Genomic DNA, 144179 nt, shown 5'->3' on the forward strand with positions numbered 1-144179 from the left:
CTATGTTATTCGCGTCCAGAAATTTATATGAAAACACATTTTTTGTACAGTTAACACGCTCGGAAATTTTTTTTAATATTTCTGCGTTAAATTTACTTGAGAAAAATTTACGTAAAAAATCTAGCAGAAAAAACACATTCAAATAATAACAAAATAATTAGATATATTAAAACTTATTCGCACATAAAAAATCCACAATTAAGATATTTTAAACATGAGAACACACATTAATTTGCTTGTAACTGAGATAAGAGTAAGAGCGAGTTTTATTTGTATTTTATTTGTAAAATTGTTTTAATTGTTGAAAGAGGAAAAATTAATTTATAATATATATCATGTATTCATGAATTTTAACTTGTTAAAATTATTTCTACTTGAACACACAACCGGACAAAATTTATAAATGTAAAATTTTTGTATACAATCAATTTTTTGTTAAATTTAATCTTTCTTTACTTCAAGTTATTTATAATTATGCATTTACTTTTTATGAAAAAAACCCATGCTTTTAGAAGTTAGTACGTAGCTACAGTAGCAGTTGCTTACGTTTGTGAGCGTGAAGCACGCCACGAGTTGACTTGGCAGTTCATTGCGTGAAGCCCGAAGGCCCTAGATACACTTATGGTTGCGTTACGGAATAAAGTCTGAGCGGATAGGTTCCGAGATTCTAAAACGAGCACCGCATTTATTTTTAATCTAAAAATATAAAGTTGGCCGCATTGATACCTTAATATATAAAAGGTGTAGTTTATGTGGATGAAGTTCTCAAACCATTTAATATTTTAATTCCAAAGCTCATTAATATGAAGTAAAAAATAAAAAAACTTAATTTGTTAATCAATTTCTATATATCATTAAATAAAAACATAAAATATACCTTGACGTAGGCAAAGTGTCGGTAATCGCTAACCCCAGTATTTACAACTGTATGAAAGATTCCTTAATCAGTGCTTTCAAATGATTTTTCTATGAAATATTCTTATTCCATTCACACACTGATTAACATAACTATTTAAATAAATGGAATTGAAAATGTGGTCACTGTCCCCTGCGATGATATAAGGCACGGCTTGCTAGGAGCAGTCTGATTCACACGGGGCAGCCAAAACATTGCAAGCTTAATTCGCTAGAAATAACCACTGTCAAAACACAGCGATTATCATGCCAGCTGCTCATATTTTCCAAGTCCGTGAGCGTAAAACAAAAACAATGTACTGATAAAATTTAAGGAGGACCAAGTAATGAATGCTAGCAAAAAAATTATATGTTGTAGCCTTAAAAATGTTCGCAAATCCACCTCCATACAAAAATTAATAACTTATCATGACTGTATACCTTGTTGAATGTGACAGCTTCCATTTGGTTACAAAGCTGAAGATTTAAGCATAATTTTAAAGGATGTAAATATTTAAAAAACAAAAGTATTAAATAATAATACTATTAACATTTACCTGAAAATATCCTCTACATTGATTCTTATTTCATATAAAAACATAAAAAAATATAATTATTTAAAACTTATAACATTGCCAAATGAACAAAAAATATCCATTTAAGAAAACTTGACTTACCTATAGTCTCGCAATTTAATGCAGCCGAAAACCACAAACTAAGTTCGCCGCGGCAAAATTTCACTACACGTATTACGTGAAATACGTGTCCGTTAAAAATAACTGTTACTATAACACGTAAATGCACTGCTTGGTCACGTTGTGCTAAATGTTTAACCGGTACTGGCCGATCACTCATTTGAAAATGCGCTGGGAAGGACGCCAGCGATTCATGTAGTCGATAGTAAAATTGCGTCCCCTAATTTCACTTGTTGCCGTGCCCGACACAGACTTGCCGGGCACATAAAGGACGTATCTTCTCGTACCTCAATTCCACAGCTGAAGGTTGACGACGAACAGAAGCAGAAAATGAAGGCTAATAACGAACCACCAAATTGCCAATTATTCTCATGTCACGTCCGATCACCACACGCCTCGTGCTTCCGTAAAATTATCCTTACGTATTAAAACTGTTAAACTTTCATAAACTTGAAAGTCGGACTGGCAAAAAAAAAGTCATGTTTCGCGCGCAATCCGCGTGTCTCCGCAATGCTGCCCGCACGGCGATTTACTGTTTGCCTCACGGCTCACTGTGTTCGTGCGCCCAACAAAGTAGTCCCTTTATTGCATTATTTAACCACACACCAATTTCTTATAAGGCATTCCCAGAAAGTGCGATTTACGCTGCCCATCGAAACATAAAAGTAAAAAATAAACAATTCCGAAAACTAAAACAATAAAAATACTTAATTAACATAAAATAAAATAAATAAATTATATTCTGGACTACTTTAAAATGTTCTGGTAATTTCGCGATCGTGTAGCTAACCTAAGCAACAATTTTTAACTTAATTTACCAGAATAATAACTACAACAAAATATAACTAAAATAATTACATGCAAAAATATTCACACAAAAAGGGGAAAAAAGTGGCACAGGCCTCAATGTACGTCCCAAAAAAATCACTAGGACACCATTGGACGTCCTCTTTCTTGTACAGGTGGCCAAAAAGTGAACAAATCGGTGTTTTATTAATTATATTTGGCATAAAAATTTTTTTCAAATGTCACACATATCTAAATTTTTTCTTTCATTATGGATTGGAAGTAGTATAGGATAGCCGGAACTGGCACAGGGTCCAGGGTGTGGATTGAAGATTGTTTACATTGTGACGTCACGGCGGCCATCTAGGAGGAGTGTAACGGGACATAGCGTAACGGGACATAAAGTAACGGGACAAGTAGATCACGGCGACCATTTTGGATCCGCCATCTTGGATACGCCATCTTGGATGACGTCATTTTGTTTTCTCGAACATTCCGGCATTGTGTTATCCGCCATATTGGATGATGACGTCACCGTTGCAATTTCCGTTACGCCCATCATCTTTAACTTTTTTATTTATTATCCGATTTAAATTAAATTTTTTTTTTAAATTATAAAAAAATTCAAATAATAAAATTTTAACAAAATAATTATTAAAAATATACTTTTACGACACGGAGCTCGGAGTCCTCGGTTCGAACCCGACGAGGGCAAAAAAAATTTAAAATGGCGACCGATCCTTCCCTCACAGTGACTGCTGGCATACTGACTCCCACCACTTTTTTCATAGCATATATATCATCCGGCAGTATGACGTCATATACGCCATCTTAAAATTTGGAAGCCCTCTTGAAAATCTTTATTTATTATCCGATTTTAATGCAAAAAATTCCAAAATTCATCAAAAAATTAACGTATTTGAATTCTGTTTGATTATATCGATGTACGTCCTTGGTTCGATTCCCGGCGAGAGTAAACGGTCGATCCTTCCTCCATGAAAGCTACCTAGACTGATCTACCACCACCAGTACCAAGGTATATATCATCAACTGGTATGACATCATGTCCGCCATCTTGTCTTCATCCGCTGGAGACCACCATCTTGTTTTCGTCAGCTAGAGTGTGCCGATACCATGTAGTATAATTATCTGGTCACTAAACTTGTGTCCTCAACTGTTGACATTGAACATTGACCTTGAACTTTGACCTTGACCTTGAAATTTGACCTTGACCTTGAACTTTGACCTTGACCTTGGAATTTGACCTTGACCTTGAAATTTGACCTTGGCCTTGATATTTGACCTTGACCTTGAAATTTTACATTGACCTTGAAATTTGACTTTGTCCCTGAAATTTGACTTTGTCCTTGTCGACCATCATGGATCCGACATTTTATGTTCAGTACATGCTACCAGAGGATACCACCTGCTGGAGTACGCCATCTTGTGTGTGTACTTGTATTATAGAGTACATTTCCATCTGGATAATTTTATTCTAACCCGCTACAGTGCAGTAATCATTTATTACCGAGGTGCCCCCGCCATCATGAAATTCGACCGCCATCTTGAAATCATGTAATAATGTAGCTAGAAAAGCGGGAAAAAATCCAAAATTCATTAAATAAATCACTCATTAACTTACATATCGATTCGATCCGCTCCAGTCCTTGGTTCGATCATCGATCGATGCAAAACATTTAATTTTATGAAAAAAAATAATTCCAATAAACCATGTTCAACATTCTTAAAGAGACTTTAAATCATCTACTACCATCATCCTATCAGACATCAAGACCACCATATTGGAAATTCGTAATTGTAATACTAGAGATTCGGGAAAAAGTTCAAAACTCATTAAATAAATTTGTAATCTATATACTGATTGATTAGATCGACTAAGGTCCTTGACACGATCCTGGACGAAGCTAAAATAAATTTAATTACAATACCAGAAAAGTGTAAGGTTCGAGGAATAAAACACCTTAAAGTCTTTTACAAACATAATATTTATTACACAATTTATATCCTACTACAGAATCACTTGCGAAAGACAGCAATCTTATAAAAATTTAGCCCTGCATAGACGTACAACGACTACTTCTTAGCTCCAAATGGCTCCAAATGCTCCAAACGGCCTCCAAATGGCTCCAAAAGCTCCAACAGCCTCCAAATGCGTAACACAGTTCGAAATGGCTCCAAATGCTCCAAACGGTCTCCAAATGCTTGACAGCTCCAAATGCTTCAAAAGGCTCCAAATGCTCCAAATGCTCCAAACGGCCTCCAAATGGCTCCAACAGCTCCAACAGCCTCAAAATGCTTGACAGCTCCAAATGTTTCGAGCAGCTCCAAATGCTCCAATTGGCTCCAACAGCCTCCAAATGCTTAACACAGATCTAAATGGCTCCAAATGCTCCAAACGGCCTCCAAATGCTTGACAGCTCCAAATGTCTCCAGCAGCTCCAAATGCTCCAACAGCTCCAAAAAAAGGTTCCAAATGTTCCAACAGCCTCCAAATGCTTAACACAGCTCCAAATGGCTCCAAAAGCTCCAACAGCCTCCAAATGCTTAACACAGTTCCAAATGGCTCCAAATGCTCCAAACGGCCTCCAAATGCTTGACAGCTCCAAATGCTTCAAAAGGCTCCAAATGCTCCAAATGCTCCAAACGGCCTCCAAATGGCTCCAACAGCCTCCAAATGCTTAACACAGCTCTAAATGGCTCCAACAGCTCCAAAAGACTCCAAATGCTTCAAAAGGCTCCAATTGCTCCAAGAGCTCCATCTTCAATTGGTTCCAACTGATTCCTATTACTTTTATCGAACTTGGCATGATTACTAACATGTCTTTATCAGTATACATTTTGACTGGCAGTGGTAACGTTTTTTACACCTTTAAGTTATAAGTTTTATTTAGAAATCAGATTTCGATAAATGATAGCTTCCATCTGGAAAGAAAATATATTAATTTATCTTCAAGTTTATACACATACATTTAATTTAATCCATTATTGTATGTAGCCAGCTTCCCTCAGTTCTTTGAGTATGAAGGATATTTCTTTAATGTTCGAATAGTTTCCTGCACAAAGCGATCCATGTAGTAGTCGTAGCCTGTTAACCAATATGTTAGGATCTTCCCATGAGGTATAATCAATCTCTTCTGCTGCCTTCATCATCCTTGCATGTTTATAATAAATATTATCTCTGGTGTCTATCGTTTTAACACCAACCACAAGGTCACTTTCGTCATCTTGCCAGTGATTATCACAAGCTTGATCAGGATAATTTATTTTAATTACGTCGTTTTCATCGTTTTGGTCTCAAACCACCATCACAGTCTTCGCTCTTGCATGCTTTTGGTGCTTCAGTACAACAGTACTCAATCATGTCAGCCTCAGATGTGTCACCACAATCTTCAATCATGCCAGCCTCAGATGATTCATCAAAGTCTTCGACCTTGTAAGCTTCAGGTGGTTCTCCATCTTTCACATTTTCATGGAGACGACTAGATATTGGAGTAAATATATTTTCATTTCTAATGTGGTTACAACTTCCTTCTCCTTGGAGTCTAGCGAAGCCATCCTTCTTTTGCGATCGTTAGTGAGCATCCCGCATCCCGCATAAAAGAACTAAATATTATTTACCTGCAAGTAACATGTGGCGACATCTGTTGTTGAAAAGCAGAACTACTTGCAACAAGTACCTTTGAATGAGATAAATTAATTCTCGCTGATGAAATAATTAAAAAATTCTATTTAAGTAATATATCTAATTTAAAACTCTTAGTTTGCATCTGGCATTAGTCTCAATAACTAATATGAATCCTGAAACGGGATTTGTTGCTGTATCAAAACGTCATCACTGTAGATACTGTAGCAAGGTGTTTACCTTGAGAAAGAATGCTAAACGACATGAGAGAAGCGAGTGTAATTTGGGTCCTTGTCAAAAACCATTTCATTGCAGTCAGTGTCAGAAATCCTTTGGTAGAAGATATTACTTGGATAGACATTACAAGACCTGTACAATTAAGATGAATAAAGATAACGAAGACTGGGCTACAACATCGCGGAAGAGGAACGAAGGCGAAAAAGCTAATGCTAAAATTACTGATCTAGATCAAGATAATAATTTAAAATTTAAAACAAACGAAGGAAGTTGTAACCACATTAGAAATGAAAATATATTTACTCCAATATCTAGTCGTCTCCATGAAAATGTGAAAGATGGAGAACCACCTGAAGCTTACAAGGTCGAAGACTTTGATGAATCATCTGAGGCTGGCATGATTGAAGATTGTGGTGACACATCTGAGGCTGACATGATTGAGTACTGTACTGAAACACCTAAAGCAGGCAAGATCGAAGACTGTGATGGCAGTCTGAGACCAAAACGATGGAAACGACGTAATAAAATAAATTATCCTGATCAAGTTTGTGGTGCTGACAGGATTGAAGACTGTGGTGACACATCAGAAGCTGGCATGATTGAAGATTGTGGTGACACATCTGAGGCTGACATGATTGAGTACTGTTGTACTGAAGCACCAAAAGCATGCAAGAGCGAAGACTGTGATGGTGGTTTGAGACCAAAACGATGAAAACGACGTAATAAAATAAATTATCCTGATCAAGCTTGTGATAATCACTGGCAAGATGACGAAAGTGACATTGTGGTTGGTGTTAAAACGATAGACACCAGAGATAATATTTATTATAAACATGCAAGGATGATGAAGGCAGCAGAAGAGATTGATTATACCTCATGGGAAGATCCTAACATATTGGTTAACAGGCTACGACTACTACATGGATCGCTTTGTGCAGGAAACTATTCGAACATTACAGAAATATCCTTCATACTCAAAGAACTGAGGGAAGCTGGCTACATACAATAATGGATTAAATTAAATGTATGTGTATAAACTTGAAGATAAATTAATATATTTTCTTTCCAGATGGAAGCTATCATTTATCGAAATCTGATTTCTAGATAAAACTTATAACTTAAAGGTGTAAAAAACGCTACCACTGCCAGTCAAAATGTATACTGATAAAGACATGTTAGTAATCATGCCAAGTTCGATAAAAGTAATAGGAATCAGTTGGAACCAATTGAAGATGGAGCTCTTGGAGCAATTGGAGCCTTTTGAAGCATTTGGAGTCTTTTGGAGCTGTTGGAGCCATTTAGAGCTGTGTTAAGCATTTGGAGGCTGTTGGAGCCATTTGGAGCATTTGGAGCTGCTGGAAACATTTGGAGCTGTCAAGCATTTGGAGGCTGTTGGAGCTGTTGGAGCCATTTGGAGGCCGTTTGGAGCATTTGGAGCATTTGGAGCCTTTTGAAGCATTTGGAGCTGTCAAGCATTTGGAGGCCGTTTGGAGCATTTGGAGCCATTTGGAACTGTGTTAAGCATTTGGAGGCTGTTGGAGCTTTTGGAGCCATTTGGAGCTGTGTTAAGCATTTGGAGGCTGTTGGAGCATTTGGAGCCTTTTTTTGGAGCTGTTGGAGCATTTGGAGCTGCTGGAGACATTTGGAGCTGTCAAGCATTTGGAGGCCGTTTGGAGCATTTGGAGCCATTTAGAGCTGTGTTAAGCATTTGGAGGCTGTTGGAGCCATTTGGAGCATTTGGAGCTGCTCGAAACATTTGGAGCTGTCAAGCATTTGGAGGCTGTTGGAGCTGTTGGAGCCATTTGGAGGCCGTTTGGAGCATTTGGAGCATTTGGAGCCTTTTGAAGCATTTGGAGCTGTCAATCATTTGGAGCATTTGGAGCTGCTGGAAACATTTGGAGCTGTCAAGCATTTGGAGACCGTTTGGAGCATTTGGAGCCATTTCGAACTGTGTTCAGCATTTGGAGGCTGTTGGAGCTTTTGGAGCCATTTGGAGGCCGTTTGGAGCATTTGGAGCCATTTGGAGCTAAGAAGTAGTCGTTTTACGTCTATGCAGGGCTAAATTTTTATAAGATTTCTGTCTTTCGCAAGTGATTCTGTAGTAGGATAGAAATTGTGTAATAAATATTATGTTTGTAAAAGACTTTAAGGTGTTTTATTCCTCGAACCTTACACTTTTCTGGTATTGTAATTAAATTTATTTTAGCTTCGTCCAGGATCGTTTCAAGGACCTTAGTCGATCTAATCAATCAATATATAGATTACAAATTTATTTAATGAGTTTTGAACTTTTTCCCGAATCTCTAGTATTACAATTACGAATTTCCAATATGGTGGTCTTGATGTCTGATAGGATGATGGTAGTAGATGATTTAAAGTCTCTTTAAGAATGTTGAACATGGTTTATTGGAATTATTTTTTTTCATAAAATTAAATGTTTTGCATCGATCGAGGATCGAACCAAGGACTGGAGCGGATCGAATCGATATGTAAGTTAATGAGTGATTTATTTAATGAATTTTGGATTTTTTCCCGCTTTTCTAGCTACATTATTACATGATTTCAAGATGGCGGTCGAATTTCATGATGGCGGGGGCACCTCGGTAATAAATGATTACTGCACTGTAGCGGGTAAGAATAAAATTATCCAGATGGAAATGTACTCTATAATACAAGTACACACACAAGATGGCGTACTCCAGCAGGTGGTATCCTCTGGTAGCATCTACTGAACCTAAATTGTCGGATCCATGATGGTCGACAAGGACAAAGTCAAATTTCAGGGACAAGGTCAAATTTCAAGGTCAAGGTCAAATTTCAAGGTCAAGGTCAAATTTCAAGGTCAAGGTCAAATTTCAAGGTCAACGTTCATGGTCAAGGTCAAATTTCAAGGTCAAGGTCAATGTTTATGTTCAATGTCAAAGTTCAAGGTCAAGGTAAAATTTCAAGGTCAAGGTCAAAGTTCATGTTCAATGTCAACAGTTGAGGACACAAGTTTAGTGACCAGATAATTATACTACATGGTATCGGCACACTCTAGCTGACGAAAACAAGATGGTGGCCTCCAGCGGATGAAGACAAGATGGCGGACATGATGTCATACCAGTTGATGATATATACCTTGGTACTGGTGGTGGTAGATCAGTCTAGGTAGCTTTCATGGAGGAAGGATCGACCGTTTACTCTCGCCGGGAATCGAACCAAGGACGTACATCGATATAATCAAACAGAATTCAAATACGTTAATTTTTTGATGAATTTTGGGATTTTTTTCATTAAAATCGGATAATAAATAAAGATTTTCAAGATGGCTTCCAAATTTCAAGATGGCGTATATGACGTCATACTGCCGGATGATATATATGCTATGAAAAAAGTGGTGGGAGTCAGTATGCCAGCAGTCACTGTGAGGGAAGGATCGGTCGCCATTTTAAATTTTTTTTGCCCTCGTCGGGTTCGAACCGAGGACTCCGAGCTCCGTGTCGTAAAAGTATATTTTTTATAATTATTTTGTTAAAATTTTATTATTTGAATTTTTTTATAATTTTTAAAAAAAATTTCATTAAAATCGGATAATAAATAAAAAAGTTAAAGATGATGGGCGTAACGGAAATTGCAACGGTGACGTCATCATCCAATATGGCGGATAACACAATGCCGGAATGTTCGAGAAAACAAAATGACGTCATCCAAGATGGCGGATCCAAGATGGCGGATCCAAAATGGTCGCCGTGATCTACTTGTCCCGTTACGTTATGTCCCGTTACGCTATGTCCCGTTACACTCCTCCGAGATGGCCGCCGTGACGTCACAATGTAAACAATCTTCAATCCACACCCTGGACCCTGTGCCAGTTCCGGCTATCCTATACTACTATTGCAATTAACTAGTTTTAGATTTTTAATTTATTTTTAATAAAAGGTGAATAATGGTGATTGATAATATTTTTATCATAAACTAATTAATAAAAAATATATTGTAAAATTAATATTTTATCATAAAAATAATAAATAGGCTATAATAAAAAAACAATAATTCAGTAAGTTTAAAGCATGAAAAAAAATCTAACGGAAAATTACTCATTGAAATAATTTTTAAATATTGTATGAGTTCATTTTTCGCACATAAATAAATCAAAAAATTGTCGGAATAATAACATTAAATTTATTTGGTAAATATTTTCCCGTTTAGAATAATATATTTATATTACTTATAACTACACAAAAAAAAATATGTATTAAATATGTACCGTGGCTATATTTTTTATACGTTTCTCTATTAATAATATTACTCATATCATTTAAAGATTATTTACTGGAGAACTTTTAACAAAGTAGGGACAATATCACATTGACAAATTGAATTGTGTGATTTATGGTAGGCCAATGTACTGTAATGCATATAAGGGAAAACAACATATATATATTCAAAATTAAACTTAGCATCAAAATCATGAAACTATTTAAAATTGGTGATTTTAAATAGAGCATAGAATAAATTTAGATTTAGTTTAGTACTGAAAATCTAAATAATTTATTGTACTAAGGTATAGTTTAGTGTCTCTCTTAAATTGTTTTGCAATTTACTTCAAATATAATAAATTTGCAATATAACATTGATACACAAAACAAAACAAAAATAATAACTTTATGGCTAAACGACTGTATCATAGTTATAATTCCGGATGTAGGTCGGACACATGAAAGTAACAATCGTTCATTCATTTTAATCAATTTCACAAGCCTTCGTAATAACACAACACTGGTAATGTTTTTCTGATGTTTTCAATAATGGGGTTCGCTCGGCTAGCTTAGGCTCAGTGGTAATCACAAGAAATGTTAAAAAATGACCGATGAGTGAATGGGAACCAAAAATTACAAATATTGTTCATCTCTATCATTCGTTATTTTACTGGTGAAAGCATGTGAGTGTTACATCAGATTAATTAAATCACGTTGTCAGTGATTTATGCTCTCGTGATACACATCTAATAAACAATTTATTTTATCTAAATAGTGCTACTTGTGTGTATAAGTGAGCAAATAATTTTCAGAACAATGTAATCACTTAATTTGCCACTCAGTTTTGATATAGATATGCTAATAACACTATCTTATACGTAAAACACTTCATACAAAACTTAATTCAATGCAGTATTGTTGCAAACGGTCAAATTATTAATTTGCACTCTAAATGTAGTGTATTAAACACCATCTCGCACAGTCATATTGCACCATTTTTAGACGATACTCCATACTATTAATTTTAATGTTCTTAAATTAATAAATGCTCGTTCCTGAAGGGAATGCTACAAAGTTAAATTTTCCAGTATAAATCTCACAAAAAAACTGTAAACAAAGATGAGTTTAGTGTGTTTGAACACAGATTTAAAAAAAAAAAAACACAATAAAAATGTCCTATTTCATAAAATAAAACCACTTTAGTTTTCAAATGTCTTGACTAAAGGTCCTAAAATGGGTCTGTGAATTGCGTTGACATTCGAAAAAACAATAGTAATAGAGTTCTGGGTTTCGTGAATTCGGCTCACATCTCAATGTACAATACTGTTCATAATGCCAAAAGTAATAAATGCGGGATATAAAAATAAAATTTTTAATTAACATTTGTGATAACACATTTTTTAACACAAAACTCATTCAAACAGTTCCTTATACTACAGATCCTATTCAAGACAAAAACAAATTAATTTTTGCGAAGTTAGCCTATATACATCACTCATATAAATGCTTCTTATAAGGCTGAATTTTTAATTATATATTTAACTAACTGCAGTACCCAGCGTTGCCCGGGCTGAACACAGGGTGAAGGGGAACTGTTTAGAGATCAGATGTAGTTAGTAATTGTCTTCTTAATTTGAATGTCAAGGGTGCAAAATAATTTATATCACTTTCAGATCCCGACAGACGTCTGCCACTTTATAATTATTTACCTGGTCTGTATGTAATCTAGACACTATAGAGCAATATAGAAAAAACTGAAAAATATGGGATTACTAATATTGAAAAGATTCCATTATCTAACTAATGCTCGGCATGCATTGCAATGCCTCATTCAGTATTGTTTTGCAATATGTTTGAACTAGTAACACATATACAAATAATCTATCCATGTCTCTAAATATATATTTATCTCTATCTACATCTATAGTCCTATATATCTATGTATCTCTCTATCTGTATTTATCTCTTTATATCTGAATATATACCTCACATTATCTCTTTGTATTCTATATGAGGGTACTGATTGCCTCGTTGTTAATATCAGACGAATGTTTTTTACTTGTATTGGAAAATTAAGAATGATAAGGCAACTAGTGCGTGGCAACAATGTTAATAGGCAATATGAATAAACTTCTAGCGCCTGCGGCATTGTAAACGCATTTGATTCTAAATAGGACTTTTAGTAAGGATCCCTAATGTTATTGTTAATGTTATATAGCCTATAGCCTTCCTCGATAAATGTACTATCCAACACTGAAAGAATTTTTCAAATCGGAGTAGTGGTTCCTGAGATTAGCGCGTTCAAACAAACAACCAAACAAAAAACGCTTTATAATATTAGTATAGATTAGTATAGATTATTCTTTTACCACTCATTTGCTTGATAATAATGCAGTTTCTAAGTGCTGATTTATAAAAAATATTAAGTAAACCGTTTATTACTTTTTCACTTAAACCATAAAACAAAATCAAACCATGCTTCTGATATATTATGATTTTTGTTTATAGAAAACAAAAAATTTTATTCCAAATCGATTACATAACTTAAAACTTAAAAATAAACTTATGTAAACGAAAACATTAAAAAAATAGATTTTATAATAAATATTTTTTGAACCTTTAGGTTTTATCAAGTGTTGCGTGCTTAAATGGCTTAGAAGATCAGCAGACTTCCATGACTTAAACTATCATAAAAATTAATTTTTTCTATAAGTAAATTCATCTACATTAGAAAAAATAATCACTAAAAGTTTATGTTTATGCTATTATATCTTAAAATAATGAGTACTTTATAAGTTAAAATAATTATGCGGAAACCTACTACATGTTTAGTAGTCAAAATAAAATAGAGATATTCTTGTCAAGCAAGACCTTCTTGAAATAAAATAAGATTTATGTGGATAATCCGGAATAATATCCATATTCCAACGCCCAGAAATTATACAAAGGATGAGAGGGCTTTATACGATTGCAGAGCAGAGTGAATGGAAGTTATTAACTTATCGGCATGAAAAACAAGACGAAACCAAGGCGGGAAACACTGCTGCCTTGAGTTAATTAAAACTTTTTGAGAGTTAAATTTTCCTTCCTTTCTGCGCTTGGTCTTTTTCCACGGAGAAGTTGGGTGCAATGCAGACAAGAAGCACTGGTACAATGTTGGCTCTCCTAGCTGAACACAGGCATCTAATTACGGCTTTCGCTTTCCCCCGCCGAGGATATTACAGCGGTTCCGTGGCGGGACCAGCCTGCAGCCTTATTACAAGCCTCGCTCGTTCGCCGGCAGAAGCCCTCTAATGTCAGCTGCACCAATCTGGAGCTCTTGATCACTTGAGTCTTATTCAAATGTCGATTCATTTACCACTCGACCACAAATGGTGTAAAAACACTTTTAATTTGCCTAATAAATTAAAATATAAATTTTACTTATTTAACTTTTTAAATCAGTGCAATTAAAATTATTTTCATATTTAATAAATTATTACTTTTGGCATAAAATGTTTATACGTAAACGACTATTTCAACATCCATTACCAAAAATTTTCCATTTAGGTAATAATTATGAAAAATAAATAAAAATTGTATAAGTTTTAATAATCATATACTGTTGGGGGAAGTAAGGCAGGAAAACCAGGATTGAAATTTGAAAAAAGTTGATTTTACAATTCAGGGTCTAATGATTTGACAATTAGCTTTTGAGTGCTAGTGAATAACATGAACCATTCTTATGTATAAAGAGTTAATTTTTGAGGTAGGTATAAGATCATAGCGAAAGTAATTTTCCGATATTTAAAATATTAAAAAATTATAATAAGTTGTATTATTTTATAATTTCTGGTGATATATAAAAATTAATATTTATAAATATTTTTTTCCAAATATTTAATGTTCTGTAAAAAATAGACTTTTCAGTCTTGCATTTAATTTGTATACATGTCCACAATAGTTATAAATAGCATTGACAACTGTAAAAAAGTGTATAATAGTAAATTAGTATATACATTGAGAAAAAGAGTGAATGAAATAACTCTAAAATATATACAATTGAACACAATGAGCGGTGACTAGATGAAAACGAAGTATTAATACAATAAATGGTAGATGAATAACGGGAATAAACGAGAAAACATACTAGTATACGACAACATACACAAAGTTTTTCTCTTGGAAAACCGGTTTTTATCCTGGCGGGAACCAAACCCCATCAACGTGGGTGGGAGACAAGAGATGCAACACCATCTGGGCGTGAAGAGAGATGGAATCACTGTCTCTTGACACCAACCCTCTGATACGAAAAATATTTTTTTGGCACAGGCAAATATATATATATATATATATATATATATATATATATATATGTGTTTTGTAAAAAAATTAATTTACTTTTTTTTTTAACAAATATGTTGCTGGTCACACCAACTCAAATAAATAATAAACTGTGTTTTGCGAAACAAACAAAAAAAGATTACTTGACTTAAACTTTTTAAAAAATAGTAAAACCAAACATTTTTCAGTATACTGGTTTAAAACTACAATATATATTTTAACATATGTCAACGATTATTTTATAGATATTAACTTACCTCTCTATCTTCGTATGTACATTCTTGCATACAAATTATTTTATTAAAATCCTTAACATTTAATAACATGTTTGTCTATGTGGTGTTCCTATATTTGTTACATTTATTCCTCACAATTATAAAGTGGCATATGCGTTTATTTAAGCATCGCTGGAAGTAAAGGATTATTTTCACAACACTTTCTTTATTAAAGTTTAGAAAAAATGTAAATTTTGGTCCCGTGGCTGGATCGAGGTCGAGGACTGGGATTGTCAGTTTCGCCATCATTGATCGTTAAGTTACAGCAGCTATCCTGGATGAACTTGTCTTTCAAAAGTGCCATTATTTGCCAAATTTTTTGACTTGACATTAGCCAAAATGTAATTTTGAAGTATTTAAGGAATAATTTTCAACAAAAATTTTCAGAAAAGTCTAATAAATAAAATTTTCTCTCTTCAAAGGAAAAAACTTCCATTTTGAGGGTAATATTACTCTTTTTAATTCTCGAAAAATTGTCACAGGCTTCAAATGTCATCAAATCGACCTAACTTACACATTAACCAGCCATCAGTAAGCTACTTAAACTTTTACCTGACCTTCATGTTATTTTATAACTGCGCAACAGCAAATTAAGTTCGAGATCCTTCCAAAATCTTTGATTCCACCATCTTCGATTCAATAACTCCATGCCATTTTTAATTCCACTATTTTTAATCAAGACGTAAAAATTAACATCTTGAAATTTTGTAATAATTATCCAATTTTTTTAAAATTTAAAACTTTAGAAATTATTTATATAAAATTTCAATAAAATTTTAAGAAAAAGTTATCAAAAACTGTGAAATCATAAGTTCGAACCCGGTGAGGGTAAAAATGTCGACGGGTTCTACCTCCACAAATGCTAGCCGCAGACTGACTCTCTACTACTAGTTCCAATGAATATAAACTACGCCTACCAGTATTACGTCACAACAGCCACCTTGGTTCTGCCATCGTGTTTTCGTCTGCTAGATTCTACAACAACAATCTATTTATAACCCCCTAGATTTCGGTAGTGTCTGTCACCAGATAGTAAGCTGTCGTAGCATTCTCTATTTTGTCAGCCATTTTAGCTGCCATTTGGAAAATTTGTGATTATTAAACAAAACATTTGGAAAAAATTCCAAAAATCATAAAAAAATGTCCCTTATTATGTTTTTATTCATTTGATTGATTCATGTTCTCAATTCTAACCTTCATAAAACACCAAAAAAATTTTAATTCGTATTTAACCAAACATGAATAAATGTCTCCAAAGCGGCTTAAATTTCTCATCAACCAAATACCAGTGAGCCGCTAAAGTCAAACAACTTTCAACCATTAATATATATTACAATTTACTTTAAATTATCGGAAAAAAAATATTTACTGAGTAATATATTTGTCAGTTTGCGTTATAAACAATCTTGGTTCTATCATTATTTTATATAAGAATAATTAAAGCATAAATCATAATTTTAATATTTTTTTTCCGTTACCTTTCAACCATTTTTTAAAGCTGTATTATTATCACTAAGGTCTCCAAACAGGTTAACTGCCGGACTGAATAAATATGTTACACAATAACAGTATCTATACTTAACTGGATGACATATTTGGCACAAATTATAATTACTAGAGATATAACTTGAATCATACAGTCCAAGTGTCTCCGAAAAATAAGGTCTTCAATGTCAGCCCTAAGTATACAATACGTCCAATTAATAATCAATTACAACTATATAAAACGATTAAATGGTTAAGAAACTCTCGATCTTGTAGTAAGCGTAACCAGTTTTTCAGGAACTCTAAATCATATAGTTAGCGTAAAACATGCTTATTCATTTGGTCTGTATGTTTATATTAAGTTTTATCCATATTTTAGGTCTGGCAGTTCGGAGACACTTGTCTGGGCTGCTTGAAATAGGTTATATTTGTTTGAAAGGTATGACAAGTAGGTAATAATAAAATTGCTTTGTGGGTTTGGATACGCTTTGCCTGTACGACTGATATTTTAAATGGCTTATTTCAAAGGTATGATAAGTATCGTAAAAGAATGCTTTGTGGTATGAGACGTTCGTTCTGTATGCTTGTGATTAGTTTTTAAATGGACGTATTGCATACTTATTAATGGCAATGAAGACCTCATCGTCCGGAGACACTTGGAATAAATGTTTGTAGTTGGCCCGCTAATAATCATTAATTGTGTCGAATATGGCCTCCAGGTAGGTATAGTTATTTAGTGGAACATATTTATTCAGTTGGGAAGTTAACATTTATGGAGTTGATAAATCGTTAAAAAAAATATATATATATGTAATGTTTTTGACTCTTAATTACTCTTAGCACAAACAAAAAGTCGAACCAAGTTCTGAAATCACACGAATTAACAAATATGTTCCTAGGTATTTATTTTTTTATGATTTGAATATACTTTTTCTTAATTTTAAGGTTAATAATAATAGCTGTTTAGAGAGAGAACAAAATAACCCTCGCGGCATTTTGGAAGCTGGTGGATGATAAATTTAAGCCGCTTTAGGGATATGTCAACATGTTTGATTAAAAAAAATAAGAATAAATAATTTTTTTGGCATCGATCAATGATTAAACTGGAAATGAATAAATCATATCAATGAATATATTAAAATGTATTTTTTGTCGTGATTTTTGAAAATATTTCAAAAATATTTAGTTAATTATTTATAGTTTTCAATATTGCGGCAAAATGGCCGACAAGATGTTGGATGGTAATCGACACTACTGAACTCTAGCAGGTAATTCAGCAGACGAAAACAATATGGCTCTTATGATGTCATTATAATTGGCGTAATATGTATTCAAATTGTTGTGACCGAGCGGTTGGTTCCTAATAGGTGATGCTTTGTGGGGCAGCGGAGCGATTAAAAGCAATAACTTACTACTACGATCAGGACATCTCGTATTATCATTCCTATTTCTTGGGTCTTTACAAGTTTCATACTTTACAGATATTTTGCATACACCGCTAGATACATAGAAATTCACAGTACATCTTAGACTCTCCAAGTCTCCTCCATCCGACCAAGCTCTCAGTCCCAATCCATGACCTTCTCCTTGGGAGTCTCCCAACACACTCTCTTGTCCGCTTCCGCTCCCCACCCCTTCTCGGGATTCATCGCTCTCCTGTTCTGTCCACGAATTCTTTCATTGCTTACCCTTGTGATGCGTAGTTTCCCTTGCAGTAAACAGTCTGTTTGGGGAATACCACACATAACTGACATTTGGTTAGTTAACTGACGTAGAAGGTTTGGAAACCTTCGACGGGCATACTCATCGTTCGATACACAAGACATGAAACACTCTATTGAAACATTGCCAATTGGTCACCTTATGATTATAATACAATTTTATATCAGGATTATAGTTATAGTATTTTTATGTTTCTAATACTACCTTAATCTAACTACTTACGACAAAATAATTATTTGTAAGGCGTCAATAGCCTTATAACAAACACTTTAATTAAATATACACTATAGATTGATTAAACGTATAATTTTTTTTAATGGTGTGCAAATTAAAATTATTTCTGATATATACGATGAAACAATTAAACCGTTTTTTGAGGAAGAACTTGAAAAAAACAATTGCCTGTCAATTGATTCTTGTCATTCAATAAACTTCCTTGATGTGGATTCGAGTCTTATGGACACCAGGATGACAACCATATCGCCTAATCGCATGAAGTTCCTCAAATGAATAGAGTTCTCAAAAAAGTTTGCATGTTACAATTCAAATATACCTTAGCTAACATCTATATGCGATCTATTTAATGGCATCATTAGCGCTGGAAAATTTACACATCAGTGGTTCGTAAATTCATATTTGGAAATGGAGGGCAACAACTTGAGTACAAACAGTAGTACAAAGCTTAAACGTGGCAAACCAAGCCACGGCTCGCTACTTTATCACTTAAAAATTCTGAAAATATCAGCCTCGTAAAAATTAATTAGAAGGGAAGGGGTCAGTATGCTATTAGGTCTCTCTGCTGTGGAGGAAGGACCCGTCACCATGTTGTGCCCTCACCGCGTTCGAACCGTGAACTACAAGGGTTTGATGTAATTTTGATTGTTTATAAAACATTAAAAAATTGTACCAAAATAATTTCTTAACTTTAAAATTTGTTTCAAATTGTATTGGTAATTACAATATGTAAAGATGGCAGATGAAACTACGTGATTAAAATGGCGGAACACACAATGGCGGAATGTTCTAGAATCCAAGGTTATTGAATTAAAATAAAGAAAAATTCTGGAATTCAAATGGTAGTTGTGACGTCATAATCCAAACTGGCGGTCAGGTTAAAGTTCAAGGTCAAATTTTTTGATAAAATATGCTCAGTGATTTACTGGCTATCGGTAAGTAGGAATTTAAAGCAGATTTAGTGACATTCCAAGCCTTCGACAATTTTTGTGGAATGAATTAGGAAATGTTTTTGAAAACATGAAGTTTAACTCGAAAATGGAAATTTTGTGAAAAATTAATTTTGTTTGGGGAAGAAGATTCCCCCTCCCCCCAAAAAAAACATTGAAATATTAATATAGTTTGGAAAATTTTTGATAATTTTTTGAATTTTGGGTCGATTTTGTGCAGAATTTCACCAATTTGTAGGTCCAGGTCATCCGAGATAGCCACTGTGACGTCACAATCCAAGATGGCGGAAAAACAATCCCAATCCAATGACCCTACGTAGCCGCAGCACTGCCATTAACTTACTACCAAACTACACCATTATATTTTATTATTCATAATTATAAAAGTTCTGTTATTTAACTCCATTAGGACAGGTATTGCTACATATAAATTCATTTTATAAATTATACTGTGTTGATAATAATTTATTTAAAATTTTCTCACTTTGATGAATATGAAATCTATGCTTTAAAAAAATTATTATTTCATTATCGTACTTCAAAATAATCGTCGGTTCGTTATTATTTGGAAGAAAACTGAGAGACATTTTTTTTTTAATTTTTCTAATCAAAAATACCTATGCAAATTTCGTTTTTTTAAGAATTTTTTTAAAAAAAAAGCACACATACTTCCTATGACATAAATAACTTGCATGTTGCTCATAACTTTCTGGTATGGATATCAATTACATTTATATTCATACAGCCTTTTTGAAACATGATATTAACCTTCAAAACAAACCTTACTAGTTGGTTAGGCTTCATATTGAACACAAAAATAAAAATAAAATTCAGTATGAATACAGACTAAAACTATTCAAAAATTAAGTCTTTCCCTTAGACAACGCGTTTGACAGCCTTATTTGTGTGTTAAAACTACAAAGAATTGCTATTTAATTTTTTTATATATATTTTTTTAAACAAATAAATTATTTAACCTTTTAACACACTTTCATATATCCCCAGTACTTCATCAAAATAAACTGGATGACACCATTAACAGGCAACCAGAATCTATGGCATTTTTTTAAAAATCAAATTTTATCATATTTCCAAATGAATTGTGTCGCTGTGAATAACTCCTACATTTTTCAGCGACAGTGATATATTGCCTAGAACGTATAAAATACTTTCTTCGCGTAGGTGTATTACGCAGTTATTATGGCTGTGTGTCGCATAAAATTATATTAACCTTTTGTTTATTTATTTGAATAAGAATTAAACGTTTGCGGTGCCTGTGTTAGAACACACATGTGATGAGCTCTTAGGCAAATATGCCTACTGCAAATAAGTGGCTTACTCTCAAGTTTACCTCTACACGCGTGTGACAAATCTCTTCGATTAGGAATTTTTGCCTACGTCTAAGGCATATTAGCATTGCACTGAAACTGTAACATGCGTTTATCTAACGTTCAAGCGGCATTGGGAGCTTCAACGAAATAATCCTTCTTGTTGTCTTCATAAGAGATTAAGTTATATGTAATAATATTATGTCACAAAATAGCGTTTAAATAAAGAAAGGGAGCAATACTTATAATTTAAAATACTCTTTAGTACAAAACACAAACAATCAATTTTTTTATGTGCAATTTTTTTTACTTCAAGGTACAGATCAGATCACTTTACGAATTATTTAGAGTTTAATTAATTATACCTTGAAGAATAACATAATATTTTTTTTTCAAAAATTTATTTTTCAATAAACCTTATTATATCGCAAACCTTGCACAAAAAATATAGTATTCATTTTCTTAAATGGTCAGGATTGACAAGCTATATTTAAAATTCGTTTTTGATTTATAAAATATATTATAATTTAGAGGTTTTGGATATATGGTTTAAAAACAACAAAAACCGTTAACCAAATGCAAATTTACTAATCCATCTCTTCTTTTAAATTTTAACAGTAAGTATAGTATAATATTTTTATGTATGTCTTTCAATCATATTCAGCCATAAAACACTATCTTGAGTTTCAAAACATAAGGTTGTTATTAAAAGTGATTCTCTAATGATTAATTATTATTTTTTACATTGTAGTGAACTATCACTTTTAACAAAGAATCATTCTAAACTCTCGTCAATGACACAAAGTAAAACGAATGTAATCTGCTAAGTATTCTCAATCTATGAGCATTCTAAAAAAATGTCTAGTATAGGGTGTCCGTGAAATACAACACTTTTTTTTTTTTTGGATCTGATAGAGAATAAATTTCTGAGACAGGAAGTCTTTGCCGATTTTTGATCTGACCCATATGTAATAAGTAATTAATTAAAATATTTAACCAAAAATGAGCGCGCACATGCTCGCTTACTGCTGCTTGCCCCCTTATACTATTGGCGCCCGTGAGAGACAGTAAGCAGTAGTACCTCGCGCTTCACTCTCACTCTCTCTCTCTCTCTCCCTCTCTCCCTCTCTCTCTCTCTCTCCCTCTCTCTATCTCTCTCCCGGTAAGCACAGTACCCCCACTCTTCTTCTTTCTCTTAGAGCGTGCTCATCATTGGTTAACTATTTTAATTAATTACTGATTACCTCTGGGTCAAATCAAAAATCAGCAAAGACTTCCTGTCTCAGAAATTTATTCCCCATCTGATCCAAAAAAAAAGTGTGGTCTTTCACGGACACCCAGTATAGTGACTTGATGTAAGTTTTTGGACATACGCCATTGCTAAGAACGTATGGCGTAAGGCGTATGTCCAAAAACTTACATCAAGTCATGCACTCCCATTGCACAAATCTTTTAAAGATAACACCCAGTATAGTCCTAAATAAACGTGAAATGAAATTTTTTTGGCAGCATCACTGAAAAACCCTTTATAAGTTAATTAATCAATTATGATGTTAAAAGAATGGAAATGGGGTTCATATTTTATTTATTCAGGTGGCTACTTACTGACGCTAGAATATAAATTTTCATCCTCCGAATGCGAGTAACCCAACACCGATATCAAGTTCAGCAGCTTGAGGTCTGGAAGTATTTTTTCCTGTTAAAAGTAACAAATCATCCTATCATAAGTCCACAGCTTCACTGAAGCACTACCAACGATGGACTATTTAGGCTCTCAGAGTTTTGCATGACTGCGCTACTAGTATTCAACAGTGGATACAAATAAATATTTTATCAAACTATGATCAATAAAAATTTTAAAAAACCTATCCTTGCATGAATGTTTATAGAAATATAATGAAAAAACCATACACCAGTTAATATTTTGATGACGTTAATTTATCACATTTAAGTTCAGTTATTTTTTTAAAATATTCATGTTTTAGTTGTACAAAAATAGAAATTTAAAAATGATTTGTAGTTTCAGATATTATTTCAAAGGAAAGAATAGATTATTTAATAATTCTAAATATATATATATATATATAATGGGGTTAAATATGTTCAATAAAGACAGTAATTTGTGTACAATGATTAATGGTGCCATCGGTTTCAGTTTATTCTTGGTGGTTGACCTGTGTCGACATTTTCGCGAAGACAATTTTTTGATTTTTTAAGTATTCACGTATACATATAACAAATGTATATATGTAGGTTAAATGGGATTTCAAAAAAGACGGGGTGACTTGTACTGATAAGAAAAATTGAAGGTTTAAGTAACCTCAGTATCGTTAAGTTACTGCTGTAGGGTTAATTACGATTAATAACAAAATATTAAGTATTAAAATTACTACCTAATAACTAGAGAGTCATTTCATTTTCCCTCCAGTTTTTTCAGCACCTTAGCTTCAGTTTTTCTTTACAAAAACCTTAAACCAAGAAGTTTAGAAGGACAAGTAAAAATTGGAAGATATCGTATATACTAATAATAAAACTATTGAGACTAAAAGTCTACTTATTGGATGAAATGATGGAAAAATAATTCGCAAAATGCTAATTACATTATTTGAACTCAAAAATATATTGTTTACAATTATATGTTTGTCTGTTTGTCTAATAGTCTGTTTGACTTTTTGTTCGAGCATTAATCGAAAACTACCCAACGTATATTGATGAAATTTTTTTTTTACATATGAAATGTCATTAACTGAAAAATTAGGATATAAATTTTTACAAAAACCAACCCCTAAGAAATGAATAAGGGTAAATTTAATTTAAGATTATTTATATCTCTAAAACATTTAAAGCATAGAAAAATATTTTAGGTACCAATACTTAACATTAGAAAACTATCACACACATTTGTGATATTTTGTAAAAATCAACACTTAAGGGGTGAAAATATGCAAGTATATTTTTAAGCATAATAATTATATCTCGAAATTTAATTAAACGTAATAAAAAATTTGGTACCATTTCTAAACAAACAAAAACTACATACCAAAATTTTTTTATGTTATGCGAAATTCAACTTTTAAGGAGCCCGCCTCGTCAGGGGTGTATGTGTGTTAGTAAGGCGGGGTGATATGAGCGACGCTCGCTGGTGCTTCCAGCGCGGTATAGCCTCTAAGCGCAAGGCTCTGAACTGGCGCGCATTCGTCTCGTCGTTACAGGATAACTGTGAAATTTCAGCGGTGACCGTAATATTATATGGCGGAGAAATGAGATAAAGGTGTTATGCAAGCCCCTTAAGTGCTTTCAAGAATCTGTACTGATTGTTTTATGCCTAAAAATGACTCTGAAAACACGCGTTTTAGGCATTTTAACGCTTCTAAAAATACAGTTTAAAAACTTAATCCGAAATTAAATTACTTTTCGGCCCTCAGCGAACTCTTAAATGCTATTCGTAAATAGACCCCACTCGGATATGTTGAGTAGTTTTGAAATCGCGTTGTTTTTCCTGAAGCTCTGCACACCGTATGTGTGCCCAGGTAGGCGGGCCCCTTAAGGGGTGAAAATGTAGTAATAATGTTTTAAAGATTAATAATAACGCATATCTACGAATTTAATTAAGTGCAATTAATTATTTTAGGTACCAATAATGAACATTCGCAAACTATTTACAACAATTATTTTGTTTTGCGAAATTCACCCCCTATGGAATCAGAAATGGGTAAATTGAATGTTAAATATAACAAATATACCTCCAAATTTTACTAATGTTAGTAGATGATTTTGGGCACCAATAATAAATATACGAAAACTATCAAGCACGTGTTTCTTAGAAGTGAGAAAGGAGAAAGTATTTATTAAAAATTTTATACTATATTTTCAAATTTAGTTAATCGTGAAAAATTATTTTGTGTACCAATAATAAACATATACAAATTATCAAACACAATTTTTATATTTGGCTAAATTCCACTGCTAAGGTTTGAAAAAGGTTTAGGTATGTTTTAAAGATAATTATTACATCTCAGAATTTAATTAAGCGAAATAAATATTTCTGGGTAACATAAATAAACATAGAAAATTAATCAAACCTACAAATTGGTGAAATTTTGCACAAAATCGACCCAAAATTAAAAAAAATTATCCAGAATTTCTCAAACTATATTAATATTTCAATGTTTTTTTTTTGGGGGGGGGGGGAAATCTTCTTCCCCAAACAAAATTAATTATTCACAAAATTTCCATTTTCGAGATAAAACTTCATGTTTTCAAAAAAAATTCTTAATTCATTCCACAAAAATTGTCGAAGGCTTGGAATGTCACTAAATCTGCTTTAAATACCCACTTACCGATCGCCAGTAAATCACTGAGTATATTTTATCTAAAAATTTGACCTTGAACTTTAACCTGACCGCCAGTTTGGATTATGACGCCACAACTATCATTTGAATTCCAGAAATTTTCTTTATTTTAATTCAATAACCTTGGATTATAGAACATTAGGCCATTGTGTGTTCCGCCATTTTAATCACGTAGTTTCATCTGCCATCTTTACATATTGTAATTACCAATAAAATTTGAAACAAATTTTAAAGTTAAGAAAATATTTTGGTACAATTTTCTTTAATTTTGGTAAAATTACACCTTTAAGTGGTGAAAGGGATTATTAATATTTTTAATATTAAATATTATGTCTCCGAATGAAATTAAAGTGTAATAATTCATTAAGGGTAATAATAAACATACGTTAACTACCCAACAAAATATTTATATTCTGCGAAATTCAACCTCCAATTGTTGTAAAACCGATAAGTATACTTTACAGATTAAATATTACATTTCTGAATTTAAATAAACTGGATAAATGATTCTGAGCAACAATAATAAACATTCGAATTATACACACCACAAATTTTATATATTTCAAAAATTAACTTGTAAGGGGTAAACAAGTGGTAATCATGATTTAAGATTGATAATTATATCTTCAAAATTAATTAAGCGTTATAAATAGTTTTGTATATCAATACTAATATTATAAATGCAAAAGTAACTCTGTTTGTTACCTTTTCCCGGCTGAACGGTTGAACGGATCGTTATTAAATTTGGCAAGGAGATTTATATTATCCCGGGGATGGACATAGGCTATCGTTTTGTGTAAAAATATAATCTTTAAAACGGTTTAAAAAAATATATCATAATTTTATTTAATGTGTGTCATAGATATACAAATTGTTAGTGACATTCCTCTATGTCTGCCGAGCAAAAGCTTTCAAGCCATTACGTTACGTTTTGCTATTGTAAGGAATTGATTAGAGAGAAAGAAAAATTAATGCTCTGCATCGTAGAACCTCAATACACCAGTAGATGTCACTGTTAGTTTTTTTATTAATCGTTTTATAGTTTGCACATTCTAACTAATATTATAAAAGCGAGTGTTTCTTTGCTACGCCATGAAATTTTGCATAGAGATAATTTATGGGCTGGAGAGTGACATAGGCTCATTTTTATGTACGGTTCCAGTGGAATTATGTAAATACCTCTAAAATTACGTAATTTTAATTGTTACATTTTGTTTGGTTGATCGCAAGGTAAACTTAGTTATATATGTTTTTTTTACTTAATTTGTTCTATATATATTTTTTCCCTACCTAGGGCAAGCATAATTCTTTTAAATTTCATGTGTAAGTTTTCAATGTCATTCGAGAAGTAATTTTTTTTTTTCAAATTGGTCATTATTTATACTTTCTGTTTCATTGTGGAAACATACGTGTTTTTTTAATAGGTATTATGACAAATAAAAGAAATTAGTTTCACTAACATTCTTACGTTTTTATTGTGTGGATAGTTTCAAGTTTAATATTATGTAGGTACATACATTCTTAAACTTATAAATTTCTTCGAAATTTATTCATAGGTTGGAAGGGCCCACTATTTATTTCTATTTATCAATATTGTTATTTTTTTACAGTACCTTCTTATTTGCAAGGAGTTTGGTTTAGTGTTTATAATTTATCTGCTGAGCGTCAAGTGACTATTAGGGCTGCCGAGACCGAAGACCAGAAATATTTGTCAATTTTGTAATATATTGTTGAAAAATTTGAATTTTACTATTTCAGGTAGGTTGATTTTATTTATTAATTAGAGTAGTTACTTGTAATTGCCTTCTTCCTTTAGTTCATATTAAACATCATGTTTGGTTGAGTGTGAGATAATTTTATTAATGTATGTTTTAATTTCATTTAATTTCTTATATATATTCTTAACTACCAAATTCTATTAAATTTCAGGCGGATGTTAACAGTGTCATACGAGTAGTAAAATTTTTTTTTTGTCAAATTGGTCGTTATTTATACTTTTTGTTTCATTTTGGACAGTTTTTTTTTTAATTCAAAGATTTGTGATGTGTACAGGGAGTGAAATCTCTATTCATTTCTACACTCCTTTGGATAAGCGGAATATGGCCACCACAGTTTTACATATAAACAAATCCTACAAATGTTTTAAACATTATGACTTTAATATAAAATAACTTTACAAACACTCTTAGTTCTTTTTGGTGTGTATAGTTTGAAGTTTAATATTATGTATGTGCGTAATTTCTTAAACATAGAGTGATTTAATTATTTATTTAGAAAATTATTCATAGGTAGGTAATAAGTTTTTTTTATTTGTCAATATTGTTATTATGGTTGATAGGAGTACAGTAAATGCCTACATTATTATATTCCTTTATATCTCTTTCGATTTGGAGTGTATCCGAGCCATTCGGGTCCTCAAAACAACCCCCCCCCCCCCCTCAAGGTCAAGCCCCAAAATTTCAAAGTTTAAAAAATTTTAAAAATCTTTCTCTTTCGATTTTAAGTGTTTTCGATCCATTCGGGGTCCTCGAAACTTTGCCCTTCTCTGGGGACAAAGCCCCAAAATTTCGAAAATTTCAGGAATTTCAAATATCTATTCTTTCGAGATGGTGTGTTCCGAACCATTTCCCCCTTCCACAAAAGTGAAAGCCCCAAAATTTCGAAAAATTGGAGGAAATTGAATTAAAATTAAGTCATTATGAACTAAAGTGTCCGGGGTATGGTGGAAAATTTACCCAAAGACGTCTTCTCCATCGAAATTGTGTTAATGGGGGGGGGGGGGGGAGAGAAAGAAAAATGCAAAGACTAAAATTTCAAATGTTTTTAAAATATAAAATTTTTTCGATTTGGAGTGTTTCCAAGCCATTCGGGGTCTTCAAACTAACCTCCCCCCACAAGGAGTCAAATCTCCAAAATTTCGAAGTTTAAAAAATTTCAAAAATCTATTCTCTTTAGATTTTGAGTGTTTCTAAGGCATTCTGGGTCCTCAACATAACCCCTCTTCTAGGGACAAAGCCCCAAAATTTCAAAAAATTCAGAAATTTCGAATATTTATTCTCTTTCGCGAGATAAATAGAGATAGAGAGATACATATATATATAGATGTACGTAAATAGAGATAAACATATTTACATAGAGAGATGGATAGATGATTTGTATATGCGTAACTACTTCAAACTTATTACAAAAAAAATGTGAATGAGGCATTGCAATGCATGCCGAGCATTAGCTAGGTAATGGAATCTTTTCAATATTAGTATTTATTATTTTTCAGCTTTTTTCTATAGGGCTTTACATAGTCTAGATTACATACAGACCACCAATTTTTATATATATGCTGGTAAATAACTATACACTGGCAGAATAACGTCTGTCGGGATCTGAAAGTGATATAGGCCTAAATTATTTTGCACACTTGACATTCAAATTAAGTAAACAATTACTAGCTACATCTTATTTAGAAAAAGGTCCCCTTCACCCTGTGTTCAATCCGGGCAACGCCGGGTACTGCAGCAAGTCTATAATAAACATACAAACTGTACAATCAAAATTTTATCATTTAGCAAAATTCAACCCCTAAAGGATGAAAAAGAGTTCAGTGTGGTTTGAAGATGATTAATTATATTTCCGAAGCTAACTAACCGTTTAAAAAATTACAAGGGAACAATAATAAAAGAACAAAAACCACCAACTACAGTTTTTCAGTTGGCAAATTTCCAGACTTAAGGGGTAAAATAAATGTATTGTTTAAAATAATAAAAACCACCGCATTTACTGTCGAATGAACTAAAAATTAAATAAAAATAAATTTTAAAATTAAGTTTTTTGTCCAATAGCCAAATAATGCTACACATCTCTGTATAACTAAAAACATGGGGTCCCTCATATAAGTTGTCTCAAAATTTCTTTCAGTAACAATAATATGATTTGTATTAAATTTTATATCACTAATTTTAGGAAATAGTAAGTCCTTTAATTTTAGGATGAAGTCATTACGAATATTAATGTATGAGATTAATAAAAATAAATTTAAAATTAGTAATGGGGTCCTTCAAGGGCGCAAATTTGCAGGATTCGCTAATGGGGTCAGCAGAAATTTATGGTGTAAGGGGGGGGGGGCAATAATTTTTCACGTGAGGTTAACCAACACGTTATATCTGGATGCGGTGCTCGTATGCTGTTAGCTGCCCATATTTTGGCCTAAATGCATGCATTAAAAAGAAAACTTTAAAAAATACAGAAAGGTTTTCATAATACATAGTTTTGAAATCACGCACATTTCACAGTCACGCTTTTGCAAGTGCAGACAGGCCGCCCTTAGTGAAGGGCTTCTTAGTTCCAGGGGGGCCTAAGCTCCCCTCTTTCAGATAATAAAAATTAAAAATTAGGAAATTTTCCGGGAATTTATCATTTTCAAAGTAAGAAGCATTTTTTTTTTTTTTTTGATTTTGGTGTTCGTTTAGAAATTAACATATGAGGGTCTGTATATTTATGGAAAGGAAAAAAAATTGTAAATAGAATTTTTAAAAATGTGTTATTTACATTCTGCTAATATATATATATATATATATATATATATATATATATATGAACCGATTTATCTCTGGAAAGTATAGCGAGGCAGGAGATTAGACTCTTCACGAAATGAATATATTCTCTTTGGAATGCACTTGCGATAAAAAAAATGGAAAAATGACTTTTACGACCGTGTTTTGTTTTCGCTTGCCATAGTACGCGTTTTACGAGATGGCTCACAAAAAGTCAATGGACGATACTTACATTTAAAGATTAGAGAAAAAATCTGGTTCAATTTGGTGAATCATTTGTGTTCCTATCCTGCGACTTCAGGCAAACGCTTCCTGTTATACCTCGCTCAACACCAGTTAGTAAATTAAATGCCTGTTTGAAATATTTCAACTTTTTGAAGCACAGAAAAACTAAATGCATTTAATAACAAAAATGAGATTTTAGCTTCAAACCGATCCAACAGCTGAAATATTTTCAAGACAATTACTTAAAGGTGTGTACCTACTAATCCATAAACAGAAAAAAATACATATCTATTTTTTTTTCAATTTCATGAATTAAATATAATAATTAGTAGACAACGTTTTCCAAAGCAATGAAACAAATTATCTCAATCACTCATGGTTAAGTGGAAGGGCCATTCTAGCGGCTAAAAATTTCGACATAAAAGAAATGAACAATAATATTCTAAAAAGAATTGCAGGTGAAATAGTGACATACAAATCCATTGACTCCGAGATAAACCAAAGTAAAGTAATGAGTTTTCCAACGGAATTTCTAATTTCACTGGAAGTTACCGAATTACCGCAACACATTCTGGATTTGAAAATTTGCGTGCCAATTATATTACACCGAGACATCAATCATCCATGCCATACGATTGGTAATTAAAAAATTATTAACAATATAATTCAAGCAACAATTCTGATTGGACCTCATAAAGGTGAAGACGTACTACTTCCACGAATATCACTCTTTTCGACCGACATAGCATTCGAGTAAACGGCTTCAATTTCCTGTACGCCTTGCGTTCACTATGACTATCAATAAAGCGCAAGGACAATCATTGCAAGTGTGCCGTTAGAACTTAGACAACTAATGATTTTCTCAAGAGTCGGTAAACCATCTGATTTTGTTTTATGCAGAAAACGAACAAACCAAATATATAGTCCATCCAATAGCATTAAAAAATAAAAATTAAATAGTTTATGTGGAAAAAATTATATCTTCTTTTTTCTTTCATTCCACGGCATAGCCACAGGAACGCAAAACAGTGTATTAGGTGTTTCCTCGGGGAATGGATGTTGCTAGAATACTTTGATTTACTTTCCTATTCATTTCATTTCAGACTGAGCGTGGACGGGTTTAGTTAGTTTTAGGAGATAGTCATTACGAAAATGAAAGAGAGCACCCCATGCGCTTAGCTATACAGAGTTGTGGTGCATTATTTGCTTTTTGGACAAAACAATTAAAATGAAATGTTTTTTTTTTTTTAATTTTTAGTTCATTGAACGATAAAAGCTGTTTTCTTTTTTTAAACTTTAGTATAATTTTATTGCTTTTAATCTCAAAATAAAATAAATAATTGAATATGAGTAATAAAAATACAAATGAAATAATTAATATGAGTGATTAAAGAATTTATTTGTTACAATAAACGTAATCAATTATCTACTTGCAGACCATCCAATGATTTTACGCTACATAAGTTTGTCCAGCAGAAAAGTGAAACTGAATGATTATTGTTTTAATTAAATGTACACTATGAAGTACTATTATACACTTTATCACGCCAGAAGAGTGGCCAGATAATTTCAGATATGGTACCCAAATTGCCATTAACGAACCCCAGGCACATTTTCCACTATAGGGACCTTTTGGATCGGAAACAATCCAAATCGAAAAAAAAAACCTTGAGTTTTAAAATTTTCCAAATTTTGTGTCTTTAACCCTCCATCCCAGGGTAATTGTAGACCCTGGGGAAAATTCCCACCATGCCTTGACCTCATGGATACACAAAAAACCTGGTTTTTACCAATACCTTGAAATTAGTGGTTTATGACCCCCTGACTGCCCCACTCACTGCCCATGAACACTAAAGTCTTAAGGTATCAAAACATTGTATTGTCATAGGTTATTTATGTGTACGGAAATTTAAAACACATTTGGACGTCGAAAATTGGGTAAAAATTGAATGTAAATATTTTATTACATAGTCCATTTATACATACAGTTGAAGCTAATGAAAGCGTGGTTAAAAGAGGTAAAAATTGTTTTAAATTAATTGATTTTTACTTTGCATCAATTAAAGCATAATAAAAATATAGATACCAATAATAAACAAACGAAAAATATCAATCAAAATGTTACTATTTTGCGAAATTCAAACCTAAGTTTCGTAAATGGGTTAGGTGTGTTTTTAAAACAAACAAAAACAAATAAATTGGCGATTAAATTCCAACTAGAAGAAAGAAACTAAAAAATACTTGCATCTGGAATTATAGATTATTTATTTTTTGTGTTTATTAAAATTTGTCCATAAATGGGATTGAAAGGGGACAATCTGTATTTTAATTTTTAAAATTGTATATCAACAATTTATTTAGTAGGATGTTAATAAAAATGTAAAATTTATAAAATATTATTATTTGAATAACTTTCAATATTCCGCCCCTAAGGGGTGTTATAGTTTTAAGTTTGGTTAAAAGAAAAGAAAAACATACTTCTAACATACTATATTTAAGGATTAGAATTCAAGTACGGACAACAAGCATATAGAGTTACGAACTGTATTTCTTTAAGTTTTCCCGATTTCGTTTTTAAATGTGTGAAAAAGTAATAAGGTTTGATTTATCGTTAGTAATTCATGTCTCCATAGGAAAGAAAGTTGGTTGTAAGAAAATTAGCATGAATAAAGTAAATAATTAATTACGTAGAGTTATTTTACCATTTTTCGAAATTCAATTCCAAAAGCAGTGAAACTTAATAACCAAATTTTTTTAGTAATAATTTGTATATTTAAATATATATATATATATATATATATATATATATATATATATATATATAGCAATTTAATTTTAAGGCAAGTATTTAAGAAAAAATAAAGTAGGAAATTAATATTTAATATCATGTTTTAACCTTTACAATTATTCTGTATTCGACCGCAATAGTGGTTAAAAGTCAGTCAATTTGTTTTAAATGTCGTATCTCTGAAGCTAATCAAACTGGATGTAATTTATGTTGTATAATTTTTAACATGAAGAGCTACCAACGTTTATTTACAACTTAGTGAAGTTCTTCTCTTTGAAGGTCAAATATTGTTATTACTTTTTAACATTCAAAGATAATAACTTCTGATCAAATCAAATTTAATTTTTCATATTAGAAATAATAAACATACTTTATGCCACTTTCTCTTATTAAACGTTCTCCAAAATATCACCTATTTAGATATAACAAGTATTAATACTATTTGAAAAATAAAAAAAAATTGTGTTACCAATTAAATAAAAATGGACAGATAAATTTTAACCCAAGATAAATATACGTTTATTATTATTATATTCAAGTTTATATAAGCTGATAAAAATAAATCAAGAATAGTTTGGTTTATGTTCGGTAAAAGTATATTCTATTATTTTCTTAGTTCAAAATTTTTACTGTGGGTTTCGTGTGAGAAAAGAGTAAAGGGGTAATAAATTTATAGATTTTGTTTAACTTATACTAAGAAATATAAGATTCAACTAGTGCTTTAAAGAAAAAGTTTGATATCTGTACACTAAATTTTAAAGAAATATGTAATTTTATTAATAGCCTTAAATAATAGGAAGAATTTGTAATGAAGTGAAATAATTTAATTATTTAAGCCATAGCTTTAACCATTGTAAATGAAAATGTAAGTGATGATAATGTTATAATCTATGTTAAAATGAAATGCGTGCGTGTCCAACAATTTCTGAAGTTGTCTACCTTATAAAATGAAAAGGAAGTAATGTCATGTCATAAAGGTAAAATATATCATCCAACACTCTAAAACATAAGTTTTAAAATCAAATACTTTATAAAAACTAAAATTTTTAGAATGTATTTACATAACCACTTAAAGAAACTACCATTCTTAAAAGATTTAGTTATAAAATAAATAGTTTATGCGCCTGACATTTAATTGTGTCTATTTATTGAGTTCAAATATTTGTAATTAATTACATACTTTCTTTCATTGGTAATTATTCTGAAACTGCGCGAGCAAAGCCGCGGATTATTAGACAGAATACATCCATATTTTAACAAGGAAATAACTTAACCTTTTTCTTCAAACGTTTACTGCAAAAACTTAGTGAATTGTTTTAATGTTGCTACTAAAAATTATTTCAATTAAAGTGAAAATCAAACATTTTCAATTTATGTAAATAAGCAGTGAAAGATATAATAAACCAATCAAAAATATTTTTAGTAATGGTATTAAATAGTTGGTAACTATGTAAAGTGTGTTCAGAAAGCAAAATAAATATGTAAGATAGAAATAAAGATATTTTTAATATATTTTTTTTCGGTAATAGGATGACTAGATAAAATATTAAGCGTACAGATATTGATGTAAATTAAAAATGATTTTAAATTTTAATTTAAAATTATGCATTGTCATAAAACCAGCATTTTCTTGAATTCTCATTTATTAAACTTTTAAATTCAACCCAACAAATTTTTTATGTTCATAAATAGGCATATAAATACTATAGGTATTGTTTCACAAGTACAGTACTGGTTATCTATTAAGCTTAGCTTAAGCCTTATCACATGCCACTACGTCCCTTATCTCCTTGATTAATGACCACATTGTATACCGACAATAGCCGTTCTCCTGACAACAATGGTATGATAATATTGAGGGAACCACACGGAGCTGGCAAGCCCATGTCACGTTGCTTGTTTACATTAAATCGGGATAAAATGTATTCATACCCTAAGATTGTACGCTAACTGTAAATATAGTTTTAAAATGTAAATGTTGACACAAGTAGTTAAATATTAGACAGATGGTGTTCAAATCTAGGTAATTGATCGCAATATTTTTAAATCAACTTAAATTTCAAAAAAATTGCTCACATTTTCATACCGATCAATAATATTGTTATTTATTCCTAACAGATGTAACGATTTCTCATACTCTCGACTCATAATGTAAATGTTTAAATTAGGAATAATGTTTTACAATTTAGTTTACAGAAAAAAAAACATTTTTTGATCTGGAAAATAATTGAAAATATTACTAGCTTAAATATTATCGTATGATGTAGCCTACAAATTAGGTTACAAATAAAAATATTTTACTTAAAGACATCACGAGTGAAAGATTGGGTGCTACTTCGTGCCATCAAAACACTATACATTCATCAAAACACCATAGACGAGTGGACTGTGAAGCGAAATTTTTTCAGCTTACAAAATAATTCGCTCACGGTTACTAAACGATGCAATTATAAACTTTTCAGTGTTCATGTGTTTCCTTTTTTTGGTTATATTTTTATGTTTTTTAATTTAAACAAAACCAATAAAGAATAATTCTGAATTAATAAATATAAATAATTTTTAAATTAATTTACATTATTTAAAATTAAGAATTATATTTATGTCACATGCTGTTCAGTTTATTTTATAGTTTTAAAGATAATCGTCTGGCACTTAGTTGTTCCTTTAAGCCTAATACCTATACCTCATTTCCATTAAATATTTTAATATCTACCTACTAAAAATAAATATATAACAGCAGATTCCCGAGCTTAAAAGCAAACAAATGTTTTGTAAAAAAATTTAGAACATTACAGGAAATGTGCGTTAAAAATTTTATGAGTTTGCAGTAATTTATTGCCAAACATTCTTGGATAAAAACATTACGTGATCTTTTATTGGTTCTTCGCTGATATTTTTCTTAGGAGGCAATTAAATAAACAAATTTAAATATGAAATCAGAGGTTTTTGTATGGTCATAGTCACCTTATTACCCTTCCTTAGGCTTCTGGTTTGCCGTGAATTTTGGCTACTTTTTTATTGAGTTTTGCATCACGTTCACAAAAAGTCGATAGAAAAAAGGAAAGATTTTAAGGAACGAATTTGCTATGATTTTACTGTCGAAGGTACTGTTAAGATTACTTTTGAAACTGATCTAAAAACACTCTACGGTCCGGGTCCTATATGAATGTAGACGGAAATCGTATTTAATTAAAAATTTAAATTATGTAAATATTTACAATGTTACAAATCTAATATTTTAATGCGTCATGAATGGTCATTTGTTATCTTAAAACTTATTAATATACAAATCCTAATCTAAATAGAATTTTTGTTTATAAATTGACATTGATTTGGGTCTGTCTGTGTGCATGGACACCAATGTAAAATCATCTTTATTATTTCAGACCATTGCCACGAAAGAAGAAGTGGATGAGATATATATTTTAGAACGCTGTTATCAGGGTGCTTTTATTTGGCGGCGAGTGGCACTTCGTGGGCTATCCTCTCTCTTGAAGCCGGGCTAACTTACACTGGGTGGCGGTGATGGGGGCTGAATACAACATCTCACACACCAGCAGCACCGCTCGCGAGATCTAAGCAGCAATCTTATGCCACCGTTTCTCAAGAGACACTGGTTTTTCGGCGGGAGCGTAATGAAAAGAGACACCCCACTCCCCCATGAAATATCGTCGTGCGTTGCTACGAGTCTCTCCCCACCTGGGAAAAAAAAAAGGGAAAGTCGCCGTGGAAGGCGTCATATGAACACGCCGAAAATAAGGTGTTTGAGAAGGCGATGGAAGCTGGAAAGAGAGAAGGAGAAAAAAATTTTGGTAAATGACACTGAAAAAATAAATTCATTTTTTTACATAAAAAAGTTTCCCTGATTTAGGGAAAGAAAATGTATTTTTTTTTCTCATCTTGTGTGAATTATTTTAATGGTGATATTAGTACCTGGGAACTTTCTGAATTTAAAAAACACACAAAAATATTTTTACCTTTAAAATAAATAGTTTAAATTAACCTTAATTACCATTTTATTACAAAATTTTGCACTAAAATTTTGTTTTTCAACTAAAAATATTGTTTACTTTCAAAGCTGTTTATCACACTTGTGTAGCAAAGGTCATGTTTTACAATACAACATTTAAAATAACTAAAAACAATAATTTATATTGAGAGATACTTTAAGATTTTCAAATACTTTATTAGTCTAAAACATTATATAAGCAGTCATCTAACATATAAGTCACATCATTATTTAATTTACAAAACTAGATAAAGGAAACTGTAGCTATTATTATTTAATCATTGTATTTGTTTGCAACAATCAGCTTAAATTGAGATTGTTGTGTACAACCATTGACATAAATAAACAGCTTTAAAAAACCATTTTAAAAATATACAAAATTAACATAAGTTCACTTAAAAGCCATAAATAATTGTGTTATACGCCAAATTAATATATTTTTTTCAATTTTTATTTATTACGTAATTATTAATTGTTTTATAATTTCGAATACGTTGATAAGAAAAACTAAACTGAGTTCTTGTTACTCTGTACATGTGATAAGAGTGAAACTTCCCTGTCATTTAAAATCTCAACTTATTATTTATACTATTCGTACCTTCATATAGTTGTGTGCAATTACATATTCTCTGCTCTGTTCATGTTAGAAATGTTTGACAAAAATGTTTCATGAAGATGTAGGATATAAAATTGGCATTACAATTTTAACATAATAGTGCCCAAAAATGTGCACTTTAATTGTTATTGATAGTCACTTGTTGTTGATGGTCATTGCACGATTACGAAATAGCATTACTACTTTCCCGAAAAATTGGATAATAGTGTCACTTGGAGGCTAACAGTTACGTATTGAATTGTGGGCGAAAATTCGCTTTTTTACTTTTCTCGTCTACTTAGGGTAGCGTCGGTTGCATAATTATTTAGGTCTATTTTGTGATGTTAAATTGCCATTAAGTTAAAACTTAGTAGGGGAGGCCGGGGCTAGTTGCAACACTTTTCACATTTTGCATTGTAGTATTTATGTTTCCATAAAAATCAAACTATAATAAAGGGAAAGTTTTCTTAGAAACTCTTAGGTGTCACATAACATTACCAGAACATAGAAAGCAGTTAAGTATTAAAATCTAGAGCTATGTATTCATGGTGATGTAAGTGTTGCAACTTGCCCCAGATCTGGGGCAAGTTGCAACACCAGCTGGGGTAACTTGCAACACTTACTCCCATGTATTAGAATCATCAGTTTCACAGTCGTTACACACATACATAGGGTCTTTTCTTGCACAAGACCAATGCGCCCATTTTTGGCAAGATGTGCATTGAACCATTCTTCATTCCTGTTGTATTTTATCATGCACACTAAACACATCTCGTCCTGTTCTTCACTACAACTAACTTCTTTAAAGTTTAATTTTCAATTTGCTGTCCTTTTTTCTTTCTTGTCATTTTGTGAATGTTTCTGAATTTTCTTTTTATTGATTACATGTAGTTTCCTTTATTTATCTTTAGCCTTTTTCCTTTTCCTTTCTTCACTGTTACGTTTTTCTTCTTCAATCGCTCTCTTTTCAGGAGTGTCAGTGAGAACTGCAGACTTCCTTTTCTTCCTCCCTCTGCAATAGGTTTCCCCTCTAGGTGGAGCTTCTGGGAAAGGACGCACAATCTCTTGAATGGAAACACTTGGACCAGGTATTGCAAGAATGTTTGTTTCAGCACTTGTTTTAATAATGCTGGGTCCAGAATGCACATCAGGTTCAGAAGAAACGCTTCCCTGCATGCCTGTCTGACAACTGTGTGGATCTGGTCGGTCAGTAACGAAAGCAGGGGCAAAGTCTTCTTCTGAAAATATGTTATAGTTGAAAGGTGAAATACCAGTTTTCTGAAAACCTGATGTAATGTTTGCTGGTGTCATAGAGTGCAAGAAGGCATCTTTCACTATTGCTGGCAAATAAAATATGGTTAGAGTCTTGCCGGGATTTGTTTTGTGCCAGGAATTAATTCCAGTTTCACACCGCCTTTTAAAAGGTCCAAAAACCGAAACGTCCAAAGGCTGCAAGCGATGGGAACGGCGTGTAGGAAACGAAAGAAGAACTACGCCTCTTTTTTTGCACAAATCTATGACTTAGCAGCTGATGTGTGAACAGTGGTTGTCCAGAAGCAAAAGCACTGGATTTTCAGGAGATGGTAACGTAATAGAGACAGAATAATCCATAAATGTGATGAATGTTTCCTCTGTTTGCCAACCAGATTTTGTGCCAGTACCTATGCAACCTATCGGTCCATCACGTATAAAATGATCTTTGAAGTTCTTCCGAGGGAAAATAAACATGGGTGGCATGATGTTCCTATTGCGCACACAGCTGTCGCTACAGTAATCATTTATCCGCGTTCTGCTGCAGTTACTGATCCTACTTGTTTGACTCCCCTTTTAGCAATTATTTTGCCAGGTTTCAAAACATTTGCCACTCCAGTCTCGTCCATATTGTAATTTCGGGAGGCTGAAATATTATGACCTGTGAGAACGGATGATAGTTTATTGAAAAATTCGGAAGTGTTATGCATGTTTAACGAAGTACATCACCCAAGGTTCGTGGCTTCAGGCTGCCTGACAGATAGTTCATTATTGCGCTTCATAAAACCGGTAAATCAATCTGGACCGGCGCACTCATTAATTTTCCAAGGGTCCGGAATCTGTAATCCCAACTTTAGTGCACACTCATATGCAAGCTTGCGCACTTCTGCTGGTGTTAGCCCAAACATGATTTCCGAACTACGTTTGAGATACTCGACAAATTGACACTCTTGTTCGGCACTGAAAACACACCGCGGCTGTAGATAACCCGCTGAGACAAAACTGAATTCAGGTTGTTCTGTTGTTATATCCATGTTTTTCTTCTTAAGTTTTTGTATGTATCTTGACAGTGTAGAGTAGTAGTAGTATATAATAGCCGGTCCTGAAACTGGCTTCTGGCTGTGGAGCCCGTGGAGCCGACCGCCATCTTGGATTGTGACGTCACGGCGGCCATCTTGGACTCATAATTCCTCAAAATTCCTCAAAATTGACTCAAAATTCCTCAAAATTAACTCAAAATGACTCAAAATTTCCCGTTTTAAAAAAAAATTTCCCTTTTTCGAGGGAAAAATTCCCGTTTCGATGGAAAATTTCCCGTTTTATTCCTCAAAAATCCCAACGGCTAGAAATGTCCTGATAGAGGCTTAAGCATCTTTAACTCAAGCCTCAGTTAAGCCTCTATCAGGATGTGACCTTGACCTTTGACCTTGTCCTTGACCTCGGCGGCCATTTTGGATCCGACATTTTGGATGACGTCATTGTGTTCTAGAAAATTCCGGTGATGTGTTTTCCGCCATATTGGATGATGACGTCATCGTTGCATTTTCCGTTACACGGCCGCCATCTTTAACTTTTTTATTTATTATCCGATTTTAAAGAATTTTTTTTAAAAAATATAAAAAAATTCAAATAATAAAATTTTAATAAAATACTTATAAAAAATATACTTTTACGACACGGAGGTCAGAGTCCTCGGTTCGAACCTGGTGAGGGCAAAAAATTAAAAATGGCGACCGATCCTTCCCTCGTGGAGGGCGCTGGCATACTGACTCCCACCACTTTTTTTCAAAGCATATATATCGTCAGGTAGTATGACGTCATGTCCGCCATCTTGTCTTCGATGCTGGAAGCCATCATCATTGTATCGTCGGCTAGAGTGCGCTGACGCCATGTTAGTTTAACTCTTACCCGATAGAGTGCAGTAATCATTTATTACTAAGGTGCCCGCCATCTTGAAATTTGGCCGCCATCTTGAAAATCCGTAATTATTTAGCTAGAAATTCGGGAAAAATTCCAAAATTCATTAAATCAATCAATCATTAATTTACCTATCGAATAGTTACTTGGTTCGATCTAGGATGATGCAAAAAATTAAATATATCATCAATTTAACATAATAGTAACAGGTTCGAGGAATTAAACACAGCAAGTTCTTTTACAAACATAATATTTATTACATAATTTCTATTCTACTACAGGATCACTTGCGAAAGCCATCAATCTTTTAAATATTTAGCCCTGCAGCGGTGTGAAATGACTAATTCTTAGCTCCAATCGGTTTATACTAGACAGAGTCCAGCCAGAACCTTTACAGACATAGTCCTCCTCTTCTTGACAGAGTTTCTGGATACCGTTTTTAACAGTTTGCTTCACATCGTTAGAACTGTAAATTACTGCAGCCGATGTCTTGAATGCACACTTCTTCACTTTGTCATCTAACGGACATGGCTTTCCATATAGACAGTCCAACCACAAGTTATATTTTAATGGACCTTTTGTTGCTACGTCATCAGTAAGCTGATTGATTATGTCCTGTCTGATATCATGAAGAAAAGTACAAATGTCCTTTGACTCACCGAACGTATTTAGATAATAGTAGTCCTTCAATGTTCCACGAAATGCAGACTGCGCCAAGTAGAAGCCATTATCATTCACTTGTAATGCTCCGAACACAGTCTTAGGTTTATTTTCCTGTTCACACGCCATACCAATCGGTTGCTGCACATCGGTTTTCTTGCTTGTACGCTCACGAGCCTTCAACCTAAACCGAGGAGTCGAAATTTCTGCAGGTAGTTCAGCAGTAGGCACACGGACTTCACCTTTACAGTTTTTCACATGTCGTCGCAAATTATCAATTCGAGTAAACCATTCATGACACTCATCACAGCGAAACTTCATGCGAGAAGGATTCTTCGTGCATTTGCTCCGCTCATGTCTTCGTGCATCATGGGAAAATGCGAACGTCGTATCACAGTAGCTGCAAGGATACCGTGGTGATGAAGACGAGCCTGTCAGACCTGATCCAGATACAGGCGTTGCAACAGTAGTACCATTTCCAGGCATACTCTTATGCGCATCGATGCAGCGTTGTTGCGACGAAACCTTTACTTTCTGCCGCACAGCAGGACCTTTGCATGCCTTCATGTGCGTTTTCATATTATCTTTTCTTGTAAATTGCTTGCGACACTTAATACAGCCAAACATTTTACGATATAGGTTCTTGGCACATTCGCTCCTCTCGTGTCGTCGAGCATTGCTGACGTTTGAGAAAATCTTGTCACAGTAACGACATCGATGTTCGTTAGTTGTTGACGATTCGCCATCCATTGAAGTCTCCATCGAGGGTGAAACAGCGTTCGTCGAGGTTTCCTGTACAGTCAGCACTACCGGCATTAAAGTCTCTTCTTTTGGTGGTATCACATCTGTTGAAATCTCCTCCAGTGTTGACGTCGTCGTTGCCAACGGGATCTGCTCCTTCTCCATCGTAGCTGTAGTCAAGGTTCCCGTAGTCGACGGTACAACCTCCATCGAGTTCGACGTTAAAGACGGTAAAGATGCCATCGAGGTCTCAAGAACAGCTAATTGACACGACTTATGCACCAGAAGAAACAAACTAGGTGATCCTTACACCGCCGTCGTCAGAAACAAACTGAGCGTCCTGCTGTCTAGGACTCGCTTATATACATGCACCGGATGGAATAATACGCTAGTCAAATCAAGAACAATTTATTATAATACTAGAGTCAAAACAACATTAAAAAAATATAAGCACCATCAAAAAAAAAGGAAGCACACTTGGAAGCACCGACAACGAAAAGGCAGCACATTTGGAAGCACCGACAACGAAAAAGGCAGCACCATCATCGAAAAGGCCGCACATTTGTCATTGGCTCCAATATTCATTGGCTCCAATATTCATTGGTTCCATCAGTCTATTGATTCTATCAGTCTAGTGACTCCAACAGTCATTGACACCAACGGCCTTTTTCTTCATCAGCTCCAATGATATTTGGCTAGAATGCTACGAGTCTAAGAGACCATGAGGCTACAATTATACGAGTGTACAAGAATCCTCCAACTACCTTCAAGTGTATAAAGCTCCAAATGCTCCAACAGCTCCAACACGCAATGTACGCGCAATACATGCAATTTACACGCAATAAATATAATGATTACACAGTACACACACAGGAAACGGAACGTACACACAGTACACACAGGAAACGGAACGTACACACAGTACACACAGGAAACGGAACGTACACACAGTACACACAGGGAACGGAACGTACACACAGTACACACAGGGAACGGAACGTACACACAGTACACACAGGAAACGGAACGTACACACAGTACACACAGGAAACGGAACGAACACGTAATATTCACGCAATTGACACACAGTACACGCAGAGTACACGCAATTTACACAAAGTACACCCAATGTACGCAATGTACGCAATATATATGTAATGTACACACAATGACTACGCCTCGTTCGCGCAGGACAAGCATTTAATGAAAACGAAGCACGTTTGGACGGAAATTCTATAAAACGAAAGCTCATTTAACGAAAAGGAGGCGCATTCTCTCGTTCATTCAACTTGGTAGGATACGATCTTCAATGATAAGTTAGGATATAATCTCTCCAACAGTCTATGAATCCAACAGTTTATATTTCCATTAGCCATCGACTCCAACAGTCATTGACTCCAACAGTCATTGGCTCCAACAGTCATTGCCTCCAACAGTCATCGTCTCCAACGGCCTTTTGGTTCATCAGCTCCAATGATATTTGGTTAGAATGCTACGACTCTAAGAGACTATGAGACTACAATTCTACGAGTGTACAAGACTCCTCCAACTACCTTCAAGCGTACAAAGCTCCAACTACTTCGGCAGCATTATGTTATAATAGTACAAGGCTACTTGACTACGAAGCTACAAGTCTACATGGCTCCAATTGCGGCATCTGTCTTCGTCTGAATTTTCTCTTTGACTCAAACTCCGCCCGTCAGCATCTCTTCGATCTGCACCTCGATTATGTTATAATAGTACAAGGCTACTTGACTATGAAGCTACAAGTCTACATGGCTCTAATTACGGCGTCTGTCTTCGGCTGAATTTTCTCTTTGGCTCCAACTGCTACAGCAGCATTATGTTATAATAGTACAAGGCTACTTGACTACGAAGCTACACATCTACAAGGCTCCAATTATCACATCTGTCTTCGTCAGCATTTTCTCTTTTGCTCCCACTGCTCCAACAGCATTATGGTATATGATTCCATGGATACTTTGTTACGTAGCTACAGGTCTACGAGGTTCTAATGCATCATGTTTACGAAGCTTCCAGAACACAGGGTTACGAGACTGCGAGGCTACAGGACTACGAAGCTTCCAGGACACGAGGCTACATGGCTACGAGACTACATGACTCTAACTGATTACAATAGCACCACTCAGTGGTGAGAGTTAGGTTATCTCATGCAAAAGTACTTTATGCATGTAGTTCTTCTTTTCAACAACAGATGTCGCTACATGTTGCTTGCAGGTAAATAATATTTAGTTCTTTTATGCGGGATGCGGGATGCTCACTAACGATCGCAAAAGAAGGATGGCTTCGCTAGACTCCAAGGAAAAGGAAGTTCGTCTTGCATGTTGGTGCTCCACAGATGTCTCATGGCGTAATATTAATTTGACTGAGTAATGATATTTGTCAATTCCACCTGATAAAAATATTGCAAGTTTTGATTTAGTAGCAGAAATTATCGAATTAAATGTAACTCCAATTAAAATGACATGTCTCAATAGACAAAAAAAAAAATCCATGCAGAGAGTGGTTCCTCAGAATAGTCAGAAACACTTGAAGAAACCACAGGAATGATTGCAAGAACACTTGAAAAACCATCAAATTATTGACATTAATAATCAGGAGCACACGGAGAAAAAACCATCATAATATTGGCAAGAATAATCAGGAGCACACGGAGAAAACCATCATAATATTGACCAGATTAATCAGAAGTACTCGGAGAAAACCACCACATGTTTTCCTTGATATCATAAAATTACAGGAAAAAAATATTTAAAAATAAAAATAAATTAATAAAAAAATAAAAAAAATAAAAAATTGCATAAACAGTTTCTGCTAGCTTGTAAACTTATCATTGTTGAGCAAAGATAGAGTTCTTGTACAAGCCAGAAATTTATGCAATTTTTTATTTTTTTATTTTTTTATTAATTTATTTTTATTTTTAAATATTTTTTTCCTGTAATTTTATGATATCAAGGAAAACATGTGGTGGTTTTCTCCGAGTACTTCTGATTAATCTGGTCAATATTATGATGGTTTTCTCCGTGTGCTCCTGATTATTCTTGCCAATATTATGATGGTTTTTTCTCCGTGTGCTCCTGATTATTAATGTCAATAATTTGATGGTTTTTCAAGTGTTCTTGCAATCATTCCTGTGGTTTCTTCAAGTGTTTCTGACTATTCTGAGGAACCACTCTCTGCATGGATTTTTTTTTTGTCTATTGAGACATGTCATTTTAATTGGAGTTACATTTAATTCGATAATTTCTGCTACTAAATCAAAACTTGCAATATTTTTATCAGGTGGAATTGACAAATATCATTACTCAGTCAAATTAATATTACGCCATGAGACATCTGTGGAGCACCAACATGCAAGACGAACTTCCTTTTCCTTGGAGTCTAGCGAAGCCATCCTTCTTTTGCGATCGTTAGTGAGCATCCCGCATCCCGCATAAAAGAACTAAATATTATTTACCTGCAAGCAACATGTAGCGACATCTGTTGTTGAAAAGCAGAACTATATGCATAAAGTACTTTTGCATGAGATAACCTAACTCTCACCACTGAGTGGTGCTATTGTAATCAGTTAGAGTCATGTAGTCTCGTAGCCATGTAGCCTCGTGTCCTGGAAGCTTCGTAGTCCTGTAGCCTCGCAGTCTCGTAACCCTGTGTTCTGGAATCTTCGTAAACATGATGCATTGGAACCTCGTAGACCTGTAGCTACGTAACAAAGTATCCATGGAATCATATAACATAATGCTGTTGGAGCAGTGGGAGCAAAAGAGAAAATGCTGACGAAGACAGATGTGATAATTGGAGCCTTGTAGATGTGTAGCTTCGTAGTCAAGTAGCCTTGTACTATTATAATATAATGCTGCTGTAGAAGTTGGAGCCAAAGAGAAAATTCAGCCGAAGACAGACGCCGTAATTGGAGCCATGTAGACTTGTAGCTTCATAGTCAAGTAGCCTTGTACTATTATAACATAATCGAGGTGCAGATCGAAGAGATGCTGACGGGCGGAGTTTGAGTCAAAGAGAAAATTCAGACGAAGACAGATGCCGCAATTGGAGCCATGTAGACTTGTAGCTTCGTAGTCAAGTAGCCTTGTACTATTATAACATAATGCTGCCGAAGTAGTTGGAGCTTTGTACGCTTGAAGGTAGTTGGAGGAGTCTTGTACACTCGTAGAATTGTAGTCTCATAGTCTCTTAGAGTCGTAGCATTCTAACCAAATATCATTGGAGCTGATGAACCAAAAGGCCGTTGGAGACGATGACTGTTGGAGGCAATGACTGTTGGAGCCAATGACTGTTGGAGTCAATGACTGTTGGAGTCGATGGCTAATGGAAATATAAACTGTTGGATTCATAGACTGTTGGAGAGATTATATCCTAACTTATCATTGAAGATCGTATCCTACCAAGTTGAATGAACGAGAGAATGCGCCTCCTTTTCGTTAAATGAGCTTTCGTTTTATAGAATTTCCGTCCAAACGTGCTTCGTTTTCATTAAATGCTTGTCCTGCGCGAACGAGGCGTAGTCATTGTGTGTACATTACATATATATTGCGTACATTGCGTACATTGGGTGTACTTTGTGTAAATTGCGTGTACTCTGCGTGTACTGTGTGTCAATTGCGTGAATATTACGTGTTCGTTCCGTTTCCTGTGTGTACTGTGTGTACGTTCCGTTTCCTGTGTGTACTGTGTGTACGTTCCGTTTCCTGTGTGTACTGTGTGTACGTTCCGTTCCCTGTGTGTACTGTGTGTACGTTCCGTTTCCTGTGTATACTGTGTGTACGTTCCGTTTCCTGTGTGTACTGTGTGTACGTTCCGTTTCCTGTGTGTACTGTGTGTACGTTCCGTTTCCTGTGTGTGTACTGTGTAATCATTGTATTTATTGCGTGTAAATTGCATGTATTGCGCGTACATTGCGTGTTGGAGCTGTTGGAGCATTTGGAGCTTTATACACTTGAAGGTAGTTGGAGGAGTCTTGTACACTCGTATAATTGTAGCCTCATGGTCTCTTAGACTCGTAGCATTCTAGCCAAATATCATTGGAGCTGATGAAGAAAAAGGCCGTTGGTGTCAATGACTGTTGGAGTCACTAGACTGATAGAATCAATAGACTGATGGAACCAATGAATATTGGAGCCAATGAATATTGGAGCCAATGACAAATGTGCGGCCTTTTCGATGATGGTGCTGCCTTTTTCGTTGTCGGTGCTTCCAAATGTGCTGCCTTTTCGTTGTCGGTGCTTCCAAGTGTGCTTCCTTTTTTTTTGATGGTGCTTATATTTTTTTAATGTTGTTTTGACTCTAGTATTATAATAAATTGTTCTTGATTTGACTAGCGTATTATTCCATCCGGTGCATGTATATAAGCGAGTCCTAGACAGCAGGACTCTCAGTTTGTTTCTGACGACGGCGGTGTAAGGATCACCTAGTTTGTTTCTTCTGGTGCATAAGTCGTGTCAATTAGCTGTTCTTGAGACCTCGATGGCATCTTTACCGTCTTTAACGTCGAACTCGATGGAGGTTGTACCGTCGACTACGGGAACCTTGACTACAGCTACGATGGAGAAGGAGCAGATCCCGTTGGCAACGACGACGTCAACACTGGAGGAGATTTCAACAGATGTGATACCACCAAAAGAAGAGACTTTAATGCCGGTAGTGCTGACTGTACAGGAAACCTCGACGAACGCTGTTTCACCCTCGATGGAGACTTCAATGGATGGCGAATCGTCAACAACTAACGAACATCGATGTCGTTACTGTGACAAGATTTTCTCAAACGTCAGCAATGCTCGACGACACGAGAGGAGCGAATGTGCCAAGAACCTATATCGTAAAATGTTTGGCTGTATTAAGTGTCGCAAGCAATTTACAAGAAAAGATAATATGAAAACGCACATGAAGGCATGCAAAGGTCCTGCTGTGCGGCAGAAAGTAAAGGTTTCGTCGCAACAACGCTGCATCGATGCGCATAAGAGTATGCCTGGAAATGGTACTACTGTTGCAACGCCTGTATCTGGATCAGGTCTGACAGGCTCGTCTTCATCACCACGGTATCCTTGCAGCTACTGTGATACGACGTTCGCATTTTCCCATGATGCACGAAGACATGAGCGGAGCAAATGCACGAAGAATCCTTCTCGCATGAAGTTTCGCTGTGATGAGTGTCATGAATGGTTTACTCGAATTGATAATTTGCGAGGACATGTGAAAAACTGTAAAGGTGAAGTCCGTGTGCCTACTGCTGAACTACCTGCAGAAATTTCGACTCCTCGGTTTAGGTTGAAGGCTCGTGAGCGTACAAGCAAGAAAACCGATGTGCAGCAACCGATTGGTATGGCGTGTGAACAGGAAAATAAACCTAAGACTGTGTTCGGAGCATTACAAGTGAATGATAATGGCTTCTACTTGGCGCAGTCTGCATTTCGTGGAACATTGAAGGACTACTATTATCTAAATACGTTCGGTGAGTCGAAGGACATTTGTACTTTTCTTCATGATATCAGACAGGACATAATCAATCAGCTTACTGATGACGTAGCAACAAAAGGTCCATTAAAATATAACTTGTGGTTGGACTGTCTATATGGAAAGCCATGTCCGTTAGATGACAAAGTGAAGAAGTGTGCATTCAAGACATCGGCTGCAGTAATTTACAGTTCTAACGATGTGAAGCAAACTGTTAAAAACGGTATCCAGAAACTCTGTCAAGAAGAGGAGGACTATGTCTGTAAAGGTTCTGGCTGGACTCTGTCTAGTATAAACCGATTGGAGCTAAGAATTAGTCATTTCACACCGCTGCAGGGCTAAATATTTAAAAGATTGATGGCTTTCGCAAGTGATCCTGTAGTAGAATAGAAATTATGTAATAAATATTATGTTTGTAAAAGAACTTGCTGTGTTTAATTCCTCGAACCTGTTACTATTATGTTAAATTGATGATATATTTAATTTTTTGCATCATCCTAGATCGAACCAAGTAACTATTCGATAGGTAAATTAATGATTGATTGATTTAATGAATTTTGGAATTTTTCCCGAATTTCTAGCTAAATAATTACGGATTTTCAAGATGGCGGCCAAATTTCAAGATGGCGGGCACCTTAGTAATAAATGATTACTGCACTCTATCGGGTAAGAGTTAAACTAACATGGCGTCAGCGCACTCTAGCCGACGATACAATGATGATGGCTTCCAGCATCGAAGACAAGATGGCGGACATGACGTCATACTACCTGACGATATATATGCTTTGAAAAAAAGTGGTGGGAGTCAGTATGCCAGCGCCCTCCACGAGGGAAGGATCGGTCGCCATTTTTAATTTTTTGCCCTCACCAGGTTCGAACCGAGGACTCTGACCTCCGTGTCGTAAAAGTATATTTTTTATAAGTATTTTATTAAAATTTTATTATTTGAATTTTTTTATATTTTTTAAAAAAATTTTCTTTAAAATCGGATAATAAATAAAAAAGTTAAAGATGGTGGCCGTGTAACGGAAAATGCAACGATGACGTCATCATCCAATATGGCGGAAAACACATCACCGGAAATTTCTAGAACACAATGACGTCATCCAAAATGTCGGATCCAAAATGGCCGCCGAGGTCAAGGTCAAGGTCAAAGGTCAAGTTTACATCCTGATAGAGGCTTAACTGAGGCTTGAGTTAAGGATGCTTAAGCCTCTATCAGGACATTTCTAGCCGTTGGGATTTTTGAGGAATAAAACGGGAAATTTTCCATCGAAACGGGAATTTTTCCCTCGAAAAAGGGAATTTTTTTTTTTAAACGGGAAATTTTGAGTCATTTTGAGTCAATTTTGAGGAATTTTGAGTCAATTTTGAGGAATTTTGAGGAATTATGAGTCCAAGATGGCCGCCGTGACGTCACAATCCAAGATGGCGGTCGGCTCCACGGGCTCCACAGCCAGAAGCCAGTTTCAGGACCGGCTATTATATACTACTAGTAGTGAATGTTGTACATCTTTGCTATCTGTAGTACGGAACAGTCTTTGGAGTTTGGATTGGCTAAAACAAGTTTACCTGCCCTCTCCATGACATCCTGTGATGTTTCCCCTCGATTCGTCTTCTTCTTATACGTTCTCATCGTAACTGCAATGGTAAAATAATATCTATAATAACTAAAAATAGTTATTACATTTTTTCACAAAATGCATTTTTAAAAATTAATATTATAAACAGTAATTGCGGTATTCTAGTTCTTGATTATTAGCTTTGGTTTCAAATATTCGTAACTTCTAAGATGATTTAAAACATTGTTTATGTATAAAATAGTTGAGTGAAGCCCTAAAAGTTTACAAAAACAAATTATGTTAGTTAACAAACGTGGGCTAATGTAACGCGAACATATCGGTATAAGCGTTGAAATCGAGTGAAATACAAATGAATTGATGTTTAACATTTTAAAATGTATCCTTGATATTTGGGGTAAATTGCAACATGTGTTGCAACTAGCCCCGATATACAACTTGAATTTACTTACCATCATTCACTTAGAGGCGTTGTTATAAAACATTTGTCATTATATACAGATAAGTACAACACTATAAGCTGCCCTCAGAAGTACAAATATATTAAATTTCGACAAACACATTCAACACAACAGCAGCTAAGTAATCCGTGCGTGAGTTTACTCGCGACTACAGTAGGAATGTTGTGCACGACTGAAGCCAAGCGCGATCTTTTTACGACTTGTCGAACTAATACCGTTAAGATTACGTGTGGTTCCTTTCCTTCCCGTAATGGTGCGACACTATTACCATCGGTTAATGATTTAGAGCCACTGTTGCAACTTGCCCCTGTTGCAACTAGCCCCGGTCTCCCCTATGTATTATTTACCTGGTACCATGTAAATGAATATGACATTCCAGGGAATATGAATGATTTGATCATGGTAGTATTTAAAGTTTTGTATGGAATGTTAAAATCGTAAAGTTAAAAACTGAGATACCAAGTTATTGGCTTACTTGTTTATTTTTGCGGCAGATTACTTATCTGATTTTTGTTTATTTGGGGCTGGTAATTTACTGAACAAGATACTTTGAATTTTTCGGCCGTTTCTTGCAGATAATATTGACAAATCTTTAAGTAACTATATATTAAAATTAAAATTTTAAATTTCAAAATACGGCAAACAAGATTCACTGGAGTTTTTAACGAATGCGGTGTAATTTTTAAAATTAAAAAATAAATAAAATCAGCAAATATTTTATTTTAATACTAATCTTAAACAATTTGAAAGAAAATTTTAAAGTCAGGGGCTTTTTTTGTTAACTTACTGACTATTTATTAAAGAATAAATGATTGAAGTTAGCACAATCTCAAACAATTTAAAAATTCACTATGCATGAGTAGACCAACATTACTATATGGTGATTTTGCTATAGGGCAATTGCGAAGCATCGTTAAGTACAATGCCGCAGCGATGAACGATCACTTATCAGATAAGGCTTTCTGCACGCCAATAGACAGCAAATATACATTGAGGTTTTGCTTTCATTTGGGAGTTTTATATAAAACACATAGCCTTAATTTTGGACATTTAAATATGTATTAATTCGATGCTATAACTAGCTAATGCGTGAGTGGGAGAACGCAAACACGCCATGAATAATTCGGTTGATCAAGCCGGACCATGCCAAGTATCACACATTTGATCGTGAAGCATCTGTAATCCGATGAAATCGAATTAGGTTACTCCGGTGAAGTTATTAAATTATTTACAAAGGCCTGTATCATGCCAAATCATGACTCGATGAAACACGGATTCACAATTCCATGCTTAGTTTGCTGCTATGCCCGTGTACGTAAGCACACTTAAATGTACAGAGCTTAAAAAAACGCGATTTAGAAACTTTTTAAGATTTCTGAATAGTCAGTTTCTAAAGGCATTTGAGAATACGATGAAGGCAGATGAGTAGTTCGGTTTCCCAATTTTGTTTTAAAACTTTATTTTTAAGAAAATGTGAATGGCTAAATACCTTTATTCATAACAAATTTTGGTATGGAACATCCAGTAAAGATTCGAAATATCCAGTAAATATTCTTGGAAGCACTCAAAGGACTGGCATTAAACACTTATCTTTGTTTATTTTCTATAAAAGTTTATGGTTTGCCTTCAAACCTCACAGTTGTCTAGAAGTCTGTGCACCAGTTTAAAACCTCGCACTTTGAGGCGATACCGCGGTAGAAGTACCAGCGAGCGTCGCACTTATCATCCCTGCTCAGAAACAAAAATACACCCCTGACTCGGCGCGACCTTAATGCTAGGCCTATGCTCTAGATTATTCTCTCTTTAAGAAAATTTATGCGTGCGTCCGTACTTAAAATTTTATGATGGTCTTATTCTGTCAATTTCACTCAGGAGAGATTTTTTAAATAGTTTTCAAAGGCATTGTAACGCATTTGATAACAATATTTTTATATAAATATAAAACTTTCAAAAACTATAAATTAAGCATTGAAAGATCAAAATACTACAACATTTTGGTGCAATAACGAGGAAGTATTTACTGATAGTGAATGGCTGAGCATAATACGTAGCGAATAAACTTTGTTCTTCATTTCTTTAGTATCGTTGCAGAAGGCAGAAGATAAGTGTTACCAATTATTGCGAGATACTTTGACCAACCATTCCGGTTTGCCTGCTGCCTTCCAGCGTAGAGGAGGTAAGTAAGTGAAATTTGACGTCACTTTAAATTTTTAAAAAATTTATTCTTTTTTTATTCGGAAATATATGGTTTTATTTTGTTAAAATATATTTTATTGGCTTTTAAAGGGATATTTTGAGCTAAGAAAAGGAATTGGTTGATACTATATTACTAAAAGTTGTAATCGTAGGTTTCCTTCTATTTATCAACTTGTCCAAGTTTGGTGTCAAAAAAACTTGTATTGCAATATTACAAAATAAGAGATAATGCAAGATACAAAAATGTTTAAAAGATTGTCAATTCTTTGCAGACGTAATAACATAAATGTTACAGTTTTAAATTGTTAAATTGCTGGCGATAAAGAAATGACAATTTCCTAAGAAACATGTTTCATGTTTTTTTTTTTATATTAATTGTTAATTCTCGATGAGAAGGCCAAGCCTGCTATTGATTTATGTTTTTGGAATTTATTTTGGCCAGCACTTTCCTCCTGAAACTCTCTGTTAAAGTTGCTCACAAATAAAAATAACATATTCAAAAAAATTTATTATTAATAGTTTAGGCTATCCTTTTTATCGTTTTGATCTCTTGAATGTGAAAAGGTTAATGCTATTAGTACGATAATTTATTTATTTATTTTTTGCTTAAAACGAAACTAACTTAGTTAAGGTGTCATAATGAAGATTTAAATGTGTGTAAGGCAATATCAAAGAGCACAATTTTATCGGTAGAATCTTATTTTTTATTGCAAATATGTGAGTTAGAAATCAAGCCACCTATAAAAGAGTTTTATTGTAGAGTTTAATAACTATTGAATGACTTTAAAAACCACGAATATACTGTCACATACAAAGATGTACCTTGGAGGAAACACCTGAGTTGTATCAAAATTTCATCTGTAAGTGTGGCATACTTCGTAAGGGTTCTTCTGCTGTGCATGGTCTGCGGGCGGGAACCGATGACGTATTGCGGGCGAACTCGGCGCGCAGTAGTCCGTCCTCCTGTGGGAGTGGGGCCCCCGACTGCGTGGGCCGAGTCCCCGCCCAACTTTGCGCGGTCACCCGGGACCACTGCCCCCTTCTGCCCCTCCACACGGGGGACTGGACGTCAGTCGCCGCGGGACCGCGCGTAAAGTGTGGCCTCGCCCGGCGCGTCCGCCCTCGCCCCAGGGCGAACCGCAGTGCTATCACTACGTGCGATAAACATTTGTATTTGACTTATTTTATTTCTACAAACTTTACCATTTAACCACAAAAATTGTTAAAAAAAAAGGGGGGGGGGTTGCCGGTAAAGTCGGTTTACGGACGATAATATTACGTGTTTACGTCGTAAGATAACATTTATGAAAAATTGCATACTTTTTTAATTTTGAAATATTTTTTAAAGTTTTTCCAAATTTAATTTTAAAATTTGTTTAAATATAATCGCGACCAATTAGTTAAAGAAATAAACTTAAATCAAATCAATGTCAATAAATTTTTAATTTGAAATGACAAAATTGGACAAATTTTAAAATTTTTTTAAATTGCTGCTTTTGAAAAGCCCGTCTTAACCTGTTTGATATTATATAAGATTTTCTCACACGGAGGTTGGCCAGTTCTTGCACGCTCGGCTCAGGTGGATCGTGACAATAAGTCATGCTTTTTCGTACGTGCAGCCGGCGTTCATCGATTTATAAGACGTTATCACGTCAGAAATGTTAAGTATATTCGCCTACTAAGATTACAATTTATGTAACCCATTAATAAGATAATTAAAACAGTTTTTATAGAATAGAGTTCCATACATACTTAATAAATAAACTGCTAGTTATAAATACTGTAGCGAATAAAATAACAGATATAAAGAAAAAAAAGACAATTAACATCAAAAGCAACACAAATGATTAAGTATAATTTTTTTTACACAGTAAACTCTGAAAACTATAATGGCAAATTTCACTTGCGGTTATCAAAATATAATATGAAATTTTAACTTCTGGGCGTGATGTGTGAATGCGATCTAAATGTGAAACCATTGCTGATAACTAGATATTAAAAGTTTCTGCGTTCAAAACACACTGTTAAATCACTGTGAAGTGTGTATGTATTTTAAAGTTCATTGTAATTTCTATACAGGCAAAAAGCTTAGACAATAACTGCCAAGCTATTGAAGAACTTCAAATCATTTAAAAAAATCACATTTCCTGGTCTGTTTATTGTACCATCTGACGTTACGAACATTCAATCTTAATTATGGTACATGAAAATGGACTCATTACGAAACGTTAGTTGTACAAAATGTAATTTTTAATCTATGTTATATAATTTTAGTATTAATTGTACAAACTAATCCCGTACATAATTTTCATTTAAATAAACGTTCTCTAGCAATGTTGTTTACAAAATGAAGACTTCATTGACACTGAATTTATTGAAAGCATATTTATACTTGGGTGTAGTGGATGTTGTTATTATTGTTGAGCTACTGACATATTTTTCAAGTCTCACGTATAGAACTGCTGTTGAAAAGAAGACATGAGTTTTACTACTCACAAGGCACTGTTTAACCATCGTGAGATGTGTAGACGTAAACTGGAAGAAGTATTGGCGTTCTTACCACTTCTAGCAGACAACTAGACAGGTGGGAAAGTAACAGCATGAAAAAATCAATAAAAACAGCTCTACAGTCCGCGCGCCAACGCCGAAGAATAGCACGTACATCGATGGTGAGATAGGCTGGCTAGAAATGGTCACTGTATCTTACTGAACAAGTGCGCTCAACTAGTATTTGCACTCATTTTGATGAGAGTTTAAGTAACACTAGTCCACGTTAACCTGCTCTAGCACCGTCGCCACACGCCGACCAGGTCTTCAGAGGTGACGAAATGACTACTAGCATTTCAATCAGCACTCTGTTAAGCATGAAACGTAGACTATAAAAGTAAGATAATAAAAGTTTTAAATTTATTAATTTAACCCTAGCTCATTTTAAAATAAATCTTTTTCTTTTAAATATACCTGAAAAACAAGAAATATTAATCATTCACTGCAGAAGTTTACTGCCTAAAAGAGGCGCAAACAACATGGCAAATACGTTGCTGGAAACTGTAATATTATTATCAATATAATTCCTAAGGATTATTAGACACTTTATACTATAAAAATATATATTGAAATTTTTTTTTAGTATTTGTGTATGCATTTACTTTATTTTAAATATGATTCTTGGAGCAAAATGAATCTTAAAATACTATTCAAATTCTTAATGTAATTACTTTATTGTGCTCGTAATTTTATTCTTTCAAGGTTTTATGTTTTCATTTAATTGAATTGTGTATTTTTTAAACACTTTCACGCTGTAATAATACATACCTAATTGTCATTTATTGATTAAGTTTTTCACAAAATTTGTAACAATGAAAGTTTGCTGAAGGTTTAAAATATTTACTGAAAAAATTGCGCATTTATTATTGTTTTTTAATATAATAAAATAAATTTTTATTAAAAAAGTAATAGGATATTCATGAATGGATTTAACTTAATCAACCAGGAAAAAGATGCGTTTATTGTCAAACATATCCGAAAAGGATAACCGAGTAATTAACATTTATTAATAATAATCTTTAAGTGTTAATATAATTTATTTTTAATTAAGTACTATTCCTATATTGAATGAAAACGTACACCTAAAATACGATTTTTGGTTTGTAAAAATGTATGTAATAAAATTATGAATGTTTATTTAAAAAAAATATATTCTTATGTTACATTTTTCAAACTGCAAATCCAAATGATTATTTACAAATAGCCGTTTATATTCAATTGAATCCACGAATAAATTTTTAGTCAAGGATATGAGAAATGTTTGGTGAAAGCAATATTTGAATGTCATGTTTGGGAAGTGGGTGGAAAAAAGTCAGCTACGTGGCGTCATGTTTGGTTTAAATTTCCGTCGGAATGTTTGGGCGCGATCCGATGCTTCAGGGCAGAAGATGAAGAAGGAGAGCGGCGATATGAATTACGGGATGCATCTGTGAACTCCGCTAGCCTGTGAGAGAGAAGAGAGAAATGAAGAAAAGGGATCTTGTAGTAGGCGGAGCGCGACGAAGCCCCGGCACAACAGAAAACTGCTCCAGACGTCGTGATGTCGACTTCTACGAGAAATCTTCGCTCCAACTTCACTTGGATATGAGAATAAAAAAAAATAGCAAAGCAAACTTTGTGAGGAGACGTGACTTGAGAAAGGAATAAAAAAAATACACAATTTCCTTCGTGTTGGTTACTCTGCTTGCATTCTTCGTTCTATACATAGAAAAGCTTAAGTTTTTTTTTTTTTTTCATGTTTCAATATACTTCTTAAATATTGGAGTTTCTGTAGCGTAAATTAAGTGGCCATAAACAGTAATATGGTTCTGCGAAAACATGTTTTCAGTATATTTACTTACGTTCCTATTACAACACGGTTTTGGTGCAGTGAAATATGTAATATGTTTTGTTTAAAATTTAGATTAATATTTTAGGTCTTAATATGAAGTACCTTAAAATAATTTTATACCCGAATATTTTAGAAATTTTTTCGATATATTTAGTTTTTTTATTTTATGATAAACATAGTTTACGCAAATTTATAGCAAACGGTTTTAACTTGTGTATAAAGAAAATGATTTTAACAAGTCGGTTTTGGTAAAGCATATGTATTTATTACACAGGAAAATTTAAGCGAAACATTTACAACGCAAATGTTTTGTATTGGGAATCATACTATATTCGTCTGTGAGGTCGTCTGCGAGTTAAAAGAATATATGTTTAATTTCATCCTGGGTTCACGTGTGTATCGATGTACGTATTGTGTCTTGTTCAGATCATCTGTCTAGTATCATCGTTGGTTTCCTCTCTCTGTCGCCTGTTATACAATTTTTTATTTATTTGTATTTACTGTATTGTTTCAACTGTTACGTCGTTGTCAGTGTACTGTGTCTGTTTGTGATTTGATGATGTTCCGACTATATATATCCAGCGAATTCTTCGTACAGTTTTTAAATTAACAATTTAAATCGGCTGAATTTGGATTATTTTCTATGTAGAATTATATATGTTCGAGCGCAGGGTTTCTCGATAATATCAGGGTTGATCCAATAGCCGTCTGATATAATGTGACGTAACGACAAACATCTTGGATGAATTTAATATTAACCTTTGACCTTAACATTACAAAAATTGACAAAAATACTAAAATTTTGCGAAAATTGTACAAATAATCGCCAATATTCACCAAAAAGTTTAGCTTTGAGGGAAAAATTTTCGCCAAAAAATATAAATAAAAATTCTATGAAAAGTAATCAATTCTCTTTGCAAGGAAATCTCCAAAAAATTTCAGAAGATTTAAATGTCCCCAACAGTTTAAAATCCCTATAGACAAGCAGCCCTAAGCAGCTGATGTCATGACCTTGACATTTAGGATGTCATGGCCGCCATTTGTAAATTATTACGTCACATAAGCTATCTTGAAAATACGTAAATATTATCAAAAATATCCGGAAAATTTTAAATATAAACAATTATTTCATTACCAAATTGAAAAGAAGCTCTTACGTCATGGAGTCCTAGGTTATAACCAGGTAAGCAGAAAGAAGGTTGTGATAGAGTCCTATTTCCATGGAGGTAACCAGAATACTGTAGCCCCGCCACTTTTGTCAAAAAATATATTACGTAAGACAGTAGGACATCATGGCGACCATATTACACCTGCCATTTCCATTACATCTGCTAGAGTTGGCTGGCCTCACATAACTATTTTTAGCCACAATAATGCAATTGGAGTTTTTACTTCCGTAAATCCGTTTTCTTTTCGCCCATTTTGGCCACTATCTTCAAAGTCTGTAATTAATAAGCTATAAATTCGGAAAACGATTTAAAAATATATAAAAAAAAATAACCCATTACTTTACTGATTGTTTCCTCGATTCCTAACCTTGGTTCGATCATTGGCTGATGCAAACAATTAGTTTTTGTTAAACTTATTTCATTGTAATATTTTAAATAATATATATAACATTGAATGTTCAAATATCAAGTGCAAGATATATAACAAGTTGTATAACTCTGAATAAAATTCTTTCTTTCAGTATAAAAGAATACATAAAGCTATTTTTTTTCAAGAAAAACCATAAACACTCGAGAATATCAGCAATAGTCTCAACAAAAATAAAAGGTATCACATGGAATAAATAAAAAAAATATATTTTCAGTTGTATATAAATGGGGCTACTTGATCAGGCTTCAGGCTGTGGTGTGTGGCCGGTGGTGTCGACCGCCATCTTTGATAGTGACGTCACGGCGGCCATTTTGATGAGTGCGACCTTGACCTTGACCCTGGCGGCCATTTTGGATCCGCCAATTTGGATGACGTCATTTTGTTTTCTCGAACATTCCGTCACTTTGTTTTCCACCAATTTGAATTATGATGTCACCGTTGCAATTTTCGTGACGGTCGCCATATTTAAATTTTTTATTTATTATTCGAATAAATGGAAAAAAATAAAAATTTATAAAAAAATTAAATTAATAAAATTTCAATTAAATTTTTTAAAAAACATACATTTACGACATGGAGCTCGGAGTCCCCGGTTCGAACCCGACGAAAGCAAAAAAAAAAATGGCGACAGGTCCTTTCATCACAGTGGCTGCTGGCAGACTGGCCCCCACCACTTTGTTAATAGCACATATAACGTCAGGTAACATAACGTCACGTCCGCCATCTTGTCTTCGTTGCTGGAAGCGATTATCAATGTATCGTCGGCTAGAGTGCGCTGACGACATGTTAGTTAAATTCTTACCCGCTAGAGTGCAGTAATCATTTATTATAACTGTGACACCCGCCATCTTGTAATTTAGACGCCATATTGAAAAGCCGTAATTTTAATGCTAGAGATGAGGGAAAAAGTTCAAAATTAATCAAATAAATTGGCAATAAATATACTGATTGATTCGAACGATTCCTGTTCTTGGTTCGATCCTTGGATGATGCAAAAAAAATAATTTTATGTAAATAATTATAATTTCAATAAATCATGATCAAAATCCTAAAAGAGGCTTAAAGTCAACTACTACCATCATTCTATAGGCCATTACGACTGCCATCTTGGACTTTTGTATTTATTGACTCATACATTTATAGTAAAATCAATCATTAATCTACCTATAGAATCGATACTTGGTTCGATCCCTGGCTGATACCAAACAACTTTAATTTAAAATAATACCACTAAAGTGGCAGGTTTGAGAAAATTAAAACACCGCAAGTTCAATTAAAAATTTTAATTACATAAATTCTACACTACTATGTGTACAAAAAAAAATACACTGACAAATTACTGAAGTCTTGCGAATTTCTGGATAGCTGCATCTGCCACCCATGAATTAAAGTGAGGTGGAAAGCCCCACCACTTGACGTAGGATCGTCCATTTCTTCGTTTTATAATCTTCTCCAACAAGTAAGTAACGGGATACAATGTAAGCTGAATCTCTTCGGCATAAAAGCCGCCATGGATAGGTTTGTGGTCCAAATCTTCGAGGTTGTAGTTCCGAGGCTCTGATTCACGAACATGTGTCACACAGAAAAGTTCAGGACTCCAGTTCGCAGTGAAACCTTTCTCGAAGATACCTTTCTGCTTGGAGATTCGCACAATGTCACCGACGTTAGCTTTAAGCTTTCTTGGATCTTCTTCTTAGTGTTGGAAAACACTGTTCGAAGAAGGCGATTGTTCTTTTCGTCCTTTGGCTTCGTTTCGTGGTAGAATGCACTGTGGAATTATACTCATTATTAGTTTCGGCAAGATGTCAAGCCACTTGTAATTTCCGTTAGCCGTGAACTGTCGCCACATCTTGGAACGCAAAGTCCTGTTAAACCTTTCGGCAACGGAGGCTTTAACATTACTAAATGTAGAATAGTGTTTGATGTCATACTTCTTCATCAAAGCCTTGAAGGTTGCATTGTAGAATTCTTTACCAAGGTCCGTTTGCAGGTGCGATGGTACATGTCCATCCCGCAAAATATTGTTCATGGCCTTGGCTACTTCAGTTGAAGTCTTTGATTTTACAGGTCTAGCTCAATCGAACTTGCTATAAACATCGATGACTGTCAAAATGTACTTAAAACCTTTATTCAATCGAGAATACGGTATCATCTCATCGAGGTCCGCCTGGAATAAATCATCAATTCCACGAACTATGACTTTGCGAGGAAGGTATTTTCGTCTAGCAGGTATTTTCGCGAGCGATTCCGGTTCGACTCATGGTATGTAGCCGGCTTCCCTCAGTTCTTCAAGTATGGAGACTATTTTGTTGATGTGCGAATAGTTTCCTACACTAAGCGAAGCATGTAGAATTCTAAGGCGATCAACTAATTCATTGGGATCGTCACAATATACATGGTCAAATATCTAATCACTTTCTAGCTTTTTTAAACCTTCACTATATAGGTATTGTTAGTTCACTGAAGAGATAAGCGAGAATGTCGAATTTTTCATGATCTTCGTCTTTATATACACCACTATCTGGATCGTTATCGCGAAAATGTGCATTGGTTAGCTCAAGCAGATTTTGTACTCTTAAGTCTTTGTCAGAATATCCTTTAGGCTCCCTGCGAAACAGCGATTCCTACAGACCCGGAGTCCAGCGCGTTTTGAACTCTTCTACGCGCACGATATTTCTTGTAGAAAGGCTATTTCTTTAGCACCGAGGAACCACTTATTAAGTATTCTGTTCACTCCGTAGGTCGTGTCATTATTCTGGCTCATAAACGATATCAGGTATGGCCGGACCATTGAATTAATTTGGTGCTACTTTTTCAGGAATTTTTTCTTGTACATGGACTCTGTACTCGTTAAGTCCTCTTCTTCTCGATCAGGTTCATACTTTCTCTTCTTTACAGTTGGCATTTCTTCTTCAACTTCTGTCCTCACATTGATGGCTGATTCTTCCTTATTTTTAAGTTCGTCGAGGCGACTCGTGATTGGTTTAAATATCTCCTCATTTTCCATCTCATGTGCAAGTCTGGTTCGTCTAGCAAGTAGATATTTTTCACGAACAGACTGTAAAGATCGATGAAGGTCACTGGCCAGGTATTGTCCAGGCTGAAAACTTATTGAAGACCTCCTTTTATACTTTTTTATTCGTTCGCAGAAACGTCATTCTTGTTGTGACACTCTTTTGAGTGCCACGTTTTGTTTGCTTAGGTTTTGTGTGTGATCGATGCGCGGGCCCAGTCGTGCACACTATCTGTGTGCAAGCCCGCGCGGCGGTCTGGTTAGTTGCTGGTTTTGTCGTGCGGCGTGGCGATCTGGTGTGTTTGACGCACGAGCGTTAGTATTTGTGCAGTTGCTACGCGAGGGAATTTAGCACTGGGTAGAAGGAATTGGTAGTAGTGGCCATGCGTTTGGCTGTTGGTATGAGACAACTGGGAGAGGGAGTTGATGTGAGTCGCTTGGAGGAGTAATGTCATACCTGCTGGAGAGAAGAGTTGGAGTGGAAGTAAAAGAGGGTTAACTGTGGGAAGCCTACGCAATAAATGACTGGCCGTTAAATAAAAAATTAGCTGCGCGCCCGAGACAATGGTACAAGGGAATAGAGGTTCCCGTTTCATCGATTAGCTAACAAGAGTTATTAATTCAATCAGCATTAGTTTCACGAGGGATTGTGATTATGAGTAAGCAAGTGGAGAAAAAAAAATGAAACTGAACTGCGTCGGAGTATTAGACTGATCACGAGAGTAAAACATTTTGCTCCTACAAATCTACACGTCGGGGTAAGAGAAGTTGTAATAATATTATTTGCCGAGAACAAGAGGGAAGTCTACTGCAGAGAGAGTTTTTCGTGGCGAATGAAGATATGAAGAGTCCTGCTACAAGGATACCGTTTTCTACCTGCTTGGATAGTCAAGTAGAAGGCGGAGTCTACGAATAGAAGTTTTGTGAAATCAGTGCAGCTGTGATGACTTCAGCGCGGCGATTTCAAGACATGTCAGCGGCTGGAGAGAATGGGGCCGTTTCTCCAAGACTTCTGTAAATTGCTGGGGACAATTTGATTTTTTTCATAGATCAGTCTTCCTTCAAACTGTAAGTGTTGGCATTTTTATTTCTGTGGATCTATCGAAGATTTATTTCTCTCTTAATTAGGTGTATTTATAGGTATGTGTAGGTTTTCTTCATAATTAATATTCTTTTTTTTTTTTGTCTCGTGGAGTTGTGCTCTGAATTACCGCTAGGATGAGTCGCCTTTTTTCGTTGTTGCATTTTTTGCTGCCGACTAACAATTCGGCTGTAAATCTGGCGATTAGGTAATGCTAAAGCTTAGACAGGTTTGCCACATAATAGGATGAGTAGTTTGTAAAAATTCCCCTTTCCTGCTAAAGTAAAGTTGATTATATTCTTTTGGCATTTAAATTATTTTTATTATATTTATTGGGGCTCACCCTTGTTGAACTTTATAAAGTAAATTTGTAAAAGGAAATAGTGAACTGAGGAAACATTTGTTTCTTGGTTAGGTATAACTATAATACTTGTTGGGTGATTATTAATTTTATAAATGTGCTGTGGCATTATATTGTGATTACAAAGTACATAGTAGGTATAGACTATATTGCCAGAACAGCTTGAAGGATTTTACCAAAATTGGTGTTTTATTATAATTTGTTTTAGAACAAGTGCAGGTACATTCTTAAATACTCAGTAACTCTCTATCTTTTGGTGCTAAAAATATATTTATTAATGTAAATATGCCATTGACCTAATGTGAATGATATTAATGTGTTTAATAGTACCTGAACAGAGTAATTTAAATGTTTTTATATAGATTGTTTACATATTATATTTTGTTATATATATTATATTTTTATGAGATTTTTAATCGGGTAAAGTGGTGTGGTGTAACCGGTGCACCGGACGACGGGGGCAGATGGTTCCAGAATTTGTGAGACAGTAGTTTTTGTATTGGAGGGGAACGGCCTGTATGTCCTCTTTGCTTGAGACCTTGACCCCCATTGATTTTTTCTATTTTATTATTTTTTTATATGATCTTAAGACTGTTGGGGTCTGTAAATGAATTAATGACAATTTCTGATGTGGAATATTTACTGTGTATATTTTTCTTGTTTAACTGAATATTATAAACTAATACTATCAGCCTGGGTTTTATTATTGTAATCCAGCCTTCTGCTTGGTCCCTTTTAGTGTTTACTGGCCCGGCCAGGCAAAAGAGGGGTTACAGGCTGCACCACTCTGCTCCTAGAGCTGTGGTGTTAGTTGTCAGTGTTGCTGTTTCTGTTGTATTGCTGTGGCAAGCCTTGCTCTGCATCATGCCTACTGCCTGGATTCAGCGGCTGAGTAAGGCCGAGTTAAAAATAAATTTATCCACAGCGGGGATTATGACTGAGGAATCTGAGGATATAGAGTCCTTGCGTAAGAAGATGATCAATTTCCTTAAAGGTAATAAGGGAGGTGTAAATGAGAATGTTGGAGAGGGCAGCGCAAGCTCTAGGGGGGCTGAAATGAAAGTTTCTTTGGTATTATCATCTTTTAAGAATATCCCACAGTTGTACAGCTATGATCATGGTTGAGGTAGATAAACTCAAGTGCAGTTTTCTTTTGAATTCAGATGTCGAATTAATCCAAGGGCGGTTAAATAAGTGCTCAGGGGTGGTCCTGGAAGTGTTATTTGAAGGTCTTGAGTAAGGGAACACCTGGGAGAGTATAAAATATAAAGTTTGGAAGGTCATTTGTCCTGTAAGGGAAAAAGAGGATTTGATTAGGAATTGTATCCATCGTTTTCAACGGAAGGGGGAACGCATGGTGGAGTATATTCAACATCTAAAGGAAAATGCTTCTGCTTTGGGGGAGATACTGACTACTGAGGAACTTATCAAATGGGTTTTAGACAATATGGATCTTGGAATCTGGCAACAATGTGCCTTCCTTCAGCATCCTAGTAATGAAGAGGAGTTTGGTGGATGGGAAATAAAAGTGGATAATCTTGTGTACACCTGTCGTGTTTACGAGGCCCAAGAAAAATTGAAAGGTAAAGAGAATGACCAGCGCAAAAGTGAGTTTAGGGTGTCCGCAACAAATTACTCTCAACGTCAGAAGAGCGAGGTTGTTTGCTATAGATGTAATAAATCTGGACATATCGCTAGCAGATGTAGGGATCAAAGACCTGATTATATAAAATGTTTTCAGTGTGGTCAGAGTGGGCATATTGCTAAATCTTGCCAGGCCAAAACTTCCAGTGGGACTGTCGGAAAAGGGAGGGAACATGATAAAGATGCAGCGTGTCAAGTAGCTGTCATTAAAGCTAAAGATGGGGGCAAGAAGTTTAAAAGTTTTTGGGCGAACATGCAGGTGGGTGAAGAGAATTTTCAAGCTATGGTAGACACTGGCGCTAATAGCAGTTTTGTAAGTCAACGATTTGTGAGTCAACTAGTAAACAACAGACCTTAATTGAAGAGTAGGATACGTATTGGGGAAGGTTTCAATTTGCAAGTTGCAAATGGTGCCAGCTACCAGGTGAAAGCTTTCTTCTTGATGCATTTTAAGATTATGAAGTTTTCGTGTACAAGAAAATTTTACATTCTACCCAACCTTATAGGAGATGTGATATTGGGTCTTGATTTTCTGGAAGAGACTAGGGCCATCCTCAATTGCGCAGAGCGGAAACTGGTGTTTGGATTCCAAGATAATTTTGAAGTTCCATTATTGGAAAAGAAAAATACGGGAGAAGTTTGTTAAAGAATTCAAGTAGAGGAAGGGAAATTAACTAAAGAGCAGGAAAATCAGATTAAAGAAATAATTGAGGAGTTCCTAGATGTGTTAACTTGTCAATTAGGAAGATGCGATATGCTGCCATATAAGATCAAGGTCTGTGATGAAGAGCCTGTCAAATGTAGGCCCTACCAGTGTTCGCCACCCAAGTTGATGGCATTCAAGGAGATTATTAAGGAGTTGGAAAACCAGAAGATCACTAAGCAAACTTTGTCCCCCTATGCTTCACCTGCTTTCCTTGTGAAGAAAACGGAACCTGGCAAATACCGGCTTGTACTGGACTATCGTCTACTCAATAAGAAGGTAAAGGTCGACCCTTTCCCTTTACCTAATATTGAGGTTCTTTTTTAGTATTTGAGTAAAGGAAAATATTTTACAGTACTTGACTTGAATTCAGCCTTTCACCAGTGTGTATTAGATAAGGAGAGTTGTAAATATACAGGCTTTGTCACACCTTGGGGCCATTTTGAATGGGAATGAGAACCATTCGGAGTAAATTTTGGAGGTCAATGTTTATGCAGAATCCTGCATACACTCCTGAAGGATTTTCAGTTTGATTTTGTTGTCTCATTCTTGGATGACATTCTTGTGTTTTCTGAGACTTTCGAGGAACATTTAGAGCATGTGAAGAAGGTTCTGCGGAAATTGCGTTTCGCTGGGTTCACCGTCAATCCAGACAATGTTGTGTGGGTTAAACAACAGGTCAAGTTTTTGGGATTTTTGGTAGCGGATGGTAATATGGTTATGGATCCAGAGAAAATTGCCCCAATCGTGAATTTCCCAGCTCCCAAGAATGTTAAAGGAATCATGCGGTTTCTTGGCATGTTGGAATATTTCTCGAAATTCATTCCTAACTATGCTGAGCGTTGTGCGCCGCTGAATAAGCTCAAGAAGAAAGATGTAGAATTTGCTTGGGGAAATGAGCAGAAGAATGCCTTCGAAGATCTGAAGTATGCCATCTCTCATCCCCCTATTCTTCGTTTACCAGATTTCCCATCAAGTAGATGCTAGCAGTTTAGCCTTAGGAGCAGTGCTGTTACAGGGAGATGAAGGGAACATGAGGCCTGTAGCTTATGCGGGAAGGGGGCTTACACAGTGTGAACAAATGTATAGCACCTATGAGAAAGAGGCTTTAGCCTGTATTTTTGGTATGGAGCGGTTTGTAAACTCCCTTGAACATGCCGAGTTCAATCTGCTTACGGATAATCAGGCACTTACCTGGCTCTTCTCTCACCCAAGACAGTTAGGTAAAGTCGGCCGTTGGATAATGCGATTGTCAAGTTTCAGGTTTAATATCTCTCATATAAAAGGATGTAATAATGGGGTGGCAGATGCCATATCAAGAATGTATGATCCTGGGGAATTCGAGGTAGAGAAGAAAGAGGAAGGAGAAAAAGAAGAAGAATTTGTTTTGGCCATCAACACCATTTCTGAATCCTTCATCAACATTGAAAGATGGCAGCAAGATAATAAGGAGGGTCAAGAACTCAGAGACAAGATCATTCGAGGAAGTTCTAAGGACTTCGTAATGCATAAGAATATCATTCATAAAGTCAATCGTAAAGGGAAAAAAAGTGTTTGGGTACCAAAAGCGGTACAAGAAATGTTGTTGCGGTATTTCCATGATTCTACTGTGGGAGCTCACATGGGAATAGATAAAACGGAAAGTAAAATTTGACAAGAATTTTTTTGGGATAACGTACATGAAGATGTGAGGGATTACATCAGGAAATGTAAGGAGTGCCAACTCGCCAAGCAACCTAAGAATACCAAAGTGGGAGCGTACTCTGTCCAGACACCACAAAGGATATGGGAGCGGGTGTTTATTGATATATTTGGACCTTTGCCTAGATCGAAGCGGCCGGGGGGGGGGGGGGGGGGGGAATGAATTGCATATTAAAATTGGTGGATGCCTTTTCACGGTTTGTTATTTTACTCCCTCTCCGAGACATGAAGGCGATTTCTGTAAGCTCGAAGCTTGAGAATGAATTTTGGAAGATTTTTGGGAGTCCTGAGTTATTAATTTCTGATAATGCCACCTACTTCACGTCCATCACCATGAAAAACATGTACTTTCAGTGGGGCATCAAGCAAGTGCATATGAGTCCATATTATCCATGCCCCAATTTGGTCGAACAGGTAAAAAAATCGGTAAAGGTTGCATTGACAAATTTTCTATCATCAAAATCAAAGAGGTTGGGATACTGAACTTCCTACACTCAATGTTGCCTTGAATTCTGTAGTACATAGAGTTACTGGAAAATCTCCCAGCATGATCATGTTTGGGCGTGAGTTGCCACATCCCCTACTGAGTGTGTGGGGAATACCACCAGGTTGTTTTGAGAGCACTGGGAAAAAGGTAGAGGAGTTTTGGTTGGAAACAGAGAAGGCGTTAGAGAAAGCACACACTGTGATGGCGAGAAGATACAACAAGGACAGGATTGACTCAGACATCAAGAAAGATGATCTAGTGGTGTGTCGGAAAGTGTTCTTGAGTAAGAAAGTGGATTTCATTTCTATCAATTTGAGTCCAGCATATGAGGGTCCTTTTCGTGTGCTATCTTTTCTGACTCCTGTTACAGTCAACCTTGGCGATCCGGAGAAAGGGCATTCAGTGAAGAAGGCTCACATTTCAGCTGTTAAGAAGTTTATACCATCTTATAGGTTCTGTGTGGTGGGTTTTAGAGGAATCATGCATTTTGGTGTCTTATCAGTTTCTTTGTGGGTTAAAAGTGTTTTAATTTTCTTCTTGGGTTTTTCCTTATTTGGATAAAATCCTTTTGGTTTCTTGGGGTTGTTTTTCCTTGTTGTAATCGTTGGTATTGTCTTCGTGATTTAGTTTTCCTCCTGGAGTTTGGCGGTTCTGCTGTCGTCTTCCTCTCCGGATTTTGGTCTGTTTGTTGTCTGCCGGGGTGAGTGTTCAGGAGGGGTGGCTGTGACACTCCTTTGAGTGCCATTTTTGTTTGCTTAGGTTTTGTGTGTGATCGAGGCGTGGGCCCAGTCGTGCACACTATCTGTGTGCAAGCGCGAGCGGCGGTCTGGTTAGTTGCTGGTTTTTTCGTGTGGCGTTGCGATCTGGTATGTTTGACGCGCGAGCGTTAGTATTTGTGCAGTTAGTACGCGAGGGAATTTAGCGCTGGGGAGAAGGAATTGGTAGTAGTGGCCATGCGTTTGGCTGTTGGTATAAGACAGCTGGGAGAGGGAGTTGATGTGAGTCGCTTGGAGGAGTAATGTCGTACCTACTGGTGAGAAGAGTTGGAGTGGGAGTAAAAGAGGGTTAACTGTAAGAAGCCTTCGCAATAAATGACTGGCCATTAAAATAAAAATTCAACTGCGCGCCCGAGACAATGGTACAATGGAATATAGGTTCCCGTTTCATCGATTAGCTAACGAGAGTTATTAATTCAATCAGCATTAGTTTCACGAGGGATTGTGATTATGAGTAAGCAAGTGGAGAAAAAAATGAAACCGAACTGCGTCGGAGTGTTGGAAAGATCACGAGAGTAAAACATTTTGCTCCTACAAATCTACACGTCGGGGTACGAGAACTTGTAGTAATATTATTTGCCGAGGACAAGAGGAAAGTCTACTGCAGAGAGAGTTTTTCGTGGCGAATGAAGATATGAAGAGTCCTGCTACGAGGATACTGTTTTCTACCTGCTTGGATAGTCAAGTAGAAGGCGGAGTCTACGAATAGAAGTTTTGTGAAATCAGTGCAGCTGTGATAACTTCACTGCGGCGATTTAGAGACATGTCAGCGGCTTGAGAGAATGGGGCCGTTTCTCCAAGACTTCTGTAATTTGCTGGGGGCAATCTGATTTTTCTTCATAGATCAGTCTTTCTTCAAACTGTAAGTGTTGGCACTTTTATTTCTGTGGATCTATCGAAGATTTTTTTCTCTCTTAATTGGGAGTCTAGGTATGTGTAGGTTTTCCTCAGAATTAATATCTTTTTATTTGGTCCCGTGAATTTGTGCTCTGAATTACCGCTACGATGAGTCGCCTTTTTTCGTTGTTGCATTTTTTGCTGCCGACTAACAATTCGGCTGTAAATCTGGCGATTAGGTAATGCTAAGGCTTAGACAGGTTTGACACATAATAGGATGAGTAGTTTGTAAAAATTCCCCTTTCCTGCTAAAGTAAAGTTGATTATATTCTGTTGGCATTTAAATTATTTTTATTATATTTATTGGGGCTCACCCTTGTTGAACTTTATAAAGTAAATTTGTAAAAGGAAATAGTGAACTGAGGAAACATTTGTTTCTTGGTTAGGAATAACTATAATACTTGTTGGGTGATTATTAATTTTATAAATGTGCTGTGGCATTATATTGTGATTACAAGGTACATATAGTAGGTATAAACTATATTGCTGGTCCAGCATGAAGTATTTTACCAAAATTGATGTTTTATTTTAATTTGTTTTAGAACAAGTGCAGGTACATTCTTAAATACTCATTAACTTTATCTTTTGGTGCTAACAATATATTTATTAATGTGAATATGCCAGTGACCTAATGTGTATGATATTTATGTTTTTAATAGTACCTGAACAAGTTTATTTAAATATTTTTATTTAGATTGTTTACATGTTATATTTTGTTATATATATTATATTTTTATGAGATTTTTAATGGGGTTAAGTGGTGTGGTGTAACTGGTGCACCGGACGACGGGGGCAGGTGGTTCCAGAATTTGTGAGGCAGGAGGTTTTGTTTTGGAGGGGAACGGCCTGTATGCCCTCTTTGCTTGAGACCTTGATACTCATTGATTTTTCTAATTTTTATTTTCTTTATATGATCTTAAGAATGTTGGAGTCCGTAAATGAATTAATGCCAATTTCTGATGAGGAATATTTACTGCGTATATTTTTCTTGTTTAACTGAATTTTATAAACTAATACCATCAGCCTGGTTATTATTTTTGTAATCCAGCCTTCTGCTTGGTCCCTTTTAGTTTTTTTGGCCCAGCCATGCAAAATATGGTGTTACATTGTGTTTGGCTAAATCGGAATTTGTTGAAAAGTGAGATAGTGATTCTTTCAGACTACTTTGAAACATCTTCAAATCGTCACATCTTTGTGCATTCGATACTTTGTTCGTGTTGTTTATTCGTGAATTCGAAGCTTCCACGCGTTGGTCTATGGCAACGAGATACTTTAGTAATTCGTTTTTCACACTTTATACTATTTGAGCCAGTAGCGAAATGTATTTGCGGATATCGTCGTCATTAGACTTGAGAGCAGTACATAAGTCTCGACTGCTAAGACCGAATTTCGAAATTCTATGACTCATGTTTGACGATAAACTGATCGAAACCTCGTCAGTACCTGCCCTTATATAGAGGCCAGTCTTTGACTATAACTAGGAATCCGTGTTCTTCTTTCCAACACAAGGAGCACATGTCTTTGAATTCCTGAAATATGATGTCTGTGTTTATGTGATCGTCATAAGCGTGACGCAAATTAAGTTCGTCCATGCGAAAAAGCACTATTACTTTCGCGTTGTCTCGAAGGAGATGTTTTGGAATACGACTGTATGTCTGACACAGGTAAACACAGTCTACCTTGGTGTGTCTGCCCATGGAAAAGTACTCTTGTATTATGCCTTGCTTCCCGCACATTACATCGTCGAAAACAAACACGGAATTGGCTTTTGTTTCGCTTGGAGATACCACATCCGCATTATCATTAAACGGGAAATACTACAGACCATCCACCGAGCGTAGAACAGTGGCCAAGCACTGGTACTTTGGCTGCAGCAACGATTTGGAATACAAGTAAGTGTTCTCGAACCTAAGACTGTTTGGTTCCTCTAATAAACTCAGTAGAAAACACATCTTGCCACAGTTGGACGGACCCGCCATTATGCATCGTACGGCAGAAGGCAACAATAAGCCATGTCGTAAATCACGCACAATAAATACATCGTCTTGCGTAATGCGTACGGGCAAACACACTTCCTGTTCGACGACTTGCATTGTACTCACAAAAAATTGTATAAAATAAGCGTATTTATACTTTCTGGTTCCTTGATCTCCCGCTCCCTCACGACATCACTGTGACTTATCGCGCGGCGCACTGGCTCCCGCGTCAAGAATTATCGCAAGAATATGAATAATGAGGCACAATACTCCGCACAATTAGTCCAACCGCCTTACAGTTGTGTCGTGAGGGAGCGGGAGATCAAGGCACTTGTCCTGTTATCTCTATTCACTGGCGGCTAAATTCTTCGAAACATGCATAGATAAGCTTGTGTTACGATATGACAAATGCCTCGATAGTTTTGGGTTTTATGTATTAAAATAAGTAAGACCCTACTGTACTTTTGGTGTTAGAATTACTATGTTACGTAAATTTCCTTTTTTATATAGCCTTTCGGAGGTATAAAAAAAAGCCCTCGTAAATCGTCAAACGCGGGACTTGGAGAGAAAATCGCAGCCTGGGGTGTTTCCAAAATCATGAAGGCAAAGACGAAATTAGGACTCGGGGCTCGTCGAGACAGCTCCATCAAGTCAAAGACTAACTTACGCCAGACCAAACGCAAGACTGGTGCAAGCGTGCAAAAAGCCAAGCAAAAATTACAGATTCTCAAAAAAAGATTATAGGAGGATTTCTTCCTATGCTTTTGCCTGCATTGGGTGCTCTCGGTGGCCTCATCGGTGCAACGAGCCGTATAGTGCGGGCAGTCAACTCTTCGAAGAATGAGCGCAAGCAGTTAAAAGAAGCACATCGACACAATGCCAGCATGGAAGCCATTGCCATGGGTAAAAAAATGGCACAGGACCCTACTTGCAACCTCACAAATCATGTCGAGGCATGAGGAAGAAAATGAATGAAAAAATCCTATGATCTTTGCCGAAACGCCCGCTCACCAATATAGATTTGAGCAGGTACACTCGAAAACTGAAAATACCAAATTTCCGCGGCGTGTTTATGCGAGACACTTCACCCAGCAAGCAAAAGGCATGTGAGTACGCTATAACTAATTTAGACACGTCGGCGGGACGTGGCACGCACTGGGTGGCGTACATAAAGTCTAGAAAAATGGCCGAGTACTACGATAGTTTTGGAGATTTACGGCCTCCGCCAGAACTTAGGCGGTACCTGGGTCGAACGACTACATTGATGTACAATTACGAAACCGAACAGAAGCCTAATCAAACAAACTGCTGCAACTTGTGTCTTCGCTTTTTCACAAACAAAAATTAGCTGACAAATAAAAATTGCTTCTTAAAGGCTGTGCAGTGATGATAATTTATTAGTCATGTCGATAACACTTACATTGACAGGTCACGCATCTGAGCTGCGGGTGGTACATTTTCCGCCTTTGGATATAGACCGAGAATGGTGTATCCGACACGTAGATTTTCAAACGTATAATGCCATACCGAATAACGACTAAGAAAATTGCAAGATCTGCTTCCTGAAAAGCGATGGGACCACCCATGAAATACAGTTACCTGTTGACTCTTACGAAATAGACGACATTGCAAATTACATTAGAGATATGTTACCACAGGATGTAGACTTTCGACTGCATGGAAATCCAAACACTCAAAAAAGCATTCTAACATGCAGAGAAAATGACGACTTTACGAAATCCAGAACCATAGGTACGAAGCTCGGATTCGAATCAAAGGTGTATGATACAGGAAGAACGTACGAATCTACAAACGCAGTAAACATTTTGCCTGTGAATGTCATAAGAATAAACTGTAATTTGGCAAGTGGAACTTATCTCAACGGAAGACTAAGCAACATGCTGCACGAGTTTTCGCCGATGGTCCTGCCAGGATATAAACTGGTCGAAGTACTGCAAAGTATCATTTACGTTCCAGTCATCTTGAAGTGCGCACACGAAGTCGTCAGGATAGTTGACCAGCGAGGACATTTGGTGAATTTCAAGATGAAGAAATTACATTACATCTGCATTTGAAATGATGGGCATAAAGATCGTAACACCGAACAGTTATAATAGAAACCGTATTGGTGTAAATAAGAACAGTTCTCTACCAGACATCGGTGCATTAACACCTGACAGCATAAAGTATCTTCTTAATATCGGACAAGTGCCGAATAAATATGGAAGACGAAATCCTCAACATGGAAAATCCGGTCATTTTTGATGACAGCATTACGAAAATGGAATTGCACGTACGCACTACCATCTTATGTACGCATTGCTGTACAGCACCAAGATATATGTACTCTACCTTCGCAGTCATTTCTGTGTATAAGAGGCACACTGACAAAAGCGGATGGTATGCACCCGACAACAACATCAATTTCCTGCAATGGTATTCTTCACCTAATCGAGCGCATTACATATGTACTCAATGGCATCGAGATAGACCAGACGAGAGATGTAGGCATAACATCTTCTATTTAAAAATACCTTTCGCTCACGCCAAATGAACTGTCTGCTGCAAAGATGGCCGGTTGGGCTCTCGAGGATGAATATAAGCTTCCGGTTTATGCCAAAGGGAAATTCTAAGTTTGTGTTCCTCTGTCCATGCTTCTTGGATTCGCTGAGGACTACAAGCATATAATCATTGATTCGAAACAAGAGCTTGTACTGCTTCTAGCCAACACGCACATCAATGTAATATTGTCGCCGCTGCAGAAAACCCTCAAGATGTCTCGCTAACACTACAGTCTATCGAGTGGATACTGCCCCACATCCAAGTGAGCACCGTTGAAAGAGTCAAAATGTTGAAAAACATAGAAAGTGGCAAGACCTTCGATGTGCCATTCCGATCCTGGAGACTGGAAACTTATCCTGGCTTGCCTCATAGTCAGCGTATCAATTGGATAGTAAAGTCCAGCTTCGCTATGGAAAAACCAAGATACATCATCGTCGGGCTTCAGTCCGGAAGACAGCTCAATGCAGGAGTAAGTCGTTCCTTATTCGATAACTGTCAAATACGTAATGTAAAAATATTTTTAAACAGCGAAAGCTATCCATACGTTGATATGAACATGGGCTTTGAAAGTGGAATATTTATTCTCGCATATAAAATGTACGCCAAGTTTCAGCAAGCTTACTATGGGCGGGGACAGTCACCGATACTGACTCCCGACAGTTTCAAGAACAAGGCTCCGTTATTGGTGTTTGACATTTTCAAACAGGATGATCGAATAAATTCAAACATCATGGACTGTAGGATCGAAATACCGACTAGCGGAAATATTCCACCAAAAACCTATGCTTTTTGTGTGATACTTCACGATCGGTTTGCATCGTACAATTGTCGAGACAAACTTGCGAAAATTACATAAATAATGTTTCGTTTTCGATGATAATTTAGTTACGACCGAGCATTGCTAGCGACAAGATGTACTGCAACCTGCAAGGTTTCCACAGTCAAAATGGATTCGTGCTCAAGGAAATTAGCGTCACCTCCGGAGACAAGACTCGAACTCGCACTTTCCGACCTCCATATCCTTGGAAACTGCTAGACGAAAAAAGTAAACGGTCAACTGAATGGCTATGTAAATATTATCATGGACTAGAGTGGGACGAAGGAAAAATTACGTACCACCAAGTGAAAAACACTATTGAAGATTAACTAGTTCAAAACGAAATAATCTACGTCGCCGGACCTGAACAGAAGAAATGGCTGAGCAAGTTTTGTGAAGCTCCTGTTGAAATTGTAGACCTACAGACCGACTACGGCTGTCCTTCCCTGTGCAAGCTTAGTACAATATACCACGTGCAGCCACGTGACAAGTTTGAACGTGTCTGTGCTTGTACAAACTCTTAGTTAATGCATAAATGGCACACACAGTGTTAGTAGGACCCTGCATATATAAATATCATACATCTGTATGTGCCTTCAGTTGACGTTCAACCTGCAAGAAGATGTTTACGTTTCAACCTGCTAATGTGTACGTGAGCGTAGGACCTAGCTTCAGCAGTGTCAAGTACAGCTACTGGGATGCCGGGTATCTACGTACATATACAGAAACCTGTGATGGAGGCGCTCAGAATTGGCGGTTTGCACACTATCCTGTGTCCTACGAACCGACTCAGCAGCTGCTAGATTGTCCCGAAACTGGAAACTGTGCTGTCTATCACATGAGACCACACACAATCCTTCCTGCTAGCATCGCTGAGGTAGTCGCCTCGTCTGCATGTGCAACACCAAACATGAGCGTGTTGCAACCTGTTGCGACCTGTGATGCTTCTACGCAGACGTCCAAACGACGTGCGTCTCGTCGTCGAAGTTCAGGCAGTGAATCTGTCCCAACTAGCACAAAGCCAAAGCCCAGGCGCAGACGTGGTCACAGATGTCATCGACCATGTCTTGTCGGAGTTGTCGACGTCGCAGAAGATGACCAGCTGGAAACCTGTGTTCCTGCTCCCGTGACCTGCAAACCAGTTGGAACCAGAGTCGACGAGGCAGATGGAACCGGAGTCAACGAGGCAGTGCGTGCGGCATTAAAGACTTTGTTTTTTAAAAATGCTTAATTCCTTAACCTAATGTGTATTTGTGTAAATTTTTATAAATAAATCTGTAAAACTTGTATTTGTGTGTTTTTTATTTATATAATTTTTATTAGGTACCTAATAAAAAATCATTTTAAATACATACAATATTTTGAGTCATGTAGTATACCAGTAGACCGCGGGTATATAAGCGAGGTTCAGACGAATGGACCCCCAGTTCACCTCTGGCCGCAGTGCAGTACGGACTTGCTCTCTTCAGTAAGTTTCGCGAGATTTAGCTACTGCTCCAATGTCGACCGGATAGACTGTTTACCGTCAGCAGCGTGGACCTCGATGGCAGCAACGATGATGGAGTCGGAGATCTCGATGCCGGCTGCAGAGGAGACCAGGGCAGCGGAGAGCTCAATGGCTGCTGTGTCGACAGCTGTGGACATCCCGATACCGACTGCATAGGAGACCACGAAACATATTGTTCCATCATTAGCTGAAGTTTCACCATCTGCATTCCAGACTTCAAATAATGAAGAGCGTACATCTAATCAATGCAAATATTGTGGCCCATCTTATACTAAACCTACAAATGCGCGCAGACATGAAAGAAGCAGTTGTCAGAATAATGCTCAAAAAATACTGTTTCAATGTATAAAATGCAATAAACTAATTTCTCGTCTCAATAGCTTACATCGTCATTATAAAAAATGCTCCGAGAATGTTAAGTGCGAGTAAAATGAACATGGTTATTGTTTTGACTCGTGTGTTCTACCAGCTAATGAGAATATATAAGGGAGACCCTGGTGTTATGAACTTCAGTCCGTCTCCGGCTGCAGTGATGAACGGATCGGATAGTTAGACTTGTATAACATAATAGACCAGTATCTAGTTATTCTTGAGAACTCGATGGCATCATTACCACTATCTACACCAACTTGGATCGGAGGTCTACCATCAACAGTGCAGAGCTCGATGTCATCGTCGTCTACAGCTACACCTACTCTTTTAGCACAACAGGGGATTTCGACGCGTGCAACATCTTCCGCAGAGCAGACCTCAAAGGCTTCAGAAGTTAACATTTCAGCAGTGTTACAATGGCTGTCAACAGTGCCAGTGCCATTGATGAAGGAAGGAGCCTGAAACGTTGTTCCATCACCCAACTGCACGTACTGTGAGAAGATCAAAAACTTGAAATTACGGGATTATGTAATACACAATTGTAATAATAACTCTGATCGCATTAAATATCAGTGCAACAGATGTTTAAGCAAGTTTATACTCTATAGAAGTTTAAAACGGCACCTCAGGAATTGTGATATGGCTGTACATTCATCAGACACAAGCAGTATATTTTGTAACAAAACATTAGCAAATATTCAAAGTGCACAACGATATGAAATATATCACTGTCATTTTAATGCAGTCGATAATTCGTCTTAGTGTTAAAATTGTGGTGTACCATTATGTCGACCTGATAAACTGAATAGACCTTTACAGACATGTAAAGGACTTACTTCGTCCATTAAGAGGACTGTTTGAACCTAGAAATCCGCAAGACTTTAGTAATTTGTCTGTGTATTTTTTTGTACTTGTAGTAGTGTAGAATTTATGTAAGACAATTTTTTAATAGAACTTGTGTTTTTATTTTCTCAAACATGTCGCTTTTGTGGTATTATTTTAAATTAAAGTTTTTTTGTATCACCCCGGTATCGAACCAAGTATCTATTCTATAGGTAGATTAATGATTGATTTTACTATAAATATATGGGCCAATAAATACAAATATCCAAGATGGTAGTCGTAATGGCTTATAGAATGATGGTAGTAGTTGATTTTAAGCCTCTTTTAGGATTTTGATCATGATTTATTAAAATTATTATTTATAAAATTAATTTTTTTGCATCATCCAAGGATTGAACCTAGAACAGGAATCGATCGAATCGATATGTAAATTAATAAGTGATTTATTTAATGAATTTGGGAATTTTTCCCGAATTTTTAGCTAAATAATTACACAATTCCAAGATGGCGTCCAAATTACAAGATGGTGGGTCTCACAGTAATAATTTATGATTACTGCACTCTAGCGGGTAAGAATTAAACTAATGTGGCATCAGCGCACTCTAGCCGCCGATACAATGATGATGGCTTCCAGCAAGCGAAGACAAGATGGCGGACATGACGTCATATTACCTGACGATATATATACTATTAACAAAGTGGTGGGGGCCAGTCTGCCAGCAGCCACAGTGAGGAAAGAACCTGTCGCCATTTTGTTTTTGCTTTCGTCGGGTTCGAACCGGGCACTCAGAGCTCCATGTCGTAAATGTATGTTTTTTTAAAATTTTTTATTGAAATTTTATTGATGAAATTTTTTTATAAATTTTAATTTTTTTCATTAAAATCGAATAATAAATAAAAAAGTTAAAGATGGCGACCGTAAATAAAATTGCAACAGTGACGTCATAATTCAAAATGGTGGAAAACAAAATGTCGGAATTTTCGAGAAAACAAAATGACGTCATCCAAAATGGCGGATATAAAATGGCTGCCAGGGTCAAGGTCAAAGGTCAAGGTCACACTAATCAAAAATAGCCGCCGTGACGTCACGATCCAAGATGGCGGTTGACACCACCGGCCACACACCGCAGCCTGAAGCCTGATCTAGTAGCCCCATTTATATACTATTTTCATAGCACAGTGTGTTTTTTCTTTGTTCATTGTATGTCCTGTGTCTGTACTGTGTGTCCATTGCATGCACTTTGTGTATACTGTATGTACTGTGTGTGCACTGAGTGTGTACTATGTGTTTGTATTGTGTATCCAGTGTAAGTACTGTGTGCATCGTTTGTACTGAATGTATTCTGTGTGTTAACTGCGTGACCTCTGTGTACTGAGTATCCAATGTGTGTCCTTTGTGCGTGTAATCTGTTTCAATTGTTGGTCTAGTGAGTGTATTGTTTGTTCATTGTGTGTCCTGTACGCGTACTGTAGGTGTGTACTATGAATCAATTCTGTGTCGAGGGTGTGTATTGTTGGTTTATTGTGTGTCCAGTTTGTGTAGGCTACTGTTCGTCCATTGCATGTACTGTGTGTGCTGAGTGTGTACTCTGTGTCCAGTGTTATTAATATTTGAGTACTGTGTGTCCAGTATGAGAAGTGGGTGTGTACTGTGTGTGCACTGTGTGACCATTGCATGTAATATGTGTGTACTATGTGTACTGTGTGTGTACTGAGTGTGTATTCTGTTTCTAGTGTGTGGCAAGTGGGAGTAATGTTTGTGTACTTTGTGTCCAGTATGAGTACTGTGTGTGTACTGTGTGGCAAGAGTGTGTATTGTGTGGTCAGCGTGTGTATTTTTGTTATTTTATTTTGTTGAATATGTCGTTTCGATTAATGTGCATAGTCCAATATATAGTAGATCTGATTATGTACTGGTTCACAATCTCGTGACCTTAAAAACATTTTTTTCGGGGATTCTTGTTTCTTCAGTGAGCATAAAACATGTTATCTTGGTCTAATTTCTTGTATATGATTTGATCGATACTTTTTGACATTTTAAGACGTTATATTGACTGCTTGAAATGTTTAAAGTTTTGTTACGTTTTGGTTCAGAGACATCTGGTCAATTGACTGACATTGTGCATAACCTGGACTTGTGGTCACTAGATACTGGTCCCATATGTATACCATTGTACATGAAATGGTTTAAATGTGTTTAATGCATCAAAAAAATAGACTTCCGTGTAAGGCATTGCAAAAACGTATTTATTTCGTCGAATATGTGTCTTAGTTATGGACGTTTTTCGTAGATTCAATTATTAATAAACTCCATTAGAGTTAAAAGAAAACAATGTTATATTTATTTTATGTTTAAGTTACTCATATCACTGATAATGAATTAAATTACAGTCAGAAATCTGTCGCCTCCTTCATTATTTTAATAAATGACATTTTATGAATTTTTTATTTATCCGAATTCCTAGGTCAATAAATACAAAATATGTAAGTTGGTGGTCATAATCGCTTACTGTAGGCAGGTATTGAATATGTATTTTTTATCTAATATAAATTTTTCTTTCATCCAGGGATCGAAGAAGAGATGGATATCGATCAAATCAATTGTTATTTTACTACGTGATATTTAATTCTTTTTTTTTCTAGGATAATTAATACGAATTTTCAAGTTGGCGTTTAGTTCGTCCTCATAGACTTACTACTGGCTGTTTGGATCAGAAATAAAACTGCATTTAGGACATTTCATCATATTTTATGAAATAAAAATATTTCTGACAATATTACTTTTCTCCATCAATCAAGTATAGAACCAAGTATATGAATTGGTCAAGTAAATCAGTATATTAACAGCAGATTTTTTAAATGATAATTTTTTTAATTTTTCTCAAATTTATAGCTAAATAATTACGAATTAACAAAATGGCATCCAAATTTCAAGTAGGCGGGTGCCACAGTAATACAATATAATAACTACACTTGAGCAGGTAAGAGTTAAACTAACATGATGCTAGCACACTATAGTAAATTAAATAAGAAAGAGGAATTATGTCACACTAGCTGGTGATATATTTAATATATATATTGGCAGTAGTGGTTGGAATTCAGTCTCTCGGTGGTCTCTACAGAGGAAAGAACATATGTAATTTGTTTTTTATATTTGTCCTTGCCGCGTTTGAACCGAGAAGTCTTAAGCTCCATGATTTAGGTGCGTTTTTAAAATAACATTTGATAAAATTTGATTCGTAATTTTTTTATTAATTTTATATATTTCCAATATCTTCTGATATTAATTACAAACCTTTAAGATGGCGACTATAACTAAAATTTTAATTGTAATTATACCTATAATTCAAAATGCCGAAATGTTCTACTAAACAAAATGGCGGATTTCTTTAGAAAACAAAATGGTGGAATCAAAGCTGGCGTATCCAAGATGTCGGATCAAAGATTGCTTATGGAGACAAGGGAAATTTTAAGGCTCAAGGTCAAAGGTCAATGTTAAAGTCATCCTTGATGGCCGCCATGAAGTGACAATCAAAGATGGCGGACATTGGCTCTGGCTCCATTGCTTGCCGCCTGGGCTCGTACTGGCTATTGTATACTGCTGATGGATAATTTTTACTAACAATATATACCTAAATTAGCTGCAGTACCCGGCTTTGCCCGGGCTGAACACCGGGTGATATATTGTGCACTAGTTACAGCAAAATGGATAGCGATATGTCCAGTGTGTTGGACATTAAGAAATGACACATAATTACTCTATGTGTATCTGTGACCTATGATTTTCTGTTTACCCATGGCGATCGGTTGAAAGGTTTAGAAGTTTATGCGCTACAGCGCCATCTACCGGCGAGTTACAAAAAAATGGATAGCATAAACACCTTCTTCATGATAAAACCACTTCAATGTGCCAACTTTCATGGCGATCGCTCAAACGGTGTAAAAGTTTATCGACGTCATACATACCAAAATCCAATTATATATATTCTTATATTACGTAATTTTGGGGATTTCACTTTTACGGAAAGGGGATGTTCAGGACCTAAATGGTTTGGAACACTCCATCTCGAAAGAAATGATATTTGAAATTCATGAAATTTTCGAAATTTTGGGGCTTTGTCACCAAAGGGGGAGGGGTGATTTTGAGGACCCTGAATGGCTGGGAAACAATAAAAATCGAAAGAATAATATTTTAATTTTTTTAATTTTGGGGTTTTGACACGTGAGGGAGGGGGGGGGGTTGATGTTGAGGACCCCGAATGGCTTGTAAACACTGCAAATCTAAAAAGAATAGGTTTTTGGAAATTTTGGGAAATTTTATAATTATTGGGTCTTTGACACCTTGTGGGGGGGAGGGTAGTTTGAGGACCCCGAATGGCTCAGAAACACTCCACATAGTAAAAAAAGTATTCTTAAATTTAAGAAATTTTTCGAAATTTTGGGGTTTTGCATTCCCCAAATCCCCTTACCACAAATTTGTTGGAGAACACGTCTTTGGGTAAACGTTCCGCCATCCCCCGGACACTTTAGTTAGTAATGACTTAATTTTAATACAATTTCCTCCAATTTTTCTAAATTTTGTGGCTTTCACTTTTGAGAAAATGGAGAGGGGGGGGGGGGGGGTGGAGGTTCATGACCACGAATGGTTCGGAACACTCCATCTCGAAAGAAATGATATTTAAATTCCTCAAATTTTCGAGATTTTGGGGCTTTGTCACAAGAGGGGGAGGGGTGATTTTGAGGACCCTGAATGGCAGGGAAACACTAAAAAATCGAAAGAGAATTACTTTTGAAATTTTTTAATTGTTGGGGCTTTGACCCCTGAGAAAAGGGGGGGGGGATGATGTTGAGGACCCCGAATGGCTCGTAAACACTCCAAACCGAAAGAGAATAGGTTTTCGAAAGTTTGGGAAATATTTTTATTATTGGGTCTTTGAATCCTTGTGGGGGGAGGGTAGTTTGAGGACCCCGAATTGCTCGGAAACACTCCAAATAGTAAAAAAGTATACTTAAATTTTAAGAAATTTTTGAAATTTTTCGTAATTTTGGAGTTTTGCACTCCCCTCCCACAAAATTGGGTGCGAACTCGACTTTGGGTAAAAGTTCTACCATGCCCCGGACACTTTTGTTCGTAATGACTTATTTTTAATACAATTTCCTCCAATTTTTCGAAATTTTGTGGCTTTCACTTTAAGGAAGAGGGGGGGGGGGGGGTCGAGGTTCACGACCTCGAATGGTTCGGAACACTCCATCTCGAAAGAATAGATATTTGAAATTCCTAAAATCATCGAAATTTTGGGGCTTTTTCCCAGAGGGGGGCGGGGGGTTCTAGGACCCAGAATGGCTCGAAAACGCTTAAAAACGAAAGAGAAAGATTTTTTAAAAATTTTAAACTTTCGAAATTTTGGGGCTTTAACCACCTGGGGGGGGGGAGGGGGTGATGTTGAGGACCCCGAATGGCTCGAAAACACTCCAAATCGAAAGAGATATAAAGGAAAACTTATTACCTACCTAAGAATAATTTTCTAAATAAATTAATAAATAAATATATGTTTAAGAATTTACGTACATACATAATATTAAACTTCAAACTATACACGCCAAAAAAAACTAAGGATGTTTGTGAAACTATTTTTTATTTGTCATAATGTTCAAAACATTTGTAGGATTTGTTGATATGTAAAACTGTGGTGGCCATATTCCGCTTATCCAAAGGAGTATAGAAATTAATAGAGATATCACTCCCTGTACACACCACAAATCTTTGAATTATGTAAAAAAAACATAGTCCAAAATGAAAAACAAAAAGTATAAATAACAACTAATTTGTCAAAAAAATTTATTTAACTGGAATGACAATGTTAACATCCACCTGAAATCTAATAGAAGTAGGTAGGTAAGAATATATATATATATATATAAGAAAATAAATGAAATTAAAACGTACATAAATAAAATTATCTCACACTCAACCAAACATTATGTTTAATATGAAATAAAGAAAGATGGCAATTACACGTAACTATTCTAATTAATAAAAAAAATCGACCTACCTGAAATAGTAAAATTCAAATTTTTCAACAATATATTACATAATTGATAAATATTTCTGGTCTTCGGTCTCAGTGGCCCTATGACTCTTAACGCTCAGCAGATTAATTACAAACACTAAACCAAACTCCTTGCAAATAAGTTATAATTAGGTACTGTAAAAAAATAATTTAAATTGTAATATACAAAAACGGTATTGAAAATTGAAACAAATATGGCGACACTACAAACTGTCGAGATATTTATTTTTTTCTTAATCTCTACTTAGTTCCTTACAATAGCAAAACGTAACGTAATGGCTTGAAAGCTATTGCTCGGCAGACATACAGGAATGACACTTAACAGTTTGTATATCTATGACACACGTTACATAAAATTAAGATATATTTTTTCAACCCGTTTAAAATTTATTTTTTTTAGACAAAAGATAGCCTATGTCCATCCCCAGGATATAATCTATCTCCTTGCCAAATTTCATTACGATCCGTTCAGCCGTTCAGCCGGGAAAAGGTAACAAACAGACAGACAGACAGACAGACAGAGTTACTTTCGCATTTATAATATAAGTAAGGATTTGAGTTTTCAAATATCTGTTTATTTGGATATTATCTTTTTTGTAAATAAATTATTTAATTAAAGTAACTCTACATTCTAAGAATATTAATTCTTTGCTAACTACCACTGTGATATAGTACTTTAATCAAGAAATCGTTAACAAAATTTTCTATCTGTTTTGCGTGCACTGTGATGTCTTTGAGACAACATTTCAAATGAAATTAATTTGAGTGTGGAGTAAAATTTTTTTTAAAAAAGTTTTTAAATAAAACTGGGATAAATAACAATAAAAATTAACTTTGGGGGGATAAATAAATAGTTTTTTAGTCGAAATCTCTTTTAATTGATACATGATAGAGCTAGGCTACTACGATAATATCAGGAAATTGTTATTGATTTAATATGTTTTTTTATCATTTAGAGTAATTTTATTTATTTCATCTCTTATTAATAAATAGGCCCTACATAGTGAAGTAAAATTAATTTAGGAAATATAATTTTTAATTTTATGAAGCCATAAATTTTCACTTCTTCATTTCCGCTGGTTATACGAGTGCGGTTATGATACAAGAAAAAATTAATTCACTAAAATTTCTGCAGATTAGCACGCATATGTGCCTAATCCCTTTCTTCGTTTTTCCCATGGCGGTTGTGTTGGCGAGCATAGGTGGAAAATCCCGCTTTTTTCGTTAACAAAACTGCACGACATGCAATACCAAAATTTTGCAGGAAAATTTTAAACAACATAAAATGTCGCAAGAGTGGGGATGATAGCAACCTATCATTTAATACATGGTGCTAAATAGACTGCAGTAGGTTAAAAATAAATAAACCTGGCTCAGATGGTAGCTGGTTGCAAGGAACGTTGCCTAAGCCATTCGCCTTTGCGCCCGATGACGTCTTTAGCAGCAGCAAGATAGATAATGGCAGCGGGCCGGTCATGAACTCTCGCTGAGACATGCGGCATTATTCGCGCATTACCGATACACGTATTCCATGGGATGATTAAAAAAACACATGCGGAGTGTATTTAAGTATTATCTGTGAGATATGTACGACACTGCACTTCCCATTGTTGTCAAACAAAACAAGTAAATCTATACTAGTAATATAACAACTGGAGGTGAAAAGTTCATAAATTGGATCAAGTTATGAAGTAAAGGTTTATTGAAACTACGTAACTATTTACATTAGTATGAATTTGAAAATATTGTTTATAAATATTTTGTGATATTGTATGTTGATCTGTCTGTCTGATTGTTTGTTTGTTCCAGCATCGATCTAAAACTACTTGACGGATTGAGATAAAGCTTTTTTTTTATTATAAAGGTATTTCGCTAACTTAAAACAAAGCGATATCAAACTACACAGTTCCAAACCTAAGGGAGTAAAAAGGGGATAAAAATAATTTTTTAAGGCATCTCCGAACTTATTGAGCATTGTTTTAAGATATTGGGTACCCATAAAATACATAGGAAAACTAACATCCACCATTTTTTGTTAATATTCCGAAATTCAACCCCTTTAAGGTGAAAAACAAGTATATAAATAATAAATGGATAATAATTTTACAATTGAAATTAATTAAATATAATAAAAATATTGGGTACTACCAATAAACATAGATCCTAAAATACAAAACCACAATTTTAAATATTTTTAAATTTTAACCCCCAAGAGGTTAAAAAAGGGGAAATATGATTTTAAGTGAAATTTATAAATTCCCGAATCTATTAAAAAACAATAAATTAAAAATGGTACTTCGATTAGACATATGAAAACTAACAACCACATTTTTAACACATTTAGAAATATAATTTTAAAGGGATGAAAAAAGTGTGAATACGGTTTTAGGGTAAATAATTGTATCCATAATACTAGTTAAAAATAATAACATACAATCGATGCCAAAACAAATACATATGAAAACTACGAACCACAAGTTTACCATTTTGCGAAATTCAAATCCTAAAGGGTGTAAAAGGGGTAAGTATATATTTAAAACGAAAAGTATAGACTTCCTATTCAATAATAACTAGAAGATAGAAAGTAAGAAAAAACAACTTCCATCTATAGTTGTGTATTCCATATATTATTGTTGTTTATTGTAATGGATCTTCAGAGGGATTCGAAATAGAGTAAGTTTTGATTTATTAAAAAAAAAAGCATGTCCAATCTATGTAGTCGAATGAGTAGTTAAATGACAAGAATAATTAAAATAAAAGACAAAATATTATTATGTTACCACTCAGCAATATTTTGAACCTAAAGGGAGTCAAAAATTGAAGTTTATTTCAAATAAAAAAGAATTTTTATGAATCTACTAGATATTAAAGTTATAAATTAAGAATATACAAGCATAAAGAGTTATATAATAATATATTAATATTTAAATTTTATCGCATTTCGACTTTTGAAGGTGTGAAAGAAAGTTTTATTTTAATATAATGAACTTATATATAAATAGCAAATAAAGCTGGATTGAAGAAACTGAGCATAAATAACTTAAATAAACAATAACGTACGGGGCTTTTACCTTTTTTGACATTCGACCCAACAGGCACGAGAACGAAGGTATGTTAGCTTTTGTGGTAATTAATCATATACACAAGAAAATTAAGATGGATATAAGAAACTGACCATGATTAACGTACATTACGTACGATATATCGTTTATTTACATTTACCAAAAAGTTGTGAAAAAGCAGTTGACTTTTTATTATAATAGCCGAATCTTTAAAAAATATCAAGAGGCATGTAAGTTATGTTGTATAATTTATAAACATAACAAATTTTAAAAATCTTTTTTATTTCTTACTGAAGTTCTACTATTTAATGTGTAAAGAATTGTAAAGATAGTTTAAACACAAAAAAATATTTTCTTATCAAATAAAACTTCAATTTATATCTTGTTAGAAATTACTAAACTCATCTAAAGTTACCTCTTCTTATTCAACGTTCTCCGAAATATAACCCCTTAAGTTATAACAGGGAGTTCATGTTATTTAAAAAAATTATGGAATCCACAACTAAACGTTAATACAAGATAACGTTAATTCAATATTAATGATAGTATATTATAATTATTTTGGAGTAGACATCAACGGTAAAATAAACGGGATGAGTTTGATCTTAATTAATTAATGTAAATTGACATATTTACCGAGTTATGAATTTTAACTTTGGCATTCCTGTGGTAAAAAAGGCGCAGGTTAACAAATTTGGGAATTTTTTAAAGTCATTTTATTAAGAACTAAAAATAACAGGAATTGTGAATATGAAATTTCTAATAAAGATTCTTTTGTATCAAATATCTTAAAATACTATAAGTATTTGAATCAAGTTGGAAGTATTGAAATATTCTTAGCACAACTTTAATAATCAAAATAATGATTGCATAAAGATAATTAATAAAATTAGGCGCCAGCTTAAAAAATATTTAAAATTATCTGCACCATTAAATAAAATGGAAGTAACCTACGTGTGATTTCATCACTATAAAATATATTCTTCAACACAATAAAAAAGAGTTTAAAAATAAAATACTTAATTTAAACTTAAAGTGAAAAAGGTTTACACATAAACACTTTTCAAATATCATGGCTTACCAATTTGGTTTCTTAATTGAATCCTACAAGCCCCTGATAATTTTTTTTTCAATATTTCTTTAGTAAAAATGTTTTAAATAAATCACAAATCTTTCTTCCAGTGTTGATATATCAGCAATACTCTATCTTGAGCAAAGCCACGAGTAATTAGCTAAAATATTAACAAATTATTTATCTTTAATTCATGACTATTTTTAGGCTAACAACGTTAATATTATATTAAGTTTTTTTTCACTTTCTGATAATATCAAATTTGGCTGTTGTATTTCGTGATGAACTAAATAGCGGACAATATTTTTACTTCTTTATTGTTTCTAGCCCACTGCATTGCTTTAGCAATTTAAAATATGATTAAAAGAAAAAAAAATTGTAACATAACAGTACCTAACGATGATGAATTTGGGATTCAGGTTTAATATTTTGCTTTACTTCTCTGTTCTCTTTATAGTTCATGTAGGTCACCTAACTTTTAATCGCTTTACAACACAAACTTTTATGCCTGTAAAATATAAAGTAGCTCCGGGATAATATTTGGTCATTTTAAAAGATAACAGTTTCAAATTGGCACAAAGTTAAAAGTTTTCTATTGTTAAGAGGAACTTTTTGATTGTTTTCAATGTGGTACTCTCCACAACCTTCTTTCATTTACTGTTACATATATAGCAACTTGTGTGTTTAAAATCAGTCCGTTGAAGACGTTGACTCCTCACGGCGTCGAATCTAGTAGACGCGTCTCTCACCAATGAAGTAAAAAAAACTCAGTTCTGTGTAGTAAGGCCGCTGTGAGTCATCTTCACCATATTGTGGTTAGACTTATTGATACATGGTAATCATTTTTTGTAAAAGTATTGGAAAATTGATAATGTATTTGTGTAGTTAATTGAATCTCGTTCTCAAATTGGTTACATTACAATAAGACAGTATTTTTTAGTGTTAATGTAATGTAAACATATTTAGTTTATTCACTCTAAAAGAAGGCTTATTTTATTACCTTTACTGAACGTGGGTCTATGATAATGTATTTATGTTGCTTCATTAACTTTTCTCCCGCAAAACTAATTGCGATAAATTTTATACCTTTTTTTTTATGCGAAATTTTATCTGTTTTTGGTTCTATGTAAAATATTAAGTATTTAGCTATAGCATCAAAAAAAAAACATTATAATACATAAACGTCGTTATTTTGGATTTTGCTTCAGAATATTTTTTTTATTTTTTTCATGAAAATAAAGTATTTAAATTAAATTTTGGTATTAATTAAATATTTTACGGAAAAATTAATTTTTTTAAGTAAATTTTATTAAAATAATCGAGTTAACCCTGGTTTATTTGGTCAATATTTGTTTGTGAAATCCAGCATTTTATTAAAGTTCCACATAATAAACCGTTAAATTTATACAACATGCGAAATGCGCTTCACAAAAAATTTAATGTAGTAAAATATTTTCCATCTCTTATATTAGATATAATTTATAGCTGATATATAAAGAATATTAATATATATAACTAGCTGTACCCTACCACGCTTCGCTGTGGCATATTGTGATTCAATAGTTAAGAATTGAGAAACAAAACAAATACTACATTTCATATAAGTTTAATTTTGCAATACTTGTGGATATACAATTTTTTTTTCCCCCACTGTATGCGTAGATATAAAGACTATCTGGTTTTCCGACTCGGGAACACGCAAAATAGTTAGCTTTCCAACGTTGGTTGTATTACCGTCATTCACAACTGCATCTCGCAAATAAACATACTCTTCAGACCGTAGTTTAGTCTGATTCAAATGGAGAAAAAGCAAACGTTCCGTTTCAATTTTTGCATACATATCCACAATATACTGGTGAAACAACTGACGGCATTTTAAAATATAAATGTCTTCGTTCCTCCGAATCATTACGCGGTATGCGTAAAAGTTCATTGAGCTGCAATTTTTATTGATTCCTGCACCATTTACTGGATTTATCATTTTCACATTGAAATTATATCCATCGGCACCATCCCAAAAGATCACTGGATATTGTAAAGCATCGTAACAACGGTGAGTTTCTGCTACGTTTATCAATTGATTATTTCTTCGATGGAGAACAATATCTCTAGGTTGGAACTGATCTCCGACTATGACAATTGCTACTTCGTCTATAGTTGGAGCATTATATCTCCGGACATGTTCTCCAGCGGGAGTTTTGTCTGCGTGCATAATATTTTTGTAGGTATCTGATGGCATCATATCAATTGCTGTTTTGAACAAAAGCACCAAATTGTTCCTTTCGTGAAGAAGCTCCTGCAGTTGCGAAATAATGGATCTTCTTAGCGAGGTATGTATTCCACAATGTGCATCTACTTCATCTCTATCATCACCAATGAAGTACATTTGTAGTAATTTATGGCCACTATCTGAGAACGGGAGCAGGGAGCCAGCTTTGTGATATATTTGCCCTTTGATTTTAAAAGTTGGCATGAATTGAGCAGTCACGATTTCCGCAACAAATTATGTCATTTGGAAGCAATAGTTATATTTCCTGATGTTCGAAAGGAAATGCTTCGGTTCAGCGGTAGATCCAGTAAGTAAAGTTTTCAATGGATCTAGTGGTGCATCAAGTTGAGGCAATTTGATTTTTCTGCCAGCGCAACACATCCCTTTCGTTTCATTATTTAACTTTAGAGCCTGGCAGTAGCTACAGACATGACTCATCTGACTAATGACATCATGCTGACTTGAACTATAATCAACAGCTGGATTGTACCGGAACGCAAGACGATTGGATTCCAGATGCAGATCAGCTGTTCTTTCTGTTCGTGTTTCAGCTATCCTCACCCTTTCGCGTTAATTCCGTTCAAAACGAACCAAATTTTTTGCTGCAGAACGCGACTGACGTGCTCGCAATCGTGCATCCTCAAGCCCGGCTGCTCGTCTTTCTGCTGGTTCCACGTTACGTGTCTGGATGGTGCTTAGTCTGTTCCTCTCTCGCACGGATGCTCGCTCTTCCTCAGGCATATTTGAAAGCTGTGTGGCGAGTGCGACGGCCCAAATTTGACTTTCTGCGAGGCATTATTTCGGTTTTCACTGAAACAGAAGAAGGGAATGAGATTATAACTTCTTATGGCTCTCACAGCTCTTATATTCTCATATCTCCCGTGATTCTCATAGCTGCAGCTCGACAACAATGAGACACAGGATGGACAGCAATGAAAATTAATAATATATTTACTGTCCATCATGTAATTGGAAACGAATATTGTTTCTCATGTGACTGCGCCATTACTATAGCGGTTGTCAGCGAGTGTTTTCCTCGATTACGGCAGATGGCGTGGTCACTGGTACACAGCTAATAGGTAAAAAAACTGTTTTTTTCGCACTTGTGCTATAAATGTGATGCACTTGTTGTTATTGGCGATATAACATTTTAATTTAAATTAAAAATTAAAAATAAATGGTATATGGTCTACGGAGTTCAAAAAATGAATAGCCTAGAACCATCTACACGCAATCCCACATCAAGTGGTGATAGACCCATACAAAACACAACCTCTACTTACGATTGATGCAATTGTTGTTATTGGCGATAGAACATATTAATTAAATTAAAAATTAAAAAAAGGTATAGGGTCTAAGGAGTTCAAAAAATGAATAGCCTAAAACCATCTACATGCAATCCCACATCAAGTGTTGATAGATCAACACAAAACATAACCTCTACTTACGATTTGGATAACGGTGCAGCTCAATCGAGACACGATCACACTAAAGTACCTCATTCATATTGTATAATTAGTCTCATACCGGTACGCTTAGTCATTTTTTAATTATTGCACCTCAAAATAAAAGCATTCTCATTGTATATAGCCATTTCCCGCTCGCTTCACTTGACGTAGTTTTTTCCATTGCTAAGAGAAATCCTTTGGCATGGAGAAACGTTTCCATAACAGAAAATGCGTGTTTTTTTTTTTTGTTTTTATTAGTGAGAAAACACATTAATAAAATGGCGCAGTTACTTTTTCGTGGTCGCGGGTATGTTGCTGACGTGAAAAGTAGATAAAAACAATCCTTGATGCGGGTTGTATATAATGGTAAAATTTCAGCTCGATCGGTGCAGAACTTTTTGAGTTTTTGAAGCGTACACAAACCAACATAACATTTATATATATATAGATTTGGTATTAATGTAAATTTGAGGAAAATTTAAGTAAATTTTGAGCGTCACAAATCTAATACACTAAGAAATCCGGACCAGTACATGTCAATATAAAGGCCGAGTCTGAATTACACCAACAAGCTTAGGCTGCAGGTGAAATAGGTGAGAATTGTGGTTTTAATTGCTTTCAATGGTGGGTATACGCCCTTTGAATTTTAAGCTGAACGACTGGTTTATTGTAAGTAAAAGTATTTTTAATGGAACTCGTAACATTTTGCTAATGTTTATTTGGACAAAGTTATACTATAACTGCAAAATATGTCACTGACGTACATTTTAATTTAAATAAAAATGGGGCAACACTTCATTTTATGTCAATATTTGAAACGTAAAGCTATAATTTGGTTTTTGAAGTTATATTATTCATATTCAAGTTAAATAATAAAATGAAATGGACATTTTTGTGTTATTGTTCTAAACATTGCAGTTTTCGAGAAATCCTAGGTTATAGCTTATTACGAAAAACTGCAACGCTCATCGCTGCTTTGCTGCATGTACGTGTTCCTGTGACCAGTTTGGAACCTTGTTCCTAGTCGGTGTCTTCCAGTGTGGTGCGCGCGCGCACTTGCTTTAAAACCTCTGCCTGAATTCCAGATCTTAAACACTTTCCTCAGATTTCACGACCTACATTTAATGAACTTTGGTAAGGACAATTCATATTGTAATTTAACTACGAAATTAAGTGTTGGGAAAATATACTTCCTTACAAAATAAGTACTAGCCTTAATTATTCCCGTGGATGATTGATGCATTGCGTGGTTAAATTCAGAATTTACATAAAGTACTGTCTTTACATGATTAATTCATTGTGAAAATTTTGATTTAATACAAATTCTTTGCACTGTTTGTCATTTTAAAATTTCATAAATGCAAAAATTATTGTGTCTCTGCATTTACTGTATTTTTAAAACTGTTTCGTCGTTGTTAGCCCAGTGTGTTCGTCTATGCTGTTATGATTTTCTAATGACTAAATTCCTTTCACGGAATTTTTTTGTAATTTGATAATTATGTCTGAACATGCTAGTCTCTGCTGTCGTCGTTGTGTTGTCCATAATATTTCTTTAGGTTCATCGTTGAAGATATCTTTTTGACATGAGATGATTAAGGCTTATTTTCTGTGGTTTTAGTTCTTAATTTGTTATGTATTGCATTTAAAAATTTTTTCCATTTCAAACAGTGCAATACTACAATGGCATATTTCCATGAAATTAGATTGAATTCGTGTTTTTCCGAAAACTTGCCGTACCTATTATGTTATGTTAAAGAAAGAAATTTAGTAATAATAAAATTAATGTGAAGAAAATATTATAGAGCGTTAATTTATATAGTAGTAATAATACATTTTGTATGGCTTAAAAACCATTAGGTATTTTACCTTCTCACTTCAGAACTATCAATAACCCTACCTCACACATGTATATGCATTCGCGTGTTTTTTTCCTTATGCACTAGCTTGCTTTATGTATTGATAGTTTAAGTTTAATAATAAATGAATTATTATATTTCACATTATTATCTTAGTAATAAATTATCAATATTATGTTCTACGTACATTTGCGGATACCTTAGTGAAAAATCAGTGTCCTAAATTATAAGCAGCTTCCTAATACAAAATGTTGTGAGTTTTGTAAAGGTGCCCGGTGTTGTAGGTATTTGTTTTCAATTTAAAAGTAGGATGTCCCGTAAGCGATAGGGTTTAGAGCAATAACTAAAGGCAAAAAGTTTCGACATTTTAACACACATACACATACACCAAAACACATAATGCCTACACGTCACAAATATATTAGAAATTTGGTTGTTACACTTATTATTTAAATGAAAATATTTCACGTTAGTGACATGTTTTACAGTTATTCTATAACTTCGTCTAATTCAAAATAAGCCACATGATTTTTATTTAATCTTATATACGTTCTCTTGTATATGCAATAAACAAGTTGTTTAACTTCAACTTCAAAAGTGTAAATATGTATTTGGAAGAAATTTTTTGACAAAACTTTTCTTGATAACCATGCATCGATATGTTATCGGACGAATTCAGACTTACTCTTTTTAATACTGGTGCATATCTGAGTTTATTCAACATAAAAATAAATAATCTTGTCATTTTTTTGACGTGACAACGTCTAATAAATCGATGAACGCCGGCTGCACGCACGAAAAAGGATCACTCAATGTCCCGTTACGCACCTAGTCCCGTCACGCTTTGTCCCGTTACACTCATTGTACGCGTGCGCCGCATCTATCTCTCTTCCACTCGATTGGAACAACCATCGATTTGACTTTTTCGAGGCACATTAAACTTGAAACACTCCCATTCGTTTCCTACTTTTCCTATCATCATCCTATCCTTAACAGAATAACACAGATTGGAAGAAGTTAAATAGCAAACACGTATAAAAGTTATAGTTAAAATAATCTGTTCTATTAAGTAATAAACATATTTGAATTAATGAGTACAAATAAAAGTAAAATTATCAATTAAATTGTAGATTTCATATCACTCCTTCTTTGTATCCATACAAAATAGTGATAAATCAATAAAAATTATTTAATTTTATTCATAAAAGTATGCAATCATTTCATCAATGTTTTGTTATGACGTTGTCACGTTAAACTATCGTCCGTAAACCGACTTTACAGACAACTATTATTTTTAAAAAATACTATTAAATGTATATAATTAATTTGAATAATAATTTAGTAATGTTGTGATTTAAATACTTTTTTGTGTTTTTAAATGATAAATATGCAGCCCGAAGAAATAAAAATTCTGGTGACAATCGCCAGCCTTACGGACCAGTGACCCCCGCAGAGAGCGTCACTGTCGCGGGAAACAAGCGTGGAGGCGCTCATTTCACGCACATTGGCGCGGAGTGAGAGGGGGGGAAGTAGTGCGAGGGGCGACGGACTGTTTCCCCTACCCCCCTCTTCAACCAAGCGAGAGAGCTCGGCGCTGGCCCAATATTTGCTCGCTGCGGTCCGAGCGAGTATCGGCGTCGCGGCGTCAAAGCACACACTGCGACGAAGAGAGTGATTGTTCACTGGCGGTTTGTGGGAGTGGACGAGGAGGGGAGGAGGGGTTGGGCCTCGAACTGGAAGGGGAAGCCTTTTTTACACAGACGAGAGAGCCAAACGCCCGATCGTGCATCTTCGGTTTTTTTTTTGGTTCATTGTAACTCATAATAACTAATGGTCAATTAGGTTAGGTTAGCTACTTTATAAATACTTTAAAACATTGTGGACGGTTGATTTGGTTAGGACAGCTACATTAAAGATACTGTAAAATCATGGTAACGGTTTCCTACCCCTGGATAGCTACATATGAAAAACTTATTTGCTAAGCAACCATAAAATGATTTTGCAGTAATTTTGATGCAGCTATACTTACCTAATATAGCCAACCATCCACAATGTTTGAAAGTATTTATAATTTAGCTAACCTATCCTAATCGACCGCCAAATTTAATGTCACACCGGTTTATACAATGAGATAGAACGGGGAAAAAAAGCCAGCATGAACTTCGGGGAACTTCGGGTATGGCTCTCTCGTCTGTGAAACGAAGGCTTCCCCGAACTGGAAGTGCCGCTGTGTCGCCGGAGCAGTCGCCGGACTCACTTTTGACTCTTTCGCCTTTGCCTGGCATGTGTAATGATACATTATATTTTGTAAAAGGTGGAAATGGCCATTCTCCGGATTTACATAACTCGTTCCCCCGCCGCCAGACACAAAAAGTAGAAAAAAAAATAAACACAGGACATTCAGCGGTTTTAAGAACGCACTAAAAAAAAAATAATCTGTGCATTCTGATGAAACAATCTCTTTCCTTGAACATAGTTTGATATAAAATTTCTTAATGTATTTTTTTTTGCTGGTAGTTTCATCCATAAATACAGTCTAGCTATCTAGGATAGTGTTTTTTTTTCAAAACAACCTTTTTTTTTGTTTTATGTCAAACATTGGAATTTTTTTTTCATACGGTGATTATTGTGACCAAGTTTCAATATTTTATAATTAAATAAAACGGAGTTTACTGTAAAGTCGGTTTACGGACAATAATTTGTCGTGATAACGTCATAAGAAAGATTGATGAAAAATTGCATACTTTTTTCATTTTCAAATATTATTTTGAGTTTTTGCAAATTTAATTTAAATAACACAAGCCGAACGCTTAGGCCGATCGTGCCTCTCTATCGCTTGTTCCGCGCTCTCGCTTGCACGCTCGGCTCAGGCGGAACGTGACAATGAGACATGTTTTTCGTGCGTGCAGCCGGCGTTCATCGATTTATAAGACGTTATCACGTCAAAAATTAAGTATACCTAGAGCTTTAACTCATATAAGCTACAAAAATCTTTAACATGACGGTTTTTTGTGACAACATAAGTTTTGATCGTTTCTTTTAGAATAAGGGATCTCTTTAAGAATGCACGGTTTTTAAAAGTACTTAATTACCATTTAATGTAAAAAAATCTCAAATAAATATATAGTGAAGTCAAAATAAAATAAAAATGTTTTAATTAGCATCTAAATAATTTTCAAACCAAAATTAAAGACTTTGTATTACAAAAGAAGGAAAATTGTTGCATACTTATTGTGATTTATAGTTTAGCTTCTATTTTAATTAAATCAAATTTAAATTTGGATATGTGTATGTAAAGACTTACATCTATGCCAAACAAATATAATTTTAATTGTGAAATTATAGAGTTTTAAATTTCATAATCTTAATTATAATAAAACAATTAAATACTATCTTGTCTATTTGCAATAAAATATAAACTTAAGCCTTTAATCTACAACATTAGTCACGTAATCGTCCACCTAAAGATCACCGTTTCCATCATTCAGCCATAACATGTACCTTTTATAACAATCACGCAGAACAAGGAACACTTCAATTCCATAAACATTCCACCTCGGCACTATAGCTCCAAAACCACTTAAGAAACTATCACTAACTGTGCTCTCTCGGAAATCTATACTCAGATATACCACCCACTCTCGTACTCTTGACTCTAAACTCTCCTGACTCTGAAGAGCCTCTCTCTTCCTCAACCAAGACTCGTCCCCCGGGCGACTCCAGGCAGGCCGAGCCGGGAAGTGTGCTGTTATTCCCACTTAGTTTGTTTGTCTAGTGTTTCTTTTAGAATCTGGACGTTATTGGGGAAAGTAAGAATACAATTTTTACTATCCTGTAGCCTAATGTGTGCTGGTATTTCACTTCATGATTTCGTATTATAAAAAACTTTCACACTTTATGATGTGATTATACCGAGAATTTGATCTTATGTATTTAAAAAACTGAACCGAGGTTAATTTATCGGGAAAGATAATAAAAAATATGATTACATAAATTAGAAAATCCGTTGTAAAATTTTAAGTTTCACGTTGCGTAAAAAATATTTGATAGAAAAATTTTTCGAATTTTCCGGGGGAGGGCCTTCAAAAAAGTAAATAACCCGGGTCCCTGAAAAATGTAGAGCCGCTTCTGAACAAACCTATTAAACCAACTCTCACGGAAAGACTGCCATCCACGCATCAACGCGCCTGTTTGCATTCTGTCGTTGCCATTCTCCAGGTACTTATGTGTCCATCTTGCTGGTTAACGTTTACCTCATCCAAGAGTCCCTCCCGCCCGCAGTCGAGAAGGCGAGGTCGCTGGTAGCCGAGCGGCGACGGCCAGGCGCGTGAGAAGTTGCTCGTGTGGTCGCGGTCTGGCCAGAGGAGCGCGGCTGTACTGACCTGGCTGCCTCAGTGGTCAGTCGTGGGCTGACAGCTCTTCCTCTTCTTCGAAACGATTTTCCAGAGCTTGGCATTCTCTGGAACAACTCAGAGCGCCAATTTGTCTACAAAGACGACCCTTGACTTAATTTGAGAGCCCCGATGACCCACACTAGAAAGACTTTTACTTTAAATTTACAAGGATAGCTGGTTACAAAATAAAGAAGGATATCCATAAAAATATCGCAATATTTTTTAAATTTAAATGTATTCAGTTGAATCATTATGGACATGAATACGAAGAAATAATCTTGGTGTGTATGCAAAGCATTCAAAAACTGGTGTAGACTACCGCAGGAACACTGTACTGTAGGGACCACGAAAGTAGCGAGCTGCATCCCATAGTTCCGACAGCAAACATTGTTTGGCACGGATCGGCAGAACGAAGTGGCGGCGGGGCGGCGCGCACGGAACTAGGCACGGCCCGGCTATATATTAGGCGTTATAAAAACATACAGCGCAGTAATGAAAGTGCAACAATTAATTGTGTATCTGTAAAAATGTAATGGATTTTTGTTACACTGAACACATATAGACACTTATAATTCTAACATGACGTGACTGTAAAAAAAAAATTGACTAAAGTTTCGAAACTCACCACTGTGAAGGATGTGTTGGTTAGATCCGCAGCTCATGTAAGCCAAGAGTGGCAAAATTGCACCACTTAGTTATGTGAAACGAGGCGATATGGAAACATTAAAATATTACCAGAGCTCTATAGGGTAAAGTAAGGTAATTTCGTGATAAAATTAATTTTTCGCTAATAAATATTGTTTTATTCAACAATTACTGTCGTATTTGGGCAAAATTGTTTAACATTTGTGTAATACTAACATTATAAGTAATATACTTACCATTATATACATCTTTTCAACACAAAATTTAATTTCAAATTTTAAATGGTTTGACAGGTAATTTCGTGATATGGGTATCTAATTTCGTGATAGGGGTTAGGCAATTTCGTGATACAATAACAATACAAATATTTTCAAACAATTACCAACTATAATAACAAATAATATAATTTTAACTTGTAACATGCATTCTAATTGCTTTTTTCTTCATTTCATCATAAAAAAAAATTAATTAGGTTTAGTCTAGTTTATTTAGATGCTTACATCGCTCAACTCACTTTCAGCATTAGCACAATTATCATACATGAAAACTAGTTCCCCAGAATCAGCAGGTTGGCACTCTTCGTGATAAGGCATCAAGCAATAACAGCATTGTAGCCATTTAGCGCCATTTCTTATTTGAACGTCTCTGAAATAACTGTTCCCGCACATACCACAGATCCAATCTTCATCAAGAATTTGGACTTCCTTTGATTTTGTCTTGCATTCGCGAAGTTCTGGACCAGATATGGACGGTTCTAATGTTGGTGTCGAAGCTTTTGAAGTTGATGGGACAATCTTGGAAGTTGATGGAACAGCCTTGGAAGTTGATGGGACAATCTTGGAAGTTGATGGGACAGCCTTGGAAGTTGATGGGACAGCCTTGGAAGTTGATGGGACAATCTTGGAAGTTGATGGGACAATCTTGGAATTTGATGGAACAGCCTTGGAAGTTGATGGGACAATCTTGGAAGTTGATGGGTCAGCCTTGGAAGTTGATGGTGTAGCCTTAGTAGTTGATGGGACAGCCTTGGAAGTTGATGGGGTAGCCTTGGATGTTGATGGGGTAGCCTTTGTGGTTGATAAGATATCCTTCGATGATGACATTACAGGATTCGATGTTAGTAGGGCAGCATCTAAAGTTGAAGTGGCAGGTCTACTGGAGTAAGGCATCTTGCACTTGAGTCTCGCTTTCTCTTTCCTTTGTTAATGAGTGTGTCTCTTGACATTGATGGCAGGACCAAGATCTTGTCAGCTACCAATATCTGATCCTTTTCCAGCTGTTCTTGAGGTAGAGGCTTGTTTGTTAGTTTGGAGGGTTCAAAAGCTTCCTTAGGAATAGCACACTTGTTGAATGGATAAATTCCCATTTTCTTGAAAGAATTTGTAATGTTCTTAGTGCAGAAGCTCCCAATAAAGGCAGTATTCATAATCGTATGAAAATTTGTTCTATTTGGTTTTTCCATTGGATTTTCCTTCATGTAGGAGTTAAGACGTTGACCCAATGTGATTTTAAGGATTTGTAAACTCCTACATCTAACGGTTGCAAAAAATGAGTTGTATGGGCTGGGAAAGTAAATAAAAAAATCTGATTTTCTTTCGCAAACGAAATAACTTCAGGGTTAATATGCGATGCGTGTGAATCCATGAAGAGGATGACTGGTCGAGCAGGAGGAATGGAGGCTACAAAGAACTGGAACCATTCAAAGAACAGATCACTGTTAATCCACCCTTTTGGAGAGAACTTCACTATTGCATTAGGCAAACAATCTCTCTTTAGGTTACCTATCGTTCCACCTGACACCTTTGAAAATAATCATAGGCGGAATCCATGTCCCATTTGCGCACACACATCCCAAAAGTGTATGTGATTCTCCCCTGTATGCATAAACTCTCTTATAAACATATCGCTTTCCCACTGCTGTTACAACTTTGTTTGCTTTCACGACATACGAAAGACCTGTTTCGTCACAGTTCCATAGCCTATCAGGTGCTTCTTTGATATCCAATCGGTCCAGTAATTCCTCTAATTTAATATAAAAATCCCAAATGATTTCTTCATTTGCCATAGAAGCCTTGTATGCTGCAAGGTTTTCTGGAGCTCTTAATGAGAGGTTGTACCTACTCTTGAAATTTGTCCACCACCATTTGCTAGCACTTTCACAGTCAGAATTTAATAAATTTTCACGGCCGGCACTTTTTGCGAGTTCATGTGCTACTTTCCTTACTGTAGAAACAGTTAAACCAAATCCTAACTCTTGCATCTCTATGATGTAATTATACAGACTAATTTCTAGGTTTGAAGTGAGAGCGAATGGTCTTCCTAGTTTTGGCAGAGGTTCATTTCTGTTTTCACAGGGGATATTTTTTAAATAGTCTCTTAGTGTACTCCATGGCACACCCATTTCCTCGGAGGCTTTATAAAGTGAACAATTTTGTTGTTTAACTAATTCAGCAGCTGCAATTAACTGTCTGGAGTCATATTTGCTGTATTTTTTCTTGCTTTATTCATCATTCAACTTTAAAATAAAAAAATAGCCAATGTATTTTTGTGATAGCATATAGGTAATTTCGTGATATAGGTAATTTCGTGATATAGGTAATTTCGTGACACACTATAATTAGCTTTCTAAGTGAAACTAAGTTATTGTAAACTTAATTTACAACACAAACTCTCATAATAATTTTGTTCTAACAAGCTTAGAAAACTTACAAGATCAATTCATATTAAAGGCTTTGAAAATTTATCTTTAGCAAGGACAAAAATGCTAAGAAACGCCATGAACAACATAAGCAATAACAACTGTATGCAGAAGCACAAAATCATACAATTATTCACACTTTAAGAGGTTTATATTCTCTACAAAACTGTGTATTAAATGCTAACATACCATGTACATGGATCCTTTTATGAATATTCGAAGTTAAACCTGCAAAAGAGTACTCATATTTAACGAAACTTTGCTCACTTTTACGAAAACTTTTGTTTTGTGACGTTGACGCATTCCAAGACACGAACGATACATACCACACTATTTAGCGGAGAACGCTGAAACTACCAGACCAAAATTCAGCTCCAAAAAACCGCTGGTATTTTCGTTACAAACGTCATAAAAAATGTCACGAAATTACCTGTGTCACGAAATTACCTTACTTTACCCTAAGTCAAAGAATAAATACCAGTTCTTACAAAGGCTGAGCCAAACATGATGTAGCACTGTCAGTATCACTATTTTCATCACTGTTGTCCATTACACTGTTACTTGTTGATGAAAGGAATTCGTCATCGTCACTGCCGTCATGTAAATTGATTAAGAACTGGTCCATTGCCATGTCTATGATGCAGTCCCTCTTCCAGTATTCGTCTTCTAATTTTTGAACATGATTGCAGTAGCCTATCCAGTCATCCTTTGTTACAGAGTTAACAGCATCCAGTGTGTGTGTCTGAAGTGCTTGCGCAGAGAACTCTCCCACTGTATTACATTCCCGAATGCACCTCTTTATCTTTGCCCACGCTAATTCAATAGCGTTGAACTCACACATGTATGGTGGGAGTCGAATGACATGATGACCTGCATTTTTGAAAAGTTGATCAACCCTAAATATTTTCTCCTTTGGTTTGTGTTTTTCTACTAGTTCCATCAACATACATTTCAGCATTTTTTCATCACACTCTACACTTCTGCGTTTTAGCCATGTAATAATTTCGTTTTTTGTACTGTATTTCGAAGGAGGCTAATCCTCTTGTTTGGAGTGATATGGCGCATTGTCCATTACTATAGCAGAAGATGGTGGCAAGTTTGGTAGAACATGTTCGGACAGCCATTTTTCAAAATTAGCAGCATTCATTTCCCCGTGATAATCTCCGACTGTTGTACCTTACTTGTATATCAATAATCCCCCTGGGAGAAATCCACATTTTGAACCAATATGAACCAATATTAGCCTCTTGGTTGCATTTCCTTTAGTTATTCCCGTTACGTCATTTTTGCGTTGCCAACATTTCTGGAATGTGAGATTAGTATCCACCCACGACTCATCAAGGTAAAAAACTTCCTTACCTTCAGACCTACAATGTCTAATTTGAGTGAGGTACTTGGAGCGCCACGTCACTATGTCAGCTCGTTCGATTAACAAACGCCGCCTGTCTTCGCACCGTTTCCAGACGAAGCCCATACTTCGCAATAATCTCTTGAGCGACGAAGGGCTCCACTGCCAACCTATCATTTCCTTTAATACGGGAATCAATTTGCGTACTGTGGGGACAACATTTTTAACCGCATAGAATTCCTGGATTGTGTCTCTTATGACACGTTTATCGAAGCTGTCGATCTCAATTTTGCGTTTTTTTCGTGGCCTGCACATAAAAAAATTATGCTGTAGCAATCTCAATAATAAAAAAACATATGTACGTCTGATATATTTTGTAAAACTAACATAACCAATGATAAATACCCTTTGTTTAATATCACTAATGTACCTACATTAAACATGTTTAGGTAAAATGCATGGCTTACCTCTTTTTCCCTGGTGTTGTATGCGGTTCATTTGGCATTGCAAATTGTTTCTTTCGAATACGCATCACTGTTGCTTTACTTACATCTGTATAATTTGCAGCACGTTCCGTTGCTTTGTGAATAGGAATCGAAAGGCATTTTTCACGAGCTTCTTGATCACAAATTGATATTACTTTACTAATAATTTCTCTCTCTTTACTGTGAATCACTTTATTACTTTTCCTACGCTTTACATTCGCCTCCATTACTCGTCACACACTACCTGCCAATATACTTCACACGGTTAGTAACGCAGGAAGGGAGACGGAATCTCCTATCACATGACACTCCCTTCCCCTTCAACCCCTACTCCCCCTGCCGGCCTTGAACCACTCTTTCCCCTTCACCCCCGCGCAGACAGCTCGCAAGATTCCTGGCCCATACACTATTTCTTCTACGTCTCTAATTACCCTGTTCATACACCATAACAGAGCTTGGGAGTTGAAATACAGCGTAGTGCCTACGAAGATACAGTTATCTGAAATTAAAAATAACTCTTCATTTATTTGAGATGAATCTTCCATAAATTGGCTGTGATTACTAATAGTGCACATGGAACTTCACATCACTAAAATCCTAAGTTTTCTGGTGTTTTGAACAGAGATCCTTCTCTCTTAGCGGCCATTTAATTATCTTCGAATTGTACAACTTGAGCCTTCCTCTCATAGAAAGTCTTCATTCTCTTTTTATTAATCTCAATGTGGCAATGGGCTAACAGCTTGTCCTTTTACATACACAGCAAACTTGCATATACCGGAGTAACAGTCTCATATTCTCCGGGCGTTCGGCCAGAGACAAAGTCATCATGGATATGAAACTTCCTGTCAAATATGATTTTATTGGTGTTCCCCAGTTTTTCTCGTGTACAGCAAAATTTATGCGCTAGCAGGAACAAATAAAACCTTCCTCCCCAAATCTCTTTGGAGTGAATTTGGTGTCCCTTTTCTTTCTTCACAAAACCATTTTTTATCTTTTAGAAATTTTAAAACTCAAAATTTCTTCCATAAACCAAGTTTATTTTAAATGCCACTGCAAACAAATCATCAAGTTTATTACGATGATTACTGCCTGTTGATTTATTATCAGTTGGACCTCTGGTAACTTCGTAAATTCATTATGTAGGCTACTACCAGCAGGCACCTAATACCTCGGACTTTAAAATATAATGGGCTCAGTTTATCCACCATATTAATACTACATTAATGTCTAAATATCTATAAGAAGGAGTATTGTGGAACTATTTCAATACATCTGGCTGAAAGTACGTTAGCCGTCCTGAGGGACTTTGTCAAATCCGGTACATGGTACACATTCTAAGGTAAAATATTATGCTGGTTCCCATTTAACATTAACAGTAGCCCAAATTTGTAATTTAGAGTCTCCATTTGGTCGATAACCAAATGGAGATAATGGTTTACGTTAATAGTCGTATTGCATGGTACTCCAGTTAGTGTTTCGATATTTCCTCATATTTTTTCATGTTCATTAATTTTCACTCATAAAAAGTGACTGTAATTTCCATCATCCTTGCCCTAAAGTACTCCCCTCTTAGTCTTCTTGATGATTCCTAGCCCATAAGCTAGGTCTCATGGTCTTCTAGACAGCGACAACTTACGTTCATGGCACGTTATTCTCAAGAAAGGAGGCCACGATGGTAGAGAGATGAAAAAACTTGTCTCTAAATGAAGGAATCTTTATTATATTCATTCTTGATTCCCGGCGGATTAACGCACGGATATTTGTAAGTGGGAAATGTGTAAAATGTAACTGTGAGCCAATAAAACATTCGTGATTTTCCCATTTCCTCCACATATAATTCCGTCAATCCTCTGATTTCATCTCATCACAATTCATCGTACCTAATGACCCCAGTTTTCGAGACATTAAGCCGTCACTCATTGTTTAACTTCATATAAAAACATCCGGTAACATCAGCCCAGACATATCTATTGTACGAGACCGGCCACTTCACAACATTCATCCATCTCAGACATTTTATTTTCCCCTTGTCATGTATACGTAAAGTTCTATCAGTTGTGAAGCTCGTCAAGTTTGCACTTTGATATTTGTAAATTGCATCATCTTCACATTCAAGAGATTAAAATATAAACTAATGCCGCGCTGTCTCGAATCTGGGTATCGTCCGAACAGATGTTACAATATAGGTAACAGTTATTTTTACGCGAATTTATTTCTGTTTTGAAAAATTGTGGTAATAACTAACACATAACTGAAGATTTTAATGATATTTACTACGTAATTAAGAATGAACACTGAAACATGCATTTTTTTTATTATAAAACTAAAGATTATTTTACACACTCCACTAAATATACTTTTGCGCTGTATCTACAACTAAGGATAAGAGGTAGTTAGATATCCGCCAGCGATTTAAAGTACCGTGTAAACTCTCTTCAAGTAATTCCATAAAAATCTCAGAGAGCGCAATGTCGTAGATGTCAAAAACAAAGTTTTATCTCTCGCCACTGTGTCTGAGACAGCCAGCCACCAGCTTGTGTTAAGCTGGAATCACTATAGCCCGTCACGTCCGTCCGTCATCCATCCGTCAGCCGCCGAGCGATTAACAACACTCCGTCCATCCGTCATAATATATTTTCTTATTCATGGGGCCAAAAGTTGAGAACACTTGAATTTTGGAGAAAAGTTTTCCTGAATAACTAGATTAGTTTTACAATCATGTAAGCTATGCACTTATTTATCATTAAACACAATATTTTTTTACTATGGTAAATCAAACAGTTTTTCTTATAAAATACAACTTTTAATCGTGTTGAATAATAATTAAAAAAAAACTGCTCATAATTATAGAAAAATTTTACCACGAAACCAAACTCTTGGAGACATTCGATGGTTATAATTTCATCCGTCCGTTCATAAAATGGATTGAGTTAACAAGTTTTAGACGGATGGACGAGTGGAATTCTTCGGGCAATATCATTATGTGCAGGTCACGTGATTTACGAAAGGACTATTGTTTTTTCCTGCTTGAACGGTAAGAGACAAAACTGCGCGCATTATTGACATAGGCAAGTTTATCTCAGTAAAATCGCGTCTCGCAAATATCTGTCACTTGTAAAGTTGTTTTCGCGGGTGGTTCAACCTTATTTTCAATATTTAATGACTGGTTGGGAGTGAACATGCTTTAATGGACAAGTGAATTAAAAAAAAGTGGTTCCACCTGAAGTAAATAATTTAAATATAAGTCATTATAAGTGGACCTAAACAAATATAAATTAATGACGTACAATGTTTTACAATCCGCGACAGAACTTTATCATTCGCACGCCAAAGCTAGCTTGGCTCAATGCAGTTGTGTGAGACGGAACACTAACCCACTGCAGAATAAAAGAAATTCAGACAATATAACCAAATGTTATATTAGTTTTTAAGATTCTCTTTTACAACATTTTAATATATATAACAATTTATGATTATAAGTGTAATAGGTAGTAGGCCTACAATACTATTCTAAGTTTTTTTTTTTTTTATCTGAGCATATAAATGGTGACCACCCGTCTCCCAATCCACATATCGATTTTGAGATAATGTGCCGAGACTGTCCTTGTTGATGTCCGAGCTTCTCGAACTTCCAGTGCATGTTACAAAGAATGATGCCTGTTATGGGTGTGAGCACTACAGCATGATCTGTGCGCTGCATTGGGACGTCACTCTCCGAACTCTTGTCGAATCTTTCTGGAAAAACAGTGAGCTACAGCGTAAAAAAATGTTTCATGATAAGAATTAACCGTTAAGAAAATGACTATGGAAGTAAGTCGAAATAAATTATATTGTTTCTTTAAAAGAAAATTGTCTTTTATGTAATAATACAGAATGTGTGTTCAGAATCCAATTAATGTTGAACATGACCACCATTACATTTTAAAATAAGTAAATGTCTAAGATAGTCTGTTTTTGAGATATTTTTCTAAGAAATTAACTACTTAATTGAAAACAAATTATAAGAAAAGGATTTCCCTGTATAGTATATTCCACATTATGCGGTTCTTTACACCACAGTCATTAGTAAAAGTAGAATAATTTTTGACCATATTATAGCGAAATAAATAAAGAATGTCCCGAGAACATTTGATAGGTGAGTAAATTAAGGTTAAGAATAAAAAATAATAAGTTCTAATGTGTCGCAATTTTAGAGTTGAACGAAATTTTTTTTTCAAAAGTTTTAAATCCCACCAAGCATTCGATTATTAATGCGACTAAAGAGTTGTACTGCGCATCATAAATAGCCCCACTTTTGAAAACATAAAAAAACATAATATGCTTTGGGGGAAAATTCTTAGCACGACTTATGCTATAAAAATTTTTAATGGGGTAACTTTGACTATTCACCCTGTAAGATAATATTACTTTGTTAACTTAGCAAGTTATATTTTTTAATAAGCCATCTGTTCAAATATTTTTGTTTACAGTATGATTCGTAATATTTCATACATGAAAATATTTTTGCTACGTAAGTCTTCTCCAAACGGAGGTGGGTTTTTTCAAAACGTTGTAAAAATAAATGCCTCTAACTCTAAAACTATGACACTTTTATGAATTTTGGTTTTGTGATTCAGAACTGTGATTCACTGAGTGTCAACTTTCCTCAGCTTGACTTTGAGTTATGGGACTTTCTGTATATCATATCGAAAAACCTACAAGAAACATAAAGTCTAAAAACTAATATAAAATTATCCACAACAATTCCTCCGCCGGTTTCTCGCTCGAGCACGGATTTCGGGCAGGGGGGAGGGGTGGAATGATCCCTCCTCCCTCCATTCCCCGAGCTTCGATCGAAGTTCCAAACTTCAACTCGTAAACAAATTTTAAAGTCTTGCCTTTAGTTTTTTTTTAAAGTCCCGAAGGATAATTGCCCAATAGAAAATATTTTGTCCAAATGTTTTATATATATAATTAAGAAATTTCTCCCACTTATATGTTTCATTATAGTATGTGCCCATGTCATGACACTCCAAATCTGGCACCTTCCGAACTTTGGAACTTTGCAGTTTTATTACTAGCATACTAGTAGTTGTATGTATTTGCTTGATAAAAGGAGTTTCAAATGTTAATTTCTTACCAATTTGCAGTCTTTCGTTTATAAGCACTTCAACTCAGGCTTACTTATATGGTATTAATATCTCGGCATCTCTCACAACAGAGATGTGTAATTTGCTTTTTGAGACTGACAAAGTAATAACTTAAGACAGCACTGACTGTGCTTGCTGTAATGGTAGTGCCATCTCGTCGGCAAGGAAAATGGAGATCTTCACAGAACTCGTTAATCATGAGTAAAAAACGTAAATAAGCAAAGTCAATGTTTCCCGTTAGGGAAGCTGTAAGTCTTGGAGTGAGTCCCTATGTCCGGGACATACTGCAGACATTCCGATGTCACTGGTCTCCCCTCTCATATACCATCGTAACGTTGTTCAGGTTTTGGAGATACTGTGAGATAATATATGTACACTTTAAAACAACTGTTTATAAATATAAGTTATCTAAATCGTGGTTTTGCTGTAAAATACAGAATTTTTATGCAAATATGTAAAGCAGTGTTTGTTTCATCGATTCGTTTTATACTATAGTAAGTGTGGATACCTAAAACAAAGATAGCATAAACATCATCTTAATACTAATTATATTCTCGTTCACAAGCTCACTTAAAACATTATATTCTTCAAACAATGATTGCTACATAGTAAATAAATAAGGTAATTTATGAAATAACGTAACTACATTTCAAAATTCCATTTTACTTTGAAATTAAAGTTCATTTTAATTTAATATTAAATCATAGGTACAGAACAACAATAATAACAAATGTTTCATTTGCTGAAATATTTAAGAAAATAATGGTTTGTTATTTTTATTAACAAATATTATTTAAAGCATAGTGGCTTTATTGCATTCCTACTGGATACAATAACGCCATATTACAAAATATATTTTAATATTACATTTAAAAAAAAAACTCTTAATCTATCCGTCAATGATTAAAATTGATCTAGATATGTTGACAGAAACGATCAAGCATTCTTGAGTCACTATCATAGTCAGTGCAAATATCAAAAATAGCAGTTTTGGTAATACACAGCAAAACAATTTTCTAGGAACCAACGACTACATTTTGCGCATGGCAGCCAGGTAACATTTTCCCCATCATCATAAAAGTAGTATCCCCCACAATCACCACAATAATTGCTGGTATCTGAAATAGTAAAAAGCTGCCGGGTACCTGTGATCCTGCCGATCTCAAAGTGCACTAGGATCGATTACAGTGGGTGGAATAATGTTAGGATTAAATGTATGTGTTCAGGTTGCGCGGGATAAGTAAATAACATTATTAAGAGTGGCTGATCTTAACCATACACCACAAAAGATTTTACCATGATTAAGCTCTCCAATAAGACGAAAAAAATTCGTTCTTCTAAATGTGTCTACCACTTCTGTCAAGTAAATTTTTAAATCTTTACAAACTCACTTGTCTAGCGGCTGAAAGTCATGACTGCAATGAGTAGGCAAAATCACAAGTTGGATTCCAAGTGATTCGGCTCTATCCAAAACACTCATACTAAAAATTTAATTTTAATTTTTTAAGTTTATGAAAGTTAGAATCCAAGTTGTTCCTGTAGCATTTGCACAGCCTACTACAGAAATTGTTTTTCCTTTCTCAGCATATCTTGCTGCATAGGCTCTTTTGATTCCCTTCTGAGCAAGCACTTTCTCAGGAGAGCTGTAGCACAATTTAAGGCCACTCATATCAAAATAATTAATAAGTTGTGGTGTGTTTGACAAGTTCATTTCCGAAATGTTCTCTTTTAAAAGTGAGAAATATCGTCAACTGTTTCTTTGTTGAAACGCATCAACCTACCGTAGCTGACAGTTCAGGGTGACGAAACAAGAAATCTTCAAACTATTTTTCCCAAATTCCTCAACACGAAAATGATTATTGATATTATTTGAAACATAGTAATTGTAAACTATCTCACAAATTTTCTTTCTTTTTGAACCAAAACCAACCTTCTTTATTCTAAAAACGAGATCATTTAGAGTCAAAGTTCTGCCAATCCAAGATTCCTAAAACTTAACGTAATAAGTAATCACGTAATGTTCTTCGAGGGACATCAGTTTCCTTAGCAGCTCTTGCTACTTTTGATCCCTGTTGAATTAGTTGCACCGCCCTGAGGAGTTGTTCTTTCGTCTAGTAGCCACGAAAACCTTGTGATTGTTATCGCCCCATTTTATCCTAGAATAAAAAAATTAAAATTATTTTATAAATAATTGTATAGTAACGTGTTTTGATTTAGTGTTGAGATCTCTGGGTTATTGTCGAGTACAAGGTATTGGTTGGAATTTATCTTGGCTTGAGTTTGTCCTTACGTCATTTTTCTAGAGTCAGTAGTGTACGATAAAATTCAACATTCCTCCAGAAAATATTACGAAAAAATAATGTATTTTATATTATGTGGCATTTAAAAAAAATAATAAATCATGGTACTCACTGGATTCCAAAGAGCAAACACGTGTTTAACTAGTATAATGAGCTCACAAATAATAACTTTCATTAACAATAAAAACACTTAAATTATGTATTACCTAGTAAGAACTCAAACCCCCAACATTCATGCATAAGATAATAAAACAAAGTTCATACAGTTAACATGTGAAGTTATTTCTCGAAACATTCCTGAAACTTAATTTCCCTATGCATTAATTAATGTGGTAATCAAGGCATTGTGTATCTATACAAATTTAAGTAATGGATTTTTCAGTTGCATGCTTTACAAAGGAGTAACTGGAATAAATTAACGACGAATGTGCCAAATAAAATAGTGATATTTAAATTAGAACTTCATAACATACGAAAGTGGTGGTATTGGATCCATGAGGTATGAAGGTATTGTATACAGTTACACTTTCTTTAAATTTCACTATTTAATCCTTGAATTTTTTTTTCTGAAGTTATTTGTAGTGCTAGTCAACAAGAATATATGCGTCTTGTACTAGATACTTAGCAAGCAAATTCTTAATATATAGCCAATAATTTAAAAACAATATAAATTTGTTCTCACTCGAATTATCTTCTCGCGTAAAGACTGCCGTTTCTGAAGCTCTGTACAAATTCCTGTGTGCCAAACTTTCTCAACTGTTGTGAAAACACTAAATTCTCATTTAGTGAGGAGTTCAACTACCCAGAGCAGATAGTTGCTGGAAATACGACCGACCACAAAAAGTGGCTTTACTGTATCCATGGCGTTTCTCCATACGGTTACCCTATTAATATTATAGAAAATATAAACGATGTACCTAATTAAAATAAACTGCATTAATATTTTCGTATTAGTAGTTAAGCCTTACAAAAAGCAAATAATTAAATTTTAATTTACAATTATAAATGAACGACTTTATACGTATATATAAAAATAAAATTCATAAGTAATTTTTCAGTCCGCAATGGCCTCAAGTAATGAAAAATGGGTTTTAAAATATTATAATGTGTAATATATTCCTTGAGATATCATAATAGGTTTAAAATAAATTTACAGAAATTTATTATCTAACACAGAGGATTGCGACGGCAATAGGTCTAAAAATCGACGTCGCGAAACGTATTTTCAAAATTAAAATAAAGCAATACATAATTGAGCTATACTTGGGACAAAATATTTTAGGAATTTCGTCCACTTTAAGATTATTTTATTTTTATTTTGTCTAGCTATTAATGTCTCTTTGTTTTTGGTTAAAATAATTAATTTAATTATTTTCGATTACTATAAATAACTAGAAAACCATTTTTTTTTACTCTCGCAAATCATTAACCATAAATAAATTTCTGGCTGAGAAAAATTATAATAAAATTCCCCTCCTCCTGTGCAACCTTCCCGATCAAAAACCTTGATTTGCACTTGCGCTCATTTAAACCAAACAGCCTGCAGAATGGTGTGTGTAGTCTTTCTACTCGAGATGCGACACGACAGTTTTTGGCGATGCGATATCAATTCGAGATGGAGGAGACAAGCACTGGGTAGCCCCTCTCCCCCACCCTTCGGCATTATGCGAAAGGCGAGTAGGGTGACTTAATTCACAGCAACTTTAACTTTGGCAGAGCCCTTAAGTTTTCCTTTTTCTTTGAATGTTTGTGCACAGAATTCCGAAAACCTCGAAGTTGGACTATTTTTCTTAGATTTGTATGATATTCCAGTCCTTTCACTGATGTGTGATAGGTATAAAACGATTCTGCATAACTTAATCAGTTTCTCGAGCCGTCGTGTTACAAGTAGCTGTGCTGCCAATGCAGCAATATTTCAGAACCATGCATTAGTTGTAAGTGAAAATTGGTGGCAATTAACTTCAAAACTTTGAGTATTCTCAGTTACAATTGAATAATAATATTGAGCTATAATATTTACAAATACAATATTTAATTGAACTATTATGCTTACAAATCATTAATTTATTGTAATTAAAAATATATATCTCGATTAAATTAAGGAAAAATTACCAAATCTCATACAGGCAACTAAAAATTACTTACATAAATTCTGTACAAAATTTAATTAACATCCTCCAATATTTTTATCAGATTTAAATCTTCAATACAGAAAAAAAAATATCAAAGACTTGAATGTTCAAATCTGCATGGTTATAACTCTGATCATTGATTATTTAGGTAAAAAATTTAAAGACGAAATACAAGACATATTAGACTTATCAGAGCAATGTTTTATGCAGATTAATTTAATTTTCTGATACAATTTGCAAATAATTTTTTTCAAAAGTTATGATAAGTCTACGTCTAAATAACTGCGTTTGTTGTATGTAGTTCCCAAATTTATTTTATTGTTCTTGCTTTTATTATAATATGTTTTTTGCAGCTAGCCAACCAATGTTAAATTAATTACTTCTTATTTGTTTAGGTTAGGCAATCAGGAAACATTTCATGCGTTGTCTTGAAGTGTTTGTCAATTAGTTATTCTGTGCATCTGACTGCTATTGCTACCTGATAATTCAAATAGTTGTTTTTTTTTTCGGTGATATTCTAGATTTAGAAAATTTTGTGAAATTTATGATTATCTATATTGTTATTGCTTTAGAAAAGTTTGGACACTTGGAACATTTATATAAATATTTAAAAAAGGAAATGAATGGCTTCCAAACAACATTTTATAAAATTTAATATTATTTGTAGCGGAAAAAAGTAATTATTTAATTTTCGCTACTGTATTTCTCGGAGGTGTCTTTGTTGTGCTTAGGTAGTAAAGGAGTGTCTCCAATGGTTTAATTTATTTTATTTTTACTGGCCATACTTATAAAATTGAATAAAATCGTTTATATTAATGAAGAAAACCATTATAAATTTAAAAATAGATCATAAAGAAAGGGGGTCGTCTGTAAATCGGTTTACGGACGATAATTTTACGTGATAACGTCATAAGAAAACATTGATAACAATTTTTTTTTTTAATTTTCAAATATTATTTAAAATTTTTGCAAATTTATATTTAAATAATTTGTTTAAATATAATCGCGAACAATTAGTCAAAATGCCCGCCTTAACCTGTTTGATATCATAGAAGATTTTCTCGCACGGTGGTTGGCCTATTCTTGCACGCTCGGCTCTGGCGGAACGTGACGAGTCATGCTTTTTCGTGCCTGCAGCCGGCGTTCATCGATTTATAAGACGTTATCACGTCAAAAATATAGAAGTATGGGGACTTAAACTACGCAAGGGTGTAGATTAATCCGGAAAGATCTGTTGTAATATATACATTTGCATTTATATGTGTTGCAAAAAGGTATTTCCCTGTGGGATCGACTGATAGTGAGGCAGCGACAGCAAGGCAGGCAGGCAGGCAGTGCGCGCGCTGATGAGGTCCGGTGCTGGGGGAGTGTTGTCGCGGCGCACAGGGCCCTCGGGCGGGGTATCTCATAGCGGGTGTCCGGTGTCGCAGCGAGGGAACCTGATAGCCCGGGTGCTGGCCGCGGGCTGTCGCGTCGCGTGGCTGTCGCGTGGCGTCGCGTGGCGTCGCGTGGCACGGAGCCTCCCATCCGCCCCGGGCGCCCGCTTTCAGTCTCCAGGCGAGATCCTGCGTCACAGCGACGAGATCTCATCGGCGCACGACCGCAAATGAAACTTCACGCCGTCCACAGAAAAACCTTTTTTGACAATCAGGTCTGGAATATCCCCAATTTTTGTAATTTTAAGAGACCCTCGTATTCAAAATCATGTTTGAAATATTTTTTTTATGCTAAAATATTTCAAAAATTTTTTTTTGGTAATTGCAGTACTCCTTTGCAAACAATAGGTTGGCTACTGGTTTTAAATTTCATAAAAATTAAATAATTAATTTATATCCCGTTTGTCTAATAAATCGTTTATTTTACCATTACACAGATACGAAATTAATATTGTAAAAATTATTTCTGCAACAGATTTATTTACATAAAAAATTGTGTAATTTTTTAAAATATTAAAATATTTACTATATGATAATCGAGTTGAGGTTAATAAATAAAAAAAATTAAAAAAATTATTAATAGCGCCATTTGAAAGCTTTATTTAATGCACATGATTGTAATTATTAATTTAAGATATAAATATTACCTTGAATATTTTTAAACACGTCCCTTAAATGATAATAAGCATATAATGTTTATATGTTTTGTAAACCTTTTTAAAAACTCATTAAATACTTGCTACAAAACTAACTTTTCCACAAATAATTTGATTTCATTTAAATACTTTGATTTTTGAATTTAAATTATAAAAAAAAATATTCATCATTTTCCTTAAATGTAAATATATTTTCCTCAAATAACATAACAATGAAATATTAACCCGTTTAATGAGTTACCAGTTTTGTAATGATGTGACACGTTAAATGTGTTCAAACGCGTAAACCAAACATGTCCTAACAAGATTTAATAATATAATAATAATTTTATACTAATTTAAAAACAAAAAAATACTTATTTTTTAAATTTCATGAGAGATCACCATTTTCTATCATTTTTAGTTACTAACACAACTGCTTTTGAACTTGCATTTAAACTGCTGCATGTGTGCTTCATGTTGATCTGTTGTTACACACTAATTTTTGCAGAAAAATAATATTAAAAATATATAAATTTATTGATATTGCATTTTAGAGCTAATGTTTTTTATTTTAAACCTTGCAGCGTACTGAAAAAGTAAGTTCATAATACGTTAATAAGCTAGTATAAACTGTAAAACGTTAATTTTTTTCTGTATGATTACAGTAACTATATTTTAAGGGAAAGTAAACGGAATTTTTCAGAGTGAAAAAAAAAAAAAAACAATTATGCTTTGAAGTCAGAGACTTGTGCCGTGTTTGGTGTGGAACATTTTGCAGTTATTTTTTAAGCTCATCAAATAAATAGTTTAGTCACACTTTCTGTATTTCATAACACAGTTAATTTTTCATAGTAAAATTTTGAAAAACTATGTTATGTGAAAACCAAAGGCATCATGTCAACAATTTATTGTTTTATCTCGTTTAGATGATATTTACAACTTTTAAAACATTAATAATATATATATTTGTTTATGAAAATTAAAAATGCATCTTAATTATTTCGAATATATTACTAAACAGTAACACCCATAAAATAGGTACAATTTATTATCTCCCGAACATCGCTGCCTAAAATAACAAAATAATGACAAAACCATAGCTTTTTAGTGTTTATTAATAAGCGCAGAACGTGTCTGAATGCGCTTGGATATACAGCATTTGTTTAAAGTTGTTGATGATCAAAACTGAACAAAAATTTGAACATGACAAAAAAACAGTGTTTCTGATTCATCACGCTACTAGCTACACCGAAATCCTCTCTCCGAACCGCCGAGGTGGATATTGCTGCAAACATACAAAACCAGGGCTGGAATACTATTCCTGGGGTTCAGCTACGAATACCATTCTCTGCAGCGGAGTGAGAGTATGAAAGGAAATTACCGTTCCACGACTGTCTATTGAACGAATTTCGGTATGTTCTATACACTTTTTCACGGCAGTACTCGGCAGGTTTCAATATGCATACAGCCAAAATAACTTTTCTCATAACACAAAAAAGAGAAGCCTGTTTTCGTTCCTCGCCACAATAAATATCAACGTTGAATGCCGCAAACCAATAAAAATACCTCAGTTAAAAGATTCTTAACGTGTCAAGTGAATTTTGCAACGATTGCTGTTTCACTGAGGAGCTGAAAAATAGTCTTAGTTTCCAACGATAATTGGCACTGGAATACACCAGAGTTAATAAATTTAAGGCTCTGATAATTCGAGCTACGCTACCGCTGTAAATTACTTTCTAGTAAAAAACACCAATTATGTCTAATATGGGCCTGAATACTAGAATATTTAGACAAAATATAAGAGAAGGTGCTCTTTCAAGAAATAAATAAATTTCTAAATGTTATTTTTAGTACTTGTACAGAAAAATTCATTCCTTAGTGTTTTTTTTACATATCGTTAGCTTTACCGAGCATAATATAACCAGTCGTTCACACAATATTTCAAACAATATTCCTGTAGCGTACTAAAACTAACCATTTACAGTCACTATTTGACTGGGCCCATAATTAGATTATTTTTTTGGTTCGGAGAGTAATTTTAAAATCCTATATAAAGTTATGCTCATCACTGACTTAATGATCGCGTAATTCTGCCGACTATAAAATTTTCATTGCTCTTTGCTTACCTGTTCCTCCAGGCATTAATGCCGAGTCCGTGGCGCAAATATAATATTTTGACTACATCTTGGTGTTGGGTAAGCCATTTTCCTGCACATAATCGGTGAGTTAAGTATCTGATATGTATGATTCTGTGTGTTAGTTTATAAGTATAATTCTGTGTTTAAATAATAACGCGTTTTACCATTATCTTCCCATATACACGACCGTTATCTTTCCATATGTATGCCCATTATCTTCCCTTATGTCGTTCTGTGTTGTAATGATATGTGTCATATGGCAAATGAATGGTCGTTCCTTTTTTGTTTATATGCAAAGGAATATGAAATACAAATTTTATTGTTCAATAAATCTTCACTCGACGACATTTTATGGCTTTGTCACGATAAAGAGTTGCAAGTCAAGTGAAATTGTATATTTAATTAATAGAGAGCATGGGAAATTATTGAATCACTAGAGAAATAATAATTCGCATGCAATATATAAAAATAAACAGAAATTTTAATAAATATTACGTTTATATTAAACTTAAGTGTCATCATTTTTCAACCGGTGCCTTAGGCGCATTACAGCTAACTACATTCACGTAAGAAATTAAATATTAAAATCAAATTGAATTAAATATAATCTTGAAGTAACACATCTTTGGGCGCATATAGAAAAATTATGAGAGTGAATTTTTAAGAAGCATGCGCAAATTTCAAAAAACTTTGCAGCGTTAAAACAGGCTACATACAAATTATACATAAGTAATGTTTTATTAGAATTTTTTAGGCACGTTATGAAAAAATATGTAATGACAGTTAATTTATACGATCCGCGCGCCATAATTGATAATATGAAGAAAGACTACATACGAATAAAAAAATATATATGTTATTTTAAATAATATCCCTATTTTAGTGAACGATATTGAAAAATGTTCCATGTAGTTACAATTTTTTTATTTATTGTTAATATTATTGATATAAATTGTGTTTACAAATTTTATCAAGTGTATTTTCAAGTTTATTTATATAAGTTAGTTTATTTTCCCGTAAGTATTATTTAATGCATTACAAATTATTAATAATGACATTTTTTATTCAGTGTGTTTATTGTTTTTAATTTAAGTTAATATTTATTTCGATTATTGAACTAAATGTAATAATAAATACTTTGTAATTATTTGTTTTTAATTTATTCAATTTAAACTTTACCAACCTTATTTATAATATCACTCTAGTCCTTTTTATTATTTTATATCTATTAATTACTTGCATGCCGAATTAAAGTTGGTTATTTATTTTTTTTATTTGCAGCGTAAAAGCCACGAAGCCTGGGATGGTGTATCCATTAGAAAGGACAGTGCGCACCCTCGAGGAAGACCAGTATTGAACTTAGTAACGTAGCAGTCACTCTCTTACTGATCATACACAGTAAATTATAATAAACATTTAGAATACCGATTTATTTTCAAAAAAAAATTACATTTTTATCGATAATTTTACTAAATTAAATAATTAATTTTAAACATAGTTCTTCAAACTTGTCGCAATTGTGTAGCTGGTCACCATTCCTTGTACAAAACTTGCGCAGGAAAGGACAGCCATATTCAAAGTGCAGGTCTACATATTTGACGTTTCCATTGCAAAACTTGTTCAGAAATTTCTTCTGCTCAGGTTCAGCAATGTAAATAATACCACACGGATTCTACAGTAGCTTAACATATAGAGTATTTTTCACTTGGTGATTATGAAAATGTACATTTTTCCCAATATATGCAATGGTAATATTTTCATAAATATTCGTTATTTATCTTACTTTTTCGTCCCTTAGTTTCCAAAGATACTAAGGCCAGATAGCGTGAGTTCGAGTACTGTCATCGTCCTAGTAGGTAACAGCAATCTCTTTGAGGACGAATCCATTTTACCTCTGGCAGCCTTGCAAATTACAATACATCTTGATGCCAGCAATGCTCGGTCATAACGAAATTAGTATCGCAAATGCACCTGTATTTATGAGAGAATAACAAGCTTGGTTCGATCATTTTACAATGCTAGTCGATCATGATGCGCTAGTGGAATATTTCCGTTCATCGATATCTTGATACTACAGTTAATAATAATTGAATTTTTTCAATTGTCCGGTTTGGAAACAAAAAAACATCATTATTGGAGCCTTGTTTTTGTAGCTGTTTGTGACTGTCCGCGACTATAGTATGCTTGCTGAAAATTGGCATACATTTGATATGTCAGAAGAAATCTTCATCATCAAAGTCCATGTTCATGTCGACATATGGGAAGTTTTCTCTGTTTAAAAATAGTTTTACATTAGGTGTTTGGCAGTTATCGAAAACCGAGCAGCTCACCCTGCATTGAGCTGTCTTCCAGTCTGATGCCAAACGATGATGTATCTTTGGTTTATCCATAGAAAAACTGTACTTAACTATCTAGATAATTCGCTGACTTTAAAGCAAGCCGTGATTGATTTCCGGACTTCAGTATAGGAATAGTATGTCAGTGTTCTTGCCATTTCCTACCTACTTCAACATCTTGATAAGTTTAACCATACAAACTTGGACATAAGGCTTTATTTACTTGAACGACTCTAGTGTTAATAAGACATCTTGTGGATTTTCCGCAGCAAAGAAAATTATATTAATGTTCGTATTGGCTACAAGCAGTTCAAGTTCTTGTTTCGAATTAATTATTTTAGGCTTGTAGTCTATAAATCCAAGAATCATGGGCAGAGGAATGCACAGTTGTAACATTCCTTCGGCATAAATAGGTAGCTTGTGTTAAATTGCAAAGACCGAGCCAGTAAGTTTTGCAGCAGACAGTTCGTTCGGCAGCAGTGAATGATAATTTTTCATACCTGATGTTATGCCCACAAATCTTGTCTGGTCTCCGATGCTATTATTTACATATGTAATGCCCTTGATTACGAGAAGAATACCATTACAAGATATTGTCATAATTGTCGGATGTGTACCATCTGCCTTTGTCAAAATGCCTCTTGTATGAAGGAAAGACTGCGAAGGCAAAGTGCAACGATGTGAACTTTATATGGTAGCATGTATGGTCCAAGAAGGAAAGGCTGGTAGTCTTTCAGCTCCGTTGTCCCATACTGAGAAGAAACCTTTCTCTGCAATAAGTTAATGATCTATCGTCTGGTAGAGAACTGGTCTTTTGTACGCCAATATGATTTCTTTTATAACTTCTTGGTTATACAATCTTAATGCTTCTTGCTTCAAGTGTAGACAAAGTGTTATTTCTTTCTTTTGAATATTCACCAAGTGTCCACTCTGTTTAATAATTCTGACATCTTTGTGTGCACTCTTCACGATGACTGGAACGTAATGATACTTTGCGAGACTTCAACCATTTAATAGCTTTGTGGGACCATTGGTAAAAAAACTCATGTAGCATGTAGCATGTTGTTTAGTCTTGCATTGAGATAAGTTTTACTGGCCAAATTGCAGTTTATGATATTCACGGGCAATATGATTACTATGCGCGTATATTCGAATAATTATTTCAGCAGCATACTATTTTGGTCCGAATCCTAGCATTGTACCTATGGTCATAGGTATTGTGAAGCCGACAATTATCTGCGTGTAAGAATGCTTTTTTAAGTGTTTGGACTATCCATGTAGTTGAATCTACATCTGGTGGCAACTTTTACTTGATGTATTTAGCAAAGTCGTCAATTTTCAAAGAGGCAACAGGTAAGAGCGGTCCCATCACGTTTCAGATAGCATATCTGCAGTTATCAACATCGATATTAATTATGGTGTTATGTTTTTCAAAATATGTTTGTTTTATAAATTATTGATAATCTAAATCAACAGGTGGGAAATGGAGTGCCCACAGGTCTGAACTATGGCCCGTCAATGTATGTGTTATAGACATGACTTACTTATTTATGTTAATGTAGTCATACTGTTATATAAAATATTAGATTTTTTCCTTTAAGAAGAAAGTGAACGCACAAGTGACCTCAGTTTATTTGGTTTGACGACTGTATAATATTGTAATTGTAGCACATGCAGGTAACAATTATTGTTCTGGTGCAGTTATCAATTTTCCGAAATTCTCATAGTACTCTAACTTTTTTCCTGACTTTATGTATGCTATTTAGTGTGTGCCATCACCTGTCGATGTGTATAAATTAACAAAAGCACACTTATGAGTCTTTATCTTTCTAAGTAAATTGTCTCGAATTACAATTCCTCGGATATGTGGTATTTTTAGTTTTCGAACATAACAAATCTATATTCATGAGCGGACATTTCAAGCAAAGAACTTAGGGTTTCTCACTCGTTTCTTTCTCATGCCTCGACTTGTATTTTAAGGCTGTAAGTAAAGTCATGTGACTTTTTTCTTACCAATGGCAATAGTGTCCATGGTGGCATTTTGTCTTCGTGGTTCCTCCAACTTCTTGCTCTCGTTGTTGAAAGTAGGGATTCCACGCACTTTATTACACGTAGCACCTATGATGCCAATAAAAACACCCACAGCAGGGAAAAGTAGCAGTAAAATACAACCAATTACATTTTTGTCTAGAGTATGTCTCTTTTCTTGGCTTTTTACACGCCTGAACCAATCTTGCGTGAATTATCATTGGTCTTGTGGATCCATGCTTGGCCAGAACCCATTCCATATTTAGTCTTGGACTTCAAGATTTAGGATATGCTCATGACGGGATTTTTATTTCAGTCTTGAGTCTGGCAATTAATTTATAGCTTCGGCTTCCTGAGTCAATATATCGTCAGCCTGGTGCCATGATTCCAGACCCTTTCTGTGAGAATTGTCAAAATCGTGCTGCTTGCTCTCCTTGACAGGTGTGGAAAAACATATGTTATACTTGTATTCTGGAAGAACCAAACAGTCTTCCATTCGAAAACGTGTACCTGTACTCTAAGTCACTGCAACAGCCAAAGTATAAGCGTCTAGCTAAGCTACGATTCTACGATTGTAGAAATGCTTTGAGTGTTTCTATTTACAGATTTTGCAAATTGTGTGCCTCCTAGCGAAGCAATAGCCCATACAGTATTATTTTTCAATGACATCGTGTAAAAAAAGCAGGGCATTATATAAGAGTACTTTTCCATGGGAAAACATGCAAAAGTGGACAGCATTTACTTGTGTCAGATGTACAGCCGAATACCTAAACATCTCCTGCGTGAAAATGCGACTGTCATCGTGTTGTTTCACAATGAAAAAAAAATAATTTATTTCAACCTTATGACAATCACATAATCACTGACATGGCATTTCTGGAATTCAAACACATGTGCTCCTTGTGCTGGAAAAACGAACATGGATTCCTGGCTGTAGTCAAGAATTGTCCTATATAGAAGGTCTAATTCAGACAAATTTTTGATCAGTTCATCGTCAAACACGAAATACAGCATTTCAAAATTCGTTCGTAACAGCTGTGCAGTCGTAGCAGTCAAAATGTAGATAGTCCAAAAAACTAATTAGTACAGTACCTGATTGCCATCGATCAGCACATGAAGGCCTCGGATTCTCTACTTCGCGACATTATCGAAGTATCGAATGAACGAAAACACGACGATTTTGGGTAAGATTAATTCAACACTAACTTGTTTGGCAATAAAAACAGATAATTCTAAACACAGCTTAATATTATTGATTCGTGTATGGAAATAGTATCTGCAGACGAATAAAAATAATAAAAGGCAGTCTTGCAATCTATTTTCGGCCAGTAAAATATCGGACTTCGGAAGTGAACTTCATTCTGCAATACAGTCTCTTCATGCAAAATAACTACTTGCTAGAAAAGTCGGACTTAATATGAAATGGAATGTAACGAGATATTCAAACCAATCACTAGTCGTCTCAACCAACTCAAACCCAAAAAATAACCACCCATTATGTTAAGAAAAAGGTTGATGACAAGATGCTAATTTCAAAGAAGAGGAAATATGAACCAGCTCCAGAAGGAGAGGACTACACGAGTAGAAAGTTTATACACAATAAATAAATATGGAACCATTGACAGGAAGTTAATGCAATTTTCCGGCTCTACCTAAGAATTTTAACGAGTCGGAATGATGACATGATCTACAGTGTGTACAGAAAATATAAAACCTCATTCCTTAGTGCTAAATAAATGGACTTTCTTTTTACCAACCAATTCCGTATACGTAGACGATTTCAAAGCACACCGGACTCCCGGTCTGTAAGAATTTCTCTTTTTCTAGGAACTACAAGGATTTGCAAGAGAGAAAAAAACCGCTAGAACTTACTTATGCAAATTTTCGTGATAAATATTCTGAAAGTTGCATATATATAAACGAAGATCGTAAGAAATCGACATTTTCGCTTATCTCTTCAGTAAAATAGCATGGCAACCAGGTACCAAAGTTATTAGTGGTCTGATAGTGGTCAAAATTTGGACTATGTGTATTTGGACGATCCAAACAAATTGATTGACATGGTAAGATGTCTACTTGCTGTGCTTAGTATAGTAAACTATTCCCAGATCAACAAAATGGTATACATACTCGAAGAACTAAAGGAACCAGACTAAATACACTGAGAAAAACCTTATTAACTTGCGAACTTCATGCTGCTACAAGATGGAAATACCTTACTTGCAAATTTATTGTTGTTGGAATTTATTATTTATTACATGTGAACCTTGATGAGATGATAAAATATTCCATGATGATTAAAGGTTTTAATACATGTTGACAGTTGTCGATATGTATATGTTCAATTAAGCCAGAACCTTTGAAATAGAAGAATGCGACTGAAATAACCAAGGTCATGGCAGATATTTAGTGCGACGGATATGTCCCATCGCATCTGCAAATGGATCTAGGCAAATAATTCTATAATACGACCTTCAAGGTTTTGATGGAGGAGAGCTTCAAGCACTACTCGACATTTAGTAATGTCAAGGCCTCCTTTGTTGAAAGGTTTAACAAAACTTTGCACAACAAGATGTGGTGACAGTTAATGGCTAATGGAAATTACAAGTGTCTAGATATTTTGCCGAAACTTATAAGTGAATAAAATTTCATTGTGCATTCTACTATTAAAATAAAGCCTAAAGTAATAACAGATGATCTCCTGTTCAGGACAGTGTTCTCTAACACGAAGAAGAAATATCTATAAAAGTGCAAAGCTAATATTGTGGAGATTTAGGTGATTTCCAAGCAGAAAGGTGTCTCCGAAAAAAAATTCATTGCGAATTAAGTCGTTAACTTTTTCGTGTAATCCACAGAATCTAGAACCAACTATCTCGAGGATTTGGACCACAAACCTATTCATGGCGGCTTCTATGATAAAGAGATTCATCCTATGATGTATACCGACATTTATTTGGTATAGAAAATTTTCAAACAAAAAAAAAAAGACTATCCTTAGTCAAATTTTGGGGTTTTCCACTATGCATGAAATTATGGGTAGCAGATGCAGGAATCGAGAAAGGTTAATAATTTGCTTGGTTGTATTTGTAGAAATTATTTAATAAATATTTTTATTTGCAATTTTGGTTATTTTATTTCTCGATCATGTTACTTTTATAATAAATTTAGTTGATATTTAATTTTATTACGTTTTCGAATACACCAAGTATCGATCCAAGCACAGGAATCGAACGAATCAATCAATTGATTTATTATTTTATCTTTGGACTATTTTTTAAATATTTACCATGTTTCTCGCTTTATAATTACAGATTTTAAAAATCTCGGTCATGATGGCAAACAATGTAATGGTAAAATTACTACTTTACTTAGACACTCTTGCTAGTAAAAATTTAATTTATATGGTGGCCAAAGCGCACTATAACAGACGACGTGTTTACCATAAGAGAAATGCTCTTCTAGTATCGAATATTTAAAACAGTTGGCAGCGGAGGCCTCTAGCAGTCCGTATGTTCACTATTGCTACTAGTATCAAGTACAGAAATATGGCGGCATGGCCTACAAAAGGTGATACTATTATTCCTTCAAATAAAGTGAATTTATAAGTTCGGATATGTGTGTTATTTTTGTATACAAAGCATTTTATTCTCTGCCCGGTAAATGTTTCAATGGCCATGTGGTCAAAGGCATATATTTTCCAACTCTTAGGTTCTAGCGATCATGGTTCGAATCACACTTACTTTATATGTAATTTTTACAAAATAATTTAATTTTAAAAGTTGATAATGTTAATAATAACACTGGTAGGAATCGAAAATAAACTTTACATGCACGATGCTGGCGCACTCTAGGAACAAACAGCGAAAAACCTAAATGGCTTACATTAAGTCATTCCAAATGGCCACCTCAAAAAAGAACAAAAAATATGGTGGCTGTGACATTTTCTGAGAGAGTGACATCCAGCAGACGAAAACAAGATGTCAGCTGTGACATCAGAATCGAAAAATAAGGTGCTGTGATGTCAGATCAAAGATGGCGATGAAAACATGTTGACGATCGTGGCATAATCCAAAATGGTAAACCTGATGTTAAAATGTAATGTACTGGAAGGTTCTACTGTAATATTAATTTAAGGTTTAGCTATCCTTATCACTGGCCGAGAATCAAAGTTTAGAAATTTATCATGCTAATAATTATTTTAATGAATTTTGAAAAAGATCCCGAATTTCTCAGTCAATAATTACGAATTTCCAAGATGGCTTACATAACGACTTACTGAAGGCTGGTAGACTAGGAACCTAAGCTGCTTTTACGACTTTTCACTATATTTTATTGGATAAGAGTAGTTCTTACATAATTTAAATATTTCTGCATCGTCCAGAGTAGTATAGGTTGGCCGGTCCGGAAACTGGCTTCTGGCTGTGGTGCTTGGTGCCGAGCCACATCTCTGACGTCACGTCCATCTCTGGCGTCACGGCGGCCATCTTGGATGGATGTGACCTTGACCTTTGACCTTTACCCCGACGGCCATTTTGGACCCGCCATCTTGGATCCGCCATTTTGGATGACGTAATTGTGTGTTCTCAAAAATTTCGGTGATGTGCTTTCGCCATTTTGAACTATAACGTCACCGTTGCAATTTTCGTTACGGTCGCCATCTTAAAATTTTTAAAATTATTTGATTATAATGAAATTTTTTTAAAAATTTATTAAAAAATTCAATTAACAAAATTTTAATAAATTTCCTTAAAAACCCACATTTACGACACGGAGCTCGGAGTCCGCGGTTCGAACCCGGTGAGGGCAAAAAAATAAAAAAAACGACCGATCCTTCCCCCGCGGTGGCTGCTGGCATACTGACTCCCACCACTTTTTTTCAAAGCATATATATCGTCACCTAGTATGACGTCATGTCCGCCATCTTGTCTTCGATGCTGGAAGCCATCTTCATTGTACCGTCGGCGAGAGTGCGCTGATGTCATGTTAGTTTAAGTCTTACCCGCTAGAGTGCAGTAATCATTTACTACTGTGACACCCGCCATCTTGAAATTTGGCCGCCATCTTGAAAATCCGCAATTATTTAGCTAGAAATTCGGGAAAAGTTCCAAAATTCATTAAATAAATCACTCATTAATTTACATACTGATTCGATCCGCTCCTGTCCTCGGTTCGATACCCGATCGATGCAATAAAGTTTAATTTTATGTAAAAAATAATAATTTCAATAAACCATGTTCAACATTCGTAAAGGGACTTTCAATCCTCTACAACCATCATCCTATCAGTCATCAAGACCACCATATTGGAAATTCGTAATTTTTATGCTAGAGATTCGGGAAAAATTCCAAAATTTATCAATAAATCATTCATTAATTTACATATTTATTCGACGGATTCCTGTCCTCGGTTCGATCCCTGGACGATACCAAACAACTGTAATTTTTAAAAATACTACAAAAGTAACAGGTTTTAGATAATAAAAACACCGCAAGTTCTTTTAAAAAATACTTTTTTTCATAAATTCTACACAACTACAAGTACAAAAAAATACACAGACAAATTACCAAAGTTTCGTGGATCTCTCGATTCAAACAGTCTTCTTACTATACAGACTAAGTCCTTTACATGACTTTAAATGTCTATTCAGTTTATTAGGTCGACATATTGGTACACCACAATTTTCACACAAAGACGAATTATCAACTTCATTAAAAGGACAGTGATATATTTCGTGTCGTTGTGCACTTTGAATATTTTCTAATGTTTTGTTACAAAATTTACAGCTTGATTCCGATGAATGTACAGCCAGTCTATCACAATTCCTGAGGTGTCGTTTTAATCTTCCATATTGTACAAACTTACTTAAACATCTGTTGCACTGATATTTAAAGCGTTCAGAGTTATTACTACAATTGTGTATTACATAATCACGTAATTTCAAGTTTTTGATCTTCTCGCAGTACGTGCAGTCGGGTGATGGAACACCTTTGGATGCACCTTCAGTCATCAATGACACTGGAACTGTATACAACCATTGTAACACTGCTGACATGTTAACTTCTGAAGCCGTTGAGGTCTGCTCTGCAGAAGATGTTGCACGCGTCGAAATCTCCTGCTGTGCTGAGAGAGCAGGTGTAGCTGTAGAAATCGTTGTCATCGTGCTCTGTACTGATGATGGTAGACCTTCGATCCAGGTTGGTGTAGATAGTGGTAATGATGCCATCGAGTTCTCAAGAATAGCTAGATACAGGTCTATTATGTTATACAAGTCTAACTATCCGATCCGATCATCACCGCAAAAGAGACGGATTGAAATCCATATCACCAGGGTCTCACTTATATAGACTCATCAGCCGGTACAACACAAGAGTCAAAACAATAACCATGTTCATTATACTCGCACTTAACTTTCTTGGAGCATTTTTTATAATGAAGATGTAAGCTATCAAGATGTGAAATTATTTTTTGCACCTATTGCACTGATATTGTATTCTTTTAACATTATTAGAACAACTGCTTCTTTCATGTCTGCGAGCATTTGAGGTGATAGTAAATGATGCGTCACATTATTTGCACTGACGCAATGTACGCTCTTCATTAGTTAAAGAATCCATTGCTGATGATGAAACTTCGGATGATGGTGTAATCACATCTGTTGAAATCTCCTCCAATGTTGACGTCGTCGTTGCCAACGGGATCTGCACCTTCTCCATCGTAGCTGTCGTCAAGGTTCCCGTAGTCGACGGTACAACCTCCATCGAGTTCGACGTTAAAGACGGTAAAGATGCCATCGAGGTCTCAAGAACAGCTAATTGACACAAGTTATGCACCAGAAGAAACAAACTAGGCGATCCTTACACCGCCGACGTCAGTAACAAACTGAGTGACCTGCTGTCTAGGACTAGCTTTTATACATGCACCGTATGGAATAATACGCTAGTCAAATCAAGAATCATTATAATAATACAAGAGTCAAATCTACTAATTAAAAAAGAGGATCATTTTATCGAAAAAAAAATTCGATCTCTCTAATATACGCCAGGCTCCAAGAGCTACAATTCACGTCATCAGATCCATCTACATTTTGCTCCTATGCTTTAATTGACCATTAGCTTCAAGTTCTACAACAGCTCCATCAGCTCCAACACGTAATGTACGCAATGTACGCACAATACATGCAATTTACGTGCAATAAATGTAATGATCACACAGTTCACACAGGAAACGGAACGTACACACAGTACATACAGGAAACGGAACGTTCACACAGTACACACAGGAAACGAAACGTACACACAGTACTCACAGGAAACGGAACGTACACACTGTACACACAGGAAACGGAACGTACACACAGTACACACAGGAAACGAAAAGTACACACAGTACACACAGGAAACGGAACGTACACACAGTACACACAGGAACCAAAACGTACACACAGTACACACAGGAAACGAAACTTATATGCACAGTACACACAGGAAATGAAACTTATGCGCACAGTACACACAGGAAACGGAACGTACACACAGTACACACAGGAAACACAACTTACACACAGTACACACAGGAAACGAAATGTACACACAGTACACACAGGAAACGAAATGTATACACACAGTACACACAGGAAACGGAATGATCACACATACAGTAGCGGAAACACACAGGCTTAGTCGGAAATCAGAATACAAGAAATAAAAACATTAAATTTTTACTTTCAATATTTAATTACTTCTTAACATTACACAAATACAAGTAAAAGAAGCCATTATTGCATGTAGCCAGCTTTCCTCAGTTTTTTGAGTATGAAGGATATTTCTTTGATGCACGAATAGTTTCCTGCACAAAGCGAGCCATGTAGAAGTCTTAGCCAGTCAACCAATATGTTTGGATCTTTCCATGATGTGTAATCAATCTCTTCTACCATCATCTTACTTGCTTGTTTATTATAAATACTGTTAATATCACAATCGTCCCAGTGATCATAATAAGAATTATCATATTTATTTATAACACGACGTTTCCATCGTTTCGGTCTCAGGACATCGTCACATTCTTCGATCTTGTCAGCTCTAGGTGCTTCATCACAGCCTATGCCTTTGTCAACAGCCTCAGAGTCACTGAAACAATCACTGTAGAAGACATCCTCTTCACCCAGATTACCGTATGAATTCGCTATTTGATGATGTCGAAGTGTCTTCATCGTCTTCATGCTTCCTTTTTAGGAGTCCATCATTTTTACTAAGAATGGAGGATCTACTGAAAATAGGCTTGAATGTATTCTCATATTTCACGGTGTTGATAGTTCCATTATTTTCAGTCTTCCCGAAGCCATTAGCATCCTTCAATTTATGTTCTTCCTCACGATCGGGTGAGCTAATACCATCACGCTCAGGACAAGGAAAATTATTGTCGTAATGCAGATCACTCTTCTTTAGTCTAGTGGATCCATCGGTGTCCTCTATGCCGTGAAAAGTGAGAATACATTTAAGCCTATATTCAGTAGATCCTCCATTCTTTGTAAAAATGATGGACTCCTAAAAAGGAAGCATGAAGACGATGAAGACACTTCGACATCATCAAATAGCGAATTCATACGGTAATCTGGGTGAAGAGGATGTCTTCTACAGTGATTGTTTCAGTGACTCTGAGGCTGTTGACAAAGGCATAGGCTGTGATAAAGCACCTAGAGCTGACAAGATCGAATAATGTGACGATGTCCTGAGACCGAAACGATGGAAACGTCGTGTTATAAATAAATATTATAATGCTTATTATGATCACTGGGACGATTGTGATATTAACAGTATTTATAATAAACAAGCAAGTAAGATGGTGGTAGAAGAGATTGATTACACATCATGGAAAGATCCAAACATATTGGTTGACTGGCTAAGACTTCTACATGGCTCGCTTTGTGCAGGAAACTATTCGTGCATCAAAGAAATATCCTTCATACTCAAATAACTGAGGAAAGCTGGCTACATACAATAATGGCTTCTTTTACTTGTATTTGTGTAATGTTGAGAAGTAATTAAATATTGAAAGTAAAAATTTAATGTTTTTATTTCTTGTATTCTGATTTCCGACTAAGCCTGTGTGTTTCCGCTACTGTATGTGCGATCATTCCGTTTCCTGTGTGTACTGTGTGTATACGTTTCGTTTCCTGTGTGTACTGACTGTGTGTACGTTTCGTTTCGTGTGTTTACTGTGTGTACGTTCTGTTTCCTGTGTGTACTGTGTGTACGTTCCGTTTCCTGTGTATACTGTGTGTATACGTTTCGTTTCCTGTGTGTACTGTGTGTACGTTTCGTTTCCTGTGTGTATTGTGTGTACGTTCCGTTTTCTGTGTGTACTGTGTGTACATTTCGTTTTCTGTGTGTACTGTGTTTACGTTCCGTTTCTTGTGTGTACTGTGTGTACGTTTCGTTTCCTATGTGTACTGTGTGTACGTTACGTTTCCTGTGTGTACTGTGTGTACGTTCCGTTTCCTGTGTGTACTGTGTGATCATTACATGTATTGCACGTAAATTGCATGTATTGTGCGTACATTGCGTACATTACGTGTTGAAGCTGATGGAGCTGTTGGAGCACTTGAAGCTAATGGTCAATTAAAGCATAGGAGCAAAATGTAGATGGATCTGATGACGTGAATTGTAGCTCTTGGAGCCTGACGTATATTAGAGAGATGGAATTTTTTTTTCGATAAAATGATCCTCTTTTTTAATTAGTAGATTTGACTCTAGTATTATTGTAAATGGTTTTTGATTTGACTAGCGTATTATTCCATACGGTGCATGTATAAAAGCAAGTCCTAGACAGCAGGTCGCTCAGTTGGTTACTGACGTCGGCGGTGTAATGATCGCCTAGTTTGTTTCTTCTGGTGCATAAGTCGAGTCAATTAGCTGTTCTTGAGACCTCGATGGCATCTTTACCGTCTTTAATGTCGAACTCGATGGAGGTTGTACCGTCGACTACGGGAACCTTGACGACAGCTACGATGGAGAAGGTGCAGATCCCGTTGGCAACGACGACGTCAACATTGGAGGAGATTTCAACTGATGTGATACCACCATCATCCGAATTTTTATCATCAACAATGGATTCTTTAACTAATGAAGAGCGTACATTGCTTCAGTGCAAATACTGTGACGCATCATTTACTATCACCTTAAATGCTCGCATACATGAAAGAAGCAGTTGTTATAATAATGTTAAAAGAATACAATTTCAGTGCAATAGGTGCAAAAAACTAATTTCACATCTTGATAGCTTACATCTTCATTATAAAAAATGCTCCGAGAATGTTAAGTGCGAGTATAATGAACATGGTTATTGTTTTGACTCTTGTGTTGTACCGGCTGATGAGTCTATATAAGTGAGACCCTGGTGATATGGACTTCAGTCCGTCTCTTTTGCGGTGATGATCGGATCGGATAGTTAGACTTGTATAACATAATAGACCTGTATCTAGCTATTCTTGAGAACTCGATGGCATCATTACCACTATCTACACCAACCTGGATCGAAGGTCTACCATCATCAGTGCAGAGAACGATGACAACTACGTCTACAGCTACAACTGTTCTCTCAGCACAGCAGGAGATTTTGACGCGTGCAACATCTTCCGCAGAGCAGACCTCAAAGGCTTCAGAAGTTAACATGTCAGCAGTGTTACAATGGTTGTCAACAGTTCCAGTGGCATTGATGAAGGAAGGAGCATCCAGCGGTGATCCATCACCCGACTGCACGTACTAAGAGAAGTTCAAAAACTTGTAATTACGGGATTATGTAATACACAATTGTAGAAGTAACTCTGAACGCATTAAACATCAGTGCAACAGATGTTTAAGCATGTTTATACTCTATGGAAGATTAAAACGGCATCTCAGGTATTGTGATAGTCTGGCTGTACATTCATTGGAATCAAGCTGTATATTTTGTAACAAAACTTTAGCAAATATTCAAAAAGCACAACGACACGAAATAAATCACTGTCCTTTAAATGAAGTTGATAATTCGAATCAATATGTAAATTATGGAGTGATTTATTTAATGAATTTTGGAACTTTTCCCGAATTTCTAGCTAAATAATTACGGATTTTCAAGATGGCGGCCAAATTTCAAGATGGCGGGTGTCACAGTAGTAAATGATTACTGCACTCTAGCGGGTAAGACTTAAACTAACATGACATTATACCACTCTCGCCGACGGTACAATGATGATGGCTTCCAGCATCGAAGACAAGATGGCGGACATGACGTCATACTAGGTGTCGATATATATGCTTTTAAAAAAAGTGGTGGGAGTCAGTATGCCAGCAGCCACCACGGGGGAAGGATCGGTCGTTTTTTTTATTTTTTTGCCCTCACCGGGTTCGAACCGCGGACTCCGAGCTCCGTGTCGTAAATGTTTGTTTTTTATAGGAAATTTATTAAAATTTTATTAATTGATTTTTTTTTATTTAAAAAAAATTTCATTAAAATCGGATAATAAATAAAAAAGTTAAAGATTGCGACCGTAACGAAAATTGCAATGGTGATGTCATAGTTCAAAATGGCTGAAAGCACATTACCGGAATTTTCGAGAACACACAATTACGTCATCTAAAATGGCGGATCCAAGATGGCGGATCCAAAATGGCCGTCGGGGTCAAGGTCAAAGGTCAAGGTCACATCCATCCAAGATGGCCGCCGTGACGCCAGAGATGGACGTGACGTCAGAGATGTGGCTCGGCACCAAGCACCACAGCCAGAAGCCAGTTTCCGGACCGGCCAACCTATACTACTGTCCAGGGTTTGAACCAAGGGCATGAACTATTAGAATCAATCACTGTATTAATTGCATATTTATTTTATGAATTTTGTAATTTTTCCCGAATTTATAGCTAAATAAATACGATTTTTCATGTTGGCACCCAAATGTCAAAATGGTGGATGCCACAGTAATAATAATAAAATTACTACACTCTAGCGGACAAATATTAAACTAATATAACTGCAACACACTCTAGCAGATGGCATGTGTACTACATGACACTAGGGATCCTTGTATCGTTACTGAAAACAAGATGGTGACAGAACTCTCTAGCAGATGCCATATGTATTTACTAGCGCTCCTGGTAGCAAGTATTAAAATCAATATGGCGGTTCTTTCTCGAACAGGCGATGGTTTTATTCCTTCAAATTAAAAAAAAAATTACAAGTCCGAATATGTGTGTTATTTTTTATATATGTACCTTATATAATTCTCAGTCTGGTAGAAGTCTCGATGGCCGAGCGATTAAATGTGTATGTTTTACAACCTACAAATCAGAGCTGCGATGGTTCGAATCACAGCGTTTCATATGTATTTTGCATAAAAAATTAATTTTAATATGTCTATATGGTCCTTAATATATATGGTAGGTAAAGGATCATCGACCTTACGTGATGAGACAGAGTGATACTGGCGCTCTCTAGGAGTAAACAGAGGAAACAAAGACGACGGTATCCAAGATTGCGGCCTCCATTAGAACAGAAAAATCCAAGATAGTAGGGGTGATGTCATCCAAGATAGCGGCCTCCAGCAGACGAAAACAAAATGGCAGACATGATGTCGGAATCGAAAAAAAAAATGGCTTTGAAATCAAATCAAAGATGATGGACATGTTATAATAATTCAAGATGGCGGCCGTAACGAAAATTGCAACGTTCTATAATACAATATGGCGGGCGTAACTAAAAGTGCAGCATTTATAAAGTGGGGCGCTCGATTTAAAGATGGCAGATCCAAGATGCCGGCTCCAAGGTCAAGGTAATGGTCAAAGGTCAATGTTAAAAGGCAAGGTCAATAACATCAAAGATAGCCGTTGTGATATCAGAGTTAGGCTGGCCATTGACCCGCTTTACCGGCTCCACAGCTGGAACTCCGGCATCAAGCCCTGCACCCGCAACCCAAGCCCAGTAGCCCCTATTCTACACTACTATACTGCAATGCATTCATAGGCATTGATTAATTTCTGCAGTCGAATGAATGAACAATGAGTAACATGTCCACCACTCTTTGGCGCAAAAAGAAAACGCACGGACCTAGCTTGCGGTAACTCTAATTTATAATCATATTGCCAAAAAATTTAAGAATAAAAATAATTAAAATTTATGAAGGGAAGTTCAACCTTTTGTTTTAAATATCATATTTTTAGTTGAACTTAACATCTTAACATGCTAGGGGGCTCATAATTATAATACAGTTTTTGATATAGTTAGTCAAAAAGTAATTCGTGTCTAATAATTACCCTGTAAATCTCAAATGTGAAAAGCAAATCAGCAAGAAGTAATTAGTTACTCAGAAAAAACAATACTCTGTCATGTCCACAATCTTGAACTTGGCCAGTGGTTCCACACGCTAGGTTTGGGTCTACGAACTAAGTGTGCCATACGGCAGTATTGCGACTTCAATGGACAAGTCTGTACCGCAGCCGCCAGTATATGACATTCGTAGCTAACATCATAAACTAATGTGTGAAATAATAAAGGTGTTTTGTAGGATAAGAACAATAAACCACCGAGTTTGCATTGTGTAAAATGTATCCTGTCCAATAAGATATATTGCCTTAATCGTGTTTTTGTAGACATGTAATGTGAAGATAGCTCAGGGTCTTAAGTGTGACCTAGTTGTAGTTGTATATGTATCCTGGACATACTTTTCCTGAGATTGATCAGTACCCCAGATCAATCTGGGGGAATAAACCTCAACCAGTATTCTGGGAATAGTCTATATATTTATCGTTCCTCCCTCTCCACTATCCTCTCGCGCAGCTGAGGTAGCGACTCTTTGGAGATCAGGGGCTCACTCTTCTCCCTACAAGCGACTCCTTGGAGACCACTGGCATCGTTCCCCCTCTGCTAGCGACTCCTCCGAGACAGTGGGCCTCCCTCCCCTCCCACACACCTGACCCTACCTGTACGAAGAAGTGGTCAGATCGTCGGCGCATCCGACGAGTTCAGTCCAGTCATCTTAGTAAGTTCACCTCGGAATTTGAGATACCCAGCTATAAACTCGTACAAGCTTGTATTTTGACACCCTAAAAGTTGTCTCAAAACCTACATATGGTAGGGTGTACGCGACTATTAAAATCTAAGGTCATAGGTCACATGAATCAATTTGTTCCCCTTTTTTTTGCAAGTATCTCGTTTCCTATGGGTTTTTCACTATATGTATTGTATAGGATAAAATTCCCTACAACTTTTGTTTCAAAAATATTTTTATACGTTGAATCGTTTTCGAGATAGAGGGCGGAGAGCGCGCGGTTAGAGCATCATTTAAGGTCAATCGGCAGTCCCGGTCAAAAACACGCCATTTAAAGTTTATTAATTATTGATAAATATTTATTTATTAATAATTAATAAGGTTTTTAGACAACTTTTATAATGTCGAAATACAATTTAATACGAGTTTATAGCTGAGTATCTCAAATTCTGAAACACTTGCCTAATTTTGACTTAGATGACTGGACGAGTTGCCCAGCCCGAGGAGAGGCCAGCAGCACCGTCATTCCTGGACAACTGGGATACGTCAACTCTTATAACACTGCTTAACAATACTGATTTACACAAGTAATTAAAATGAAACCTACTTGAAAGAACACCATTTTCTTGTGGCGCGGTGCAAAACCATAAATTCAAACCTCTCAGGCGCAGGCGGGTCCCTACCGCCGCGACCCGCCTATCCCTGCAGCATGGCGGGGTTCAACCTGAGCCGCACGCCGCCACGTGGAGCCCGCCGAAAAAAAATGGGGGTCCGACAAGTTTTCTGCACCGTCCGCAATCTATTAGCGTCAGAAATCGTTTCACAACAATGTTTCACGAAAAGGTTTTATTAATATTCGGCCTTGAAATTTCACTCCCATTGCTCCCAAAGAAGTTTCACATCAACAATTTACTCTTCCCCGCACGTGATTTTTTTAAACGTTTTTTACTATCATAGTTTAAAATGGGGAAATTTCGATCGCTTAAGCAATATTGATTATAAAAAGAAATTTTGTTATACTGTGCCATTTTATTTAACGGCTGTGGGTATTAAAAATAAATAAGTTACAGTTGTTTTGAAAATAAAAATGGTATTTATAAGTCAATGGGTTGGTCCAATTTCCCCGACATGTAGGTTCTTCCTAGCATTTATATTTTCCAAATAATTTAAAATGTTTGAGCACGTAGCTTTTTATTTATTAATTCTAATAGCACAAATATATTCATAGAACACTTTACAAGCAATGTGAACAATTTACTTTGTATTTTAAAATACATTGTTAAAAAAAAAACAAATTATAAAATTTAAAGAGTAAATTAATTATAGCTGATAAATTCAACTAATTTAAAAGTGAGTGGTGCTTATCACTGAAAATAGCTACAAATAAAAGGGTTGGGTGTATAAACCAGTGTACTCCGTATGAGTCCACTCTGAGCAGCCAGTGCACCTTAACTAATACCTATATCTTTATAAAGAATCCAAAGTCTTTGGTACTGTATCCATGTAGTTCTTTTTTCTTTCTTATTCGATCATATTAAATTTTTTAGCAACCGGCTCTTACACCCTTCAAGACATTTCTTTTGAAGAGTTGAAGTTAGGACATATGAATATATCTTCCATGTAGGCCTAGTCTTTGACCGTATGGTTGCCCAAGAAATTATTTTTGGCACTGGAGCCACATCCTGGAAAGAACCCGAAGGACTTTCACAACTGGAAATTGTTAAACTAATTTTAGGTGACACAACTCTGTTTCAGTGTTGAACTTGAAATAACAGGAGAAGTGACAGCGAAAACATTTTCAATTTCTCCTTCTGTTATAGACCTATTCTCCTCTTGTAGGCTACTAGGAAGGAATTCCTCTTCAGCAAAAATATCTGGATCTACAGGGCAAATTTCGGTTTTACGAAAACCATTAACTGCCTTCACAGTTGTCACTTACTTCATAAATGCAATGTTAAAGTGTCATGAAAGTTCATCTGGACTAAGTTTTTGGTAGGGATGATTTACTATTCATTTGCTGCATGCTTCTTCAGGGGTGCATAGAAAGCAACCTCCTAAGGCTGAATTCGATGTGATGAGTGTGGAGGCAAAGACAGCATGATAATTCCATTGTGACGACAAAATTTAAATAACTCAAGAGAAATATGGCTGTAATGGTTATTCAGAACAAGCGAAACTGTATTGTTAGTATCTGGTTTACAAAATGAAATTTTTTAGCCATGCTAAAAATAGTTTTTTCTTTTATCCGGCTTAATTTGGAGCAATCATATAAAGAACCTGGGGCGACCATCTCTCTCTATAATATTGCTCAGACTTTGACGTGAGTAGATAACATTGGTGATGTGAAAGAACTGCTGGCACTCCCTGCACATACAACTGTCATATTTCTACCTCTTTCTACGGGTGACTGCTGTTTCAACAATCTTCTTGGCGAGTATCTTTCCTGAATTTTGGACAGTTTTTATGCCAGTCTCATCTAATTGGAAAATCCTGTCATGTGAACATTTGTTCTTCAGAATCTGAGCTTCCAAATTATCCTATAATAATTTTACTTCAATTTTATTGAAAGATGCAATTTTATTGATGCTGATTGCCTGTGGTTGTCAGAGAGATATGCTAGGATGTTACCTCATTAAACATTCCAGCAAATCCCTTCCAAGCCAACTTACTTGCAAAGCAGAAATTGTGTGGAATATGCAGTTTCTCAGAAAAAAAGAAACATTCTTTTGAGTTCTATCAATGTCATGCCATAATAGTTTTTTTTTTTGGAACATTGCCTAATTTAAGCCAGTCATGGATATTTTATTTGAAATTCCATAGCATTTAGCTGCTTGCCTAATAGATTTATTTTTCTTCCACGGCTTTGACAGCTGCAAACATTGTTTCAGAATTCCATGGCACCTTTTGTGTTCATGTTTTATGCCTTGGTATTTATGAAGCGTAGTACATTACTGTAATAAAAAATGGTATATTATTAATCTTTATTGATCAAAATACTTTTTGGGGTAATTTCGATCATTCAGGGTGATTCCGATCAACTTTGATTAGAATGACCCTGAACTACAAAGTGCGAACAAACTCGGATGTTCTACAGCTAACCGAAATTTAAAACAATTTTCAAGTTATTTATTATTATTTATACATCCTGTTTTTTATGCACAAATAATTGTAGACATTGGTTATAAATATTTTATTACTTATCATACATAATGGTTCAGATTTCAGAGAATAATTATCGACGAAATAAACAAAACATTCGAGTTGCCATCTCTAATCAGCTATTATCACTTTACCTTTATGAACGTGCTTGAATTATCCTACGCCAGAGCTTAGCATCTTACAGGAGACTTAAAATGAATCGCGATTTTAGAGATCAATAGTGGTCAGGATTACCCCGATGAACGGAATTTCTTAAAATTTATGTATTCTTAGTGGAACATAACATATCTAAATGGTCATGAGCTCATAATTATAAAACAGTTTGTGATTTAGTTACTCTAATATTAATTCGTGACAAATATTTACCCTGTAAAATTAAAGCGTGTTTTGGAATTACACCAGAGAAAAAAAATATTTATTCCACAGGTAAAATAATACTCATACAACACTGTTTAACAATACAAGTAATAAAATAATACGTACTGGAAAGTACACCAATGTCCTGCGAATGTGTCTCGTGACCCGGTGCAACACACAAATACACCCTTACTAGAAGCCAGCAAGTCGGATGGCGGTCCATACTGCAGCGACCCGCTTGGCAGGTTTGAAACTAAACCGCACGCCACCACGTGGAGCCTGCTCAAGCATCGAGTCCCCACTCGCTCTCCGCACCGTCCGCAAACTATTGTCCGTTCTTTACGTGTCAGAAATGTTTCACAACAATGTTTTACAAAAACGTTGCTCTAAAATTAGGTTTTAAAATTTCACTCCCATCGCGGTCAAAGACGTATTACTTAAAAATTAAAAAAATAATAATACAATGAAGCTAATTTATGTTAGCAAAATCTTGACAGCAAAATAGGTATTGTATTCTTTGTTTCTTTTTAAGTTAGTTATAATTACATATTTAAAAAATGAATGTACAAAAACAGTTTCAATCAACATTGTTTTAACTGTACAGTCCTTTGGATACATTATTGTTCAATGGATGTGATAAAAAATGAATTCGTTTAAAATTTAATTTGAAAAGTCGATAACTATTTCTAAATAAAATTATTGTGTTCTATAGCTGACTGGTGTTGAGCAAATATAGTATTTTATTGTAATATATTGAAAAAGTGTTCAAAATTTTTATGGTGCTTTTACCAAAATGGTTTTATTTTTCTTTCAGAATTCAGCTGTAAACAGCAAAATATTTATATTAATACAGAAGATCAATTTAACAACATATTGAAATTTAATTACGATAATTAAATACCATTTTTTTTCTTTTTAAGGAGAATAATTGCTGACATTATATAAAAAAAAAACGAAAAAATAAGTTTGGCTGCTAAATAATAATAATAATGTCTTGTTTGTTTCAACATCCTAACATCAATTTTGACTTATCATTTTAAATCAGAGTTTTAAGATGTAAATGCACAATTTCATGTACAAGAACGTTACAAGAACATAAAGGAAAATATTTCGGCCATTATTTAATCAATAAATAAATATTTTAAATTGGTACATAGTAAGATTTTTCAGAGAAAAAAAAATTAAAATTTATAAATATATAGCTATCTACCGGCCCATGTTGAGATAACTTACTGCAAAAAATTTCCAGATCAATGCTAAATGTGTTGCTAATTGGCCGTGCAAGATGCGGGAGACATGCAAGTGTGAGCCAGTGTGAGCCGGTGTGAGCCAGTGACACTGAGCGCACACTCCACTCAGGTTTACTGCCGGCCGGAATCAAGGCGCGGCTAATCAAGTGCGTCGCTGGGCGGTAATTACCCTCGCCTGTCTTGTTGTGGGCGCCGGGTTTACGGTGTGTGCGGGTCGCAGAGGGAGGGCCTTTCTTCCTTTAACGGCCTGTTGGGATTGTCCGCCTCTCCACCGTAATTTGCTAGCCCCCTTCCCACCTCCCCTTTTAACCCTCCACGGACGATCATTAACGTAGTGCCTGCTCTGATCGTCATACCAACCCCTGGCCCTTCTTTTCAACTCCGGGCAATCATGCCCGGGCAACCAGCTTCGCAAACAATGGCACCTGAGTGGGCGTTGGCAACGACAAAATTCTGATTTTTTTCCGACTGCTTTTTTTGGGTTTGGTAATCCTAGCAATGAAGGTGTACATAATGCTTATCTCAGGTTTAAAAAAAAAATACTAACATATTTAATTTTTTTTGTAAATTATCGTTTAAATTCATTTGTACTGCGTGATATTGGACCTAATCTCATAGAATGAAATGCAAATTTAGAAAGTTTTTCTAATCTTAATGAACCAAACAATTACAATATTTAAGAGGTAGAATGTTTAAATATATTTTTGTGTGTCACAAGTGCCCATGCATAACTTTTGAGAACATCTTAGAGCTTTTAAATGTCCTACGATTTCGCATACATGCATTATTTATGTAATTTTATTTAAAGTTGTTTTACTTGTGTAAAAACTGATAAGTAAAGTTGTTGGGCATTAATATCAAACCACTTGAATAAGCGCTTTGGATAGTTATAGGACTGTAATACTTTTATGATTTATTTTTTATATTTTTTAGAGCGGATAAAACGACAATATAATATAGTCACCTTGGATTTTTATATTTCTCTATTAGCCTTATTAAGTTGTGCTAAATGGAAAGATAAATTTGTTTTTTTATTACTAATCTTTCAAATAAATTTCCAGTCAACATCTCATTATAAATAATTGAGAACAAATTATAGAAATTTTTAGAAATATAATTTTTTAAAAGCTATTCATTTATTCGCATTAATATATAGTATATTAACTATTTCATAGAAGTATTGAAATTTTTTATAAAACCTTTACCAAATATTTAATTATTACTTATGCAAGGAGGCAGAAAATACAGGGAGTATTACAGAATTTTTTTTTTCAAATATTTATTTACTTATTTTGACTTATGTATCAAATTGATTTTTGATCAAATATATAATTTTATAACAATATTGTAAAACTTACAGTTTCAATTCTAAATATGTCGGTTGTCTCAACTAATATATGTTAGTTGAAAACGTTAAAATTAAAATAAAGTAATTACTTAACTGTTACAATGAGAAAATAATGTTTAGCTCAAACGCATCCCACTGATATTACTCCAATTATTTTACTGACGAATTCAACTCCACAAGTTATTCAAACATGGAATGTTTTGGACGTATTCGTGAGCCATTAGGTTTTCATTAGAATATTAATTCGCACTTCAATAAAAGCATCCCAAATCTGCTCCATTTTCTTCGATTTGTGTTTCTGGAATTTTTTTTTGTTCTCTAGATGTTGTTTCGATGCTCGGTCATATTCCTCAAGCCGAAACTCAAATGATCCGTCGCCTTTGTCCGTCTGACAATCAAACTACCTCAAGCTTATCTTATTGCTCTTTTTTGAAGTTTTACTTCTTTATTGAAGTTATCCTTAATAGGCGCGTTATGGAAAAACGAAGAGAGAGAATGTTTACGATGCGCGCGCACTATGCAACGAAATTGTCACATGAAAATGGTTTACCCACGTGTATGAACATAAACACATATACTATATTGACTCTCATAAAAATTAGGGAATATTTCAAACGTTTTGTGTGGCAAATAACACTTTATGTTGGTGAAACTACCCTGGAATATATTTTGTAAACGGTAATAATGGTAATACTAAAGAGTAAATTCAAGTTTCATAAAACGTAATGTAAGATCTGGTATTGCCCTATATTACATATTCTAATTTTAATATTCTGTCAGGTTTCTTTGCACAGTGGTATAGTACGCGGTTAAAAAGCTAAAGGAACTTAGTTAACATTCGACAGTGGAAAATGTATTTAATTTTTTACACGCTTTATATTAGCTTCACCTGTATGTTTGTATGTTTGTTTGTATGTTTGTAACCGAATCTTTTGGGTGCGATTTTGACCCACTTTAAACGGCCAGATTTCATTCAATCTTTGTAGATTTATCGAGGACCGATGACAATACACTAATTTGAAAAGATTATTCCATTAATCAATTTTAAAAATAAGATTTTTGTCAATTTATATAATTGGTAAAATGAAGCAAAGCCGTATTTGTAAAGAAAACAATTTCGCTCATGTGCGAACTCTTTTCTTTCAGTTTGTCTTTGGCGCAATATAAACAAAGCCTACTAAATATTGTAACAATTAATTAAATGAAATGTGAGAGTGGGTTATGATTATTGATAACAATATACTTTCTTGAAGAGAATATTATCTATATTTGTAAAAATATGAAGAAAAAAAACCTGAAATAAGGGCTTTAAATGTTGTTTCTTTCGTTGAATAGAGAAACACAATTACGTCTTTGTTTCATTTTACCAATTAACCAATTAAATAACATTTTATGCAAATATTTAATGAAACATGGAAAAATTGAAGTTTTATTTTGCTGTGAAACCAACAGCAGATGGGAAATCAAACACCATATGCATAACCTCAATAGCTACACATGATGGGCAGATTTTTGAAATTCCACTCGAACACAAACCTGCAAATCTACACCAAGCAGTTACAAATACACCAAACTATGCCAAGGTCAGTAACTCATTAAATAAAATACATCAAACACGGAAAATATGGATAAGTTTGACAGATGATATATCAAAAACATATTTGGATAGAGAGCAAAACTTACAGTTTAAGGATTTTTACCTGGAATAAATTGAGGAAATAATTTTTAAAATAAGCTAAAACAATAATGAATGAATAATACTAGTATTATTGTGAAAAAAGCGTGGGACGCTTTGTATCATATTTATCGTTTATCGAGCGCCCGATGGTAGAGCAGCCGACATGTCATCGGAAGGCTCTGGGTTCAAATCCCAGTCAGGTCTATCCGAATTTTTCTCACATAGCTATTGTATACAATCTCATTGAGCAGGTCCTTTTCTCATCCTTTATCAAAACTTATCCTTCCCAAAATCACTGTTACGTGAATGTGGAACGCTACACATAATAATTAATCCGTAACTCCCAACCTTTCCTGCTTTACAGAATTAATTTCGTACAGTATGTAAGACTGGTCGATATGACTTGTTCGTCAATAACCTTATACCATTAAGTCTCACTGTATATACTGATAACGTTAAATTTTTTGAATGGCTTCTAAAATCGAGATTTGACTATCAATACAGCTGTACACATAAATAATTTGTAAAATAATTACAGCTACTTATAGTTATCACGGAATTAATAGTAGATTAGAACAAATAACAGTTCAAAAAAATTAAAAAAAAACACGCTTTTATAAATAAACAAAATTAAAAAGTAAAAAATTAGTAAGAGTTTAAAAAAACTAAAAAAAACACGATTTTATTGAAAATTAAACAAAAAATAGTAAATAAATTTTAATAAATTTAATTTAAAAATAGTGTAAAATAAAAAATGTATTTTATTTTAAAAAAAAGCGTGGGGTGCTTTTTAAGATATTACCAAAATGATAATCCTTCTACTCATATCTGTAAGTAAAATAATTATAACTATTGACACCATGCACCCCACGGTTTTTTAAATAAAATAATTTTTTTTTATTTTAAACTATTTTTTAATTCAATTTATTACAATTTATTTACTATTTTTTAGATGGATTTTCTATAAAAGCGTGTTTTTTTAGTTTTTTTAAACTCTTATTTATTTTAATTACATGTTACTGGATTATACAAATTCTGCTTTACACAAATAAATATGAATACATATTGATAAATACCTAGCTCAGTCAATTAGATTGATTATTTCATACTAGATAGGCATATACCCACTATATTTTAATTATGTAGGTTAGGAAAAAATACCCATGAATTCGCATATGTAATAAAAAATAAATTTGATAATATTAAAACTATCCTTAAATACTTCATGATATATATTCATCTAACATGGGTGCAAATTATTGATATTTTTCTCATTTTAATGAATTGATTTTAATAATACTCCTTATCAAAAATCAGGTCCAAGTCGAGGTTAAGTATTTTTTTCCATTTTTTTCGTTATTAACGGAGATGTTTCATTGCATAGTTAGACCTTTCGCTCTGCAATTTGAATGATTCGATAGTCGATGTAGCTGCTTCGGTAGCGAATTTTTGCGGCGGGATGCGGATCTACGTGTGAGTCGCGTTCATAAATTTAGTTGCTGATATTTTATACTGGTCCAAATAGTTTAAAACATTTATTTATT

Source organism: Bacillus rossius, chromosome 7, assembly GCF_032445375.1.
Source record: "Bacillus rossius redtenbacheri isolate Brsri chromosome 7, Brsri_v3, whole genome shotgun sequence".
NCBI lineage: Eukaryota > Metazoa > Arthropoda > Insecta > Phasmatodea > Bacillidae > Bacillus > Bacillus rossius.